At 38.1% G+C, this 144,179-nt stretch overlaps 1 protein-coding gene and 2 long non-coding RNA genes across 4 annotated transcripts in view; 2 read left to right on the plus strand and 1 right to left on the minus strand.

The window, feature by feature from the left end:
- The window catches only part of ubash3ba (ubiquitin associated and SH3 domain containing Ba), a 47,665-nt gene extending 36,350 nt beyond the window's left edge, over positions 1–11,315 (plus strand). The window contains exons 5-14 of the mRNA XM_058382739.1: positions 2,857–3,026; positions 4,788–4,996; positions 5,089–5,239; positions 5,631–5,751; positions 6,781–6,903; positions 7,617–7,709; positions 7,915–8,059; positions 8,451–8,557; positions 8,810–8,919; positions 10,118–11,315. Of these exons, the coding sequence (XP_058238722.1) occupies positions 2,857–3,026; positions 4,788–4,996; positions 5,089–5,239; positions 5,631–5,751; positions 6,781–6,903; positions 7,617–7,709; positions 7,915–8,059; positions 8,451–8,557; positions 8,810–8,919; positions 10,118–10,255 (1,367 nt within the window). The 3' untranslated portion in view covers positions 10,256–11,315. The remainder of the gene's footprint in view (positions 1–2,856; positions 3,027–4,787; positions 4,997–5,088; positions 5,240–5,630; positions 5,752–6,780; positions 6,904–7,616; positions 7,710–7,914; positions 8,060–8,450; positions 8,558–8,809; positions 8,920–10,117) is intronic.
- A 16,152-nt stretch (positions 11,316–27,467) lies between these two features.
- On the plus strand, positions 27,468–118,814 carry LOC131348224 (uncharacterized). 2 transcript variants are annotated; one of them, XR_009203901.1, is made up of 4 exons: positions 27,468–27,819; positions 69,360–69,415; positions 104,169–104,315; positions 117,822–118,814. It is a non-coding gene; the product is annotated as an uncharacterized LOC131348224 (long non-coding RNA). The 2 variants fall into 2 exon arrangements; XR_009203902.1 differs by having other exon boundaries at positions 104,169–104,273.
- LOC131348225 (uncharacterized) lies at positions 92,787–97,731 on the minus strand. The gene is made up of 3 exons (XR_009203903.1): positions 96,573–97,731; positions 95,803–95,933; positions 92,787–94,907 (listed from the first exon to the last, which is right to left on the minus strand). It is a non-coding gene; the product is annotated as an uncharacterized LOC131348225 (long non-coding RNA).
- Positions 118,815–144,179: the final 25,365 nt, after the last annotated feature.

Below are 144,179 nucleotides of genomic sequence, written 5' to 3' on the forward strand. Positions count from 1 at the left end.
CTCTAACCCGAGAGATTTCAGTTGAAACAAAGAAGGAGGATTATGAAACTTCTTGAAGAAGGTAAATCTTCACGGAATGTTGCAGAAGATGTTGGTTGTTCCCAGTCAGCTGTGTCTAAAATCTGGACCAAGTACAAATTAAATGGGAAGGTTGTAAAAGGGAAGCGTACTGGTAGACCAAGGAAGACATCAAAGTGTCAAGATAGAAAACTTAAAGCAATATGCCTTGAAAACAGAAAATGCACAACAAAACAAATGAGGAACAAATGGGCAGAAAGTGGAGTCAATGTCTGTGACCGAACTGTAAGAAATCGCCTAAAAGAAATGGGATTTTCATACAGAAAAGCCAAACGAAAACCATCATTAACATCTAAACAGAAAAAAAACAAGGTTTCAGTGGGCTAAAGAAAAACAATCATGGACTGTGGATGACTGGATGAAAGTGATATTCAGTGATGAATCATGAATCTGCATTGGGCAGGGTGATGATGCTGGAACTTTTGTTTGGTGCTGTTCTGCCTGAAGAAAACATGCAAATTTCCACAGTCATTAATGATATGGGGTTGTATGTCAGGTAAAGGTATGGGAGAGATGACGGTCATTACATCCTCAATAAATGCACAAGTTTATATTGAGATTTTGGACACTTTTCTTATTCCATCAGCTGAAAGGATGTTTGGTGATGATGACATCATTTTTCAGGATGATAATGCATCGTGCCATAGGGCAAAAACTGTGAAAACTTTCCTTCAAGAAAGACATATAATGTCAATGGCATGGCCTGCAAATAGTGGAAATTTAAAGAAAATGGTCCATGACAAGGCTCCAACCTGCAAAGCTGATCTGGCAACTGCAATAAGAGAAAGTTGGAGCCGGATTGATAAAGAATACTGTTTGTCGATAGTTAAATCCACGCCTCAGAGAATTCAAGCTGTTATAAAAGCCAGAGGTGGTGCAACAAAGTACTAGTGGTGTTTTTGTTTGATGATTCCATAATATTTCCCTCAGAATTGAGTGATTTCCATATTTTTTTCCTCGGTTTGATCTGTAAAAACAGTTGCAATTGACTACAATTTTCTTTCTTTTTCATTTTTATAGGTGTTTCATAAAGCCAGAGGGTTGGAATGTTAAATGAAAATAGTTTTGTGGCATGTCTGTGATTTGTTTTTTGTTTCTACACAATTAAACAATTGAATGAACATCTTCCAAGAGTGGTGATTCCATACTTTTTGCCAGGGCTTGTATTATATTATAATTATATATTATACTTGTAATATAATATTGTGCTGATATTAAAACTGACTGAAGACTCCGAACATGTGGTGTGTGTGGTGGATAATCATGTTTGGAATGAGATCAGGCTAAACATAAGAGTCCCATTATTACTGACAAATACCATTATCTTTAAAATATTATAAAAGATATAACCTCCATGGACAGCATATGACAGCATTTATAAATATTTTAAACTGAATTTAACAAAGAAAAATGTACAAGAGTTGATGTAAGGAAGCTTTATATAAGAATAGGTTTCTATACCATTTATCGTGGGCATCGCTAGGCCATTTTTAGGGGGACTTTAGCCCCCCTAACATTTCTACTCAGCCCTCCTAAAAATTCTCCATACTCTCCAAAAGCTCTCCGAACTGTACACAAATTGGTGATCACCTCAGTCCCCTTAAAATTTCATATGAAAATGGCAGTAGAATTCGGCTCCTCCTTCGGACGTGTGTGTGTGTGTGTGTGTGTGTGTGTGAGAGAGATCAGGAATACTCGTATTTGGCTTGTTCAGTACTCAAATGTTATACACATCTATGCAATACAGTGGAATTCTGCAATAGGTTTACCATCCTACCCTGTTAGTCAAACCTTACCTATTTTATTTTATTTTTTTATTTATTTATTATACCCTCATTGGGGGCTTCATTTTCTTAAATGAAAATCCTAGAATCCTGGGTTTTGTTTGTCTTATTAACGTCAGGAGAAAGAGAGGCTATAGCGAGGAATTGATTGTTCAGAGTGGCTACAACCTGTCTCATTTTACAACATTAAATGTAACTAGAAGCTTTTAAAGAGGACGGACTTAAAGATGTTAATCACTGGCAAACTGTTGTGGTACAAGAGGGCTAACACCTGTTTCCTGTTACTGGAACATAATCAACTTTTGAAGCGGTAACAGTAACTCTGCTTTGCATTGGGATTTATTCCTGTGATTTATTATACTTCACTACCCACAAACAAATTTCTCTAAACCTGTCTTGTAAATTGTTATATCAATAAATATACAATGATACACATATTTGAATAGGTTTAATTCAATTTTTATTTGTATAGCTATTTTAAAAATGGACATTTTCCACAAAGCAGCTTTAGAGAAATACATAAACTCAGGATAAAAATGTGTAAATTTATCATTTTGAACCTAATGGGCAAGCCAGAGGCGCCGGTGTTGAGTAATACCTCCGAGACAATATGAGGAAGAGACGTTGAAAGGAGCCAGACTCGAAAGGAAACCATTCATTCTAGTTTTAACATTAAGTCTATTTAGCAGAACTTATTAACAACTCTTCACTGATGGACCACTCTGTGGAAAATGTAGTCCTAAAGCTATCACAGTAACTGTAATTGTAAGCAATGATAGCAAATCTCTTTGCAGTCTGAAGCCAACTTCCTGGTTTCTAAGTAATCTCATGAATCATTAGGCTATCCGTGTGGAGCCATCCTCAGCATCACGGAGTGGTAGATATACATAAAGAATATAAAGTTTTACACAGGAAACATAATGACCCAACAGTGTCCCAATTACACATGGAAGTGTTTTTTATGACGTTCTTTTTCCTTCTCTTCACCACACAGACGTCCATGTGGAGCCACATAAAAAGCAGCTTCATGTAACTCTGGCCTACCATTTCCCAACCAATCACCTAAGCTCATTGGAAAAGCTGGCTAGAGGAGTGGACGTGTCACTGGGTTGCGATTGGCTCGCTGTCCTGTTCTCACGAGACATCCGATTCGCTAATCACGAGGTATAAATCTATCTCTTCCCAGACCTGAAGCATTTATTAGATTCTTTATCTGCTATCACGAAAGGTGCTTTTAGTGTGTTATCCGTTCCCCTCTTTGCTCAGTTCTATCTATAGATCAGCCAGGATAGACCGAAGTGGTTAGCCTTTCCGGTCAGTGTTTCATTTCAATCAGATCTGTCTCACATCTTTTGGCAGCCTGCACCATACATTTATAGCACTTTGATGTCTCAGTGTGTCTGTGATATCTCCAGATGAGACCATGCTGTGGTTCTGAAGCATAACCTCAGAAGCAGCCAATACCGGTATTCAAACTAGATCTATACTATAATAAGGGGAAAGCTGTTAGCTAATAAAAGAAAATTCTGTAAGTCTGATGTATACTAAACTAATAAGTGCATTACGTTTTCCAGCTGCCGTGAAGTCGCACAAAATACATCAGCGAACATCATTATTACAGAGATCCTCAATACAATCGGATCACTCAGCTCTTGTATTATCATCACTTGGAATCAGTGAGAGTTTTGTAGTGTAACACTACAGTGAAGTTATTTGTTTAACTCCATTACTGCATCAGTTACAAGGTGAAATGCTGTGACATTTTCAATCGAGTAGCTTGTAAGGAGTTAAACTGTTCAATAAACCTGTTAATGGAGTAAAGCTGATAAACACTGCATCATTAATATGATCTATAATATCTTGTTGAATGGTTAGGAAAATGTGGGCATTAGGCTTAGTGGTTACCACGCTTACTTTTCACCTCTGGGTTTCACCTCTCAGCTTGCATATTCTCCCTGTGCTTCTGGGATATCCTCAGGTACTCCCTGGTCCAAAGCCATGCATTATATTATATAGAGAATGGCTTCTCTAAATTGGTCATAGTGTGTGAATGGGTGTGTATGTGTATACCCTGTGATGGATACCCCTTCCATGGTGTCCCCTGCCTTATAACCAGAGTTTCTTAGTGGTTCCCTGTACAGAAAATAAATAAATGAATGAATGGATGGTTACAGGTGTGATTATCTTGAGGATATTAATGAAATGAGTTCTCACTTCACTGTTGAATATTTACTTGAGCTTTTACTTGACTACCTTGAGTTTTTATGAGCAGATTACACATAATGCTCTGAGCTTTTCTCTCTTTTGATCCCATGCTGGAGATTTTTCCTATTCAGCAATGTTTATGCCCAACCTCAAAAGTAGAGAAGCTCAAAATGAAAAGTGTATGCGAACTGAGCTATTCATTTTTAAGTAATCTGCATAGTCATATATGCTAGATTCAGAACAGTATCACTGGGCAGCGAAAGCGCCAATGTGCAGCCCAGGACCATGTTTCAGTTGCAGGAAATGTAACAGATTAGGATAAATAGTAGTTATGAGTATATGATTATGTAGCACAAGTCAGCCAGTCATTGACCAGTGTTTTGTCTATGGGGTTTGGTGTTTTGTCCTTGAGTTGCACATAAAAGCTATTGAGTCCGGCTACTAATTAAAACACATCATGTTATGTGTAAACATAGTCTGCATCAAATGAAAGCTTTTGTTTTGCAGAAGTCAATAAAGGAGTATGTTATTTTTCTTTTTCTGATTGTTTATCCTACTTGTCTGCTACTCAGCTGTAAATAAAAAACAATTAGACGTTCCCAGACATGACATCTGCTACTCCTGTGTGCCAGGGCTGCTGACTTTCCCACCCTGATAAAAGTAGTATCTTCTACACATAATGTTCCCCTTATATGACCTGTGTGTTTTTTTGCCGTACAGACGTTGCGGGTGATGTATCCATACACTCCGCAGAATGAGGATGAGCTAGAACTGGTGCCAGGAGACTTCATCTTCATGTCTCCAGTGGAGCAGGGTAGTGCCAGTGAAGGATGGGTTTATGGCACATCAATGGGCACGGGGCTTTCTGGCCTGCTGCCGGAGAACTATGTCAACCGAGCAGACGAGTGCGACACATGGGTCCTTCATGGGTGAGTTGTTTTAAGCAGTTACTGGCAGAAATAGAACAGGTACCGAGTGCTTGCATCTAATTAGTTCCTGATTTTTTTTTTTTTTTTGACAGGTCCCATTCCTTCCTCAACTGCACCTCGCCAACTGTAAGCAGTGGTGCAGTAGGCGGGCCTTTTTTTGATGGACAGCTGGACGGACGTCTCCTAGATGACCACAGCTTAATGGAACAACATCCTCTGAGTGTTGTTTGTCATCCGATGCAGGTAGGAAACACACGATTCACCCGTAGTGTGCATGAAGATATTTAAATGGGTTATATATCTAGGGTTTTTATATATGCATACTGAGGAACTCCATGAATTTTTCACTTAGATAACTAGCTTATTAACGTTGTGAGAAGTTTCTGTCTGAGGATTTAAAGACTGAGCAAATCATTTAAAGCATTTCATTCTTTTTAAAATGTTTCTTTGCTTTACACAAATTAATTAGAATAATTCATTGTCTTTAATCAAATTAATTAGATATCAACTAGATGACGGAAAAGTCAGAAAATTAGAATCAAAACCTTAAAAAAATAGTGTCTGTTATACAATACTGTAAGTGAAGGACTTCTCATTATACAGCCAATGTGACTCCTTCCGTCTTTGTTCTTAGATGCTGCGGACCAATAGTCAGTCTCGACTGCCCAAAAGAACACTGTTTGTGTGTCGCCATGGTGAGAGGATGGATGTGGTGTTTGGAAAACACTGGATTACCCAGTGCTTCGATGCCAAAGGTCAGAGTTCATGGGTCAGGGGATGTTTACATGTAATCATGTTGCAGATGAGCTTGTCCACTGCTGACAGTTGCCCTTGCTTTGTTTTTCACTTGTATATCTCTGTCACCATTTCCTGTGCATATCCCACTGTGCATTTCTCCAGTTCTCTGGTCTTAGCACTATGGATCTGTTTACTTGTCTTTATATACAATATTTCAGTCTATGGCTATGGTAGGAGGTAAAAAGGCATCAGAACACACAGTGCATAGCAGCATGCTGTGTATGGGGCTGCTTAGCGTAGACCAGTCAGAGTGCCCATGTTGACTCCTGACCGCTGCGGAAAGCACCTGCAATCGGAACACGAGCATCAGAACTGGTCTGAAGAATCACATTTTCTTTTAAATGTGGGACAGCTGGGTGTATGTGTCATGCTTTTCTGGGGAAGTGTTCTGCTGGGAAATCTTGGGTCGTGACCCTTACTTTGACATGTACAACCTGCCTAAACACTGCTGCAGACCAAGTACAACCCCTCAAGGCAGCGGTATTCCCTAATAGCAGTGGCCTCTTTCAGCAGGATTATGAACCCTGACACACTGCAAGCATTGTTCAGGAATGGTTTGAGGAACATATCAAATAAATCATTGTGTTAACTTGGCCTTAAAGTTCTCAGTCTGATCAAGCATCTGTGGGATGTTCTGGACAAACAAGGCTGATCCATGGAGGCTCCATCTCACAACTTGCAGGATTGAAAGGATCTGCTGCTAACATCTTGGTGTCAAATGCCACAGCACACCTTCAAAAGTCTTGTGGAGTCCATGCCTTGATGGGTTAGAGCTGTTTTGGCAGTACAAATGTACAATATTATTTTTTTTATGTGATGGCTGATGTGTGTATAACCAGCATTAACAAGGATAGGAGAACTAGTAGAGATATTAATGTCTTAATTACTGATCTCCTTAACAAAGCTCATCTTAAAAGACAATTGGACTCGTTTCTGGTTATTGTTGTTAATAATAATGACTTGTGTCCTGTGCAAATGTGTTGCAGGTCGTTATATCCGATCCAACCTCAATATGCCGAGTAGTCTTCCAGTGCGGAGTGGAGGGTACAGGGAGTATGATAAGGACTGTCCTATCACTGTGTTTGGATCCACACAGGCTCGATTAGTAGGTCAGTACCATACAGAAACCGTATCCGTATCAGCCTGAAAGCATACAATGCACACAATTTCCTGTCAGTTGTAGAACACTCTTGAGTAAATGTAATTAGCATGCAGTAGACGATCTTTGTAGGAAAATATATAATGTAGTAGTAATATCATCATTGTGTGCCAGGTGACACTGTGGTTTGCTTGTGCACTGATGGATGTAACCAATACCACCACCTTTCTCCGATCTAACGTTAAAGCTTTGTGGTTGCAGCTGCCGTATTTCAATCTTGGTATCACTGCCAACCTTTGAGTTGCAGCGACATTATTTTTGTGTTAAAATACACCCCACCGAGATCACTCAAGTGGGAGCGATTAATTACAGTTATTAAGATTTTGCAGTGTTGTGAACTCAGTAGAGTAATGTTAATAAATAAGCCCCCGAAGGCACAGTGCACATCAGGAAACCATTGATGGGGGGGAAAAATGCATTTGTAAAGTGATATGGAGGTGGAATTAAAGATGGAAATGAATGCCTGCTCTGAAAAATGTAAGACATGTAATAATACATGCAGTTTAGTGACTAAAATTACTGCAGCCTTTCATCCAAGGAAAGCTAGAACTGTAATTAACAGTAATGAAAATATGACTAAAACTATGATGTTGACAAAAGATGGATATTAAATACATGCTGTTGAAAAAACTGTGTGTATGTGTGTGTTTTTGTTCTTTATAGGAGAAGCCCTGTTTGAGAGTCACACAGTGATTGACTTTGTGTACTGCTCACCCTCCCTGCGATGTGTTCAGACAGCCCATAATATCCTCCGAGGTACACTTGCCATTATCTCTTTCACTTGCCGTCACTCCATTTAGCCCTCTGACCTTCACTCACAATGACGAAGCACTTTGGCCGTTTCCTCTGTTACTATTTCCCCTCTTTTGCTTTTAAAAGGTTCTTACATGCCACTCACTCACTCATTCCGCTCTCTCTCTCTCTCTCTCTCTCTCTCTCTCTCTCCTATTATTTCTCTCAGGGCTTCAGCAGGATGGGAAGACTAAAATACGAGTCGAACCTGGACTCTTTGAGTGGACCAAATGGGTTTCGGGTTCGTCCTTACCCGCCTGGATTCCGCCCACTGACCTGGCAGCTGCTAACTTTAGTGTGGACACAACCTACAGGTTCATATTCACTTAATCACATATTCATTCCTCATCATACACTCTGGAAAAATGGGCCATGATAGCAAAAAAAAAAACAAAAAACCCACATGCATTTGACATGAAATAAAATCCAGTTTTAAGTATGAATCTTTGTGGTGTGTAGTATATACAGCGCAAAGAAGATCAAAAATGTAGTAGGTCATGATATCAGTTTAAAACCTAAAACAAGCTAGACTCAAATCTCTAAATATTTAATGTGGTCTAGAGTTAATGACTGTCCAGCTTTAAGCCCGGGTAATGCTGATCTAGATCCGTGCTCTGGCTGGATGACTCAGTAGTGGAGGATGGTTGTGATAAAGCAGTATTTTTCTGATGTCTGGTTGAAAACTTTGCCATCTTTTATGCCTAGACCTCATATTCCCATCAACAAGCTGACTGTGTCCGAGTCGTACGACACGTACATCACTCGCAGTTTCCAAGTGACACGGGAAATCTTAGCTGAGTGTAAAGCCCTGGGTAAGGAGCGCTGCTGCGCTTTTCCGTCTTGTGTACGGACAATTAATTCAATATTCTCACGAGATGCAATCAAAAAATCTAGAGTCATACTGATATTCTCTTTCTCAGGAAATATTTCATATTGTATTACAGACAAATGTATAAAAGCTAAAGTTACAGAAGTGTGTAAAGTATATTCTCTAATGACCAGCTTTGAACTGCTTAAGTGGGTGTGCTTCCAGATTTATGTTTTCCATGTGGTTTTGTGAACAGGAAACACAGTGCTGATAGTGGCCCACGCGTCGTCTTTAGAGGCCTGTACACGCCAGATGCAGGGCCTCAGCCCACAGAACGCCAAAGACTTTGTGCAAGTGGTCCGAAAGGTCTGTTACCAAATGTTGCTCATTTCTTGTTATTTTTTATTCGAAACAAATGTGCATCATTTCTCATGTTTGTGCATCTTCACGAAGAATCTTAACAAAACAAAGTGTGTGTTTAGACTAGACATGCTGCTTGTACAGTCTCATAAACTGAAACTCTTATGTGAATGAAACCAGTGTGGAGATAAATCTGTTGGATTTGAAATCATATAAATCACACATGGTCATTAATTAGTAGTCTTATAGCTAATATTAAGACAATCCGAGTGTCCCTATTATGTGCCTCTTTTCCCTTCCATTTAATTCACTGATTAACGTGTGAAGTTGAGAATATTCCTAATATAAAAATTCCTAATATAAAATTCCTAATACCAGCATATCCCTCTTATACCTCTTCTACAACACATTTAATCTGCTTAGAGTTACATTTAATGTCAATGTTAATACCTTTTAGACTGATCCTGGCCCAAAGATCCTTAATGTTGTTATCAATTATTGTGTTTTATGTTTCATCTAAAGAAAGCACACCTGACGTTTATGGGATAAACTGAACAAGCAGCTTCATTTCTAATCGACACTGAGATGTGATACAGAGACATATAGTGCTCCACTGCCTCCTGTGGTATAAAAAGAATTTTATCACATATATTTTGTACATAACGGAGACTGAACTGCGACTTATTAAACCGGGTTTATTCATGAAATGTTTTCTTAAGATGAGAGCACATCTATAAACCAGTGGAATAAAGCTTAAAAGGGTGGTAGTTTCATTGTAGGAATCAAACTTAAAGCATGGAATCTTTTGCATCTATTAGGATTTATTAGGTGAGCAGGTCTGCTGTAAGTCAGTTTACCTCAGTTTTGCCATGCGACTTCCTGGTTCTGTGAACTAAACCACTAGGAGGCACCGATGCACCATCTTTTGTACCAAATAAGGGAAAGGACAGCGCCTGCTAATCGAATCAGTGTTCATGGTTTAAACATGAGATGTGTCTGGGGCAACCAAATGCTGCTTATTTATGAGGACTGTGAATGTTCTATTGGATTATTTCAAACTGATTCAGGAAGAAAACATTAAACAGTACGACAAAAAAGTATTATAGATAATAAATAGTAGAAAATAATACACTTTTCATTTATAGTTGTATAAAATGCATCGAATTTATCTGCAATCTTACTTAAGCTTTCTCCGTTTTGGCAGATTCCTTACTTAGGTTTCTGTGCCTGTGAAGAGATGGGCGAGACGGGGGTGTGGCAACTCGTGGACCCGCCCATCCTGCCCCTGACTCATGGGCCCAATCACAGCTTCAACTGGAGGGAAACTCTGCTGCAGGACTGACAGGCTCTGCCTTCTTTCGACTAGCCCGCCTTTTAGCTCTTCTTGCCAAAGGCAGCTGAGAAACACGCTGTCACTCACTCTCTTCTTCCACTCTGTGGCGCTCATGCACCATTAGATCTTACACAGAGCAAACCCAGGCTTCCATACAGCCATCTCTCTGCTGCACTAGTCCATTCTGATCCTGTACGTCTCTGTGTGTTGCAGCAACAATGTCTGTCCATAACAATGCTCATAAATATATGTCGTGCCCTTATTACAGGGCATGTTTACCGCTTGACTCTCATGGACTAGCGTGAAACTAGTTCAACGCTGCCCCATGCCACATAGAGTAGCTGATGACTTCCACGGGTTTCTCATCTCGGCAAGAGTTTCACGCCAGCTGCATCGACAGTACATCAAAACCGACGCTTCCAAGATGGCCGCCCTCCTAAACAGTACAAAACTGATGCAGCGAAGGGAACATGGCCGCCACCAGACACACTGTGAGGAAAAGCAGACATGTTCAGCGTTTTGCACCAAGCTTCCAGGCTACTTTTCAGATATCTCGTCAAGCACAAGAGACGAAACTCAAGCATGACAATCAGAAAGGAGAAGGACCGCAGCTGACACGTCATCTCAGACACTGAGTTCGCCTCAGGATGAAGTTGGTATAGGGCTTATTTTAGCGGTTCGACACTTTTGCATGCAAAATATACACCAGGGGTAAATAAACCAGGGGGTCTCAAACTTTCAGCCGGGGTCCCCTTTAACTATAAAAATGAATTCCGCGCCTCTAGTGTGTTTTAATCCAACTCTTCAAATAAGATTCATTATTTAAAAATACGCACAATATTTTGGCTATTTACTGCAGCCTTTCTATGGTGCTTTCTATTTCTGAGACTGACTTGTTTTTGACTTATCGATGTTTGGACTAAACCCATTCGATTCAAATGACCAGTCGAACAAGTTAGCTTTAAGAACTAACTAAACTGAATAAATCGATTATCTTTGATTGGAATGAGTTTTTAGAGATGGGATTTCCTTCACTGTAAAAAAAAAAAAAAAAGAAAAAAAAAGAAAAGTAAGTGTCATGGACCCTGGGCACCATTCTGAGAACCAAACCCAAGAAGTCAAAAAAAAGTCTGAGTTGACCATCAAGCACTGCTTTTAATTCATCATCAATTATACTGAATCTGTTTGCATCATAAAATACTCTGTTCATTCACCCCACTACATGGCCAAGAGAATGTGGATCATCACACCCATATGTGCTACCTCCCTAAACTTCTGATTCCCGCTCCAGCATGGCGATATCCCTGTGCACAAAGCAAGCTCCATGAAGACTTTGTTGCAATGGAAGAACCTGTGTGGCCTGCACAGAGCCCTGACCTTAACCCCTTTGGCATGACTGTGTGCTAGACCTTCTCACCTAACATCAGCGCCTGGTCTTGTGGCTGAACGAACACAAATCCCCACAGCCATGCTCCAAAATCCTAGTAGAGTGGAGGTTATTCTAACAGCACATATGGATGTGATGGTCAGGTGTCCACTACTTTTAGCTGTATAGTGTATACGAAATCTTCATATATAGATATACACACCCAGCGTCTCTTATTAATTGTCTGTCTCTATTCTTTGTATGTTATACTTTACCATACTTACAAGCATTGAGTCTATAAGTTCATACATATACACATATTAATGTTTTGTCTTGTCTGCAAGATATCAACTGCAGTTCTGTTAAAATGCTGAAAGCAGTTCTTGGTAACAGACTCAGACTTTTTTTTTAACCCCACTGCTGTATATGATGGTATTTACATGCTTAATAAGCCCTGTACGAGCAACAGGTCAATCAGGAAGCCTTACCTTTAGGCCAGGAACTTGGAAAGTAGTCCACAAAACAAGTACACGTCTGTACATAGTAGCACATCCAAACCCAATATTTCATGCATTTATTTATCTATTCATTAGCATAACTGCTAAGAATTTTTTTCTGGTGCTTCATATAAAGTTTTCTTTTTTGCTTTTCTCTGTGGTTTGAAAGCAGAGAACAGAATTAAACTGTAGCAACTGTTCCCCTCTAACCTCCACCCTTCGTTCGTGCTTCTACACATCAGCCTTCGCAAGTCACACTGATCCGTTTGTGTAGCTTTGTTTTTTGGGGTCTTATGCTAGCTTAGGTGTGAACATCAGGTTGAACAAACATGCCAAGTCTATACGTTCTCTATATCACTTTATTTTTTAATATGAATCTGTTTGATGTACCAGTTACGGTTTCAGTTTAATGGATAGTCATGTATAATTTGAGACAAACTAATTCTTATAATCAGAGGCATGCATTTTTCTTTTTGTTATTAACTGTCCCTCAGTTGTGACGTGAGCCTCAGGCTAACTTTCTTGTCTTCTAAACAATGTAATGTCTTCAAAATGATGTTCACTTCTTCCCAGTAAGACAGCGAAGAATTGGCTACGTTCATACTTGTTTCTAAAAAGAAATTGCTTCTTGTGAAGCTGTGTGTGTTTTAAATGAAGGACTTTTGAGTGTGTGTGTGTGTGTGTGTGTGTGTGTGTGTGTGAGAGATGAAAATGCCACTCGATGAACATAAAATGCCAAATTATATACAGTGATGGTTATTCCAAAATGACAGCATTCACACATCATACACATATCTCTGTAGCTTAAAACGAGCTTGAGGAAGTGCTAATGGCTCCTTAATGCTAGTACGTCAAACCATGCACTTGATGATGAAAAAGAGGATGACTCGAAGATGCAGAAGAGTAGCCCCGGCTCTTACTGCTGTTTTAACACACCTTGTCAACTTCCCTGCATAAATCAGTCACATTTCACAGGTGGAAACTTGCATTCGCAATTTTTTCCGTCGACATCCTAGCAGCGAGAGAGGTCGTGTAGTTGGACTTGTTTCCTATACAGCCGCGTTGCTGACTAGCCCGTTAGTCGATACGTTTGCTTTATCCGATCTGAAAGCAACAATTTTGATGTTATAAAAAATATCAGGGTTATTCAAGGGTCGAGTTACAAATAGCATGACAAAATGCTGCCTTTTACCATTTAATGCCTCTGTATTAATGATTCATTTATAGCTATAAATAAGACAATTTGATATATTTTGTATGTTTCAGAGATGATACTTTACCACTTCTGACTCATGCCCCTAGTTTTCCTCATGGATTTTTTTTTTTTTTTTAACATGCCATGTCTTCAGTTATCAAACCAGACCAAAAAAAATAGATTGATATTTTCAGCATTTGGCAGACCTGCTTATCTAGAGCAGTTTACATTTATACACCTGAGCCTTCAAGCATTAAAGGTCTCGCTCAAGGGTCCAGCAGTAGCAGAGATGGGATTTGAACTCCTGAGCTTTCAAGCAGTGGTCCGTCATCTTAACCGCTAAGCTACCTCAGGCCTGGTCAGTATATAAACAAATATAAAGCCTGGATTATAAGCAGATCATAACCTTTTTAAAACTAGACTTCAAATTATTAGACTCTAAGAAAATAAAGCATGTAAAGAAAAATTTATATATAAAGTCTTGAAGCTATTGGGTGTCTGAAAGTCTGGGGAAAACTTTATTCCGTCTGCTAAATTACTTTACATGGTGATGATCTCTGCTCTGTTAATCTTGGTTAATCATTTTTTGCTAACTTGTAAACTTGAACTATTTCATTTTTTCCAAGCCAAGTTGTCCCCTAGTATCTTTAGCTTAAGTTAATACACATTACTAGAAGTGGCAATCGAGAAAGCAGAAACGGATGACAAGTTGAGCAGAAAATTCTAGAAGGCTTCACTAGTTTCATCTGCATTTATTGTTGAAATGAAAGGAATTTCATTGTGAGTAGATTCCTAACAGCGCTGGTTTACAAACTACACAAGAGGGAAGACGAACTGAAACCAACTTTGCTGTGAATGTTTTGTCTGGGAAGTGGGAAAAAAAATGAGACTGTTGAACTAAAACACCCAACTAGGGTGGTGGTAGCTCAAGCGGTTAAGGGGATCAAGCCCCAGCACCGCCGAGCTGCCACTGTTGGGCCCTTGAGCAAGGCCCTCAACCCACCCTGCTCCTGGGGCACTGTAACAGCTGTCCCTGCGCTCTGACCCCAACCCCCAGGGATGGGATATGCGAAGAAAGAATTTCACTGTGCAGTAATGTATATGTGACAAATAAAAAAAAATTAAAATATAAAACCACAGAAAGGAAGCCTTAGCAGAGGCGAGTGAAGTTAGCAAACAAATGAAAGATTTAGCAGACAGATGATGATGTCCTCAATAACCACGTGAGCTCAGTTCAACTGTTGTGTGTAAGCCATATACTCGTACACGGTGACCCGCAGTTTAAGCCGATCTTGTTACTCACGGCCATTAAAGCGCGGCTTCTGACCTTCATGTAGTCATGTAGCTCTTCTCCACACCCTCTGCATGCATGAAAACACACAATTCCCTCCTTACAGGTAACTTCTTTACTTGAAACAAATACACACAAGTATACTGCAAGTTGTGTTCTGTGGAATTAAATTATTACTTTGATTCTTATGCATTCCAAGGATGTGTTTCAGAAGATTGTTCTATTTTGCTGCAAAGGATTATCTCTGTAAATTGTTTCAGATTATTTTGCGATTTATCTGCTTAAGAAAAAGATATTAACAATGTTTGAAAAATAAATGTTTTATCACCATGAGAAGCCTCAGTGATGTAAACTCTCAGTGATGTGATGTGAAGTGGGTTTACCCCGAAGCTGGAATTGTACTGAACGTCAACTCCACCCTCTTCCAGTGAAGCCATATAACTATATAACATTACAGTATATACAGAAAAGAAACACAAGTAGGTTAAGATACCAAAACAAAGGTTTTACTGGTTATACCATTATTGTGTTATCACTGTATAAATAATACTTAAAAATGTGGAACATCCTTTTAAAAACATTGTTTCCTGCAGCAAATCTCAATGTCCTTAAAATTTTAACAAAGTTTAAGCTTAATTTTCTAAAAATTAAAACAAATGTGTACATACATGTTGCTCACATATTATTGGTAGACAATATAGAATAGAATAGAATAGAATAGAATAGAATAGAATAGAATAGAATGTAGATACTGAAATAAAAACATCCAAAAGGGACTCAAAAGGGAAGCCATCCTCATCTGGGTGACACCATATAGTGTGATAAATAATTTCCCTTCTATAACTGTGTACTATATGATTAAAAAGTGCGATGTTGTAACCAGGAAATGAATTGTAGTTGTAATATGTACAAGTCTGCCTTGCTGAAGTTACAACAGTTTCCTGATGGAGAATTAAGTGTCGAAGTCTTCGCATCAATTGCAGTCTCCATGGTTTCTAAGTGTTACCATCGACAGCAGTCCCATGTATCTCCATGTTGTCCACGTGAAGCTCCAAGTGATGAGACTATGACCAGAAGAAGGGCATCAGGATTGTAGGGAGAAGATTGTAGAGTCAGAATCACTGATAATGTAGGAGTAGCATGTGGCGTGAGAGAGAGAGATGTTCAGATTATAAAACACTAATTTACACTGAAGACAATTTACTTGAAGACCATTTCTACCTTATGGTATGTTTCTAGTAGATGGGAGGAAACGGAATAACCCAGAGCAAACCCACATAGACTGAAAGAACATGTAAAACTCCATACAAACACTAATCTGAGCTCATACCAGTGACCCTACACCTATGAGATGGAATCACTTTTTAAAAAGATTGAACAGCTTTGGAGTGGCACGAGAGAAAAGAGTTCAAATCGCAGCGATGCCAGCCATCAGAGTCCTGGAGTGAAAATGAAATGGAAAATGCTCTCTTGGTGGGAGGGATTGCATGCTCTTTCCTCCTGGTCAATCACACTGATACTAGCCAATCATGGGCGTCTGTGAGTTGGTGGATGTGAGAGTGTTACTCTATCATGTGACGCAGCAGTTTGAAACGATATGGTTGGCTGGTTTCCATGTTTGGAGGCCTTCATTCTCCCTTTTTGGTAGTTGTATAAGAGCGGAGAGCTAGTTGCTGGGTGGGAAAAGACACATGACCAATAAATGGAGGGAAAAACTGATAGCATTTTTTTTTTCAGAATCAAATAATAAACACATGCACAGCCATTTAAAAAAAAAAAAAAAAAAAAAAAAACCTCTTGTAGCTACACGTTAGCATGTTCGTTTTTAATTCAGCTCAATGTCTTTTTCTGTCATGTGCTCAGAAAACTTCTAGATTGCATCGACGCCTGCAATACTCAGAGCTGCCGCTAGGTGTCAGAGCAAATCCAGTAACGGTACATTGGCCCATTTTTTTTTTTTTTTGCTGTAGACCACTGTACTGTATGTGTTGGCACGTGCTACATGCATTTATAGGGAATGTCTGAAGAAGTATTTCAATTGAAATATTTAAAAGGCACTCATTTACAAGCAGGGAAATGTGGAATATCTGAGCGTATTTGGGGTAAATGTGTGAATATTGTAGATCTAGTTATACTGCTATCAAAGTAAGTCCTATCTATTTTTAGATGCTTGCTATACTCTGCTTTAATAAAGAATTTATAAAAAATTTATAAACATTTGGAAGACTAAAACGTCTGGAGAGTCTGTAAAAGTCTTAAAATGTGCGGCTTTATACTAAAATACTGGCTAAAAAGAGTAATAATAATAACAACAACAACAACAACAACAACAATAATAATAATAATAATAATTATTATTATTATTATTTTAAGTAAGATATATATTACTTATTTCAGACAAACAGTACACATTTATATTCGTAGAGAAAACTGCTGAGTTGTGTGTAGAAATGCATTGCAGTAAAAATCAAAACCAGTTCATCCGGCAGCTTTCGTCCAAATCTGGTCCTCTGAGTCCTCGGGGTCCTTTTTTAATAGCTGAGTTTCTGATCTCCTTTTTGTTTGTTTGTGCTCAGTGCTACCATCCCCACCCCCCATACCTACACACACACACACACACACACACACGACCCTCTGGTGCAACGACCTGCGAGAGTTCAGGTGGCCTGTGAGGGTGTTTGATCTATGAGTTGTGGTCTTGCTCTAGATCTTTTCTGTGATCTCACTGGTTCAAGCAAAGATTAGCCGTGTGTGGGTGTGTGTGTGTGTGTGTGTGTGTGTGTGTGGAGAGATTAAATAAGACAGGGACAGAAAGGAAAATTGATTGGGAGGACTGGTGGGTGTTTGGGAATTTCCACAGTTAATTCCAAGCTCTCCATTACATCACTTACATATAACACCAATAACCAAAGTGCAGTCTACAATCTAATTCTTTTTTGGTGAAAAAAACAGACTTCACAGAAGGAAAAGATATTACCCACTGATGGCATCATGAATTCTGCTAAGTAGCAAGATATTTCAGTCCAAAACCTAGCTGCTTTTGCCAGGAGGTTCAAGTTTGACCAGAGATAGAGCATTGAACAAGATGCTGAGCCAAACATACTTGAGCCAAGTCAACAAACAAATGAACAAAAACAGAAAATCAATGTTTCGCAACTAAAATCAATGTTGCTGAAAACCGAGAAGGATGGTGGCCCAGGCGCTCTTGATAATTAGTTGTAAAAACCTGGTTGCCTCTGCCAAGAGGTCCAAACTTGGCTGTACGTGAATCGACAATATAATGAACCATAATAAACAAACAAACATGTTTTACAATCATTAATCGTTATCCTTTAATAAAAAGCTTCAAATGTGGGAGGTGAGTCAACTTGCACAGACCCAAGAATATCCAAAATATGAAAGAGATATTGTATAATTATTCTCTCACTATATTCATTCAAGGTCCAAGAATAAAGAGTGTCTTGTCATGTGTACAGGAAACAATCAGTTAGACAATACTTAGTTCTTGTCATATTGTACATTGGAGAGAGAGAGACGTCATCCTTCTCTGTGTTGTTTACCTTCTAATAAATATTGTATGGACTTTTGTATGGACAAGCTTTGAATGAACACACGACGAGCGCAAAACACTCCCTTTCCTCTGTGCATGTTTTTTCTAAGAAATGCTTCGAGTGCTTCAGGGGAGATTGGCTAGTGTTACCTCTAAGAGGAAAAAGCTCTTGCTTTTGTCTTCGTGTATCACCTTGGGGGCAACTTTCTTTTCGGAGCGAACAATCGCATGTCCATGTTACTACACAAAAGTATTATTGCTCCTTCTATTTCGCTAAAACACAGACATGGATCGCCAGAATGAAAGCGCTTTCTTTCTCTGCGATATTCCCTGAATGAGATCTTTTGTTCCATGCTTTTCTCATGACCTTTGACCTTAGGTATCAGCCGGGTGCCTGTGTGCAGCTTTGAGGTGTCCTCCACTTTGTCACACCCTGATACTTACTCATACCCATGTATACACACACACACACACACAATCAAAAAGAAAAATAGAAAAATCTAAGAGAAAGGGTCAAACAGACTGAGTAAATGTGACAGAAATAACTGCCTTTATTACCACGAGGACCGGAATTACATTAAAGGTTATAATTTCAAAATGTTTTTCCCCATCAATCAAAACCCCAAAGAAACCAGGTGTCTGAGACATAAAACAACTCTACTCAACTCCTTCGAATGCACTGAAGCCGATACTGATCAGGAGTCCTGTTTGTTTTCTCTTCAGCAACTTTAGCTGGGACCCTATTACGTGTGTATTTCTTAAGAAAAAAGAAAAAGTGCATTCTTCTTGTAGATAATTAACTTAAGATTAAAATGGAAACCAGTATAATTGTGTGAACTACTGTAAGAAAAAAAAAATAAAATAAATAAAACATACTGCTGGTGTTGTTAAATAGAAAAGAAAGAAAGTGACAGATGAAGGTGAGAAGGCAAAACACAAGACGACAAAATGAGAATAGGATAGGAAGACGAGAGAAACGGAAACAAATATAAGAAATGAAAGACGCAGAGAGCAAAGAGAAAATAGAAAGCAAGTGATAGGGAGAGAGGAAGGAGGAGAGGAGAGGAGAGGAGAGGAAAGAGAAAGGAAAGAGAAAGTGAGCAAAAGAAGTAGAGAGAGAGAGAACCATAACAACCATAGACATACCATAATAATCCCAGTTACTATGATATAATGAGGAAAAAAATGGAAAAGTAAAACATTGAATCATCAGTCATTTACAGTCTATTAAAAACTTCTTTCAATATTTTTTTAAAAAGCGTCTCTGTATGTGCATTATGAACATCCAGTGATCTACTGTAAGTCTTTGACACTCTCCACGCTACTTCAAGGTATCCTTATTTCCTTCTGAAGCTTTACGCAGCAGTCTATTTCTCCATTAGCCTTTTATTTTAATGGTGAATGTGAATGAAGATAGATTAATATCTCTGGCATGAGAGCTGCAATAATATATTGAAAGAATATAAAGGATAAAGCAACAGTTGATATGGTTTGGATTCGCTTGACAACCACAGTTGTGAATACTGGCACAAAACTGTACATCAAGGCTGCCAGACAAAATGAGAAATGGGCTCAGACGTCTCGTCTTCAGAGTGACACGGGCGGTGAAGACACATGACGAGAAAAGGAGGAGAAAACAGGAAAGGGGGAGGTTTTCCGTTTTTATCAGCATTCCTCTGTATATTAGACGTGGATGATAGTTTTGTAACTAGACTGCTGTTCCCTTGAATCAGAATAAAGGTAATATTAAGTTGTCTGATTTTCAAGTCCACTTTAAAAGGAACACATGTACACCTTCCCATTGATGCAATTATCCAATCAGCCAATCACATGACAGTAATTCAATGTATAATCTCATGCAGCTACAGGAGCTGCAATTATATTTCATATCAAACATCAGAAATCAGAACAAGGGGGGAAAAAAAATTGCAATCTCAGTGATTTTAATAATGCCGTGGTTGCTGGTGCCAGATGTGCTGGGTCGAGTATTTCAGAAAGTGCTGATCTGGGTTCTTTTTTTAAACTCACAACAGTCTAGAGAGAGTAGACAGAAAAGAAAGTACATGCAGCGAGAGGCAGGTCTGTGGGCAGAAATGCCTTGTTGATGATAGAGGTCATAGCAGATCTCTGCAGTAGGTTGCTCAGTCTTTAGGACTTTTAGATTAGAAGGTGTGAGTTCAAATCACAGCACCACAAAGCTGCCACTGCTGGGCCCTTGAGCAATGCCCTTAACCCTCAACTGCTCAGTTGTATGATTTTTATAATTGAGATAAAAGTAAGCCACTCTAAAGGCGTCTAGCACAGGCAGTAAATGTAATTGTAAAATTTGATGTGCTTTGAGGTGGACAGAAGACTACAATACAAATGATCACTCTTTACAACCATGGTGCGAATAAAAGCTTCTCAGAACTCACAGCACAACACGTCGAACCTTGAAGCAGATGGACGACAACAGCAGAATCCCACATCAGGTTCCAGCCAAGGGCAAGAATCTGAGGCACAGACCCACTGGTTTTGTGTCTTTTGTTACTGCCCTATTTTAGATTAAAGCAAAGCACATTTCCTGAAGCTTTCTTCTTTACTACACTTCACAAACCTGTGATATCAAACTACAATATAGTAACTGTGGCTCTCATAATAAACGTGATTCGTTGACCAATTTGTGAGTTCAGTAGAATCTTTCATAAGCCGTGAAGGATTTTTAGGCATTCATCTGTGTGTTAAATCTGATGCAGTCAGCTACAGGGAGCGAATGGAAGGAATGAAGCAATGGGATAATGTGGAGAATCGAATTAACAGTCTAATGGCACACAGAGGAAGAAATGCCAGGGGCAAGTAGTTATCCAGTCTACAGATGACAAGGGACTTTGTGGCCTGGAAAAAGCCTGGATCATCCTGGTTTTTGTGGAAGAGAAACCTCCTCGATTGTGACAAGTTTGCACCACAAGCAGAGAATGATAGCGGGTTGTCCAGAATCACACCCAGGTTTTTGTATCTCGACAGATGGTGTGATCATAGACAGGATTTAGTTTCAGCTGATGAGCTGTCATCCATGCTGGGATGCCGACACACACTGGTAGAGATCCACGGCAGAAGCATCGATCTCTCTGAGCGATGAGAGAATGAGTTCTGTGTCATCAGCATAATAGCAATAGATGTTGGTGATATTATTTCATGAAGATAGCGTGTACAGAGGATAGATAATCAAAAAAAGGACCAAGCACTCATTGTGAGACTCGAGTGTTTGCACGGAGCAGATGTGGAGGTCACCTGATATGACAGTTTTTCCACTTAGCAAGCTTAGCACTTCCAAACTGAAACACTAATTTCAAAGGCTTGTCAAGAGGAACAGCCGAGTCTTGCGATTGAACATGCCAAAGGCCACTCAGAGGTCAAGAAGGATCAGGATCAGTGACAGTTTTGCTGATCTAGTAGAGAGATGCTTCTCAGTAACAGCCACGAGCACTGATTTGGTTGGGGTCTAGTCAGTCTGCTGAGAGAGCCAGGTGATAGAAAGCTGCAAAATCAGATGTTTTGATGAGAAAACAGAATGACGGATACTGATCAGGAGCTGCTAATAACAGAGGTCTCTAGTGTAGGATGGGATAGGATCCAGCAGATGAGCGGTAGATGAGAGAACCTCTGGAAAGAGACGAAAAAGTATATTAATAAAATGAGAAGGATGAATTGTATTAATAGAAGTGGGAGAGGAAGATTGGTGGGCCCTGTTAATTTTCTCTTCAAAGAAGGTGGCAAAGCCATCAGCAGTTAAGGAGGAGGATTCGGGGGCGGCTTGAGACATGCAGAAAAACATAATCGACTCTGCATCAGTGGAAGATGAAGGGAAGTTGATTCTAGATTTCTTGCCAGCATTCATGTCAGAGAAAAAAAAAAAGATGATCATCAAGTTGTGATATTCTGCACTTTCTCTCAGCTGCTCTTAATCCTTTCTGAATGCTGTGTAGCACATCTGGCAGTCAAGGAGCAAAGCTCTCACAAGATCACTCTGGATTAGTGCCATAGATCTGTTTTGAATTTTACGCAGGGAGAAACACTTACTTCTTTGTTCTTTCGGTGTTATACATTCGTTTTTTTTCTGCTAAAAATCCAAGTCATAAAATAAAATTGAAACATAAAATGAAAGCCTGTGAAAACTCTTCCTTTTTACAGCTAATGTCGCTAAACCTTTAGCTAGAGTCTGGTCCAATGGGCTGCCTTTGATTATTTAATTTGTGTAAATAAAAGTGTTTAAGCTGCAACAGAGGATCTGGGACAGAAGCAAAGCATGTGCATGTTTAATAAAAACCCTGGTGTAGAAGAGACAAGACGGCGATAGACGATGAATGCAGTGAGGAGAGAATAAGGAGGTAATGAGGAGGTAATTCAAGTGGGATATATTGGAGTCAGGGTGGAGTGACTGAAAAAAGGCATAGAGATGGATGCAGCTTGATATCTAAAATGGTTGTGATGTAAATAGTGTAAACTTGTTGCTGCTGATCACAGAGTCAATTTAGTGAGACGACAAAATACAAAAGAAAAAAGTAACAACAATGTATTAACATTCTGTCCCTATCCAAAACTATTGGAACGGCAAGGCCAATTCATTTGTCTGTGCTGTACACTGAAGTTATTTAGGGTTGAGATCAAAAGATGGATATGCAATGAGGATTCGTGATTTAAGCTTTTATTTCCTGGTATTGACATCTAGATGTGTTAAACAACATAAAACATTTGTATCAAGGCCACATCATTTTTAGGCAAGAGTAAATAATACTTAATATTTTATTGCAAATCCGTTGCTTGCGATAATTGTATGAGCCTGTGACTCACTAACAATATCCAATTGTTGGATATTCTTCTTCTTTTGTGATGCTTTTAACACAGCTTCTTTCAGTTGTCGTTTGTTTTGGGGGTTTCTCCCTTCATGAAGTGAAATGCCGCTCAGTTGAGTTAAGGTCTGGCTTGGCCAGTCTAAAACCTTCCACTGATGATGTCCTTGTTGTGTTGGTAGTGTGTTTCAGGTCATTGTTCTTACTGCATGATGATCTGCAGACAGAATGTTTCTGTAGATGTCTGAAGTCATTCTGCTGCTACCATCACGAGTGCCATCATCAATAAAGATTAGTGAGTCTGTTCCAGAAGCAGTCATGCAAGCCCAAGCCATGACACTACCTTCACCGTGCTTGAATGATGAGCTAGGAGCTTCTTTCACCACACTTTGGTCTTTCCATCACTTTAGTACAGGTTAATCTTGATTCCAGAACTTCTGTGGCTCTGTGAATTATAACCTGTCCTTCTGATTGTTACCGCAGATGAGTGTTCCGCATCTTGTGGTACTCTATATTTCTTTCTTCTACATCTTCTATGAATGATAGAGTGTGATACCTTTACTCCTGCCCAGTGGAGGTTGTTGGTGATGCCTTTATTCATTCGCTGTTGTTGTTTTTCTTTGCCAAACTGTTTGGTGTCAGTTACTCAGTACACCTCTGGTTTCCTTTCTTTTTCAGGACATTGCAGACTATCGGTTATGTTTGTGCAATGCCTCTAATTCTCAGCTTCAGAATGGCTTGCATTTCTTCCCTGATCTTCATCATAGCTTATGCTTTTAACATCAGATGCAGTCATAACAGATGACACTGAGGTCTAAAAACCACAAGTAGATGAGCTTTTTATTGTTTAAACTATCAGTCTAACAGGACTCAGTTTTGGGGAACAAGAAGCACCTGTCAGTCGCATGTTCCAATATTTTTGCTTGCTTAAAAACTGGGTAGTCTGGAACAAAATGTGCTATGTTCTATGCTGTGTAGCACAACCAACATATAAATAGCAGGAAACAAAGGCTGAAATTCTAAGCTCTCTTTTCTTCTTCTTCTTTTCATTTAGAGCAGTCTACATCGAAAACAATTGAATTGGCCTTGTGGTTCCAATAGTTTCGAGAGGGAACTGTCACTATAAAGTAACCCTGTTGGGAATACCAGGCTAATACTACTACTACTACTACTACTAATAATAATAATAATACACTAGACAAGAATTATAAGGGCTGGTTTATACCAGTATAGAGTAAACAATGCCACTGGTAGCTCCTGCTGCTTAAATAATGTAGCACACAAGAAGCCAAAGAAGCCACGAATCCATCTAACTGACTGTCTGTGTTTGAACTTAATGGATCAACACGCAGAAGGAAAAATGATGTTGGGATTATATTTTACGTTAAGTCTCACAGTGTCGTTCTCGGGCGTTGATCATTATTACAAAGCAGCAAAGCCGATTCGGTGTGAAGCAAGAAAACAGAACGTTCTGTCTGCTTTCTGGATTAGTAGAGCTATTTGCAGAACTTGGTCTTTCTCTCTTTCACCCTCTGGAGACAGCTGTGCCCAGCATGTGCACACTGACTGCCTGAAGCCTCACTGACCGCCTGTAGCATATGTGCTATAAAGATAGAGGTGGCTATACGGTGCAGATCTAGTTATATGTATGGGTTTGTTCGGTTTTAAGATTAAAATAAATAAATAATCAATAATAATAAATGCAATCAATGCATTCTGAAATACAGTGTTTTGATTTTCAATTGTTATGAAGTTTTGACATTCAGAATTTAGCACCAACGGGTCATATGCTTTTAGCATAAATCCTTGTGCATGACTATGTGTGTGTGTGTGTGTGTATGTGTGTGTCAGAGAGGAAAAATCTGGGTCAGGAAAAAAGAGGAGATTATGTGCAGAGCTCTCTCCTATCTGTGTGTTGATGTTGCTGCATGTATTAGACTGAGGGATTTCTAGGACATGCATCAGAAAACATTTCAGATAACACACACACACACACCCAGGGTGTTCTCATTTAACAGTTACATAAAATAGCAGTTAACAGGTCAATAAGTTCACCAGGGATAATCATTATAGCTATAGCATAGTTCATCTAGAGTATATCCGAGGAGAGTGACCACCGTATCAACCCGATCTCACAGGAAACCTGCAGCTTATCCACAACACCTTCACAAACATCAACATACATTACACATCCACACAGTGTCTCACACATTCATTCAATGCACCAACATAATCGAACCATGCCATCTCCTACTACTATGCTGTTTGAATAAGATCTGTATTTAATAAATCACGTATGCTCAGTGCTGGAAACACAAAATATATACAAGGTATAAAATATAAATAGGTATAAAAGCAAACAAACAGGGAACACAGAAACCATGTACATGTGTAAGTGAAATATATGTGCAAGGCATGAAAGGGGTTTTTACACTGGGATAGATTGTAAAGGTTTGTGATTTTTTCTGCCATATTATTGATTACACTTTTTTAAAATTTTTCACATATGATTACACTTTTTTTTGGATTGAAATCACAGAATTCAGTTCAATTAAATAAGCCTAAATTTCCACAGGTTACAAGGGTATTTTTTCGAAACATAAAACAAAACAAAAATTATCCGGGATTTTATTTTTATTTTATTTTATTTTAAATGAAACTACAATTACTTTTTTTCCCCAGAAATGCAAGATTATCTCCGTTTGATGGAGATTAAGCATGAAGCAAATGTCTGCCAGTCCTGCACTGCCTTTTCTCGCCACCGCTCAGATTAATAGTTACTAATGACGGAAATGACCCCATTGTACAGTATTTTTTTTTTTTTTTTTTTGAATATGTATGAAATTTTTCATTCAGAAAACCACAATAACTCTTTATGAGGACATCTATTCCGGTCTATTCGAAACCACTTTTATCAGCGTTAAGCACTTCACAGTATTTTTATTTTTATTTGTGTGTTTGTGTGTACGAGAAATAACACAGACTGAATGTCTACACGATCCGATTTCAATCAATCACTCCAGTTTAATCAAAATCAGCTTAGAAGTGAAGCAGAACACAATTAAGTGTAGAGCTGAAGGTTAAAGGGACCATCAGAGGCTTCGTGGCAGAGCTGAGATCTGAACTCACAGCAAGCAAACAAGCATGTTTGTAACCAGGACAGACAGAAATTGTAGAAACGTCACAAGATCTAATTAATAAAGGATCGTGAGGAAGGACAGATATGATTCTAAACAGCAAAAGCAAGGGTCAGTTAATAATAAATGCTAATAGGAAATGATGCAATTTCCGTGAGGTTCATAAGTCTAAACCGTTCAAACCATAAATATCTTTACGGCTTTTATCTACTGCCAAATCTTACTGACAATCAGATAAGGAGTGACAGATAAACAGTAAGGGTGTGCCCACACTTAAAATAAATCTTTCCCGCTCTTTCTTTCTTTCTTTCTTTCTTTCTTTCATTTCCTCTTCACTTTCTGAATGGAATTCCATTTTATATGTATAGCAGTGTTAATAATGGAAATTGCACTGAGCAGCTTTACAGGAATACTGTATATACATTCAGGATGTCGATTATAAAACGTTTACCTCAGGCGAGATGTAATAAAAGATCTTGATTTAGGAGCACCTATCAGGAACTATAACACAATAGAGTAATAAAGAGGGTTTTTTTCACCACTGAAATTAACAAATATTCGGTTTAAATCTTTGAACTGTGCCGTGGACATATGTAATATAGTGGCACACTCTTTTATAAAATCCCATCCCAAGAAGATATTTCTGAAACTCTGAACATGCCGTCACGCCGATGAAGAGAGTTGATGAATTCTAAGCTTTTTTAGATTTCTAATATGTCGTGCTGTTGCGTAATATATGTGAGGGTATGTGAGGAGATTATGTGTGGGATGCATTAGGTATGGGAGAAGATTAAGAGATTTATTCATAACCAAAATAATCTCGCTCCGTGGATGAGGATGACGCAGCTGTCTGGAGTATGTGGTCTCGGGAAAAGGCATATTAATTTGCTAAATTGGAGAGGGGGGGAGAGAGAGAGAGAGAGAGAGAGAGAGAGAGAGAGAGAGAAAAGAGACAGCTGCTCAATTTGTTTTTTGTTTTTTTGAGTGAAAGTAAAGAAAATGATTGATAAGAAAAGAACGACTAATTCTCACAAACACTTCCTGTCTGTTATAGGTTTTGAATTCTGCTCAAATTCACATACACTATGGACTAATTACAACAAAGAAAGCTGCTCAGTAGCAAGACCACATACCTTTAAACACACACACACACACACAGAGTACATACACGTACACAAAACTAGTCTGAACAATCTTGTGTTTGATTTGTTTTCCTTCATGTGCACACACACACACACACACACACACACAAATGCAAGCATTAGTTAGACTTTGGACAGAGAAGGCTGACTGGCTAAGGGGAGGGCAGGAAGAGAGATAGAGAGAGAGAGAGAGAGAGAGAGAGAGAGGAGGGGAGTGAGAAAGGGTGAAAGTAGAAGGAGTCCTGCACCGGGAGAGAGAGCGTGTGTGTGTGTGTGTATGTGCAAAAGTGGCAGGCTGTTTCTCTCCTCACTCCTCTCTCTTTTTTCTCCTTCTTTTGTTCTCTGAAATGGCTGAATCTGTGAGAAGGTGGCTGAAGTGACTGAATGCAGAAACAGGATGAGGCTGACAAACTCAACTCAGAAAGTAATAAAAAAAAATAAGCAAGAGCTGAAGAAACAATGAGAAGGTGTGGAGCTAAACATATGACTGTGGGTGTGCCCAAAAAGTGCAGAGGAAAAAAGGGAACACGGAGAGGCAACTTTGCTGGGAGGAAAGGAGAAAGAAGGTGAGTGAAAATTTTAAAGTCCTGAGGGAGAGCTTCGGTTGAAGTCTAACTCTGTAAGTGTGTGTGTGTGTGTGTGTGATGGAAGTTGAGACTAACATCAGAAATCTTTTTCTAAGAACAGCCTTTCACTTTATTATTGGGCAATCAGAGCTTCTAAAGTTAGACATAATGAGAGTGTTAGATTAGTATCTGTGTTGGGCTCATTATAAACACAGGAACTGTGTGAATGTGTATTTCAGTGGGTTGCACTGCAGTATATGTAATATTAAATTCATGTCTAACTACACCAAGATATTCAGTCATGCCAGATTATATGAATGACTACAGTTGTCTGGGCATATTGGGGCAGATCACTCAAATAGATGTGAAAGAGGGATTAGTCTGAACAGGATAATGATGCAAAACCAAACCAACAAAAGCAAAGTCCCAAGAGTCAGCTTGTCCCAGTTGTCAAAAGAATGTGTACGTACAATGAATATAAAAAGTCTTCCCTCCATTGTTAAAATGTCAGGTTTTTGTGATGTAAAAAAATGGAAGCAAGATAAATCATGTCAGAACTTTTTCCCATGAAGGAAAAAAATATATATCCGATGTTACAGTAACCTGGTTACATAACTGAGCTAACTCTTTTTTATTATTGTCGATGTGAATGCGTTCAGAATGAATCAGTCACATTCATTCTTCTGTTCAAAAGTAATTATCATACAGCTTTCATCAGAAGTCTTCTTGGTTTCTTCCGTCTGCTGAAGTCATGGTCCACAAAGAGCTTACAAAGCATGCATGGTATCTGACTTGTTGAAAGGTATCCATCAGGAGAGGGGTGTAAAAGTATTTCCGAAACATTTGATGTACCATGAAACACCGTAAAGGCCATCATCAACAAACGGAGCACTACACTGACAGGATGTACCTCCAAAACTGATAAAAGAACGAGACAAAAACCTACCAAGGAGGCTGCCAAGAGACCTATTTTCAACGTTAAAGGAGCTGCAAGAATATCTGACAAGTACTGATTACTCTTATAGCAATCTCTGATATTCTTTACATGTGTAATCTATGGGGTAGGGTAGCACAAAAAAATTAAAGCTTAAATAAATCGCCCAAAACTATATAAGCAGAATGTCTTAGACCGAAATTCCACAATTCCAAAAGTTAACACCAAAAGAACACCATACCCACTGTAGCATGGTGGTGGCAGCATTATGCTTCATGGCTGCTTTTCCTCAGCCTGAACTGGTGCTTTTATTTATCCTTAGGTGAAAGGAATCACAAAGAGCTTCAAAATAGTAGATTTTTAAGCACATTTAAATGCAAAGACTTCAGATGTCTGTTAGGAATTTCACCTTTCAGCATGACAATGACCCAAAGCTTAACATTCCAGTCAACAGAAGGATGGCCAAAAGGAGATGTTCTTGAAATAGTTTTTGAAAGACCTTCAGATCCCAGAGTCTGTGGGCTGACATAAAGCAAGTAGATGTTCTTAATGTAGAGTAGATGTTCACAGTAGATGTTCTTAATATTTGATGGATCTTTAATGTATGGATCTATAATGTCCCATGCTGATAGACTCTTTACCCAAAAGGACTGGTGTGATAAAATGAAAACGGTGCTTCAACAAAGTATTAGTTTAGGGGTGTGAATACTTATGCAACCCCCACCCCCATTTCCCCTAACCTTACCTCTCATCCAAAGCGAACCAAACTCTATGAATATGCACTTCAGAAATGTCCCCAGCTGTACACACCCTACCCCCTTTTACCATCCTGTTAAACCTGTAAAAAAGTAAATAGCTGAGTCGAGATTTTCTCAGGATCAACTTCTCATTTTCCGAAACTGTCAGTGTTGAAATTCTGACATTAGAGAAACCTGACACAAAACCAGAGATTATGTGTGCCAGCCTTTAGCTTAGCTACATATGAACACTGAGGCAACAAAGCTGTTATTCAGCTAGTCTTAACTCGTGACAGTTTTCAAGTATGGAGGTTTTAGTGTTGCTAGTTTTACATCAAATAGTTTGTGAGATGCACAGATTAGCTCTTTAGATTAATGTACATCAACTATATGCTATTCTATTAATTCCAGTAATAGCTGGTTGGCACAGCTCCAGGCTTCACTCTCAGCTTGGTTATTGTCTGTGTGGTGTTTCACATTAGCTGGATGCTAAACTGAATGTATGTCTGTTTAGTGCTCTGCCATGGAATGGCATTCCATCCGGAGTGTCTACACACCTCATGCCCATTGTTTAGGACAAGCTCTGGATCCACAGCCCTGACAAGGATAAAGCAGTTACTGAAGCAGTGTTGCCAAGAGTTTTCAGGGGAAAGTAGCTAATGCATGCTCAAAAGGTCACTAGAAATCTGCTTATTCATGCAAGTGGGACAAGGAGTGAGGATCAGTGATTGGTCTTTGGGAAAGAATGGGAAAATTAGTCTTTGGAAAACAATGGTGATCAGTGATAATTATTCTTTGGAAAATAATGATGATTAGTGATTTTTTTTTTAAAGAATGGAGATCAATGATTGGGATTTAGGAAAGAATGGGGATAAGTGATAGACTTTTGGGAAAAATGGGGATCAGTTATTGGGATTTGGGAAAGAATGGCGATCAGTGATTGGTGCTTGGGAGGGAATGGCGATCAGTTATTGTTTTTTTTTTTAAAAGAATGGGGATCAGTGATTGGGATTTAGGAAGGAATGGGGATTAGTGATAGATTTTTGGGGAAAATCAGTTATTGGGATTTGGGAAAGAATGGCGATCAATGATTGTAGCTTGGGTCGAAATCTATGTCACCAACCCTAGTGTATATGTCGGCTACTCTGTACTGAAGATGACTTAATGAATGAATGAATGCTAAGATAAAGCTGCTTGTTTGATAGTTAGAAATGTATATATCTCTACTAAACTGGTCTGCTAACAAGACCAGATTGTTTACATGAATAAATTGATAAAATGTCAGGCAGCCTGCCTAGTGAATTAGCTTTATCTAACTGCAATGTAATATCAGCTTTCCTAACATTGCCTCAAATAAGCATAGTGTGTGTAATTTATGTAATCTTAAGCAGCGTGTAGTTTATACTAGAATGCCTTTTTCTAGCTGCTAGAAATGTTGATTGATTCAACCTAGCAGACAATCACTGGCTAATGATAACATTAGCTAGTCAGTGACACTGCACTGTTATGCCATTTATGACTGCTTGCCTATACTGAACTTAACATTCTGGGGAAGATGGTAGAAGCTTGTTTTATTTCATTTTCATTTTTGAAATAAATGAAACTTCCTCATCTTCCTGTAGCAAAAATAAGCCTTAATGCATAAACAAAAAAGCAATTTAAAAATGAGGTGTTTTTTTTTTTTTTTTTTCAGAATTAGCTGGCATTCAGTCTATGAATGTGTCGAGATTAAATTTGGCACAATCATTTGGTCACCCTGCTGAAATACTCAGCATAGTCTGAAAAGCTACCAGCTGCCAAAATACAGGCCAGGGTGGTCAAACTGGTAGCCAGTGGATAAGTGCTGGCACTGAGGACACAGTTTCGGTATTACTCCAACTACTTCAACATAGTAGATATGATATGTCTCAAGAAAATAACACAATATGAAGGTAATTCGATTATGTTAAAGGTTCATTACACAATTTAGTTAGTAATGTAGTGGAAACTAATTGACCAGCTGGCAAAGATGCTCCCACCAGCTTGACCAACTCAGCTTGTGTTTTGGCAGATGGTAGCTGGTCAGACTAAGCTGGATATTTCATCATGGCTGGAAAAATGTAAGAGAAGTGCAGAGGGATATTTTTCTCTGCAGGCATCCACTTCTACCTGAAATAACTATTCACAGAGTGTATGTGTGTAAGGGGAAGTATATACTTGTGTGTTAAAGTCTTAAAAGTGTTAAATTGATATGTTTTGTAAGGAATAAATGATGACAGGGAGTGCTCTTACAGGAAAATAATCAACATGTGTGACTTGATACAGCCTGTGGAGGACTGCTAGGATCTGCTGTGAGGTGAATTATTTTCCTACAACAGCACGTTACAAAGTCTTTATTCCACTTTTAATACAGCAATTTGGCAAATATTACAGTACAAATATGTGTTCATGAACATCGTGCTTATTAGCCATATATAGATGGAAAGTCAAGACATTCTATCACTTACGTTGTAGCAGCTAGAAACAGTTTTCTTCTTTCTTGAAGCTAGTAGGACAAAGAAAGTCCTGATGAAATCTGTATGAAATCTTCTAACCACTACAAATGATTGACACTAGAGACCATTTTCATAAATTTTACATAAACAGAAAGCTTCAAATTCAAATTTTATATTTTAGTCACATACACAACCATACACATGCACAGAGATGCTTATCGACTGTCTGTGTCGTGAAAACAAGAATAAAAATAAAATAAAAATAGAATACAAATAGTTGTAATAAAATAGAAATAGATTTATCTGTACAAGGAAAGGGGAAAATATATAGAATTAAAAAAATTTTTTTTTTCATTTTGCGCTATTTATACTTTGCTTTAGTCTCATTGATATTTAATACTTTTACAAATGACACTGAGAACATCTTCAAAGTATTCTTTATTAATTTTGATGATCTGGTCATATCTTGTCTAGCAATTGACTATATGCTAAATGTTAAAAAAATTTAGTTATATTTCAGATTAAAGGATCTGCTCACGATCATCAGTGTCGAAAGAAACTCCTCGAAATCTTCATGCCTTTTCGTAATCAGCCTTTGACCTTCTTATGCTACACAATTTACACAGCTATCCATGTACATTTGGACATCCGACCCTCCCTCAGTGCTGTTTCAGTATGCTGGAGTAAGCAGAGACTCATATATGAAGTGTCTCCTTTCCCTCCTTAGGAGGCATGAACTCAATCAGTTCAGAAAAACGTTTTTTTGTTTTTTTTTTTGTAGATTTTGCTCATTTTCGAACATCATCTTGCTATACTGAATGAAGTTAGCCTGCTTTCTTTGCTAATGCCAGGCTAGACTAGCAGCTAATGTAATTAGCAGCTAATGTAATTCAAGCTAGCTTCTCTCCTGCACTGTCATGCACTTTATATACTACTGTCTACTGCACCAGTTACAGTATAGATGGTTGCAATGAAAATAAAACCTTCTTGACTTGACTTGAATTAGCAAACTATACAGCATTAGTCATGCATATGACCATAAACCTTACAGAGAGTGAATAAAGTTCACTGTAAACTGTGGTGCTTAGATAAGTAATAAAAAACAGGTTACACATGAAATTCTGATATTAACTTATATTTCACCCATTTAAACACCTTTTTCTTTTTTACTTTTGTTACTTCAGTACATTTATAAATACATTTTATAACACATTACTTTCACTGGAGGACAATGTTTGGCTTGGTCATTTTTGACACTTTATCTGCACCCTCACTTACACAAATCTCAGTACTTTTACACTAATATACACCAAGTAAAACGGACACAGGAGTCATTATAATGCCATATTGTGTGTCGCACAAAGCTTATAGCTAATAATGACCTGTGTGAGCCAACATCATAAAACAAAGGAAATATTTGTGTATGTGTGTGTGTGTGTGTGATCATCGCTGGTTGTATCGGTTGAAGTGAATATTTTAAATCCTTTGTCATTATAAATAAATTGTAAGACACTATTTATATAAAAAAGATCAAGGACAGACATATGCAGTGTTGATTAATCCATGGAGAGAAGTATGAATGGTGTACGTTGCTTGTACAGTATGTATAATTACTTAATTACTTTACTTTAATTACATTACTCTACATATTATTTTGTCTTCTATTGTAAATGAATAAAAAAAAAAGTTCCAAACCGAGTATTGGATGTTTGCCAGGTTTGTTAGCTAGCTCATTTTCATTCATACATGTTTCTAGCTATCTACTCTAAGATGTACATGATCCTGAACATTACCTCTAACATACATCTAACATAACATACGGTCACACACAAAAGAGCTTTCATACTATACAATATAAAACGCTGCTGGTGTAGCTCGTTTAGCTAGCGAGTGGCTGACATGTACATGTTTCTACAGATTAGCTGTTGAGCTGTGAAATGTCGATATCTCCATGGAATTATTTTCAGATCAATGTCACACAGTTTCTTTTGATGCGTTTAGATACCTGAATAATTGGGCCAGCGGAGGCTCATCTGTCTCTACAGTCTCAGATATTACTGCTAAGCTTTTGAAGCTTAGAAAAGTGTAGACAGGAAACAGCTTTATTTTGATTGAAACACTTGCACATACCATCTTTTAATGGCTTACAGGCTGGGTCTCAATCAGCTCCACAGAAAGTGAATCAGTATAATATGTACACAAGGTCTGGCACTGGTATGGACCAGAGCTCACTACATATTGGGACACTGATGACTCAATCAGTCGCTGTAAAAGATTTAGATGTCATACATTTTTTAGCTTAATCACATGCATTTCTGTCATGGTACTTCAAACAGAATTGTTAGTAGATTTTTAAAAAACCATTAGAAGCTTGTTGTTCGAGTTGTTCAAACAAACTGTATATAGAACATCAAATAAATTAAAAACCGCTAAGACAAGTAATCATTTGAGAGCTGCAACAAACAAGTAGGGGAACATTGTGAGCATCAATCTCCCTGATTTTCGTGGGGAATTGTGGGAGGAGAGAATGTTCCAGTGCACTGGAAACATTTAGCCATGGCAGATTTTTCCAAAAAGAATGAACTACACTGTAAATTCAGTTTACTTTAAAAAAAAAAAAAAAAGTTTGGAAACCGATTGCCTCATTTTCGCAAAGTAAACTTAGAGAACTTTTAATCAGCTAAAAGTTAAAAAAGAAAGCAAACTCTTGAGTAACTTAACTAAAAATATCAGTAATTTGTCAATTTCTTTTAACATACTACTGAACGTTTACTAATGTTACTTAAGAATTTATAGAATTTAAGATTGCTGTATAAATGCAATTTAATGAACAGTGTTATATTTTGTACCACAAGCATTTGCAATACTCTCCTGTTCTCTACTGTTCTCAACATGAGGTTAATTTTTCCTTTCGAGCTATCGAGACTTCGGTTTCCACATTTTCTTGACGTTTTAATAGTACAGTGGAACCTCGGGTTAATAATCTGTTCCGGCCACCCAAAAATATGACCAATATTACCGTATGAAAACTGTATGGCTGCTAACCAAGAACTGACCCAAGCCAAACATTCCATGTCAAGGGTCCTCACAGGTCATGCCACCAAGCTTGGGCTCATCAGTTCTGAAAAAAAAAAAAAAAAAAAACCACACACACAAAAAATCACATAGCTTTTAAACGGTGGTATCGTGGGTTGAATCTTTAGAAACTCGCTTCGGTTGGCTTTGCTTGGCTTTCCACTGATGCAATTCTCAAGGCAAAAGTTTGTAAAGGAGGGCATTCGTATGCCGATGTTCCACTGTTGTACAAAATGCACTCAACACAAGTGAGATTTCTTGACATTATGAACATCACAATAATAAAATGAACCATCTAACCATCTTAAAATAACCAGCATAAAATTAACCATCTAATTAACCAAGTAAGCAACCAAATGTGATCTTCATTATCTTTGGCTATAGAGAGTTGACTAAAGGTATACAGAGTCTTCTGTGCTTAAATTCATTAATATTCTCTAATATTAATACTCTGTAATGGTAATAGAACTGTAGCATAAAATATATTTATATTATATAAAGTGAATCTTAACAATTAAGTATTATATCTATAGACCATGTATTTCCTTCCTTTCACTCCGTCTCCAACACACCTGACTCAGCTCATCAGCTAATAAATCAGACACTGTAGGTCTGAAAGGTGCCAAATCATCTATGAAATCATGACACACAACACTGATGAAGCTAATGACAACTTTCCCTTACACTTCTGTCTCTCTGTATATACAGTATGTGTCGTTTCTGAGTGTGTGCTCATGTACAGGACAGCCCAGAAAGCATGCACGGTGTGTAAAAGGATATCCTGTGGGTGAACGGCTTCGAAGAACTCCTCATGCTAACATGGTATATTAGCGCTCCATATCCTTCGAGAAAAACACAAGTAAATAGTGATAGTGAGATCCAGAGAGAGTGAAGAAGAAAACGAGAGAAAGAGGTCACAGGAGCAGCTCTGGCCACCCACACGGGCGGTAAAAGCAAAAGGAGGAAAAGTGAAAAGGCCGCTGCATGTTGTGAATTCTAAGCTGCTGACCTCTGTGGAAAATAACAGGAGGCACTCAGGAAGGTCAGGCCGTGACCATCGTTCCTTACACCACCCGAACACTAGATCATCTATACACACACACACACACAAATATATAATATAAATGGCACAAATTTATATGTGTGCCATACTATCCTTTCCATTCCACCTTTCACCTTTGAAAGTCACCTTTCAGACCTACTGTAAGTTTAACACTAACCTTAATCTCAGTAACCAAACAGAAACTTTTTTTAATATAAAATCCAGTGTTTGGGAAGACAGAGCGTTGGATTGAGGAGTAGAAGAGTGCATAACGTGAAGATATAATAACTGCAAAGATAATACATAAAAGGAAAAATATATATACAAAAAAATAATACAGAGCATAAGGTAACAACCAGGTCACCAGCCATAATAAACATTATTCATCCATTCATAATAAAGGTTTTTCAGGTCATAAATATGTTTATGGATATTTCTTTTCCTGTCCATTCAAAAACAGTGAAAACAGAAGCTACGTCCCAAATGACTTATTTTGCACTTATGCTATGTAGAAGGGCTGCATTGTCTCAAACTTTTTCTCATGGGAAAAATCCATTTTCCCAACTGATGATGGCACGTGAAGTCAAACACATGTAATGTGATATTGCTAGGTTTAACAGAATACAGTAAAAAAAGTTTTTAAAAATTGTTAAAAAGTAAATCACACAATCTGGACTAATTTAAAATACACTTGTAAGACATCTTGTCCACCGGAGAGTCGTCAGCCATCTTGAAATTCATCTCGTTTCTCATCCAGTATCAGCACCTGGTAGCTCCGCCCCTCTTTTTACTACGTAAGCAAAGCTGCGAGCGTTGAGTTCATGAAGTGTCCAACATTCCACACTTTTCGGGGGCATCATGCGGGGAACTTGAAGTGCAATTTTCAGTGTAAACACAACTCTCACACTATCTATACTACACAATAAAAAGTATGTGATTTGAAATGCTGCTAGAGTTTTACAATTTCTTCACCTTGAGGGTTTCTGTGTATATTATATATAGAAAGCAGTCAATGTTAGACAATTAAAATGTAGCTTTAGGATCTTGTGTAGTTGTATGACTAATAATTTAAAGCAGTGTGACATGAGGCATGAATATTTCTTCCTGCATTTTTTTTTACAAGGAAATTAGGAGTAGTATTTACCGACATAAATGCTTAGCTAGCTTGGCTAATAATACTTAGCTAAAAGTGCTTGTCTTTGAAACCTTTTACACAAAACACTTGCTGGTTGCATTGGAATTGGTCTGAATAGCATAAAATTATCACCATCAAACCACACCTAACTTAGTTAGGTTGTGACATGTTCCATTCAAGTGTTTGCTACAGATTTCGCTTGAGCTAAACAGAATTAACCAGTTCAGATTATTTATAACCCTTAATGAGTATTAACGATGGAGAGGGTTGGTTTCATTAGCTACTGAACACATTTCGTGTGTTCCACTTCCACAATGCTCCGAGATTGTGCTACAAGATACTTCAGGGTTGTCTCCAGGGCAACATTTCACCACCGAGTGAGTGTAGAAGAAAACAAGAACCCTTTTTTTTATACTGTGTTAATGCAGATACAGAAAGACTGAGATGTAATTACAAGACATTTTGGTAAAATAGAGTTCAGTGGACGTCTATGTGTTAAAGCTTGATTTATTCCTGAAAGGAGAGGGGACGTGCAGGCTAGAGTCTGACACACCTTAAACACGCCACTGACACAACCAGTGTGGACTGACTCACTAGTTAAAATGTAAGTGTTATTGCTGAGTGTGACACATGAATGAGAACCGCTTCACATGCTAACCTTTCCACACAACGTGGAGTGTGTTCGTTCGGATTGACAAAAGAATCTGTGTGTTTGCCGAGTCATTCTTTACATTTTCTGACAGCGTCATTGTGGAATTTCTAAAACATATACCGGCCACAGTCCAGAAATTCCACGAAGACACTACCTAAACTAACACAATCCTTAAAGAATCCTCCAGAATTTTTTTTAACCTGATCTCTTTATCCTCTGCATCATAAATGCTACAGTCAGGAATTTCACAATGCCGAGGAAAGAAAACCTATTTGAGATGACCTCACTTTCATAATCATGTACAAATCTTCTATATGTATTATGTACATCTCTCTTTCATGCAGTCTGATAGCTTTAGCCTTTAGAACCTCTTGTTGTAGGGCTTGCGTCTTGATCGTTAATAGATTAAATGTTTAGAATATGGAGGTTATACATATACGTCACCTGAAACCTCAGAAAACATAGCTGATATTTTAGGTCCTTTTCAATATCTATGTATTTTTACCCATAGCATTCCTTGAAGTTCTGCGAGTTTTTGGATCATCCCTCCACTACTTCGTTTTGTTCTTTACCTTTAATTTGTCAGCTGTCTGTGTTTTATGAAAACATATCCCATGCAAATAGCATGAGTATGCATAACTTGGGCAGCTGTGGCTCAATGGTTAAGGCTCTAGGTTACAGATCAGAAGGTCAGGATTCAAGTCCCAGCACCACCAAGCTGCTGCTTTTTGGGCCCTTGAGCAAGACCCTTAACCCTGTTTGCTCCAGGGTGCTGTATAAAAGCTGATCCTGTGCTCTGACCCCAGATATCTAACAAATCTATCTATACAAATAAAACAATTAGCATTTTATTAATTATTCTCTGTTATTCTGTGGTTTGTTATTGCAGGCCTTCATTAATTACTGAACATTCAATCTAAGATTATTTGATAAAAAATTTGAATGGCTTTGTTAATATGAATTGGGTAAACAAAAAATTATACAATTTTTGTATTCCTTTTACACAACCACAATTTGTATAAGACAGCAATTGCAAATGCTATTAAATGGTAAAAAATGGACGTATTAATCAGCAACATGTCATCATTTTGAACCTCTTATACTTTATAGTTGTATTAATTGTTGTGAAATGTATGAGAAACAAGTTAGTTCATATTAAGGCTTTGTTTATAGCAGCTAGAAACAATGCCATGAAGACTGCCTCATGCAGAAACTTACTGAATAACACACCATATAAGCAATTTTTTTTTTTTTTCTTTGTTTTATTTTAGGTGGAACAGCTTCCATGCAAGTTGGCTGTTACTACAGAAACCTAGAAAAATAGCACATTACTACATACCTGTGATTTGTCTCACAGCCAGACCTATTATCAGAGCTTCTGTTATAGAAAATGCCTAAAAAAAATCCTTCTGACCAATCAGAATGAAGTATTCCTTAACTAGTGTAAAATATATGCACAGTGCTGCATTCAGCTGGAATAGTAGGACATAGAGGCATGGTTGAGATGCAGAGATGAAATGTACTAGTCCGTTTTTTCTGTTAACTTTTCCTCAGTTTCATCACTGCTAGTTTTCCCTTTAGTTAACCCTTCCTCCTCCTCTATCCGCTTTGCCTTTCCTAATCTGATGATTGCTTGCTTCTCCTTGGTGCTGACTCAGATGCTTTAGGGAGGGAAGAACGGGGTCACTGTGCAAGGTCATAACCTCTGTGTGTGTGTGTCTGTGTGTGAGACCGTGGTCCTTGGGAGGCCAAAGTTCAGTTAAGGGTTGAACCTTCCTCTTGTTTTGCTCCTGAGTGGGAGGGTTGGTGTGTATTGACAAGATGGTGGTATTGTTTCGGACGCTGGTCTAAAAGAAAAGCTTTGCTTGTGATAACAAAACTAAAACCGAACGAAAGGCGATAGGGGCCAGTTAGCTTGAGCTGCGAGACAGAGCGAAGGAATAATTGCTAACATGGCTTAAAGTGGATGAAACTGGATCAGTTTGCATTGTGGTAAACAGATCCACTCGAGTTTCATTCATTGTGAGCCACATTAGCATTTTGGGGATAATTATTCCTTCAAACCATGTAGGAGATTACCCTGCGGCGAGACTCTGAAATCACTACAGGAAATGAACATCATAAATGCCTTGTTCTTTGCTGTAATGGGAAACGCCAGGCATTTAGTTCTGTTCTGCTTGGCTAACAACATGAAGCTTCACTGCGAGCTGCTGGATGCTTTCGAGTTATTCAGAAATTCCTCACTGGTTCATGGTTAACTGGATTTTGTCTTGAGATGTAGCTGTTGACTCTCAAATGCTTCTCTCTTGAACCTCTCTAAAGTTATTCTTTAACAAAGGTTACATTCGGTTTTATCATTTAATGGGAAATTATTAATGCTAAACTAATGAAAACTATTTTAGATTTTACAATTCTAACCAGATGAATTTTCTTAAGCATCCTCAAGCTTTTCTGTTCACTAGTTTAAGAGTTTCCTAGCTTTTAAATTCTAAAAGAACATGAATTTAGAGAAAACTATTTAATTTAATGAAGTAATGACTTGTCTGCAGTAAAATATAGATGTTAAAAATGCTTTTGATTCAGAAATAAATGTATACATGGGTATTAACTGGATATTAAGGTGGAAATATTTTTTAGTTTTACTTTTAATTCTTTTTTACCAGTGCACTGGTGTTTCCTTCCACCCACAGTACAGAAATGAAGGTTATCTGACATTATCAATCAGTATAAACAAATGAATTATTTTCTCTCCACAAGTCTGACATAAAATGAGTCAGGACAAATGACTTTCAGTGTGAGACATGTGTTTTTCACTCTGTTGGGATAACCCATGACTTTAGTGGTTGAAGATAACACCTTCACATTGTAGCTGCTGATGAACCACTTTTTGTACAAGTTACAAATTGTCCAGATGTCTTAAAGTGTCTACTTTCATGTGTCATTAACCGACACTGTGGACATTCAGTGCTGAATATGGACAACACAAAACAGTAAAGAGTTCATTTTATCCTAGTAAAATGAGTTCATATTGTCAGTAGTGACAATGAACATTTACATTTTTTTAAAGTCATATTCAGGTAGGATTAGTTTCACTGGGTAATGCCAGTATTAACTAAATACATTTCCTCTGTAAGTCTTAAAGCTTTCATATCTGCATCTAGATCCATGTTGTTTTATTTATGGATGACTGTGGGACACATGGTTTCATTTGCAGTATTTAACAGGACCCTCTTATCCTAAACCACTAACGGAAGTACTTCTTAGAGTCCATCAAAACATATTTCCTCATGCTAGTTGTCTCCTCATGCTAATTTAATAAGTCAGGGTTTAAGAACAGCATCGAGTTAAATCCCTGTCAGAGATGAGCTAGTGCATTAAGAAAAGATAGTTGAGGGGCACATGATGGCTTAATGCATTTGCTTTGCACCTCCAGGGTAGGTTGTACATGTTCTCCTTGTGCTTTCCTACAGGTACTTCGTTTTCCTCCTCTGTCCAAAGACATCCCTTTTAGGCTAACTGGCATCTCTAAATTGCCTCTAATGTGTTATTGTGCCCCGTGATGGGTTGGCTGTCCAGCATATCCCCCGCCTTGTGCCCTGAGTCCCCTGCGATAAGCTCCAGGTTCTCTGTGACCCTGTACGGGATAAGTGATACACACAACGGATGTATGGAAGTGCTTAGTAAAGAGTTGGAGCTTCAGCCGCAACAGAGTAGAGTCTTGATGCATGTCTTCCTTTTTACTTTAAAGGATTATGAGTCAAGTCATGACTCAAAGTAGTTATATGATTATATATGGAATGTATTGAAATATATTTGATTATTTGTATTTATCTGGCAACATTAGATATGTGGATACTTCTTCAAACACTTCTGCATTATATTTACAGTGGGAGCTACATTTCCAGGTCATTCACTACAGTGTAAATATAGTAATTGAACTATTTTACTGTCTGGGTCTGGAAGCGCTCTTGGAGATAAATGTCAGCGACATTCACTGGAAATGTAACAACAATCGCAAAGCCTTTTCCAGGAGAATCAATTTTAAACTGTGTGCTGCATCACAAATACATGATAGAAACAAACACCCAAGCTGATGTTAGTCCACACGGTTCACTGTGAAGTAGCTTGCTATTGTAATTACATGTGACTTTCTTTGAGCAGTTAGCACTGTTATCACTGAGATCTCTCTCAGGAGAAGCTGTGAAAGCTTAAAGCTGTTCAATTTCAAAGATGCTGTGCACAGTGACACGTAGTGCTCAGGCTATTTCTTCTTCGTTTTACAAAATACTCTGTCTTTAATGCTGTACAGTGGACTTTCATCGCGTTACAAAGAACAAACGATATTGGCGAATATAAACAGATCTACCAGAAACTTAAGATACTCACAGTTTCAACCTGCAAATGCTTCATGAGTGCAAGTGGCTCATTAAGGAAGTTACAGCGACACAACCTGCTCATTCATTTATTTCTACAACACGATATAATATGTGGCAAATGATGCTCTTCTTATTGATTTTTTTTCTTCTAACGGGTTACGAATATGTATGGCGTGGAGACAAAACTTACATGACCCATACCAAGTCATTTGTGTGTGTTGAAATGCTCATGCTAAATATTGTAAAAAACAGCAGTCCATTTTCCATAGCAACTATTTTGGAAAAAAGCAATTATGAAAGATCTGGATGCATCTTTAATTATTAGATGATCACAGAATTGAAACAAACCATCAAGAAATAAATAACAGTAGAAGAAGAAGAAGAAAAAGAAGGATCCATAATCCATTCTTTATAAAGTTTAAGACAATTAGAAATATATATATATATATTTAACCCAGTTTGATTGGATATTTCTATGGTAGCTTCATGGTAGAAGTCTCCAAGCACCGAGTTTTTGCTCAAAGCAATGCCGATTTTCCTGTTCTTACACTACCTAACCAGTAGTGTGAGCAGATGCCATTTACTTCCGGCTTTTTGTTTAAAATAGATGTTTTTAGAGTCAAATAACTAGTTTTAACAACTGAAGCATTGCATATGGACCACTGTACATACTGGAAATTCTGTCGTTTTATAACATTCTTGTACATGTGCTGAGTTCTTCACTGTAAAGGTTACATTACATTTAGAACCTCCTGTTGTAGCCACTGCAATATAAAGGGTTACTGATGATGCTGTTTAATCTCAATGCTTTTCATTTATGCAATCTGTTATAGCGGAATCCATTATTCCACTATATTTTCCCTTGACACACGTGCCAGTGGTTTTAGTTAAATTCTACACTCAGTAGAAAAATATTTCTTATATGAATAACTGGAAATTTATGTTTGGTTTAGATGTAGTTGCAAATCTATCTATCTATCTATCTATCTATCTATCTATCTATCTATCTATCTATCTATCTATCTATCTATCTATCTATGAACTTAATCTTGTTATTGAAACATTGCTGAAAATTAGCTAAGAGTTAGAATAGAAAATAAGCAGTGACCTTATTTTAACTCTATTTCCTGTACTTAAAGGATTATTACAGATATGTAATGTTTATACACCAAACCGTATATGTATATACACAGTCCAAGATCTTGCTATTGTGTTGTTTGTTTGAAGTCAAAGCTTTAACGGTAATATTAATGGAATAATGATGAGCTTTCTAACCTGTGGCTTGTTAACAGTGATCCAAATGGTCACTTTTGGCATGGCCCAGACTTCCATCCTTCATGATCACACCTCTTGTGTGGCTGTGTAAATGCTTTAATCATTGGAATGTGAATGATAGCTGAAGATGATGCGCATAGACATGGCACAAAAGTGTGGGTTGCTGCTAAGGACGATTTTGCCAGACTAATTTACATATTCATTAAGATTGGTATGGGTTTTCGCATATCGAAAGATGTTACATGATGATTGTCTAAAGACTTGCAGTATAATAAACTAGAATTTGATCGGGATGGAATGGAAATTCGTCGTTGTGGTCACTAATAAGAATTACAAAATGTTTCTTATTTACAAAATAGTATCAAAATAACGTACTACATATTTAAAAACGGTTATGGGTTGAATTATTTTTACTTGTTTACATTTTTTTTTTTATAAATTGACTTTTAAGTTTTGTATCCCTGTATCTATCCCTGAAGTAGGTAGAACAAAAAAAATGGCCATCAGTGACTGGTCATTGCAAACAATAGTGATTATTGATTGGATGTTGGGAACACTGGTGAACAGTGTTTGGTTGCTGGAAACAATATTGATCAGTGATTTGTTGCTGGAAACAATGGTGATGATTGAATGGTTGCTGGGAACACTGGTGATCAGTGATTGTTTTTTTGGGAACCATGTTGATCATTCATTAGTTGTTGGAACTATGGTGATCCTTGATTGTTGGGAGTAATTTTTAACTGTGACAGTTAACGTCTGATCAAAATTGTCTATAGATACTGTACACTACCAGTCAAAAGTTTGGACACACCTTTTAATTCAATGTTTTTTGTTTATTTTCTACATTCTAGAACAATACTGGAGATTTCAAAACTATGAAATAACACACATGGACTTAAGTAATCCATATGTAATGACAACAAAAAACAGTCAGTTGTTATTTTAAGACACGAAGGTCAGGTGTTCTGGAATAGTTCTTGCAAGAACAGTATTGTCAAGTGCATTTCCAAAACCCATCAAGCACCATGATGAAACTGGCTCACATGAAGACCATCCCAGTAAAGCAAGACCAAAACTGACCTCTGCTGCAGAGGAGAAGTTCATTTAGAGTTACCAGCCTCAGAAATCACCAATAAACAGCACCTCAGATTAGAGGCATTATGAAGGCTTTACAGAGCATCAGTAGCAGACATATCTCAATATCAACTGTTCAAACGACATTATTGTATATTTTGGCCACCTTCAGCATTGTTTTACAGTGTAGAAAGAAATAAACATCAGGAAAGACCATGGAATTAGAAGGTGTGTCCAGACTTTTGACTGGTAGTGTATGTTGCTAGGCTCTGCTTATTAACAGGGTGTAAAAAGTCCCCAAATGTAGGGACCACGTTGTTAAGTTGACAACACCGTCTGCCAGTGACCTTTTAATATAAGAAAATCCCTTCCTCTGTTTTTATTTTAGATAAATCATTTTGCTGTGGAATTCCCCGGGAAATACACACATCACAGTTTGCACCTTTATCATGTCTAGATGTTGTTGTACCCTCATAATGTAGTTTCTTTTGAGAAACCAGGACTGTGGCAGCTCAGTGCTTAAGGCTCTAGTGACTGAAAGAATGTGAGATCAATCTCAGGACCAATGCAGAAGCAAGGCCTCTTCAACCTCAACTGCATGGACTCTATTCTGTTCCTCAACAGTTGCCTTTGAAACGTTTACAACTCTCCAAATTTCTAGAATTTCCTCCAGGATCAAAAAAGTATCTATCTATCTATCTATCTATCTATCTATCTATCTATCTATCTATCTATCTATCTATCTATCTATCTATCTATCTATCTATCTATCTATCTATCTATCTATCTATCTAGTTGTGTATAAAGAAACATCTTCATTGGAGGAGACCTACTTGTCTTAGAGTTCTTTGAGTTCTCTTCAGGAACCCAAGCAGAAGGTTCAGCTAATGAAAAATGATTAAAAAGACAGATTCTAATAAATGACAGAGAAGGTGACAGCTAGAAGAACTTTCCAGAATCTCATGGCTCAATTGAGGTTTTCCACTTAGTTTGAATAGAACACACCATTGTTTTCTTTGGGGTAATAAGAGCACACACAAAGCCTAGCTACATCGGAATGAACAGATTTGCCTTATATGTGGGCTCAGTTTGGTGTGTGAAGTGTGAAGTCATTATTAAATACAGTGTAAATCAAGTCACTGTCATAATGCCCACAAATGAGTTAATTAAATGTTTCTGTCATTTGTTTTTTCTTTGAGTGTAGAACACATTTAGAGACAAGCAGATCTCAGAAGGAGCAGACATTTTGGCTTCGTGTGTATTCCAACAAGTGATGAAAATAACATTCATTAATTTAACCTGACCTACTGTAAGATTATATTTCATGAATTTTCATGTGAATCTGAATGAAAGCACAGTGCTGTGTTTTTACAGCACCTAATTACCAGGCCTCCCCTCTACTTGGTCAATGAGTAGATCTTAGCTGACTCCTTAGTTTTCCTCCCTACTATTAAAAGCTGACCTTAAACATATTAGAATCAGGAACATTAATTACACAAATTGTTGGAATTGCAAATCACACACACACAGAGAGACAGAGAGAGAGAGAGAGAGCACTGAAATTTCATTTATTATTAAAATTATTTTGATGGATGAATAGTTTTGATGGATAAACTCCAACCCAAACTTACCTTGTGTATTAACTGTAGGTTGATTTGTGTACTAAATTTAGGTGGATTTGACTCATTTATCTGAAGATTGCTGTAGCTATTGCTGCTAACAGCTATTGCTGTTATTATTATTATTATTATTATTATTATTATTATTATTATTATTATTATTATTATTAATGATCTATTTTATTAAGCCTTGTCTTGGCTGCAGGGTTCATAGCACTGAGTGTCTTGTTTGGACACAATATTTTTCAGCTAAAATGTCCTGCCAGATTAGCGGTTTAATGAAAACCAATGATTCACTTGATGCTATTGGCTTGTGGTATGTATTTACTTGCACATGGTGAAATCTGGCTCACTTTTCAGCAGTAAAAATTTCAGAGATGTTCAGATTTATGCAAATGAGCATGGCAGACGCATTGCATGTAGCCAATCAAGAGGAAGACTTTATGCGAATGACATAAACACCCATCTTTAGCGACGCAAATCTATTAGCAGCCAGCTTGAGGAGGAGACATGCATGTTGGCCAGCTATATTTCAGTGTGAGCTGGTTCTATCTTTTTTAATAGCACATACCTTGTTTTTCCTCATGCTCTTCTGTAGTGCACAAAATGGATACTGTCTGGATACAAGGCATTAATCCTTTACTGTCTAACCACAAGCTTTTTTTTTTTTTTATCCCGTTTAGCCAAGCTGAACCAAAATCTGCTGCACTTTCTTTCTTCCAGCTTAGCTACAGGGTTTGTATTTTGGTCCACTTTAGTTTGCATTTGTGTATAAATGGTTGAAAACATCACAAAAATGATAGAGATGCTCTTAAAGCAAGTAGCATTAAATCCATTAAAAAAAATTTAAAATAATCAAAGGCATTGTTTTTATTTTACTCTTACATACCAGCCCAGATCCTTCTCCACAAAAGTGCTTATTATTCTAATGCTTAACTACTCCAGGGGAATCTGATTTACGATCTCTGTAAGTATCACAAAACCAACCTACACTGAGGCATACATACCTTGGGCTTGATTAGAATTATAAATCTTTCTGTTCCATTCAGTTCATTAGATGAAGTCCTGTTCATTAAAAGTTATAGTGTTATAGAATTCTTTGCCAAGCTAGATTTTATTCTTTATTTTTAAGACGAATAATTTCATAACCATGACTCATATTTGTATTTCACAGCTTTGGTAAAAAACAAAAAAAAATCCTCCTGATGTCACAATTTTCTCTGTTATTATTTATTTATTTATTTATTTATTTATTTATTTATTTTTAATTTAATTTTTTCACGCCTTCACCTCTTTTTTATCGTCCATGGGCCATTATCCATTTGGACTTTTTGCATGCATTAAATGAATTTGTTGCAACGTTTTGCAAAGGTTTTTACTAATATGAATTCCACAGTGTATTGTTTTTACATATATTATTTACATATATTAGATTACAATATATATGTATGTGTATATATTTAAATACACAAAGAAACATGTCAAACAGAGTATGATGAATAAATCTAAAATAAACTGCAGCTTTATAAAATTCTCATAGGTAGTCTTTATTTAAATGAATACACAATACATGTAATAATTTGAAATGATTTTAATGCAAGGATTGAATGCAGTAAAATGTAGCATTCCATGTGACTGTAAAAACAAAAAATATATATTTTAACAAATGTTTTGTTTTTGAACTTTACTACAAAGTTTGAGAGGACGGGAGTTAGAGTTTGGACGTTTTGACCGTTATTGCTTGGCCCTCTTAACCTCCATTCAGTGAAAGTTCTGGTGATGTTTTCAGCCTTTGGGGGAAGTGCACAGGTTGCTCCATAATGTTGACATCTTTCATTCAGTTCCCTGCATGTGTCTGAGGCTCTACGGGAAAAATATATCTCCAAGAGGGCACAGATTCTTCATCGCATGTAAGGAAAATAGAGCTGTAGTATATGTGAAAAGGTGAAGAAGATAAAAATTGTTTCAGTTCAAAACAAATTTGCATCTCCCTTTCTAAATATGATCACAAATCTTAGAAAAGAACTTCCTGCAGCCTCTGTTGTATCCTCTGAACTGCTTTTGGATCCGCTCAGTTGTAAGATTTGTAGTCGCTGTTGCTCCACCAACCCACGCATTCCTCCTGACATATCTGTTCTGACTCTGTCAGAGTTCTGCACTGCCTTCTTCATATCAAGTCTGGGAGAGTTGAAAGCGTCTTTTCAGAATCTTTTGTGTTGTTTTTGGATGTGTTTCAGGTAGTTGTGTGATTGCAGGAGACACCCACGTTTCATTTTTGAAACATCTTGGAGCTTTATTTTGCATAAAATTGAAGTCCATTTTCCACCCAGTGATGTGTAATGCATGATTCATTGCACTTTAAGACACAACCTCTATCAAAGAATGAAACAATATTTATTTAATCATGGCCCATATTGATCTAATGCCTTCAGCAAACACGCTGCTAACACCTAGCATAACGATCGCACCGCTTAGGTTGTCGAAGCGTACAGCCTCCGAGTCAGGATTCATGTGGGCTGTGAGCAGATCCGAAGATGCAGGTCATGGGGAAGGCAATGGAGAGAGACAGAGATGAATATGGCAGGCAGTCAGTCTGTGTGTGTAGCTCACGTCTGACACCATTAGCAGCGTGGCAGACTAGCGACAGCCTGCGGCTCAGTCTGACCCAGCTGTGTAAAAATACCCACTGCTCCCCTTTTAGCAAGTGCACACATACACACACACACACACACACACTCACATACACCGTCTAAAAATTCTGTTTATCTTTCTATGCCGCCCCGAACAGGATGCGACTGACTGCAGCACTTTTAACAACCCACCCCGATACAGATACAGAGCTTCAAGTGTGTGGCCCAGTTTTAGTTTTAGACATATGAAACCTTCAGCCCTGATCTGAGATCAGCCTTCACATGTTTCTTTCGCAGGTTATCATAGGGAAGCTGCGAACAGATCAGCGTGAAACTGCAATTTATAAGAGCATGAGTAATGTCAGTGTGGTAGCTGTGGCTGTGTCGACTTTCTCCAGCTAGCTTGTCACTTCCCACTTACAGTTTTCCCTGACAGGTCGGGGGTGCCAAAAGATCCACTGCTGGGAGTAAGTATTAATGTATTAGTGCATGTGTTTTTCCACTCAAAGTATTGCTGTTTGTGCATTTCCTTTTTAGCAGCTAAAGGACTTTCATATCTACACATTTTAGGTATTAAAGATCAGCTAGAAATTCAAATAGTTTCATTTGACATGTTGCATAAGTCTTAAAACACACGCTCATGTTGGTACCGCTGGACTTTGCAGTTCGCGACAGAACCCTCTAAGCGCATCCCAGAATAGTCCTAAGAATGGCAGGAAGTGGGTTGCCATAGCACCAAAGGTCAGGCAGGGTCACCAGTGTGTGCAGACTGAGATTTGAGGGATGGAGTGGAACAGATTGTTCAGGAGAGACTCCTACACACACACACACATACATTTCTAGGACAGCATGGGATAGTAGAGGAACACAGTGTCCCTTTCTCACACTTACACCATTTATAGAAGGGCTCTAAATTACCCTGTGTGTGTGTGTGTGTGTGTGTTGTTGAAGCATCTCACTACAATCTGTCCTTGCTATGCTGATTGTTTATTAGTGCAGTCATTTGGTGTAACTGATCCACATGGCTGATTTTGCTACTACTGCTTTTTTACAAATGAAGTATAGAATAAAACGCAGTTTAAATCGTACAATTCTAAACGTTCATGTTCTCCTGCCATCGCAAACAGCTAGCTGGGTAGATAAGTAACTGTTAGTAAACTAGTGTGAATTTTCAGTTTCAGTTAGCACTGTAGTATTCTCTACAATACACATTTAACACTGTCCAAATCCTGATCATCTGCTTGCCAAAAAATGTTTTAATGATGATTTTTGGTGTGTTGACAAATCTGTTTAAATTTGCAGAGTTAACCTAAAAACTGTTTTCAATTTTTTATTCTAATATAATTAACTAGCTATAGCTACAAGGTGCATTATCAATGTTAATAAAAATTCTCTCTCTGTACATGTAACATACATGAATATTTCAATTTCAGAAGCTTCTGGAAAGTTTCTAAATAGTCACCTGACAGCATATGCTAACACATACCGTACAACTGAAGAAGAACCTGGTGTGTGTGTGTGTGTGTGTGTGTGTGAAGTAACTGGAGTGTACTTCAGGGCAGAAAGCTTTTATTGCAGTAAAATGTCGTGCACAAAGATTTCAGACAAGAGACAAGACAAACATCTTTCTGCAGCTGTGCAAATAAAGAGAAATATTTTGACTATCATTAATTAACCGTTAATGAATTATTGTATTTCTTAATGACCTAAAAAAAATAATAAAAAGCTAATTCGAGTAATCCAAGAAAAAAATCAAATGTTGCCTGATATATTAAGCTTAATATGTATCCTTTTGTCATTTCTCCATTCCAGAGAGGGTTAAAAATCGAATCGTTAATTCATAGGTAATTAATAACCATCACCTTCTTTCAGCTTCATGGCTAGTCATTAAATCTGTTTGTGTGATTAACAAGGACAAAGATATTGACACTGAATGTGAAAAACGTTATCCAACATCAATGATTTATACAATACGATCCGAGTCTAAGGGCCGTTGCTGAAGTCGTTGTTGAATCCACGTGGTTGTGGAGGACATTTTCTACACTCGAACATGAAAGGCATTTGTAAATGAAATAAGTATGTTGAAGATGACTCTTTCAGAGCGAAGAATTTGTGGATTTAGAAAAGCACAGAGATCTTACAAAAGCTTTAGGCCAGGAATTCTTTTGACTGTATTGTGCCAGTGTAGGAATGTTGTAATAAACGTCTTTAGAGCATGTTCTGCTCATCCGAAGACCTTTATTGTTGGAGTGTAATCGTTTTTCTGTTCAGATAGATAGCTATATAGGGAAATTACAGATAAATCAGAGTTGCTTAGTATGTACAGTCCTGTATTTACTAGGGACCAAGAACTTCATAAACCAGTGATCTAACCACTGGGCTTCCAGCAAGCTGTCAAAAGATGTGTATTATATAATTCAGTATAAAACGTTTATTGATTAACAAATGCCCTTAGAGTTCTGTTGTATATGAGTTTGAAAGACTTTTCTCACTGAAGAGATGCATCAATATGTTTACAGTAATCTTATATGCTACACATAGAGATTAGCCTGAGAAAAAACCCCAAAACAAAACATGGAGTCTTGAGTGCAGTTAAAGCCTGGCCCTGCAGTGAATATTTTCTGTGCAAAGCTCATAGCTAAAGTGAATGTCTTGATTTGGGGTTTGCCTCTAACACCTGGCTATGTCTGCTTTGGTGAATTTTAAGCAGTAAAGTCCATAGGCTAGGCTAGCTATTGTGTGAATTCCCTCAATTATACATGAAGAAACAGAACTGCTCTTGTTGTGTAATTATTCTCATTTGTGTCTGGAGTTATTGTGGCACAATCTTTAGGCTCTGTCTTGTTGATTTCAGTCCTAACTAGCTAGCTAGTCGTATTATACTATAGATTTTTGAACACAACCTTTTTGTAACGTAACGTTTTTTTCTTTCTTTGTGTGTCATTTTTGCATGTGCTTTCAGCTGTAGAAGAATCCAACTACGTCAAAACTATGCCAAAAATGTCCTTTAAGAAGAACAAGATGAAAGAGAAGGGCACTAAATACGACCTGAGTTATTTCATTTGATTTCATTTTAATGTAGTGACTACAGTAAAGGATGTGCGGTTGTGTGGCAGTGTGGTTACACTGTCAGATTAATTAGGTTTACTAACCTAGATATGATTTGTTGTTGTATGTGGTCAATTTACATGATCTTTACATTATTTCTACAATGTTCTGGACAGTAAACTGACCCTAACCCTAACATTAAAAAGCTGCTTTTCGCCTTATTAGCCTCACCTCAAGTTTATCAAATGACATGAACTTTTTTAAGCACTTGCCTGTTGTCTGAATTCCATCTTCCTGTGTTCTTTTGAAATGGAAATGCTTTAATGCAGTCTTCAGCACATCCAGATGTAAAGTGTCACAGGAGAGTCTGCAGAGCTTGACGCAGAACACGTCTTGCTTCTTTCTCGGCTCACACGCTCGAGATATCCTGTTGCACGTCTGACTTTTAATCAAGCTAGGCCAAGCAGGATTGGGCAAGCAGGAAAAAAAACACATGTGTGAGCGCATGTGAGTGCTGAGGAGATTCATTAAACAGCCCCAGTGTTTGTTTTACTTTCATAGCCATAAGTCAAGCAAACGATCTGATGATCGCTTAAACTGTCTCCGAGTCACAGGCACATAAACACACTCCTACAGACGCGCACTCCCACACTCGCTAACGTCTCAAACCGTGTGTCTCTTATAGGGTTTCTTGGCTAAACAGATGAGACGAGCATTCTTTAACATTATTTATGGAAAGAAATATCTGGAGAATCCACCCTTTAACCATTAGAGCTAAATGTCCTTCCTCCCCATCAAACACACACACACACACACCATGATTAGTGGGGCAATCTGTTTTCAGTAGGAGAAATAAAGAAAGATATGATGTCATAAACAATTACTGGGCCAGAAACTAAGATATTTAAAAAAATATATGAACCCTATTAGAGGTGATCTAACCCTACACTGTGAAAACCACATTAAAAATCTGGGATTTGTTTTCCATTTTAACTGTAAATGTTTAGTCCTGCAACACAAATAAAGGAAATGGTCGATATTTTGAATCTGTAATTGTCAAGATTTTGCACTATTCCTAGTATCCCAAGTTAAATTCACGCGCCTTTGTGATTGACGGCCGTGTTAACGTCTTCATACAGAATCTCTTATTGCTTCGGACAGACTGTAAGATCTACTAGCCGACTAGCTGGACAGCTACAGGAGCAATAAAATAAAACATGGTGTGCTGTTGGAGAAAAATAACCAATGATGCCATGATGCAGAGTTGATTATTTTCCAATAACGGCACATCCTGAAGATTTGTATTCATCATAAACAACATATTTAATTACAAAAGATACTTCATTATTATTAGTTACATAATGTTTTGATGAATAAGTTCCCCTTTTCAGCTCCGTTCTTTTTCTCTTTAAGCTAAGATTCTAATATCTCACATAAATGGTATGAAGTAATGCATGAATTGATGTGGCATTGCAGTATTTATCCTGCCTGATATGTCTTTAACTTGTGAATTAGCTAGCTAGCTTACTCGTTCTCAGCCTGAAGATAGCAAAGTTCAAAAAAAGAAAAGTGTAATAATTCTGTACCACTGACACAAAAACGCTGCAGTCTGGGCTTGTCCAGGCGTGCTAGTCATCCTCGCAGATGTCAGATAATCATTCAGTTTTTAACTCAGATGACTTTTCTGCCTTTTTCTTTTTCCTCCATTTGAACTACACAATGAATGAAACTGATATAAAACTTAGCATTTTGCTCTGATGGTGTAATATCATGATTGCATAACTGCTGTATGCTTTTCCAAGTAAATGAGTGAGTAGAATGATCAACTTTTCGCAGGGCTTAGAGTATTGGGGGTTTGTGAGGTGAGTTTAATCATGGCTTTAGAACAGAACAGGATTGATTTGAACTCGAGCAACACAGCACACACAAACGAAGTCGTGAGAAAAACAATGGAGAAGCCATAAACCTGCCCTAAATCCTGACTCCTAATCTGAATTATTCATAAATTTTCATTTGAGATTCCTTCCAACAGCTCTGCAATTTTGTGAAGGGTCTGATCCCTGAACTAGCCACAAGCTCTTAAAACTAGCTTATGCTTAATTATATTTAATGATAATCATTTTTAGAAGAGGAAAGCAATCGAAAGTTAAATACTACACAGTGGTCCAGGTTTCGAAGTGTTAATGAGTGCATGTGTATGCATGTGCGTGTGTGTGTGTGTGTGTGTGTGTGTGTGTGTTAGCCGTAGGACATGATGTACCATTCCGTTCTTTGACAGAATCAGGGCAAAAGACAGAACAGTACAGTGTCTTAGATATCCAGCACCTAGAAATGAAGCTAAGCTTCTCAGTGTATTTTAGCACATACTGTGTGTTAGACCTGATCTGATCATGTTACTCTCATAACTTTCAAAGCTTGTCTTAACCTGAGTTTATGGAACATTCCGGTACCTCTGTTTGCCATTTGTTGTTAGTTTTTAGTGTAAAGTGAGCTACAATACAGAAGGTATACGCCTGTCATGTGTTAGAATGTGTGTGTGTGTGTGTGTGTGCACATATGTGCTGGTGGTGTTAGATGAAGGAGGCATGTGTGTTTCCTCCCTGAGAGGCCTCTCTGGGCTGGGCTCATGTGTGTAAATGTGTGTGTGTCAATGAACTCATTGCCCCGGTGCTGTTTCTGAGAGCTGAGGGTCACAGGGTGCGGAATTCCTCTGGCTGTTTACAGTTCGGGGCCTATGCCATTAGAAAACACTCAGACACACGTACACACACAAGCATGTTCAGAAACACACAGATATCATGTCACACATTCACACGCATTCCTATCTGGACTAGTTTCTTTTTTTGTTTTGTTGAGCGTTTAAGGCCATTCTGAAACTTTTCAATAGCAACATAATATGTTCAGCAATAGTTTGAAGTATTAGTGTCAAAGTAAATGTTAAATATTAAATCTTAATGTATTCCTGTACATAGAAATGTTAAACCTAAATGTTAAATATAAATAAGTGAAATATAGAACTTAATTGTTGTTCATATGCTAATAGTGCTCGTCCTCTCATCAACTCTGGCGCGGAAGAGTCGCCAAGTTTACACTATAGTGTGCTAGATTTGGATCAAGGCTGATGCTATAAACAGCTGATGGCATTTTGGGGCTGATTTAAAAACAGTCCGTGGTCACCGAGGTCACTTCTAAACCAAATAGTCAGAATGAAGTCAAAGGAAATCCTCCAAACATATGCTGTGGCAAGAGGAGAATTTATATGAAGACAGTTTAGACGTATATGCAGCAAACAGAAACATTACGTACATCCAGAATGTTCTAAGCTATCTGAAAAAAAGCAGTGACCATCTGTTCAGGATCACTAATGTAGCCATGACGGCGTAGTGGCAGATTTCTGAGTCGTCTTTTTAAATGATGGGCATTGATTTGGAAATTGTCGAGCACGGACAAATACACAGATGGATAGCTAGCTAGAAAGGGAAAACATCTAGCTAGATTGCTATCTATCCAAGCAACTGTATTTTACTGATATTATCAAATTCTGTGCCGAAGCCCTTTGTTTAACTAAGCAAGGAGATTCCCCTCCAACACACACAACTACATATAAACCCCACCTGAAACCTAATACCCCTCCTACATACACACACACACACACACACACACAGAGGTATAACTTAAGTTCTACTTAAATATTGCGCTACCTACACAAACTAAAACTTTAAATAGTATATATTATTAATTATTGCTAGCTCCACTCTGAGAGCCCAGAGATGGTTTTATTGATATTAGTTATAATTAGTGATAATGAAACTTTTTGTCATTAAAATTGGAAAGGTTTACCATTGCCCCAGCTTTCACCTCCTGCAATACTGACAGATTTTTTTAAAAACAGTGACACACTCATCCATCCACACATGCCTAATCATGTGTTTCGACATTAGACAAACACATTTTGTTATCTTAAAATCTGAAAAAAAAAAAAGAAAGAAGAAGAACTCATGCCTTTTCTAAACAGAACTGGTTCTGTGTATTGTAGATATATCTACACAGTCTGTATCTAAATCTAACTTCATACAACATGTTCTTGAATCAGCCCAGAAATGCCTTCAATAAACTCACTTTTTCACAGCTTCAGCATTTTTGCAAAACTATTGTGTAAACCTGGCAACCCGGCTCGTGCTGTGTTTTCCCATGATGTACAATCAGAGAGGGCGAGGATATATTTGCACATGAACAAAACCCTTAAAAAACTTTTTACGTACCATGCATTATATTTAATTTTATACGATGAAATTTAAAACTAATATTTGAAATAAGTTGGTGTCTAAATGTGTTCTGTACCGATTATCCTACACGAGGGATGTTGGGAGCCTTGAACATGGTAGAGCATTACCTGACAGGGTGCCAACTCATCACACACACCCCAAACGAGCTTGAGATGGCAATCAGCGTACAGCACACGTCTTTGGACTGGGGAAGGAAACCTGAGTCCCGAGAGGAAACCTCTGAAGTATAGGGAGAACATGCAAACTCCACACACACACTCAGGGTGGAGGTGAGAATTGAAAACCCCAACCCCAGAGGTGTGAGGGAGATATGCTAATGAGGTTTCTTTTAGGCAGGAAACATACCATTTGGCACATTTCATTCTCTTTCGGTTTAAGAGTGCTATTTTTATCAAACACGTTCTCAGGGCCAGACTAATTTCCGTGTGCCTGTTTGGCATGTTTGGCAGTATTCTGTGGAAAAACTTCCAATCCTGCTAGAAAGTTTGTGAAGTGCTTCACCATTTTCTGTATTTCAGTATAAATGTGACCAGAAATTTGAACAGATCTTCATCTAAGTTCTACAACTAGATAAAGAGTACCTGATTAAACGAAAATATAACTTGATTGGAAAAAAAAGCAAGTGAAGCTTGGCGTTCAGCAAGTATTGTAATTCCCTTCAGCAGCAATAACTTCAACCAAATGTTTCGGGTCACTGGTGTTCAGTCCTGCTTAACGGTTTAGAGGAATATTGGATTTTCCTAAAAACTGCGTTAACTCACTGATGTTGTTGGGAATCCCTGCATGAACTGCTCTTTTTAGGTCCTTCCACAGCATTTCTATCGGGGTTAACTTCGAAATTTCTTCGGCTTTAAATAATTTGTTTGGTTGCTTAGGGTAAGCTTAGGATTGTTGTCTCGCTCACTTATATTTAAGCTTCAAATCATAAACAGATACATACCCTGACATGTCGAATTTACTGCTACAGTCCACAGTCCAATAGATCCATTAATAATGGAAAACCATATGCCTGATACACGAGGCAGCACAGAAGTCACAATCCATGATACTACTACCACGATTGTGAGGAGGTTTAAGTTGGAATGCTGTGTTTGATGTGTTTGGCCAACCCTAATTCAATTCAATTCAATTCAATTTAGTTGTAACAATGGACATTGTCTCAAAGCAGCTTTACCGAAGTATAGAAACATAGAAAAAATATAATGTTTAAAGTTAAGTTACTATTTATCCCTAACATTTATCCCTAATGAGCAAGCCTGAGGCAAGGAAAAACTTCCTGAGATGATATGACGAAGAAACCTTGAGAGGAACCAGACTCAGAAGGGAACCTCATCCTCATTTCAGTGACTCTGGACAGAGAATAATGTACATGTTGACATGATGTCCTTTCTTCAACAACTAATGCTTTTCATTTAACCCTTTTACCAGTTCATTGGTGTTACATTCCACCGGAACTCGACTTATCAGACATTTTAAATCAGTGTAAAAAAATGAATTATTTTATCACTGGAAGTCAGATGTAAATTTAGTCAGGACGCTGTTGTGAGACGTGTGTTTTTCCCTTTGTTGGGATAACCTTACACAGAATTTTAGTGGTTAAAGATAACACCTTCACATTTTCTATGCTTATGAACAAGTACTTGGGGCATCACAGAGAGCAGAAACATTTTTATGAATATATTGCCCCAAGTAGACTAGGTAAAGATGGAATACTTCAATGCTGAACATGGGCACCCCAAAACAGGCAGAAATTCCATTTTTTGGCCTCTGGTAAAAAGAGCTAAATCAAAAACTTCTATTTTGGTTTCATTAGAACATTCTTCCAAAAGGCTTCTGGCTTATCCTTGTGGTCTTGAGTTCAGACAAGCAGCAGTGGAGAGTAGTTCTTGTTCAGTGTTTGCCTGATGGTGGACTCATGGACGTTTACATTATTCCATGCAAGAGTCCTCTGGTCCTTACACATTACCCTGGGGTTCTTTTGCTCAACTGCTAAACTTTGTGACTTCCTCAGCTGGGATATGCGAAGAAAAGAGTTCCACTGTGCTGTAATGTATGTGTGGCGATAACAAAGGCTTCATGCCCTCAGTTCTTCTTCTTCTTCTTCTTCTACTAAACTGCTAAACTCATGCCTGATCACCATCACCCTTGATGACGAGTTTATTCATGAAGTTTTTCCCATCATAACTAGTAATAACAACAAAAAGTGCTCGCTTTTATGAAGGCAATAAAGCACACACAGTTTTCATCCTTCATCACTGGTTGTGTGCACATGCCTGGGGTAGAGCAGCGTCTTTTTTCAGCCAATATATCGAATTTTCATTACAATTTAAATAATTTAGATGAGTGACATTTTTTTTTTCATTTGAATTTAATTTTCACCATAAACGAGAGAGTTTTAGCCATGTTAACACTTTCGAGCTTAAGAAAGTGCTACAATTAGATAGATAGATAGATAGATAGATAGATAGATAGATAGATAGATAGATAGATAGATAGATAGATAGATAGATAGATAGATAGACAGACAGACAGACAGAGAGAGATAGAGATAGAGATAGAGAGAGAGATAGACAGAGAGAGAGAGAGAGAGAGAGAGAGATAGATAGATAGATAGATAGATAGATAGATAGATAGATAGATAGATAGATAGATAGAGACAGACAGACAGACAGAAAGAGATAGAGATAGAGATAGAGATAGAGAGATAGATAGACAAACAGACAGGCAGAGAGAGAGAGATAGATAGATAGATAGATAGATAGATAGATAGATAGATAGATAGATAGATAGATAGATAGATAGATAGATAGATAGATAGATAGATAGATAGATAGATTAAATGATCTGTACAACCTTTGACAAAACAATCAGATCATCAAAGTCTTGCCTTACTGCCCTGCAGGCTTGCCACATTCACATCACTGTATGTGTGTGTGTGTGTGTGTGTGCATGCCCAGAAGAAAAGAATTTACCCAGGATGGGTTACAGTGTAACTGCATGCGTGTTTTCTCAGGGAAGTGTGTTTGTCTTGCATGCCTGTTCTGAGGCCCTTTGTTTAACTAAGCGAAGTGGTTCTCCTTCAACACACACAACACTGTATAAACCCCCCCCCCCCCCCCCCCCCCCCCCCCGCCCCCCGGTACCCAATACCCCCCTACACACACACACACACACACATCTCTACTTAGACATTGCTATACCTACATACTAAAACTTAAAAAAAAACATTTGTGAGGAAAATGACACAGTGACAATCCAGTCAGCATATAAGTGTGTGTATCATCATACCACCACACACACACACACACACACACACACTCTCACATGCAACATGTCAGAAGTATCTTATACACTGAGCCCTCCAGCCTTGAGGGTGTGGAAAGATAAAGGTGTGTGTTCTGATCCCTGATCACGACTGAAACTTTCCCCTCCAGCGCAATGCTGCTCCCTTCTGGTGTGTGTGTGAGTGTGTGTGAGTGTGTGTGTGTGTGCGTGAGTGGAGGGGAGGTGGAAGAAAAGAAATAGAAGAAAGATTTTGCAAAAAAATAGATTTTTTTTCCTGCTATTTTAGTTTTAAAAACTGGAATTTATTTGTCACATATATATATATATATTTATACAAGTATAACTTACTGCTAATAACAATTTCCTTATTATAGTGTGGCACTAAACCTGTCCAGCACCATAATGATATATTTTAACAGACAGATCATCAGTAGATCTTGACTATGATGTCATTTTAAGAGAGCAGGAGAATCAGGGCTACTCAACAAACATCTATAGTCAAATCCAAAGGAAAACACACACACACACACACAATAATACAAAGTAGAACGAAATGCTGTTAAATTTGTTAATGTGGATGATAAGAAGGTGTTGAATTTTCTAATGCTCTCACAATATATTCAGCCTATACAACATTGTTTCCATGGTAACAACTTACACAGGGACTTCCGTAGTAGTGGACGATCCGTATGAAAGGTTAGGGAGCATTTGTGTAAGGAGTCTCCAGTGTCAGAGCTTTGAAACAGTCAGAAGGAAAGGCGGAGTTTATCAAACACAGAAAGAGTTTTACGGTTTGTCAGTTTGCATAGCGTATTTCCCATACATTCTATTCTAGGAAGCTATGAACCACCGCTTACGGACATTTGACCTTGCTGGGACACTCACCCTGTTTAGATCAGATTTGCAAGCGAATTAATTCATCCGCTGGTTATGATTATCATTTCACATGAATTCTATAGATAGTCAACCATATCACGCCAAAGAGAATCTCAGATGGACCGGTGCATGGACTACCTGAAAACATAACACCTTCACTACTGAGAGACAAAGGCATGATAAAGAATGAATCATGAAATGAAATGATGTTTTTAAACTAAAACTGACTGACAGACAGACAGACAGACAGACTGACAGATAGATAGATAGATAGATAGATAGACAGACAGACAGACAGACAGACAGACAGACAGACAGATAGATAGATAGATAGATAGATAGATAGATAGATAGATCAAAATTAAATAAAAAAATTAAAAATAATTTTTCTTTTCTGATACCGAAACCTTGAGTATCATATAACTGATACTAAAAACAATCAGATTTTTTTTTCTTTTAAAAACAATTTTTTTACTTTTATTTTTTGTCCTGTATTTTTTATTTATTTTTTACTTTTAAGTTAAAAATAAAAGACTAAAAAATACTAAGCTAAAAAGGTGACAAAAATTGCTTTGACACAAATATTGTAAACAGTTTAAATAAATAAATAAATAAATAAATAAATAAATAAATAAATAATATTTGTTGTAAATTGTAACTATAAAAAATAATCAAGGTTGTTCATAAATGTAAAGATCGGCATTCTTCTATACCAATATTTCTATTTGTTACAGGTTTGGATTAAATTCTACTTTTTTCCCTCCAAAATCAAGTAATCCACCATTGCTGGTATTGGTATTATTACTAATTACATGCAACTACATGTATTTAAAAAATATCATTTTTATAGATAGATAGATAGATAGATAGATAGATAGATAGATAGATAGATAGATAGATAGATAGATAGATAGATAGATAGATAGATAGATAGATAGATAGATGCTACTATGCTGTAAATCTATTATAATTTGCTCATTACAGTTTCTAGCCATGCTGCTAGATCATATCACTCCTAAACTTGATGCTGCAGAATGCTTTGTTATGCTGAACCCTGAAGCGTTTGGTCAGAATTGCTCTCTTTGTAGCACATGCTTAAGAACTGTGGCACAGTAAAGAATGAAAATGTGTCCAACAGTCAGTCGTGCACACACACACTCACACACACACACACACACACACACACACACACACACACTCAAATTGATCACTGTGATCCATCTCTATCAGATAATTTAACAAGCAAGCCACACAGTGCTCCGTGTTGTGTACACACACACATACACACACACAGCTTGCCAGTCTGCGTAAACGTGTCATTTTCAGACGGCCTTTAATTACCTATCGGCTGTTTGTGGCTGTCTGAATGAATGGACAGCGTGTTAATTAGCTCGCCGAAGCCAGCCCGTTAACGAGACGGCAGCTGAATGGCAGGCTAGCACATGTAATCACGCTGTCTCACAAATTCATGGAGTAGTAGACACACACACACACACACACACGTTTACTCATGTACACTGACAGAAACAGAGCTGTCTGGTGCCATGGCAACCATTGCAGATATGCCTTCCCTCCCTCCATCAGAGAGAGCGCGATAGAGACAGAGGAATAATAAAGCTGGCGATAAAGAGTGAAAGACCCTCACACATATTCACGCACGTAAATAAGAAAATAATCAAAAAGCGTCAGAGAATTGACGGTTATAGACGACAGGAATGAGAGAGCAAGAGATGCTGCGAAACCACAGATTACCGTGCTGCTGTGCGCTCTCTAATATCAGACGTCACTGCGGTGTCTGTCTCCTCGCCTGTCTCCTCTGCCACAATGTCCTCACATACACACTCGCTGGCTTTTCAGCTATTTTCTGTGTGATTGTACTTTAGAAAAAGATCGAACACTTAGTATATACACTGAGTTGGAGTTTACTGATGCACACCTATGACCATGTGGTCAGGTACACCTAGATGACCACTACACCACAGTGTTGCTGCAGGTTTTATAACCAAAGTTACCGGATAATGTCATAGGCTCATTTGCATGTTAATGAAATTGTCAGAGCATTTCAACGTGTGCTACATGAAGAGGAAAGACTGTCTGAAGATTCATCAGATGGAAAACTTAGGTGTCTTTGGTCTTGTTGTCTTTTATGTATTCTATCAGAAATGCAGACAAAAAGACACAGAATAGTGATTGGTTGTTGGAAACAATGATGATCAGCGATAGTGTTTTGAGAACAATGGTAATAATTGATTGGTGCTTGGGAACAATTGTGGTCCGTGATTGGACGATGGGGAGATTGGTGATCGGTAATGGGTTTTTAAGAACACTGGGAATAATGGTCTTCAGTGATTGGTTTTTAGGTGCAATGGCCTTCAGTTATTGGTTTTCTGGAACAATAGCGATCAGCGATTGGTTTTAAGGATCACTGGTGATTACTGATTAGACACTGGGAATAAAAGTGATTGATTGTTGTTAACAATGATGTTTAGTGATCAGTAGTAAAGAAAAATGTTGATTGTTATTTGGCTCTTGGCAACACTGGTGATTGGCTATTGGGAACAAGGGTGATTGGCTGTCAGGAAGAATGGTGATTAGTTATTGGCTATCAGGAACAATAGTGATTAGTGATTAGTCATTGGGAACACTGGTGATTAGTGATTGGCTATCAGGAAGACTGGTGATTAGTGATTGGCTATCGGGAAGACTGGTGATTAGTGATTGGCTATCGGAAACAATAGTGATTAGTGATTGGCTATCAGGAACAATAGTGATTAGTAATTGGCTATCTGGAACAATAGTGATTAGTGATTGGCTATCTGGGAACAATAGTGATTAGTAATTGGCTATCTGGAACAATAGTGATTAGTGATTGGCTATCTAGGAACAATAGTGATTAGTGATTGGCTATCTGGGAACAATAGTGATTAGTGATTGTCTATCAGGAACAATAGTGATTAGTAATTGGCTATCTGGAACAATAGTGATTAGTGATTGGCTATCTGGGAACAATAGTGATTAGTAATTGGCTATCTGGGAACAATAGTGATTAGTGATTGTCTATCAGGAACAATAGTGATTATTAATTGGCTATCTGGAACAATAGTGATTAGTGATTGGCTATCTGGGAACAATAGTGATTAGTGATTGGCTATTGGGGACAATAGTGATAAGTCATTGGCTATTGGGAACAATTGTGATTAGAGATTGGCTATCAGGAACAATAGTGATTAGTGATTGGCTATCGGGAACAATAGTGATTAGTGATTGGCTATCGGGGACAATAGTGATTTGTGATTGGCTATTGGGAACAATTGTGATTAGTGATTGGCTATCGGGGACAATAGTGATTAGTCATTGGCTATCAGGAACAATAGTGATTAGAGATTGGCTATCAGGAACAATAGTGATTTGTGATTGGCTATCGGGAACAATAGTGATTAGTGATTGGCTATCGGGGACAGTAGTGATAAGTCATTGGCTATCTGGAACAATAGTGATTAGTGATTGGCTATCGGGGACAATAGTGATTAGTCATTGGCTATCAGGAACAATAGTGATTAGAGATTGGCTATCAGGAACAATAGTGATTTGTGATTGGCTATCGGGAACAATAGTGATTAGTGATTGGCTATCGGGGACAATAGTGATAAGTCATTGGCTATTGGGAACAATTGTGATTAGACATTGGCTATCAGGAACAATAGTGATTTGTGATTGGCTATCGGGGACAATAATGATAAGTCATTGGCTATTGGGAACAATTGTGATTAGAGATTGGCTATCAGGAACAATAGTGATTAGTGATTGGCTATCGGGGACAATAGTGATAAGTCATTGGCTATCTGGAACAATAGTGATTAGTGATTGGCTATCGGGGACAATAGTGATTAGTCATTGGCTATCAGGAACAATAGTGATTAGAGATTGGCTATCAGGAACAATAGTGATTTGTGATTGGCTATCGGGAACAATAGTGATTAGTGATTGGCTAGCGGGGACAATAGTGATAAGTCATTGGCTATTGGGAACAATAGTGATTAGAGATTGGCTATCTGGGAACAATAGTGATTAGTCATTGGCTATCAGGAACAATAGTGATTAGTAATTGGCTATCTGGAACAATAGTGATTAGTGATTGGCTATCTGGGAACAATAGTGATTAGTCATTGGCTATCAGGAACAATAGTGATTAGTAATTGGCTATCTGGAACAATAGTGATTAGTGATTGGCTATCTGGGAACAATAGTGATTAGTCATTGGCTATCAGGAACAATAGTGATTAGAGATTGGCTATCAGGAACAATAGTGATTTGTGATTGGCTATCGGGAACAAAAGTGATTAGTGATTGGCTATCGGGGACAATAGTGATAAGTCATTGGCTATCGGGAACAATAGTGATTAGTGATTGGCTATCAGGGACAATAGTGATAAGTCATTGGCTATCGGGAACAATAGTGATTAGTGATTGGCTATCGGGGACAATAGTGATAAGTCATTGGCTATCTGGAACAATAGTGATTAGTGATTGGCTATCTGGAACAATAGTGATTAGTCATTTGCTATCAGGAACAATAGTGATTAGTAATTGGCTATTTGGAACAATAGCGATTAGTGATTGGCTATCGGGGACAATAGTGATAAGTCATTGGCTATCAGGAACAATAGTGATTAGTGATTGGCTATCGGGGACAATAGTGATAAGTCATTGGCTATCGGGAACAATTGTGATTAGAGATTGGCTATCAGGAACAATAGTGATTATTAATTGGCTATCTGGAACAATAGTGATTAGTGATTGGCTATCTGGGAACAATAGTGATTAGTCATTGGCTATCAGGAACAATAGTGATTAGAGATTGGCTATCAGGAACAATAGTGATTTGTGATTGGCTATCGGGAACAATAGTGATTAGTGATTGGCTATCGGGGACAATAGTGATAAGTCATTGGCTATCGGGAACAATAGTGATTAGTGATTGGCTATCAGGGACAATAGTGATAAGTCATTGGCTATCGGGAACAATAGTGATTAGTGATTGGCTATCTGGAACAATAGTGATTAGTGATTGGCTATCTGGAACAATAGTGATTAGTCATTTGCTATCAGGAACAATAGTGATTAGTAATTGGCTATTTGGAACAATAGCGATTAGTGATTGGCTATCTGGGAACAATAGTGATTAGTCATTGGCTATCGGGAACAATAGTGATTAGTGATTGGCAATCGGGGACAATAGTGATTAGTGATTGGCTATCGGGGACAATAGTGATAAGTCATTGGCTATCTGGAACAATAGTGATTAGTGATTGGCTGTCGGGGACAATAGTGATTAGTCATTGGCTATCAGGAACAATAGTGATTAGAGATTGGCTATCAGGAACAATAGTGATTTGTGATTGGCTATCGGGAACAATAGTGATTAGTGATTGGCTATCGGGGACAATAGTGATAAGTCATTGGCTATTGGGAACAATTGTGATTAGAGATTGGCTATCAGGAACAATAGTGATTAGTGATTGGCTATCGGGAACAATAGTGATTAGTGATTGGCTATCGGGGACAATAGTGATAAGTCATTGGCTATCTGGAACAATAGTGATTAGTAATTGGCTATCGGGGACAATAGTGATAAGTCATTGTCTATCGGGAACAATTGTGATTAGAGATTGGCTATCAGGAACAATAGTGATTAGTGATTGGCTATCGGGGACAATAGTGATAAGTCATTGTCTATTGGGAACAATTGTGATTAGAGATTGGCTATCAGGAACAATAGTGATTAGTGATTGGCTATCGGGGACAATAGTGATAAGTCATTGGCTATCTGGAACAATAGTGATTAGTGATTGGCTATCGGGGACAATAGTGATTAGTCATTGGCTATCAGGAACAATAGCGATTAGAGATTGGCTATCAGGAACAATAGTGATTAGTGATTGGCTATCGGGGACAATAGTGATAAGTCATTGGCTATTGGGAACAATTGTGATTAGAGATTGGCTATCAGGAACAATAGTGATTAGTAATTGGCTATCTGGAACAATAGTGATTAGTGATTGGCTATCTGGGAACAATAGTGATTAGTCATTAGCTATCAGGAACAATAGTGATTAGTGATTGGCTATTAGGAACAATAGTGATTTGTGATTGGCTATCGGGAACAATAGTGATTAGTGATTGGCTATCGGGGACAATAGTGATAAGTCATTGGCTATTGGGAACAATTGTGATTAGAGATTGGCTATCGGGGACAATAGTGATTAGTGATTGGTTTTAAGGAACAATAGTGATTGGTCATTGGCTATCGGGAACAATAGTGATAAGATTGGCTATCATGAACATTAGTGATTAGTGATTGCTTATCAGGAACAATAGTGATTAGTGATTGGCTATCAGGAAGAATGGTGATTAGTGGGGTCTAACCCTCAGCAGTGGTTCTCTGATTAGAATCTAAGACTGATAAAGACTGTTGATGAACACAACTTGTGTATGAAATAAATGAGTTCTATCTGTAAACCCACACAGTGGATAACCAAAAAACTGGGCACAGCAACACAGTCAGTAACTGTTTACAGATAAGGCTCAAACAGTAGATTTACCTGATGAAAGGGTTTATGATTACAAAATAGTATTATAAATGACTAGTACTTGTATGCACATATATTTTATGACTATTAAAAAAAAAACTATAGCACACAAATATATGTGAAAGTAACTAAGAAACTACTGGTTTATAAAGAATTGTTAAATCATTTGTTTTTGTGACCCAACAATAGTAACTCATTCATTTAACAAGTTCATTAGTTTTTATTCATTTAAAGGAGCAGCTTATATTATTTCTGATCCTTTTGTGATGTGAAGTACCATTGCAATGAACATAATAATAAGCTTTTCTTTTCCTCTCATGATCCAACCCCCTCTGTTAAGTGGGGTACAAACAGGCCAGATGTACAAGCTGTTTGCACCTGGTTTTTGCACGGTAATTACACCACATTCGGCATGAATGAAACACTGTGTGAGGTGGATGAAACTGGTGTACAAGCCTAAACATGCAATTTTAGCACCATATATGTGCCAATACTCAAGATATGCATTTCACTGTTTTATATATATATATATATATATATATATATATATATATATATATATATATATATATATATTATGGGATCTCTGCTCAAAATGTGACAGAAAAATGGGATGTTGCTGATTATATCTTTCGGTTGATGTACTGGGCAGAAGCCAGTTTTGTGTGTGATTTTGTCTGCCTCCTAAAATAAGGTGTAAATTAGGGCCATGTGGGTTACTCAGAGCTTTAAAGGCAAGGTTTCCTGGTTGCATGGTGTTCCTGTAGCACTGGGACACTTTATAATAACAGTGCATGAATAATCCTTCGTTAATTCCTGACATAATACTTACTTACATATGAGTTATAATAAATTAAGGAATGTACAAAGCATAAACCTATGAAGAGCTAACCTTAACTTGGAGTCTTATTAATTCATGTGTGAAAAGTAAGCACATTAAGCACGTTAATACATGTTTCCTAGTCAGAGTAAGTAAGAATAAGTAAGAATATGAATTAAATAATTGGTTATACTGTATAATGCTGCTCCATACATAAATATCATTGGATGGTGTTGGATTATTTTCATAATTCACACTGATCCTCATTATTGAACATACAAAGACAGACCTGTTTTGAATCACACTCCATCCATTTCTCTTCAAATCCCACTGTAGTACTAGTACATGCTCTGCTTGTCTCGAGCCCGGGTCTCGGCTCCTTTACCCACGAGGGTGAAATGAATACAGTAACATTTATTCATCTAGCTGAAAATATTATCTATTAAGATTTAAACCCCATTGTTCTGTAAGATTTTATTCTAGGGTTTTAGTCTACATGTCAATTCATATATTAACCAACAAACATGCACTAAAATGTACTTAAGGTGGTTGGTATTCACGCATAAATTCTTAGGTAAGGTTAGCCCTTCATTAATTCATGATTACTACATGTCTTAACTCATCGTTAGTTTCTATTTAAGTATTAATTCAGATAATTCAACTGCAGTTCCTCATTTCTCATTTAGAGCTCTTGGATAGTTCTGTGGTCCACTATTTCCACCACTTAACACACGGTTTTTAACCACAGTTTGCACATCATGATAAGTGCACTCAGCAGGCTACAGACGTAGGAAACCGAACGTTCATTTCGGATTCACCGGGAGACGTGACATTTTGCAGCCGAACCACGTTGAATCCTAATGTACACCTGACCCTTAAAGCATCATGAAATGCAAATAAACAAAATGGAGTGCTGGGGTGGATTTGTGGGCAGGGCTAATTTATGGGTTGGAGTAATAGTATCGACGCCTGAACGTCTTATATGGCTATACTGAAGATACATTTGTTTAAGGATTCTTTGTCGTTATTGTCATTGTAAATAAACGTATACTACAATATATATTTAGTCCCTCCGAGATTTCATGATTTTGCGATCACAGAAAAGGAAAAGTTTTTCAGTTCATTTTATTGTAATTGAACACAGATTTTTAGAAGAAATGTCTCATGTGACATCATCACAACGCGCATTCAGCCAAAGCCGTCTTCAATTCACGTATATCAAACGTGTACAGCTATCATGGAAAGTAATAATTTATTTGTCTTAACTGGTAGAGAAGAATTGTAGAACTTCTCCAATTCAACTAGTTAACTAGTAACACACAAAAATGTGAAACATCCTCCAGAAAATTCCTGGAGCAACTAATTGGTTTAAGCCAATTTCATTTGCCGTTTATTGAAAAATAGAAAATGAAAGCAAATAGAATACAATTACAATTTCAATTAAGTCATTTTAAAGATATAAATGTATTAAAATGAATACAAATAAATTGTATTTATAATATTAAATAAAATAATGCATTTTTTTCGTCATTTCAAATATCATCTGTTAGTTTTGAGGATTAAAGAATTAAATATTTGTGTGTGTGTGTGTTTGTGTGTGTGTGTCTTACAGATACCAGCACAGGGATTCCCAGGATTCATAAAGCACAGACCATATCAGTCTTTATGGTGAGTAGTTTATGTTTATGATGGAAAGCAGTACCCTTGCAAATCTGCAGGTGGCAGACTGGCACATCGGCATCGTTTTTGTGTGTGTGTGTGCGGGTGTGTGTGTGTGTGCGTGTGTGTGTGTGTTTTCAAACATGACCCAGCAAAAAGTGTGTTAGGAGGACAGGAAGGGGTGAAAATAAGGAGTGGTTACCACCAACTCATTGCAGTTCAAACTTATGACTCAGCCGGATATAGCTGGGCAAATATGTGTGTGTGTGTGTGTGTTTGTGTGTGTGTGTGGATGAGAATTTGCTTTGTCATCTTATTGTGTGCAGGGATTTTTTTTTTCAAAGACCACACCCCACTCTGGATTTTAGGAGCTCTGGGGCACTTTGTTGCAGAGTGCGAATAATGAAGCATTGTAACCCGTTATCACAGTCGTCTCACGTCGGAAAATTCTCACAAGGCAACTAAGGCAAAATGCTTATATGATACTAATGCAAAGGTTTTGGGAATGAGGTTAAAATATACAGCTGTTCTTGCATTTTTGTGCTATAAAATTGAGCAGAATAGCTTGTAAGCTTTAGATCAAGATGAGGGTTTATCTTTCCCCTGTATTCGGATGCATGCTTTGTATTTGTGTAAAGCTGCTGCTAAGATCTGTCCTTTTTTTATTAGCAACACCAAGAGTAACTGACTTCACTAACGTGAAATTATTAAAAAATGTGATTATCACTTGTCTATATTCAAGTAAACAGCTAAAAATCTAAATATTTACTTGCATTTATGGAATTAGGCAGATGCTCTTATCCAGAGAGACTTACATTTATCTCATTTATACAGTTTGGGGTAAAGGGCCTTGCTCAAGGGCTCAGTAGTTGTAGCTTAGTGGTTCTAAGATTCACTGGAACTCACTTTTGGAACTGGGAATTACCAACTGAGGCATGGTGTCTTGGTGTCTGACTTTACCTGAGAGCTTTGAGGACATTCTAGCTAACATGTAACAGTGGACTCGATATCAAATGAGTTCGAAGTGTTGCCAAAGCTGTACTATACATACACCAAAATGGATGCCTTATAAAGGTTGTCTAAAAAATACAACAAATAAATGAATAAATAAACAAATTGAAAGAATAAAGAGTCACATAGCTACATAAGCTGACAATGGCATTTCAGCTATTCTAACATTTAGAAGTTGAGCTCATTCACTGAAAACTTTTTGGGACACCATGTGGTAGGTGAGAGAGAGAGAGTTAGAGAGAGAGAGAGAGAAAGTCTTAACTAGAAACCATGACTCAGCACTCTTGCTCAGCAGTCTCTCAGTCTCACGTCTGACTGTGATCCAGCTGCTTGCGATCAAATGCCTGATCGAATATGCCTTAATCTTTAAGGCACCAGGATAAGCTCCCGGTCATCCTGGGACTCGCCTAGGAAGACATGCCCACTGTGTCTTCTTCACACCCCTTGGGAAGAGACGGAGACAGGGCACGTTCACATCACACCTCGGCGCTCATGCTGAGTCAGAATGACAGCCAATGGGCTGGAGTTAAAGTGGTTCGAGTTGCATTTTCAACCAATCACAGAGCACTGCAGCAAGGCGAGGGCAATGTGAGAGAGAGAGAGAGAGAGAGAGAGAGAGAGAGAGAGAGAGATGGAGGAAATTAAAAGTAGAGCGAAGGATTTCAAACAGGATATAGAAAGAAACAGGGGAAATAGTTAGAGAAGAATCAGAGGAATAGATACATGGAAAAAAATGGGAGCTAGAATAAAAAGCTTCTTATGGGATAAAAAGAGGAGGAAGTGGAAAGAAAGGAAGAGGAAGAAGAGAACAAAAAGGTGGAGGGAAATTGAGGAAATGAGAGGTAGGAATTGCCATTTCCAAAATTGAAAAGCAAGAGAGAAAAAAAAGAAGATAAAATTGAGGTACAAGAAAGGGATGAATACAGGCAGGCAGAGAAAAGAGGAAGTATGAATAGAAGAAGAAAAAGATGAAGAACAGAGCATTGAAGCAAGGTACAAGAGAAAATAGAAGAAAAAAGACAGCAGAAAAAGGGAGGAAATGGGGAGGATTTGAATGGCAGAAGGGAGAATAGAGGAAGGAAATTAGAGGAAATTAGTGGAAAAAGCAGAAAAAAGGTAAGGAAGGTAGAGGGGGTGGATGACATGGAGAAATCTAGAGGTAGATGATAAGGGGTTAAGAGGAAAAATTAGGAGAGGAAATTGTAAGAAGACGGAAAAACCTGAGAAGAAGGAAATGACATGAGAAGAGAAGTATGGAGGAATTAAGATATAGAAGGAAAAAGAAAAGAGGTGTAGAAAGCAGGAGGTTTAACAGATGTGGAAGTTTTCCCAAGGAAATTGAAAAAGAAATGAAAGAAACAAAATGGAAGAGGAAGACAGAGAGAGATAAAGTAGATGGTGGATGTTACAGTTTATAGAGTAAAACAAGACAGAGAATAGATATGAAGAGATCACGGAGGAGAAGAGAGTGAGCGACGCTGAGGAAATTAGTGTAAAAGGAAAGGCTGCTTGCTTGTAAGAATAGACGAGGAAATGGTGGGGGGAGGAAGAGGAAAAGGAACAGGAAGTGAGAGTGAATTGGGGTTATTTGGGCAGAATACCGATCGCTGTTACTATTATTGATCTGGAAAACTATTTGTCCATTTCACACACACACAGTGATGCAAAATATATTACACCTCACACAGGGCACGTTCTCATATTGCAGGGATTTTTGCTGAGGCAAGAAACTACTTCATCAACCTCGTCCACACCCATCACACCGCATTTCCCACAAATCCCTTTGTTCCTTTCTTCCAGAACAGCTGCCTTAAGCCTAACAAGGAAGCTATAAATCTTCAATAAGTGTGCATGCTGCAGCGCTGCTCTCTACTTTCAGCTTTTCCCAGTCCAGGTGTTGTCAGATCTTCCACATGCTCTCCTGAATCCAATATGATTCAGATCACTGGCTAGGGATGATGACTGATGAAGTGTGCTTCTCTGGAGGAGCTTTGAGTGTTTGGAACACAGCCGCTGGTTTTCTGGCTTTCCATCTTTTTATGCCGTCACCGTCTTCTTTTCCTGACCTCTATCTGATCTGTCATGCTGAAGACCCCCTCAAGAGTGCCATCACATATACTCTCCTTCGTTTTCTCTCTCTCTCTCTCTCTCTCTCTCTCTCTCTCTCTCTCTCTCACACACACACACACACACACACACACCACATTTCCCTTTCTTCTCTCTTGAAGGAGTCATCACAAGGAGACAGCACCATCTCATTTACTCCCTCTCAACCACACACACACACACTACGCTCCCTCTCTACACACACATACAAGCAGCCACACACACACACACACCTCGCTTGCTCTCAACATTTTCCTTCCCTTCACTCTTAAAGAAGTCATCACATCGAGACAGCACCCCAAAACCACCCCCCCCCCACACACACACCTCAACAGACACATACACGCATCCTAACAGCAGTGATAGAGTCATCCTGGTGATGTCTGTGAAAAATATGGTAATGAAGATGTCTGGAGAGACAGGCGCGTGACTGCAAGCTATTTATATCTACTGAACATCATCAAAACATTATTTACAGTAGCTAGGTTTTTTTTTTTCTAGCCTCATCCCTGTCAGCTGCATCTGTGGCGTATGTCTTCCACGTACAATATTTTAGACACGTCACTGAGAAAAGAACAAAAAAAAAAAAACGGGTTTAATCCTAACTCACGTACTGACTAAGGCTCTAAAGCTAACCATCAACATGACAGCTGTTACACTGTTAGAATATTCATCTTACACGTAGTCAGAGCTGAGAGGAAATCTTACCAAAGCTGTTTCTGACCCTGGGCAACTGTGTTAGAAGTAATACTGGGTGATTAGAGTTTGTGGCACCAAATAGTCACAAAACTACAATCCAATCATGCTAAAAACAGTCAAAATAGTGTGTAACAAGTTGCATCAGGCATAACATTATGAGCAGTGAGAGGTGAAGTGAATAACACTGATGATCTCCTCATCATGGCACCTGTTAGTGGGTGTGATATATTAGGCAGCAAGTGAACATTTTGTCCTCAATGTTGATGTGTTAGAAGCAGGAAAAATGGGCAAGAGTAAGGATTTGAGCAAGTTTGACAAGGGACAAATTGTGATGGCTAGACCACTGGATCAGAGCATCTCCAAAACTGCAGCTCCTGTGGGGTGTTCCTGGCCTGCAGTGGTCAGTACCTATCAAAAAGTGGTCCAAGGAAGGAACAGTGGTGAACCGGCGACAGGGTCATGGACAGCCAAGGCTCATTGATGCATGTGGGGAGTGAAGGCTGGCCTGTGTGATCCCATGATGAAGAAGTTAATGCTGGTCCTGAAAGAAAGGACAGGTCAGGGCTGTTTGGGCAGCAAAAGGGGGACCAACACAATATTAGGCAGGTGGTTATAATGTTATGCCTGGTCAGTGTATATATCCATGTTGATAGGGCAACAGAGCAAAATAAGCAATAGGTTATATTTTTATCTCCTATGTTAGTTTGCCATTGTTTTTGTATGAACATTTGAGGAAACAAAATGAGCAGATAAAACGGCTATGGATAATTTCTTCTCAAAGAGAACAATAGCAGATTTTAGTGGCAACGTGTCCACCAAAAAAGACACATTTGAAAGTGACTGAAGAAAAGCAGCTGAAAAATTCACTTATTCATTCATTTCTTCATTATTCAGGAAGGCCTGTGACAGACACTTAATACTGGAAGCGTTGCCACTCAAATCAGCAGCGAACATGCTTAAGAATTAAGAATTAAATGTCCTTGAATTAAAAAGTAAATAAAATTTGTCACCCATGTACACCAGTAACACATAAGCAGAGATTTCTCCTTATAATAACTTCCCTGAAACAACCTATTACACTGATTTACTAGCTTAGATAAATTCCCAATGACTTCTGACTAAAGTATTGATAAATAATTCCTCGTAAACATTTAGTACTCAGAAACATCAGTTAATAGAATTGAGGGAATTTTGATTAATCTTGTTTTCCTACCAGAGTGATTCCTACCAGATATCCTACCAGAGTATTAACTCTTTTATTAAAAGCCCAAAAATTGAATTTGCGCCTGTTTTGCTGTTTTAATGTCTTTGTCATGTCACACTTAACAACAGTGCTTAATGTTTCATATGGAAGTAAACACAGAATGAATAGTTTTTCAAAAGTATTTCTGTTTTCTCTCGCCTACCATGGGCGATATTTTCATAGGAGAGCTCCAAAAAAACAAAAATGGTTAGTTTCTATTCACACAAATGTTTATATCTTCAAACTACATAATGCTATCAAACCAAACTGAGATTCCCAAGTGCTTGTTCATAAGCATCTAAAATCTTCAACCACTAAAGTTCTGTGTAAGTTTATCGGACAGAGGGAAACACACATGTCTGACAGTGAAAGAGAGTCCTGACTCATTTTATATCAAACTTGCAGCCATAAAACAAGTCGATTAAGTCTGATAAGTCAATATCCATTCTGCTGGTGGAATAGAGCACTACTTTTACTGCTACTATCCAGAACCTGATTATTTTCCAGCGACAGCGTGTCTCAAAGTGTGTTATTCCTCTTATAACACAGTAATTTACCAGCACTTACTGTATAAATGTTAGCAATAAAGTAGTGGAATGTTGTCAGTTACATCACTTTCTCTCATCAGCCTTTCTCAGATTTTTCCCATGCACAACTTATCACAATCATAACACAGTCTCTCCTCTCTGCTTTTGTCTATACTGTGTGCTTAGCACTTGCTCTTATTGTGACATTGTTTATATTCACTTCCTGGTCCTGTCTCTTCCCCTTGTTTTGTCATATGTGTGTCATTCTTATTGTACCCACCTGTTACCTGTTTAATCCCTGGTTAGTCAGTTTATTTATGTTTCTCAGTTTTATTGAGAAGTCTCGTTCTGTGTGTACGTGCATTTCTAAGCCTTATTTCTTCCACGTTTTCCTGTTTTCCGTTTTGCCATTTTCTATAGTCTGACTTCCTGGTAATGACCCCTGCCTGTCTCCTGTGTTTCTGATAACGGGTTATCCTGTGTTTTGACCAAATGCTACAAACTACGATTATGATTAATAGATTTTCCTTAAAAAACGTCATGCTGAGTTCACGCACTTATTTCCTGCTCCAACTCTTCACACACACACACACACACACACTTTACACTGAGAAACCAGAAACTTCAAGATTCCTCCGTCCAGAAAACTCTACTCTACTCTACTGGCTCTGATACTTGAGACTTCTCCTATAAATTTGATGTTTATTGTGTAATTATACAAAATAAGGGAAGTGTTAATATGAAATATGATGTGGTTAAACATATCATTAACCACAAATAAACATTTGGAAACATTGGTTGTAGCTAGCAATATTTCCTAGCTATGCTTCTGCTTTAGTTTTGAATGTTTCAGTAAACTTTAAAAGTGAACAGGACACTGAAAACAGGACCTCAGCCATTTAAACTCAGTAATAACTACCACTTTACCCATTTTCCATTTCCTGAATGCCACGTTAGTCAGTTTTAGCAGCAGCTGCACTTTGAGCCTGGGTGAATTAGCTAAGTGTTCAGTTTATCTTAATATTCTGCCACGAAGAAGGTTTAAAAGTGAATTCATACTGAAATCATTTCCAGCTTGTTTGTAGTGATTTGATTTGTCTAGTTGAAGATATTTTAACCAAACCAATAGTTTTTGTAAGTCCACGTCAACTCTTTGAGACGTCTGACTCACGTTCATCAAAACACAACCCTCATTATGTCTGTCTGCACTGAGTTAAACGCCACAGAAATGATTCTGTTTTTATTTCCTGGTTGGTAGCAAATGTCCCCACAGAGGTAGGAACATGTGATGTGTTGAACTTTTGAGGACATTGTGTGGGATGGGCTTCATGAGTAAAGCTGATTTCTCTTAAACTGCAGACACACGCACACACACACATACACACACATACACACACACACACACACACACACACACGTTTTTATACATTGTGGGGGACACCTGTCAGAAATGTACTTTGTGGAGACCTTCCTATCAAAAGGTTCTGTTTACAACACACACACACACACACAGACACACATGTTTTTAGACATTGTAGGGACACCTGTCAGAAATGTACTTTGTGGAGACCTACCTATCAAAAGGTTCTGTTTACAACACACACACAGACACACATGTTTTTAGACATTGTAGGGACACCTGTCAGAAATGTACTTTGTGGGGACCTTCCTTTTGAAAGGTTCTGTTTACAACATGCACACACACACACACACACATACACACACACACACACACACACACACATTTTTAGACATTGTAGGGACACTTGTCAGAAATGTACTTTGTGGGGACCTTCCTTTCAAAAGGTTCTGTTTACAACACACACACACACACGTTTTTAGACATTGTGGGGACACCTGTCAGGGGACCTTCCTTTCGAAAGGTTCTGTTTACAACACACACACACACACACAGAGCCTGACATAGTGACAGGGACCCTTTTTACATTACCTTTGCATATGTGTACATAAAGTCTAAGTAATGTATAGCACACTGTGTGTGTGTGTTGCATGTGTGTGTAAACAGAACCTTTTGAAAGGAAGGTCTCCACAAAGTACATTTCTGACAAGTGTCCTCCACAATGTATCAATACATGTGTGTGTGTTTGTGTGTGTTGTGTGTGTGTGTGTGTGTGTGTGTGGGTTTTGTGATGTTTAAGAATTTCTTTCCATCTGGATCTGGGTTTTGAAATAGTGCTTTATTATTGTTTCTCCATCAGTGAGGGAAGGCACATACTGAACATTCCAGCGCATTATACCCTTGCCCACTGCTGAACCGCTCGGCTTCTATCATCCTGTTATCACACACACACACACAGAGAAAGAGAGAGTAGAATTAATTGAATTTGGATGCATATTAACAGTGCTCGAGTAAAAGATGCCTGTCCAGTGAGTCTAACATAACACATGCCGGATTTCAGCAGCTGCATCCGAGCCTCTAGAAAGCATCTGAACTCTCTGAAAAAAAGCATTCTTTGGGGGTTATTTCAATAGTTTAGTGTTCTAACCTTCATAAGGGGTGTTCCAGGCTGTTCAACCCTTCTCTGTTTGCAGTCACCTTTTTGTAATGACACATGATTAGATTTTATTATAGCTTGACATTTTAGCGAGAGAAATAACTGGCTGGCTGACAGAACGTATAGCAAATGTAGATTCTGCTTCTCGTGCACTTTTTATTTCATAACATTTACGATATTTCAACTGAATAAATTCCAGGTTAGCGGAATGTTCCGCTTCTATGAGCATTTAGTTCAACTGAAGTTTTCTGGGTGTTCAAGACTCTGGGGGGGAAAAAAATGGGCCAAGGTTCTTTTACGCCAGAAAAGTTGCAGATGATTAAAAGTTAGGACCTTCATGATAACAGATCTAACATAGCTTCTTATTGCCCTGTACATGATACCTGGGAGGTCATTAATACGGAATGGAACCACACTGACACATCCATGTGTAAAAGGCTGCGGGTTCATGTGTAAAAACAGCAGGTTAGCATTGCCACCCAACAGCTCCAGGGTTTTAGCTTATTGTCTGTTTGGAGTTTTGCATGTTCTTCCCATGCCCATGAGGCTTTCCTTTGGGTTGTCTGGTTTCTTCCGTCCCCCAAACTAGGATTTATCATGACCCGGGCTAAGCTCAAGATTTACTGCAACTAGGATTCAGGACTTACATAAGAAGAATGAATAAATATTTAAGTATGAATGAATATTTAGCATCAAGTTTGTTGCAAGAAAAATTTGGCACTTTTGTAGTTATTTAGTACTTGTGCAGTTTCACACATCTGGGCAGGTGCATTCAGATGAGAAGCTGAGAAATGAAATAACGTGTGTGTGTGTGTGTGTGTACGTGTGTATGTGTGTGTGTGTGTACGTGTGTATGTGTTTCTGCACAGCCAGTCCTAACTCCCTTTCTCTTCAACATGGTTGACTGGAGCAGAAAGGCACTGTGTCAGGGCCATAACATGAGTCATCAGTGGTATCGGTGAGTTCCCCAGGAAAAGTTTAATAGACGCCGGAAATATTTATATCCGAAATTAAGAGAGGTGTGCTGACTAGGATCATGGTTGGTGTGTGTGTGTGCGCTTCATTACACATCAAGAATGGGTGTGTGGCCCACATATTCCACACTGTGCATGCCTGCCCCGAAAATATGTGTAAGATATGACTCAAGGCAATAGGGGTGTGTGTGTGTGTGTGTGTGTGTGTGTGTGTGTGTGTGTGTGTGTGTGTGTGAAAAGGATATGATTCAGAGACCACTGGAAGTGTGGTTGATATCTGAGGTAAATGATGTCGTGACCAGCCGGAGAAAGTACACTGTAACTCCAAAGTAGTAGTAGTAGTAGTAGTAGTAGCTCAAGTGGTTAAGGCTCTGGGTTGTAGATCAGGGTTCAAGCCCCAGCACCACCAAGCTGCCACTGTTGGACAACTGAAGAAGGCCCTTTACCCTCTCTGCTCCAGGGCCTCTGACCTCAACTTCCAATGTGAATTTCACTGTACTGTAACATATATGTAACAATATTAAAGGCCACTGCTTTTTCTTCTATTAGTAGCAGTAGTGATAGATAGATAGATTGATAGATAGATAGATAGATAGATAGATAGATAGATAGATAGATAGATAGATAGATAGATAGATAGATAGATAGATAGATAGATAGATAGATAGATACTTTATTCATCCCAATGGGAAATTTACATTTCAAGACACATGGAGCTGCTGGAAAGGCTGCCACTCACTGCAGTGCCGGAAGTAACCTCAATAGCCATTGTAGTAGACTAACTTTGACCACACACTCTGAAAGGAAAAACTAATCTGTAATATCTTAAGTAGAATATTCCTTCTTGTATATTCATTTCTAAACATTTTTTATTCATTTCTAAACTACATTTCATGCACTTTTCTAGCTTGGACCATTGATTTGGCCCCATATTGTGAGTGGTACTCATCTAATATAATTTTTTTATATTAGAAAAAAAGATAAAAATGACAACAAACACATTGTTAATAATAATAATAATAATAATAATAATAATAATAATTGGAAAATGTTATTTTAGCTATCTCAGATCAATTTACAAGTTTATTACAAACTGTTCTTATTTGGTTGCCAGATCATCATTTTTTCTTCTTTCTAGAAATAAATGCTTAAAACTAGAGAGAAAAACAAATTAAGTCAGTTAAGTAATAATATCCAGGGATAGGTTCAATTTACTAATGTGATTTTTGCAGAAAGTGAAATAATTATGGCTGAATTCTCAGAGAAGATGTACAAATGAGACATTTGACAATTTAGTTGGTTCCATCATGTACAATGCAACACAAAACACCTACACTATACATCTGGAGTGATTCAGCTGATTCAGTGTGTAATGCCAGCATCAGTCCACGCAGATCTGTTATGATGTTGACTCTATCCATACACTTATCCTTGCGTTCTTTCCTCAGAAAGAGAAGCAGAAGCAAGAAAAGGAAACCACAAAATAAAAGCACCTGCATGGTTGGATGTAGCCCGTATGTGAGCTGTAATGCATCCCGAGCCAGATGTATTAAATGTATTGTGGTTAAAGCTGACATGATCTTGCATTCTGCACAAAAAAACTTTGCCTAGACACAGAATTCTAGCACAAAAAGAAGAAAGTCAGCGCGAAAAGGGTTGCGAGCGCCTAATTACATATTCCACTTGACGTGCTATGCTTTTAGCAGCAGCCAGTTCTGCACTAAATTTTGGTTCGCCTTCCAAAACCAGGTGATGATTAGCGCCATGTGTGTTGCTTGGAGCTTCATAGGAAAGGGTTGCCAGGTGCATGCTTTTCCCAAAGACTAGTTTTTTGGGCTGTGTTTGAACTGGCAAGGTTTTTTTTTTTTTTTTTTAATTTATTCTCATTTACACTCACTATCCACTTTAATAGGAACACCTGTACACCTGCACTTTCATGCACTTATCTAATCAGCCAATCATGTGCATAAAATCATGATACAGGTGTATTAGAACGGGGGGAAATGTGAGCTCGGTGTCTTTGGTGATGACGTGGTTGACGGTGCCAGGCAGACTGGTTTGAGTACTTGATCTCCTGGGATTTTCACATAGCGGTTTCTTGTGTAGACAGATTGGTGCGATAGTTCTGTTGGTGGAAATGCCTTAATGATGAGTTAGACCAGATGAGATTGGTCAGACAGGTTTAAGCTGGACAGGAATGCTACAGTAACTCAAATAAGCACTCTTTACAACAGTGATGAGCAGAAAAGCATCTCAGGAAGAATAAAAACAGCACAAAAACCATCACGTTTCCATCTTGAGACCTGCTTCTAATTACATTTCATGTGAATTGGGATTCTTGTACCACACAGATCTGGCAAAATTTGGAGACACCAAATGGTAGACACACAGACACCACACCTTTCAGTGGCACCAGACACTCATGTCCTCAACTTCCTGTGAGTAAGCCCCAATATGACTCATACTCATGTTCACTCCCATTTCATAGATCGATAGTGAGTTCTATAAAGCTGATTACTCACACAGCATGGGGTCAGTCTACTGGGTCACTAAACCGGTTCTGTGGCGAGGAAACTGACGTGATGGGGTGACAACGCAGAACAGATTGTGTTTGTGTGCGTGAGTGTGGACGAGGGGAAAGTCAATTTTTTTTTTTCTGGTAACTAATCCCATGTGTGACTCATGCTTTGTCTTTATGTGACTGGACATCCACAACAGGGCCAAGAATGGAGATCATGAGTTGTTCTGTGTCTTTTGTTGGCTGTTGCATTTTCACTTTTCTTTCTTTCTTTCTTTCTTTCTTTCTTTCTTTCTTTCTTTCTTTCTTTCTTTCTTTCTTTCTTTCTTTCTTTCTTTCTTTAGAAGAATTGAAAAAAACGTAATTCAATTTAGCTACAAACAATAATGCAATATTTAATTGTTCTGGTGATTTAGATTTAGCTATTTTTTTTTTTGTTCAAGGCTAAAAAATATCCCGATGGAACAGTTGTGCTTAATTTCCCCACAAATTTTTGCCATCATATATTCCATTCAAGTAATAAAAATGATAACAATAACAACAATTATCATAACCTTGTACTGAAACCCTGTGTGAAATATTATGATTACTCCCTTTCCATCAATAACCATTTGTCTGTTATGTTAATGATCTTTGTTTTATCGAATTTAGTAAAACTAGTGTTCTGTATATTTAAAAAAGTGTTCTTAAGTGTGAATACTTTTAAAACACTTAGAGCCGTATTTACTAGAAAGCACCAATTAGAGCCGTTTTAGCAGCCATTTGCATGGCGGGAATTTAGCAGCTGATCTACTAAAAATGTGCATGCAAACAAACACAGGTGCACTTTGGCTAATTAACATATCGCTGGGGCGGTATAACCCCCAAATTTGTGCACGACTTCCTATTTTGTGTCAGGTGTTTTGCTGCAATGTTTTTTTTTTCATAAAGGTTTTTAAATCATACGCAATGCCCAGTGTTCCAAAAACATTATAAAAGTTAAAGATCATCCTAAATGGTACAGAGTGTTCAGAGTGAGGCTTGCTTTCCCATTGGCTCCTGCTCTGTAGTGCAGTTGTGGGTGAGTGGTCATGTCTCTGGGATACTGATCGAAAGGTCATGAGTTTAAACTACGGCATTGACAAGTTGCCACTGCGTGGCCCTTAAACTTCTAGGGATGCTGTAGCATTGCTGACCCTGCCCTCTGACCCCGGCTTCTGAGTAAACTGGAACATCTTGTGAAAAAAGATTTTCACTGTATATGTGACAACAAAGGCTCTCTCTTCTCTCTCTCTCTCGCTCTCTTTTTATTCTGCAATTCATTTGGGAAGCTCTGCTTGCTTTCCAAATCGGAATCCAACATCTAATCATGAGCCACCATTACTTCTCCAGTCCAGACATTATTTCCCTCTCTGACAGATCACCCGATATCGACTGCACCTGCTATATGTTAAATCCTCATTTAGTTCAGAGTATATGCACTAGCTCACTCACCTCTAATATTCACAAGGTTTTACCATTTCCCCTGTGCATTTCTAAGAGTACTCTGTTTGCTATTCCTGGCTTGACTTTGCCTTCTGTTCTTCTTCTCCCTTTCTTTTTTTATTTATTTTTATTTTTTTCTTATTAAAATTCGATCATTTGTCTCTTGTCTGAATTCTGACTATATAAAAGGTGTGTGCTTGAATCCAGCTGCCTCTGCTATGTGACAGACACTGCAGTACCTGCTTTCTGATTGGCTGCTTGGCCTCATCTGATCTGTTTCTACCATACTGAGTCTAGTTGTAAGATGAAATGGTGAAAATGCTGCTCATTATCTGCAACTCATTTGGGACCTATGTGTGGTTTTGTCTGTGTGTAACTTTTATATAAAGTGACCATAGAACAGACTTTCTCTCTGACTTTCTCTCAGGTTTCTGAGGTTCCCAAGGTCAACAAAGGAAGGATGGCCAAAGAATTGCTTTTGGTTTGGAGTTCCAAATTATTTTCGATTTCTTCCAACAGTGTTTTTTTTTTTTATAGCTTTAGATAGATCTAGCTTTTTGTAGCCATTAAATAGCATATGCGGTCAATAAAGTGAAACCTTGAGTGTTTAAAATGTTCAGGTTTTTATGGTAAACTCTACAGCATTTTGGGAGAGACACTTTTTTTAATGTATATGTGATTAGAAAAAACAAAACTGCTTTATAGACATTAATATTTACACTCTTAAATGCTCTTATGCCTGTTTAATATATTGCGACAGCACGTTTTTAACGTCAAAAGTCATTTTGCAATTTGCTTATGCTCTTGTCACAGTAAGGTTTCTTGGCGCTCTGTTCTAGCGGGGCCCGCAAAGGGAGTTCTGGCCACTTCTACGCTCTCTGGTTGAAGCATTACAGATCTTTAGCCTGTGTAAACACACACTAACGGCAAAGCTTTCTGGCCCTGCATGCTGACAGACTCTTACTGCTTTGAACTTGATGACACTTTGCTTGTAGTTGCACTTAAGTAATAAAACAAAAATGGCCATTTGTTAACATATCACGGGGCATGTTTAGCATGTGTATTACTGGATATAGAAGTTTCAGGATATTGTGTAATAGCCGAATATAAGAAGAAAGGCATGTGGAAATGTTCTTTAGTTTCCTAGATGGAGATGACAGTGTAGCCAAAAATCGTACTAAAAATGAAATCAGTAAGAACACGGACACATCAACGTGTAAAAGGCTGTTTGTAAAGTTTTGCAAAGGATAAGCTGCGATCTGAGGGGTCCAAGCATTCTTTCTAAATAGCGCCCCCAGTGGTCAGTTCTTCCCATGCTACACACAGAACAATATAGAATCCATAATGAACATAGTTAATTTTTATGCTATTGTCAGTGTTAATGATGTCAAATTCCAGGTGAAATCTGATTGGCTGATGGCAGCCAACCTTTTGAAGTGACCCACTTATGATTAGAAATCTTGTAGATTTTTTCAGTGATGCCATATACACCAAATTTGATGCTGCTTATGTTGCTCAGGTCTTTACTTGAGTTTATGTATTACATCATACCGTTTTATGTAGTATTATAAAGCGTTATACAGCCATTCATTTCAGCAGCCTGAAGGGAATTTGCTTTTAAATTATGAGGTCAGTGATGCACAAAAATCTAAATGGACTCATGTATCTCAGCTGCGGTCAACCCTATTATTATTATTATTATTATTATTATTATTATTATTATTATTATTATTATTATTATTATTATTATTATTATTATTATTATTACTTTATTTATTTATTTCATTTATTTATTCATTTTTTTAAAATTATTATTTTATTTATTTTGTGGTATAAAAAGTGCTATCTTGCTCCTATAACGCTGCACCTTTTACCCATAACAACACTGCCAGCTAGCTAGCATATCTATTTATCTAAACTTGATTTATTTCTGTTAATAATGAATGTTAGATTTTCTCATTTGGCATTCAAATGCTTGATTTGCCATGTTGGAAAAGGTCGTTAAAGTTATTCTTAAAAGTTTTTTTCCCACCGGCACATTATATTTTTTCCCACCAGTGTATATGTGTGTGTGTGTGTGTGTGTGTGTGTGTGTGTAATTACAATGTAAGTACAGTCCATTCTTTTTTTCAGTAATCTATCTGAAGTGTTGATATTCCCAACAATTTTGTCTCATTTCCACTGTGATTGAAGTTTATATTATTTGTAAATTATTAGGTGGTAGATACCCAGCAGCTGTATCTCCCAGTTGTGTATCAACCGTGTTTGTGCAGATTTATACAGTAAATGGTGTTATATTGTGCGTTTTGCATCTCCATGCAGGCATGATTTCACAACTCACCATCTGTCCTCCGTGTTAGCTCTTTTCACTTGCCCTCTGTGCTGCGACCTATTTGGATGGATGAAAAAAAGCATGTTTCGGGACATTTTATAACCTTTAGAACGTGCTCAGCTTGATGAAAAAAAAAAAAAAAGAACGACTACTTGATGTGTATACACGAACACAAAGCCAGTACTGTATGGAATAATTTATATAATGTTGATATTAACATGTTATTAACCGATGAATAAGGCAAAATAAGTTAATATTTACTGGTTAATAGTTAATAATTACTGGTTAATAACATATTAATGTTACCAAACACACACCCAGATGCCTGAAATATTTCAGGAACTTCTTACATCATGCTCTACCTATTGCTCTTACTGTCACCTGTTGGTTCACTAACACAGCTGAGATCACTAACGCAGAGAAAGGGCAACTCTTTCCCGTGGCTTTGTAACAGTGTGAGGTGGGAGGTTTCAGCTCCAAACAGGCTTTTTATTGAAAAGGAAATCTGCCAGCACTAGATAAAGCAGAATGGGCTCCTGGACATGAGAGGGGTCAGTCAGTTCAGTCTGAAAGGTGGCTTTTCATCACTGCATGAGCGCATGAGACGTTCAGTGCATATATATATATATATGTATATATATATCTTGTACTAAAAAAGTGGTATTATATATCCAGTACAGTATATGTTCAATGCCGGTACCATGGTGACTGTACTTGGTGATGAAGTGCACTAGATTAGTTCTACAGAGAGGTATGTTAAACACTGTGCAGGGGTTTTGTGCAGGTTTGGAAAGTCTGTAAAAATCTGGAAATTTAAATGAAGACCTGGAAATGTAAGGAAACTTGACAAATCTGGAAAAGAATGGGGAAAAAAGTACAAAAAGTATTAATAACATTAACCATTTTACAATAAAGCTGAAAACACTGAAACATCTAAAAAAGAGGATAAAGAAGAATCCTGACACATGGTCATAGGCAGCCATTTCAGATTTGGCTTAACTGTGTTAGATTCAGCTTCATTAAAATAATATAAAAGCAGAATTGAAGCCTGGGTACGCTTCTAACATGTCAGAACTGGACATTCACTGGAAACAGATTCCTGTATCCAGTCCATAGAAAGCAGACAAATAATAACTATACTATATATGCAGCAGCTCTAGCTTTTGTCTCAAGATCTGCACCTAATTCTGTTTGCATGTTTAAATATTTTTTTATTGTGCACCTTATGACTGACTAATAACACAATATAATAGTAACAGCTAATATTTTATTACATTTCTCTTATTACAAAATCTCACACACACATTTTACAAAAAATAATCAATGTGCTAAGAACAACAAAAAGGAAGAAATACAGCAGTACAAACAATGAATAAATAAATAAAATATAAAAAAAAGAATAAACAAACAAACAACGATTTATTTATTTATTTATTTTCTGCTCAAATACTTCTGTCCATTTTAGGTATACATGCTCGACACTGGTCATCCATCAAATATCACAGCAAATCTGAAGAAGAATGCGATGGACGCTGTTTACGCTTCATTAAGTGTTCATTAGGTGTCTATAACAGCAGCTCTGCTGGGAGTGTGATTCAAATCACAGGTTTATCTTAAGGAGACATTTATTTCATATTTTTCAAGATAACAGGCATGTGTGACAGAGCAAAGCAGTACAACAATTACTGAAAGAGGACAGCAGGCACAGTAAGAGACAATACAGCGCTGACCAGTACACAGACCTAATATGGCTGTGTGTCAGAGGTAACAGGAAGTGCCATGATGACTCTCTGTGGACAGCCTGGAAATCCATAGGACTGGATATAACTACTTGGAGTCTATGGCGCCGTCGTTTTTTTGCGCTCGGGTCTGCATCGCTGAACATTTGAAGGCTTTGGCATGAAGGAATTATAATTGTGTTATACCGATAATGAACTCAGAAATTATGCTGACCTAAATGTCACCAAGATGAGGATGGGTCCCCTTCTGAATCTGGTTCCTCTCAAGGTTTCTTCCTCTTATTATGTCAGGGAGATTTTTCTTGCCACTGTTGTGTTAGGCTTGCTTATTACAGATAAATATTCATTTAATTTTAAGACTTGGCCTTTTAAATCTAGATTTGTATATTTCTGTTAAGAGCATCATACAAATAAAATTGAATTGAATTGAACAAGACTCTTCAGGTCAGATGACTTTTCAGGTTCCTGGTAACATGACTTAAGTCCAAGACAGAAAAAAAAGACGGATGGTGGGGGAATTACAGCTTATAGCTGCTTTAATGTAAGTGATAAGGGGAAGTTGTTTTTCAGACATTCCAGAACATGAAATATAGCTAGAAATGTTTAGAAAGTGGGACATAGGAAAGCAGTTCACTTCATAACAAGTCTATTGGTAGGTATAAAAGATATATGAAAATCAATTTAATACTACATTCATATCAAATTATAAATGAATAATAAAACCAAACAAAGAGTCACATCTATCCAAGTAAAATAATACAGATAAAAGAGCTTGTGAGTTTTGGCTTGTGAGTTGTGGTCTGCTGTAATGCGTAGTTTTTAAAATCCAAATATCATTTTTGTCCGCACTCGTGTGCATGCGGATCTCTGTGATTGCAATATGCAGTGATGTATCTGTTTGCTGTGCAGTTTGTTGAGCAAAACTTTTTTTTTTCAGTTTTGTGTGTGTGTGTGTATGCATGGAAGTGTGTGTGTTCTGGCTCACTGAGGTGTAGTGCCCTCTTACCTCAGCGTTCAGGAATGCCGCTGACGAGTGAAGCGCTGTGTGAACGAGGAGAGTGTGAAGAGAGAGCCAGAGTTTCACAGTGAGCCTATTCATGTAGCCTGAATCCACCGCTATTCACACACAAAGACGCAGAGAGACAGAAAGAGAGAGAGAGAGAGAGAGAGAGAGAGAGAACAGACACACTGTACATACATTTTTGCACATGTGTAGATCTGTGTAATTACTGTGTTATAAGACTCACAGTAATTAGTAATAAACATGTAATAAATTGCTTACATGGAATAAGTATGGCTGTCTTAGACCCCAGACTCAAGCTGTGTTTATCGATTGTCCCTATGCTTCACTTCAGCTGCCAGTCTCCGCCCCTTTCATCGATTTGTCCAATCCCACTACTCCAGACCCGGCTTTTCTCTTCCCTCTGCTCTCTGTCTATCTCTCTCTTCCTCTCTCTCTTTTTCTCCTCTCTGCCGAGGAGTCTCTCAAGATCCGCAGCATTGCTTGATGATCCATATTGGCCGTCGTTTCCCCCCTCAGTGGGCCCTCTTCAGGATCGGGTGGCCCAGTTCACCGTGTCCTCAAACAACCCGAGCACAGGAAAGGGGCCCTGAAGTGGGGGAGGCCCACCTCCGTCTCTCACTCCGTCTCAATCTCTGTTTCTTTCTCCATCTCTTCCTTCACCTCTGCCTCTATCTCATCCTCACTGCTGCAGTACAATACAATACAATATCTGGGAAAAAAAACCCAATAAATAATAATAATAATAATAATAATAATAATAATAATAATAGTTTATAGTGTCCGATAATGCAATGTAACTTAAGGATGTACAGTAGATCAACGCACTCATTTTACTATGCAGAAATTAATTGATTTATTTCCTTATCAACTAATAGTTAACTAACTGTATGATAACTAATTGTTTAAAACGATTAAAAAGTAGGATCAGTTCAAAACAGGAGGGGGAAGTGCCAGTCTCTCTCTGGCACATGCCAGCTATAAAAGAAATAACCATAGAGGACTGTTTATTAATTATTAATAACCATCAGTTAGTCATTAAGGGCAGATGAATAAGACTCTGTCCGGAGTTTCAGTATAAATGGAGTATACGTTATCAGTGCAATTTTAAGTACACATAGTGTCACTGATCTGAAGCAACACTCTTTAAGAAAGCTCCTTTATTCGTGAAGCAGTTGCTCATCTAGCGTACGTTCTTCCTCAATGTCTTCAGGATTCGAGGACAGTTGTCATTCTTTACCTCCTTTACCTACAGTATGCTGCAATGACAATCTTGAGCCAAAAGAGAAATTCCTGCCAATATTAAAGGTATTTTAAAAGATATATATTTCAGATTTAAGCCCATTCGTGAAATATCTTGAGACATGCTGCTGAATAGAATCAGAAAATGAAGTAGTGCCTTTTTTTTTTTTTTTTTTTGCATTTGTTCACTACATTTTTTAAGAGAACCCTATGACCTGTAATGTCACTCAGCCCTCCATCAAGTTCAGAGCATTTCACACCACCTGCTTTTTGCTTTCTATGCTATGTTTCTGTCCAAAGCAAAAGATTTGTTCTGTTTTATTTCTTATCCTTGCACAAAAGCAGCACAAACCAAGCAGACTGTTTCGTCTGGAAACTGCCTGGGTGCTGAGTAGTGCTCATTACCAAAAATCTACAAAGACTGTACCTACCCAAACCGTGTTTATGGAACGATCTCAGCGTACACGAACAGAAATACGTTTGTTTTCCGGCCACATGGGGTTCAAAATCATGGCAAGTTTTCAGTGCATAAATATTGTCTTAATGATGTGCTGTGTTTTTGTTTGGTCGTATTTTAGCTGTTTTTGGTTTCATCACAGTGTGAATGCTTTGTCTCGCTTTCATATTGTTGAACGAATTTTTCAGCATTGTTTTTGTCCGACAAAATGATCATCATGTGTCGCTGTTGATTTAATTGTTGTGCAAATAACGTTTCTGATATCAGCATCAGAAGGGGCACTGAACGTAGCCGGTGTGCTTAATATCTTTGTTTTATACCGCTATTAAGTGCTAGTTCTGCAAATTTTCATTCACTGTCTCAAATGTAAAAAACAAAATGGTTAATTTGATTCATATCTTCAAAGTCAATGGTGATATTGAACCCATTTCTTCTCTCTGAGATGCCCCAAGTGCTTTAAGATTTCAAGCTGTTTATCTTCAACCATTAAAATTCGGTGTAAGGTTATCCAACAGAAGGAAAAACACACGGCTCACACTGAGGGCCAACAGCATCCTGACTAAATTTATAGCTGACTGATGGAAAATGTCTGATAAGTCGGTGGAATGTATCACTAGTGAGCTAGTAAAAAGAGTTAAGGACTGTCCAAATGCTTGCTTGATCACTCACACATTGTAGGTCACCAAATCCAACGCCAGACACATATGCTATCTCGTAATAGCGCCCCTTGTGGAGGAATCAGAAGTCTTTTAAACAGTGAAGAGTGAAGTAATCGAAAACTGTTCGATTCTACTGTTGCGGCCAAACATCACACGTTCTTTGGAGATTAGTTGAGTGATTTTCAAGCGTACAGTGTGACGTTCCTACTGCTAACAACTGCGAATAAAACACACCAACAAAGTTATGACTGATGCTGATTCATGGCATTGTATTATTCATTCACATGCAGAGTTTCACATCTGTAAAACAAAAGGAAATGTGTTCGGAAATGAAACGTCTCATAACTCGGAATTTGATACAAAAACTTTGTTTTAGCTTGTATCACTGTATAACAAACTAGTTTTTCATGATTTCTGGTTTCTGTTCATGGAATCTGACATGGAACCCAATTGTATATAGAAAAAGCCATTATCCAGACAGGCAAGCAAACACACACACACACACACACAGCCTGCAGCTCTTTGTTCTGTGGGCAAATACACTCATCATCCATATGGTTTCTTATGGATCAGAACATATGATTATGATTCTCTGGCTGCTGTGATAAATGCAACTCGCATGTCTCAGTCCTGCACTCTGACACAATTACGCATAGATCACTACACACAATGCCAAGCAGACAGGCTGCACAAAACAGACTGTGTGTGGTATGTGGTACGCGTGTACATATGTGGGTTTTGTGTATGTGCGTGTGTGTGTGTGTGTGTATGTATGTGTGTGTCTGAGGGAATGATGGAGAATTGGAAAGAGTGTGTGAAATTACCCAAAGGATTTAAAAAAAACAAACAAACAAACAAAGAAAACACACACAAAAAAAGTATAACCTGTGAAGAAGTGTGAAGAACGAGAGAACTGGAGCGATACTCCAGCGCGTGATTACAGCGTACAAGAATTTCAACATGTTTCCCTGTGCTGAGAACAGAACATCAGATCACTCGTAAATCATTTATAATGGAAGTCTACGTCTTAAATTCTATAAATTCCACAAAATCAATAAATGCTTTTGAGGTTTGCTTGCATTCGCTTTAAAAAAAAATGAGACTAGAATTTGGACTTAGTAGCAAACACGAGACTTTATTTATATATGACCCACACAGCCTACCACGCTAACTTAACATCGTTCTCTTGATAAACAAAAGCTTTTCACGCGGCAGGCGGCTCTGTGCTCTGATGCTTTTTGTCTGCTTCACGAACGAAAGGTCAGAATTCCAGCACAGCTTTTCATCCAACGGGAAAAAAAAAAACAATCGCTTGTGTATCTGGGATTATAACAACAGGCAGTAACATAATAACAGCAACAATAAGTACAATAACACATGCACTATATATATATATATATATATATAATCATGATTTAAAAACATAACTAGTTACTTATTATGTTATGTTATAATTTTCATGTCATACAATCATTTTTGCTAGTTAGCAAAAGTTACCAAGTTCACAGTTATCCTCTAACTCTGCTAATGTCTGGAATGAATTTATGATCTAGCTCTACTAATACCACATCCTAGATAAGCTGATCCCAGAAGATAACAATAAGGCAGCTAGAAGAGAGTCTTATTGAATGCATTAACTTTACTTATTAACTTCATTCCTCATGCAACACGGAAGCTGGAAAATAAGAGATACCAAATTCTACCAGCTTGACCAGCTTGGTGTTTGTATAGGGCGCTGGAAGCTGGTCAGAACAAGCTGCACTAAGTATTTTGGGACATTTAGACTAATAAACCTTTTCCAATGAATGTTTGAGGAATGAATGATGTGTTTGTCAAATTTGTGCTTGTAGTTTCGGGCTTTTTTATTTTTTTATTTTTATTTTTGCACAAGTCAGAACCAGTAGTGTTCTTTGGCAAGAAGCTTCTTGTGGAAACCTGCTATAATAAAATACAATAAAAATGAATTGTTACATGTGCTTTCCAGGGAGATTGGTTAGAACCGTATGCAAATAACCATAAATAATGATTTATTTAGTCTCTTTTCTGAATAAAGGTATTAAACAGATGTAGCGCTCATGCTACAAGTACCTCACAATGAACAATTCTTGAAATATGTTTAGTTTTTTAATGGAATTCTCCTTAGTCTTGTGTTTCAGGCATTTCAAGCTTTTCTGTGCTTTTTACAATCCGAAGAAATGTGTCCTGATTCTAGTGCATGGAAATCACACATGTGCTACAGATGCTGTAGATAGAGACCAAGTTGGAAAAATGGTTGGGTATTCCTTTAAAGAAAGGACAGAAGGAGGAGAAAGAGAGGCTTAGACTGCAGTGATGAGTGATGGAAGAGGGCGGACTGAGCCGTCCTGTGGTCATCTGTCCTTCTGCATCAACATCAAGTGTGACACAGCTCAAATGGACTTGTGCTATTTGAACCCAACACCATGTGTCCTATCTGATAGGAGACTCAATCCACTTGTGCTTTGTGTGTGTGTGTGTGTGTGTGTGTGTAAAATCAGAAGTGACTCAGCAACCACAACCCACCTCACTGATACCAAAGAACGTCATTTGCAGTGTCAGAAATTGACATTGTCTAGGAAAAGTTTGCTCAGTGCAGTATTATAGTGCCCATATAAATAAATGTGTGAGTGCATGCTTGTGTGTGTGTGTGTGTGTGTGTGTGTTTGCGGGGGGTGTGTGTATGACAAAGAGGAAATGCTGAGGTTTGCGTGCATGTGAGCAAGCTGGTGTTCAGTATGCAGACCACGCTGCAGACAGTCTCAGCTGTATAATGGCAAGTTGACTGTTGGGGGTAGTGGAGGGGGTGGGGGTGGGCGAAAGGAGAGGAGAAGAGGAAAGAATGAGGGTAGTGGTGGTGGCAGTGGTGGTGGTGGTGGGGGTAACGGACGTGGCAGTGCTCCAGAATCAATTGGCGGTGTAATGAGATGGCACGGTGCCAGGTAACCATGGAGGCACCCGCCCGGCTCTCCTACGAGAGAGAGAGAGAGAGAGAGAGTGTCTGAAAATTCGAGTGGAGAGGGAAGAAAGGGGGGAGAAAGAGTTTGTAAGTGAAAGAAGAGAGGAGACAGAGACGGATAGAGAGGCGAGAAAGGGGGATGCAAAAAGGAGGAGAGGAAGTTTAAGGGTCGGATTGGAAGTAAAGAGGGTTAGTGGGAGGGAGGAGAGAAGGGCACTTCAGGCCATCAGCATTCATTCCCTAACTCTCTCTCTCTCTCTCTCTCTCTCTCTCTTTCTCTCTCTCTCTATTTAATCTGAACTGAACTCGACCTGAAATGAAGGAGAAAATAAGGCTTAGCTTCTGGGCAAACGAAATTTTAGATTATTAGTGTAATGCATTACTCCATCTATTTAATAGATCATGTCCCTTGCAACTTGCAGTGCCGCTTTCATTCATTCTTCCTTCTCGTTCCGTTCGGATCGAGAAGAACACAGACAGCCGGTCAGTCACTCGTACAAAAGGACCTGCAGATGTGAAATTCTCCAATCCACACGGTATAGGATGTGTCTCGGAAAGCAGACAGGGCCTGGTGAAGTGCACAGGGCTCACCCATATACCCCACCCACGTTCTGACGCCGCTCGCTTCAGACGCTGATCACACCCTTTCCGCACGTGCGATAAACACTTTGTGTCCTTTGGCGTTAATAACTTGTCATTTCCATAGACATGTCATTTCCCTTTCTTTGTCAATCCTTTTTATCCATCCCTCCGTCTGCTGGTGCCCTGCGGAGGTTCTGGCTGGATGAAAGGCAGCAGTCAGTTTGATTTCACTCTGGCCCCATGCATTTCTTCATCAGTCTCTCTCTCTCTATCGCACTGTCTATGTCTCTCTCTCTCTCTTTCTCTCTCTATGAGATGTGTTAATACTCTTAGCTTTGGCAGTCTTCCTCAGCTGGTCTGATTAGCATGAGCGTGTTTGACGGTTACTGGGTGAATTGAAATTAAAATGTGATTAATATCATAATTAGCCTCCCTCTTCTTCCAAAATTTATCCTCTCCTCAGCATCTTTCTCTCTCCGGTGTGTTTGGCTGGCTGCCTGCTTGCATTACCACATTGCTCCTCCTCCTGTCCACGGGGAATTGAATCATTTACGGCACTCAATAAGAAAAAGTGTGTATATTGAATGTTTATATATTTCTGCTGCACATTTGCTCTTCTGTAATATTTCAGTATATATTTTTACACATCTGCACAACATCTCATCGTCCATACACAGCGATCTGGGATGCGTTGGACATAAGCATATGATTAAGTTAAATGAATGCTTGAGTGGCATGATATGGCTGACTGCACACAGCTGCCGGGAGGTTCATTCAGACATTGACCAACTCACGCTTCAATTCCGATGGAGATGGAAAGGCCCTGCTGCGCAAATTCCTGCTTCGCTTCTCATATACAACGGTTTTATGGCCGAGATGAAATGTCAAGAGGTGCTAATAGCTCTCTGGTGGCTGGAGTGAAAGTGAAAGCAGAGGTGTTTACAGCTCCGTTTCCACCATGTAAGGCTGTAAGTGCAAACACTGATACATGGTAATATGCATTCTTCACATTTAGCCATCATTCACATTCTTTGACAGGGTGTAACCTTCAGAGAGCGTTATTGACCTCTTCCTTGGAATAAATAGCATTCTTTGAATCATTTCCCCGTGAGCAATGCAGCGTTAAAGGATGCTTTGCATAGCTTGCTCTCGATAAGAACTGAGTCGAAGCCTGAAGCCGGAGTCTGTACTGGTCCAGTGTTTGCTCTCATGGTCATGGCATAGCATCCCTCTGTTTGATGTTTAACTACCTTACTCTTGCTTTAATATAATATATTTTAAGGATGAGTGTCACTTAGAATGCTGGATAGCATGTTGGCTTGCGTAGGCAGAGACTGAGAGTGGGGTCTGATGTGTGTGTTGTGCCTGCAGGCCACCACTGGCCCGCTGTTGACCCGGCTTTATGAGCTCCTAGTCTGAGATCCTCAGAAGGAATCCCTGCAGTCACACATGGGGAGAAAGGAAAAAAAAAAGAAAGAAGACATTTTAGACCCGTATTTCTGATATTTGTATTTGTATAAACATCGCTACAAAAGCCATAGCCAATCGGACCAGCTCTCATGCGGAAAACACAAGAATTCCAACATGTGCTAGTGATTTTATCAGATTTCATATGAATGAAGTCACAAAAAAAAATCTTCAACTTCTTACCCCACCCTTGACTCTAAACTTAACTGTTTGTGACTAAGAGTCTAAGACACTGTTTATTGCCCTTGTGCTGGGCCGCTTGACCCTCTGTGCCATGATGTGCCAGTTCCTGCTTTGTGTGATGCTTTTGTGCAGCTCTGTGTTGAAAATAGCGTATTCATGGAAAAAATAAAAGAGAATTGGTAAATCCCAAGGGGAGATTTCCAAAGCGAAGATTTCCCATGCCCCATGTGTTCCGCATAGAGATTTTGTTTTATTTTTAGCAAGTGACAGCTTTGAACCTTATTTCACATCCGTTCAAATGAGAAACCGATATTAATGAGAGTTCACTAGATAAATGAATATTTAATAGTTAACATTTCTCCATAAACATAACTATTAATTATATCAGTGTATTATCCAAAAATAACATAAAAACAAACAATGCTACCTTTCTTCATCTGCCTTAAGCGTCTTTTTTTTTTTATCCAAATAACTCAAATATATAAAAATTTATGTTCATTTGAATGACTTTGGAGTTAGAGCTAACACATGATCCTAACCAGCTTTCTTTAGTTTCTTTTCTCTTTATTTTTGTTCATACATCTACATAGATGATAGAACTTCTTCCTTTTTTTTTTAATTTTCATTTTCTCATTTTGTTTTAAGTTTTAATCACAAAGCCATAAACACTATTAACTTGTACCCAGAATGAGTTCAGTCAGATTTGAGACTTATGGATGTAATAAATGAGGATATGAAGCTCCACTAGCTTCATAGTGGTGCGGATGCAGAAGATAGGGATAGGTGGAGAGAGATGATTCACTGTGGCTGCCCCTGAAGGGAAAAGATGAAAGAAGAAGAAGAAGAAGAAGGAGGAGGAGGAGGTCAGATTTAAGACTCTTACTAGAATTTTAGCTATATCTAATAAGAACATTTGAAATCAAATATATAAATATATATAAAAGCCAAAAGCCACAAGAAGCCAAGTATTACAGTGATTTTATCACAGGTAAGAGTGTTCTTGGGCTCGAATTTGAAGCACAGCAATAAAATCAGCCCTCAAGTGGCTTTTCATAAAAATGCAGACAAAAACAATATGATTAAATCTAGTGTGCAAGAAATAATTAAATGTATTAGTATTATTATTATTATTTCTGCCACATGGCAATCAGTTAAGCAGTAAGCTTTGTGATAAGCAACATCACAGGAAAATATTAAGGAGAATATAAGTAGAACATTGGCATAAGTAAAGGTTTGAACTGTTTAAACATGGTGCATTAATGCATAATCCAGATATATTGATACGGTCACTGGTCTGAGTATTAAGCTTCATCATGATATCTATCTATCACCTCGGACTGTTTAATTGTGACATTTGCTTATCCTGATTGAAAACTACTGGCACGGGTAAACTACTGGTAAAAAAACAAACAAACAAAGAAGGTCAGATAAAACATCCTTACTGTTACTTACTAAGGCTTTTCAATGTGTCCCCACTACAAATGTCCAACCTTGTGGATCCCAGTACTGTCCAGTGTCCAAATTGACATCAGTACCTTTTCTATCAGTTGTCTGAAGAGAAGATCTGGACTTGCATGAGAAAGAAAGAAAGAAAGAAAGAAAGAAAGAAAGAAAGAAAGAAAGAAAGAAAGAAAGAAAGAGAGGAACTGACAGAGTCAGGGTGGTTGGGATACTGCTTCTTGGCATCTGTGAACAGATGTTGCTTGTCAGTTGCTTGTAGAACAGACACCTGGTTGACAAAATCCAGTTTGATTCACCGACTTCAAAGATAGATATCATTGCTTTTCTTGGGAAGGTTTGAACCTTTCATTTTCCAGTTCCTCCATTATTTCTTCCATTGCATCATATCTGTCCCTTCTGATAGGCTTCCTACTCGGTGTGTACTTCTCCGCTCTATCTCTCATCCCAGGCCTTTGAGTGTTTGATTCTAATGATTTGATGCCAGCTTGGAAAACCAACAGCATCTGATCAAACTACAAAACCAGACTCGGAGCCATAAACTCTGCCGTTCTGTTCAGTTTATTGGCCATTTGTGATAAAGGTTGCCGTGAAGGAGCAGTTTGTGGCTGATCTGTAATATAGATGTCTTGTGCGGCTCTTCATATCACAGTGATTGTGGTTATATGGAGGTTGAAGACATCCTGGAGTTACACAAAGGAACAGTGAAGAATGCATCAAGTGATATTAAAGCTCATAACCCTTTAAGCCACTGAGTTTTAATTTAATATGCAAAACTGCTGTACTACTGTACAAATGTACGAGAATAAATATGAAAAACTCCGGCATCAACAACAAAGGGCGGAGTCACTGACTTTGCAAGCCAAATTTCTGCATTTCACTTGTCAGAACATCCAGGCATCCAAGTGCAGGGAAATATTCCATCTCTACAACACATAAACAACATATATGTATAGCAGTTTAGAAAAAATAAAAACATTTTAAAAAGTACCAACAGTAAACATGATTAAAAGTGTTAATGTTGGACACCGAGGGATAAACTGGGGGCGGATGCAAATTTTATCACCCTGACACACAGTGTTGTTTTCAGAACTAACTCAGCTACAATAATATGCAAATTTTTGTCAGGTTTGTCAGGTTTAATATGCTTTTAAATAATTGTTCCAAAGCTTGTAAAGTGTAAATGGTTGCTTTGAAATAATCTTGGAATTATATGAAAAAACAAAACAAAACAAAAACAAATATTTTTGCTGTGACTGTAGCCTTTTATTCGCTGAAATGTGATCATTAAGGTCTTGGTAATACATATTTTTTACAAAAATATTTTTTATAACACCAGGTAAACAGATGCATTAAAAGCCTAAATCATTTTATTCCAGTTCGGGAGCTTCTCACGAAATAAGTGAAATGAGTAAAACAAATATTACAGTGAATATTATAAAAGCAAGATTATACAGGGTGTCTGAAAAGTCAGTATCCAGTGTGAGTAAAAATATCTACACAAAATTTGCTCGAAAACACATAGCTCTTCTCACTCTTTTCATAACAAAAAGATTCGTTCAGATTCATTTACTGATTCATTCAGTGACTCTGTCCATGACTTCAGTCATTATACTGAGCCAGTGTGTGTCTTTGAAGATATACAGGGGTCGGACAATGAAACTGAAACGCCTGGTTTTAGACCACAATAATTCATTAGTATGGTGTAGGGCCTCCTTTTGCGGCCAATACAGCATCAATTCGTCTTGGGAATGACAGATACAAGTCCTGCACAGTGGCCAGAGGGATTTTGAGCCATTCTTCTTGCAGAATAGTGGCCAGGTCACTACGTGATGCTGGTGGAGGAAAACGTTTCCTGACTCGCTCCTCCAAAACACCCCAAAGTGGCTCAATAATATTTAGATCTGCTGACTGTGCAGGCCATGGGAGATGTTCAACTTCACTTTCATGTTCATCAAACCACTCTGTCACCAGTCTTGCTGTGTGTATTGGTGCATTATCATCCTGATACACGGCACCGCCTTCAGGATACAATGTTTGAACCACTGGGTGCACATGGTCCTCCAGAATGGTTCGGCAGTCCTTGGCAGTGACGTGCCCATCTAGCACAAGTATTGGGCCTAGGGAATGCCATGATATTGCAGCCCAAACCATCACTGATCCACCCCCATGCTTCACTCTGGGCATGCAACAGTCTGGGTGGTACGCTTCTCTGGGGCTTCTCCACACCGTAACTCTCCCGGATGTGGGAAAGACAGTGAAGGTGGACTCATCAGAGAACAATACATGCACCAGGCTGGTCAAATTTAGCCATGAAACCTCTAACACTAAATTGGACAGTGTTTCAGTTTCATTGTCCAACCCCTGTATATATTCAACACAATTCATTTAAAAACAGCAGCTTTTTAAGATCATGAACGTACAAATGCATAGTGGATTATAGCACGGACAACACAACAACACATGAGGCGTATTTTAGTGCTACACACTTTTCAAACACTCTGTTCCTCCTTCTGAATGAACAGAATGGTGAAGTGAATGAACAACATGCTTATATCACATTGTGTATCACTGACATCAAGTGAATCAGCAGATCCTCATCAGTTCACCTACTTACTTAGTTTACCTACTTAATGTCACCCTTACACATTACACAGACACCGATCAGACATAACATTATGACCACCTGCCTAATATTGTGTGGGTCCCTCTTTTGCTGCCAAAACAGCCCTGACCCATCATGCACTGTGTATTCTGACACCTTTCTTTCAGAACCAGCATAAACTTCTTCAACAATTTGATCAACAGTAGCTCGTCTGTTGGATTGGACCACACAGTCCAGCCTTCGTTCTGCATGTGCATTACGCCTTGGCCGCCCATGACCCTGCCGCTGGTTCACCACTGTTTCTTCCTTGGACGACTTTTGATAGATACTGACCACTGCAGACCGGGAACACCCCACAAGAGTTGCAGTTTTGGAGATGCTCTGATCCAGGCGTCTAGCCATCACAATTTAGCCCTTGTCAAACTCACTCAAATCCTTACGCTTGTCCATTTTTCCTGCTTCTAACACATCAACTTTGAGGACAAAATGTTCACTTGCTGCCTAATATATCCCACCCACTAACAGGTGCCATGATGAGGAGATCATCAGTGTTATTCACTTCACCTCTCAGTGCTCATAATGTTATGCCTGATTGGTGGATTCTCAATTGCTTTGTTTTTAATGCCATGAAAAAACTGCTAAGTGATGCACAGTTATATATAAAAATAATAATAATAAAGGAGAAGAAATTAGCTGTTGTCCCATGCTGTATGTTTTCTGCGTAGCTAGTTAAACTGACATAGCTAGATATACTTCATATGTTAGCATGACTTAACTACTAGCTAGCTTCAATACACAGTTGATTGCAGTGTAGGCGCAGGGTGTAATGCTTTTCCAGCTTAATATCAGATATATTTGGATTATTTAACCCCATTTTATCAGTACATTGCCATTCCATTCCACATTCCGCATCAACATATCAGACATTTTCAATCAGTATAAACAAATACTGATATAAAATGATTCAGGACACCAGTGGCTTACACTATGAGACATTTTTCTCTCTTTTTGGGATAACCTTACATCGAATTTTAGTGGGTTAAGATAACACCTTCAAATTATAGACGCTTATAAAGAAGCACTTGAGGCATCTCGGAGAGCAGAAATGGGTTTGATATCATCATTTACTTTGAAGATAGAAACATTTGCGTGGAAAAAGAACTAATCTCTTTTTCACTTTTCTATGAATATATCACCCCTAGTAGGCTAGGTAAAGGCTGAAGTACTTCAGGAACACTATAAAGTCTTAAGTGTCTACTATATTATGAGCCATTAATCAACACTATACAGAGAAATGAAATTCTGAACATTGACACCACAAAGCAGACATAAATGTACAGGGAGTTAGGTTTAATAAAACGTTAGGACAAAATAATTACAGAAAACCGAAAGGAAAATTAGCCAGGAGAAACGTTTGCTACTCATGTTAAATGTTTTTTTGCGGTTCTGCCGGAAAGTTGATTAAAACTACAGTGATTCTTTACTGCTGACATTTTTGTGAAGATTTTCCATGACAACCATAAACCATATCGTGCTGATTTACTGATTTAATCTCCCGAAATTCCTAACACAGTATACAGTATATGCTACATGTAGTGGTAAAATAGCTGTAAGGTTTCTGTATACTGTATAAACCTGGTCTAATCTGCCTGCTTTTGCTATGTTTTTATAATGAATACTATCAGGGCTCTTTTATTGCAGTCCATCCACAGAGTGGTTGAATCTCCCGGCTGTGTTTACCCTGAACTCGAGCTGACCTGCCTGTGAAAGCCCGAGTCTCTGTGCTCTTGGGTTATTTCTGTCAGATGTCCCTTTTGATCTGAACTGGTCTGCATCCCAACTGAGAGCCATTTATGAGTCAGTTTTATTGTTTCTTATTGTTATTGTAAAGACAGGATGTTCCTAGTTGACACTTCTCAGTCTCTTGAATAGGAGATTATGTTATGTGGAAGGAAAATGGCAAAAAAAATTGTAAACATGTGCAAAAGCCAGGTGGAGGGAGAGTTTTTTTTGTTTTGTTTTGTTTTTTTTAAAAAACTCAGTGTTGCATTACAGCAATTTATACCATTTGTGGTCATGAGTGGTTGAGTAATTGTGTTACATGTTGCACCAGTCTTTGTTTCTTGGGTGCTGGGAGACAGCGGTCTGGGCTTTGCCCTCTGTCCTGGTGCCTTCTTTGTTCACCATGCTTTCTTTACAGCTTGGCATAGACGATAGACTATAGAGGGTGGGCAGGACCGGGCCAGACGTCGAGCTTCAGACAGCCAAATTCACTCATTTAGATTCAGTAGAAGCAAAAGGAGGTGGCAAGAACTCAAAGAGACTTCCTCATGCTCCTGGTCCCCTACTGAGCTTTGGGAATTACTTTTTTTTTTTTTTGGAATTGAGACACGTTCTTGCTTCACCATGTTGTCATTATCTTTTCCATGCAGCAAGAATGCACAGGTACTTGGCATAAAAGGCTTCGTATTAACCTAGTGCCAATATTGCATAACATAATATATCCTTGTTTTGTTTCCTTGTAACATCACACCTTATAATCAGAGGTATTTGAGGACTGACTAGTCCTCCGGGATTTTGCTGCAGATTTTGACAATTTCTGATGCAGCTTGCAGAGAGTTGTGCTTTTTTTGGTTGCCGAAAACGACTGAATTGCTGAAATTGGAAGCTCAGGATTTGTCTTTTAAATTCCCACCAGTGACGACGCACGTTATTACTTCCTATAACAGATGTACTCATGTTATGATAGGTACTCAAGTTCAACGCGTGCAAATCAAAGAGGGCTTCGAATGTTGAATGTTCATTGTGATGATGTCACATGCCCTGTGTGGCCCCAAAATCTGCTGTCATTTTGAAAAATTGCAAGCCCTTTGGAATATCTTAGAGTTTTCTGCCATTCGAAGTGGAATTAGCAGTACACCAGGATGAGAGTCTATTTACTAAAGTAAGTGAGTCATTTTAGCTTTAGCTTTAGTCTTTCACCTCTGGTTACAGTATTTTAACCAAGTGTCGCTTCTAGGTACGGTATTTAAGTCGGATTTCACCTCTAGTTACAGTATTCTAACCATCTTGCACCTCTAGTTATGGTCTCAATGTTCGGTAAAGCCAAAAATTTGGTTTCCAAAATAGTGCGACCTATCATGACCCAAAAGAACCACATGATGTTTTGCGCTGTCTAGGTACCTTTGGTTTCATGTCAGAAATCTGGGGAATGTATAGGGGGTTACACATATGATGACTGCAGCATGTGCACCATTGAAATCAGTCCCCCAGCCATGTTAAGCATCAGGGGTTAGGAAGCCATATTGAGAAGCAGCCACGTTGTTAAGTAATAATAATAATAATAATAATAATAATAATGATAATAATACAGATTTCTCTCTTGCTTTTGAAATGAAAGTGGAATATCAGGAATCAATAAGAAGCATGAATAAATAAATGATGCACTAATGAAGTAAAGACAGGGCACTCGAATATGATTCAGTGTCTGGCGAGAGACAGACTGTCCGACAGACTGCGACCAACTGACACACACACACACACACACAAGAGACAAGTCTAGGGTAGCCCATGCCAGCGCCTTGATTAAAACAGCCATGTAAACAAGCAAATCAATTTTGGGACCATTACAGACAGATGAGCAGACAGATGGACAGAGGGACACCGGGACAGAGACAAAACAGTTAATTGCAGGCATTTAGGATAGCAGGCAGCATGCCCACTCACTCGCCAGTGGGCTTTCTCCATTCTCTGTGGCCATTGTGAGGACATGAAAATATTTTTGCTGTCTTGAACCGAGGGAGTTCTCTTAAAGAGAGAGAGAGAGAGACAGAGAGAGATGGAAGACAGCATTATATTCCCATATTTGTCATTTTTCCAGAACAGGACAGGGAGCGGTTCTTGTCTCTTACTCACTCGCTCTGTCTAGAAACTCATCTTCAGCCATTTTGATGACGCTGAATAAGAGTACTCTCTCTCTACCTCTCTCTCCCTCTCTCTCTCTTTCCCTCACTCTCTCCCTACGTGGCTTGGATTGGTTGCAGGCAGGAACGAAGGAGGGAGTTGTGGAGGAGAGAGACAGTGCAGCTCACCGGAGAGAGAGAGACATGGCACATTTTGCAGAAAAAGAAATCCGGTGTGAAAGCAGTCCTTTTCAGTTTTCACTTTTTTTTTTTCTTTTCAGTACTCTGCTCCGTTCCTTTTTTTATCCCTCACCAAAATCCTCTGTTAAGCTTCTACTGTTTTGTGCAACACTCTCCCTCTCTCTCTCTCTCTCTCTCTCTCTCTCTCTCTCTCCCTCTCTTTCGCTCTCTCGGTATCTCCCACTCTCCTTTCGTTCTCTCCCTTCGTAACAAACTTTTGCTCAGCTTTTTCAGTTCGCGTTTGATTTTTTTCCTTCTCCGATCCCCTGTTAAGTTTTATTCATGGCAGTCAAAGACAATGGGAACCGTGCACATTTTGGCACCGTTGAGGAGAATCAGAACTGCAGCCAAGGAGCCTGCTGTGATCCAAAAAACTCGAGCACAGCGAAGCGTCAAAAAAAAAAAAAAAAAAAAAAAAAAACACCACCCTTTCCTTTGCTTGGTCACAAATTCCACTTTCCCTGTAGCCTGGGCAGTGTTGAAACTCCTCCTCAACCACATCTCACCGCATTCGACCTTTCCGCCTTTTCCCTCTCTTCCTCTTCCACGGAACCTTTTTTTCAGAACCCGCGTCCAGGGTTTTTCGCCTCCGCTGGTAAATGTGGACACGAGCTGCTGCCCAGGAGGGCAACTGAAGGGACAGTGGGGTTTTTCTTTTTTTTTTTTGCTGATTATTATTTGACCATACTGGGGTGTTGATGTAGAGCCAGGACTTTGTAGTTGTAGGTTTCTGTGTACGCGCCCTGTTCAGGTCTGGACATGCCTCTGTATTAAATGATTTGATTTTGTAACTAAACCTTGTACATTGTGTTCTAATGTGTTGTGTCCGTTTTCTCGTTCCAGATTTTTATACAAATTTCGCCAGCGGAATCGGCCTAGTCCGCCCCCCGAGCCTATCTCTGTGTGACGGCCGAGGGAAGACTGAATGCTCCTTTTCGGACCGCACTGGTCAGTACCACGCATGCCACCTCACGCCACCTTCCTCTGCCGGTATGCTCCGTTTTCTTCAGCCTTTTTTTTCTCTCCATTCTTTGTTGCTCATTTTCGGCTCGTGCCTCTCCAACACTGAACGTTTTGTAGACTTACCGCATTCAAGAATCGCCCCAATATTTGCTCTGGTTTGGCCAAATTTCGCAAACGCTTGAATGAAATTTTTATTTATCTTTTTTTAAATATCTGGCCAAAGATTCTACATGAAATGTGATTGAAATATCATTTCTAATCTTGAGTAACATTACAGCTTGAACTTACAGTCTATCTATGTGACTCTGTGATATATGTCTAGGCCCGATGAATAAGTGAAGCACTTTAAATTACAGGTTCTGTCGTAGCTGTGTGTGTCCCTGATTTGTACAGCATCCATATTATCCGGATTGGCAAAATCACACGGCTAAAACCGCGCCAACTAACCCCTCGTTTTTTTTTCCTCCCAAGGTTGTCTGACAATTCAAAAAATACATATTTGTCTTCTGTCTCGGAATAGGACAAATATTCCCCAGATAGCGTTTGCTCAAAATCATAAAACTCGCTATAACGAGTTTTTACGAGTTGAATATATTGTCTGATCTCGAATGGAATGGCAGCTTACAGCTCGTGCCAGTTGCAGGTCTATGTACCAACCAGGCGAATTTTGGTGCAGACTTTACGTTATATGTTGGAATTACAGAACAGCCGTTGATAACGTGAAAAAAGAGGAATGTTTTTGTATTTACATTCCAGGCCTGCGAACAGATCTTCGTAAAGAAGATCGACTATATAAGCAACAAATTTGTTTGCTAAACTAATATAGTTGGTAACTATCAGTCTTAGAGCTTCGTTGTGGATTTTTGAAAAACTTTAGACGTGTATTCTCGCTAAGTCAAGGCTTGCAGTACTGCTGCATTTTTCGTTAGCTCCCAGCTAAAACGTGGCCATGACTTTCAACGTGACCTTCACACTACGCTGTTCCTGATGTTGAGGAAGCAGGAATTTGGCATGCCAAGAATTTACTGCAATATCCAAAAACCTTTAAGATATTTCCAACAAGTTTGTAAAGCTCTTCTTCATGTTCATTTTGTCATTCAGCGTCACACACAAACGCATCGACTTCATAGCTTTTTTTTTTTTTTTTTTTGCTTTTGTATAAATTATGACATTTGTTAACGAGTTGTACACGCAACACTCCAGCTTATGAACTTTTTATTTTCTCTTTATAGCTTCTGTCTTTCACTTTGTGTCTCAGCTGTTGGAACAGCCTGTTTTCTCCTCACATGTTGCATGCAGAACATAGTTCTCCTCATATCACAACGACCATACAGCGTCATGCTTTCGTCCAGGTTTAAGCAATATCTCCATGTAAAAATCATCGCCCTGACCACACCTTTCACTCTTTTTGTTTTTTTTTGTTTTCGAATTTGCTAGATGACAAATAATATCTGAAATGGCTGACTAAGCGCATTGAAAATGTTCTACTTTTCTTCAGTGTATTAAGACATGTTTCTCCTGAAGTCCCAAAACAACCTGACCACACCCTAATGCATCTTTTGTTAGCGTGCTTCGTCCCTGGTTTAAAGGCTCTTCTCTTTAATGGTGGATGATCTGGTAACTGAGAACGGAGAAGGATTCACCCCGTTCAGAGCACCACTGTCTGCCAGCTGCCACAAACCCGTAGATCCGAACTTGTGGTAACTCTGGGCACAAGCTCGTGTCTACAGGTATGTGTCTGCGAGGTCACTGTGACGCCATTCTTCCTCCTGCAGCATTGATATAAAGTTTATATCAGGTTGCCAAATGTTGCATTAATAAATAACCATGTGTGGGATCCCAATGGAGCCCAATAAGATATAATGCAAAATCTACAAATATGAGATGAACCGGCAGCATTTTTAACTCCTGATAAGATTATCCAGCACACTAATTCATAGATATAAGATTGTTTATTGATATTAATTTGAATGCTCCATTTGAGATTTCTAATTTTATTGGTGCACAGCTATGAATTTGACCTGATCTGGCCACAATGCAGTACATTCCACATGCGATTGCATTGATAAAGTATAAGATCACTCAACGATATACAGATATTACTTCATATCGATCGCCCAATAGAGCACCGATATTAATTCTCTTTCACCACTTGGTGTGATTCTGCAGTCGGTGAGACTCCCCACGATGTTTCATTGAGATATAATCCTACGTGGGATCTCTCAATGGAGAATCAATAGAAAATCTATATGGGAGAGCAAAAGGGCATTCGCTTTAACTCTGAGATTGCCCAGTGGTGCACCAAATGATTGATATTAATTTCATCTAAGATCTAAAATCCTGCAGTTGTGTATCAATATTAATTTTAGGTGGAAGTGCCAACTGGTTCAAGGGTATGAGTTCAATTTGAGATCCATTGGTGCGTTGCCGTGAATGTGAAGTATGTTAATTGATGTCATTGACATGTTGCTCGTTTTGGTGTGCGCTCTGTATAAAATGTTTCAGTGCAATAGAATTATGAATTTGATTCCTTCCTGTTGGAACTGCATTGATATTCACATATCCATACACAATGTCGTGTCACCCAATGGCGTATTTAGACACTAGGTTCTATCGGAGATATGTTGATATGATATTGATATGAATCTCAAACTGAGGTGCTGCTTCCACTGAAGAACCCTAGAAGTCCCGAAAACCTTGATTCTTCATCGGTGTCTTAGTTTCTGCTCGATGCGATGCTGTTGTCTCGGGATGAGGTAGTAGGTTGTATAGTTTAGAATAATACCATCGAAGATAACTGTACAGCCTCCTAGCTTTCCCCGAGTAGCTGCCCTGCATTCTGCTGACTGCCTGACCGGACACGTGCCACCATATAAACATACTGGTATACTGATACTGATAGAAATCATACTGATTTCTGTACGCTGGATGTTTATGGCTGCATCTAAGGGACAAAGCACAAGGTGATGACTTTAAACTTTAAACTGAAGTTGAGAGAACTGTACTTAAATCATCCTGATCTAGTGACGGTGTGATGTTTATGATACTATGACTTTTATGCCAAGAAACTTATGAAAGTGAAATTTTCAAGCAGTTATGTGTCAAAATGATTCCGATTTTTTTTTAAAAACTTTTATTTCTATCCTGTGATCCTTATAACAATGTTTCTGTGCATGAGCAGGCATGTTTAATGATTGACCTAGATAAACATCCCATTTCCTAATGTTGAGAAAGGGTAGGTGTGTGTCCGATATTTCTGAATTAAGCACTCCTCGTCTTGTCATAGCGAACTACTCAACATTATCAAACATCTGTATATAGATTCCACGAAAATGTCACAGAAAATCATTTACTTTTCCTTAAACGGTGCCAGTACAGTCGTCGTGTATATTTTGAAAGCGTTCTGAAAAGGTTTTGGTAAGATTTGGTCATTTTGCAGCATGTAAATTTAGCATGCAGTACGGAAGCATGCAGTCGTATTTTAGATGACGATTCCCGGCAGGGAGATTTTTTATTTAGAAATGAGCAGATGAAGTGTGTGTGGATGTGTGTGAGATTGGGCAGTTGTGTTGCCACTCCTCTATCCTGCAGTCTAATGCGTCAAACAAAAGAGGCGAGCCAAATAATGCAGGACTGACTGGCACACCTGTCATAAACTGCACTGTGTGTGTGTGTGTGTGGGGGGGGGGTATGCATGGTGTTGGGCAGTGGCATTTTGGCATTTCATGTCCTATAGTGAAGCACAGCCCAGGTGTGTGTACACACTGTGGGTGTGGTGTGTTTGTGTGTGTGTGTGTGTGTGTGTGTGTGTAGTTATTTTGCACAAGCTCTGCAAGTTTATTCATTTCTACATGTGCAAGCATGCCATCGTGCATTTCTGCAAGCCTGGCAACTTTTACTGAGAGTTGCAAAAGTGCCACAGGAAGATATCCTAAAGCCACCTTCATTTATTTTGGTCCCAGTAGGAAGAATTAAAAGTATTCCAGCTGTTAGGACGTAGTGTGTTGCTGCCCCCTAATTAGTACAACCACCCAGTCTCACTGATTCATGCGTTTGGGAATAGCTTTGTCATGTGGCTCAGATAAGAGGATGATTATCTCAGATAAGGCACGCTTGATTTAACACCTAAAATCACCAACACCATCTGTCTGTTAAAAAAAAAAAAAAAAAAAATGCCCAGAATGCCACAGGGCATGCGTTTTGAAGCCAAATATGTGCAAAGTTCAACTCTCCTTGCACCAAAACACAGCTCCAAAAACAGCTTTGAACCTCCTGAACCTAAAGAGTTCCAGAAACCAAAACCTCAGGCTGGATCGCTAATGCTCACACACACCGCCCAATCTGTTGGCTCTGCTATTCTCAGCACCGTCAATGGGTTCGGAATTTTATATTTATAACACACACACACACACACACAATTTCCAAAATATATCCAAAAACTCTTAGTGGAAGTGTAGCGCATTTATCAAATGTCTCACTACAGTAGTAGTAGCCTTGGTAGTAAGCCTGAATATTGAAATGATGACATTTATTTTGGTGTGGTGCAGGATGTGCAGAATGAAGCGTATTGAATTGTCTAGAAATATTCGCTGAAAATAGCATTATGTATTTGTGTATTTATATATTTGTTTGTCCTGTAGCAGCAGGAGTAGTAGTCTATTTTTGGGGTATTTAGGTGATTTTTTTTTTATTGTGTTATATGTAGCAAATTTCTTTTTATTGTGTTGTGTATAGCTTATTTATTTATATATATATATTTTTATTAATTATTTATTGTGGTGAATTAAAAAAAAAAATAATAGTGTGTGTGTGTGTGTGTGTTCTCCCTCACCTGCGGCAGTGGCTGAGGTGCGGTTGAGGGCCCCCTGTTGACTGCTTTGGGTGTTTGCGTTATTCTGATCTGGTCTGGTCTCTGTGGTGTAGAGCAGCGTTCTTTACTCCAGTTCCTCTCGGCTTGTTTGCTTTAGTTTTGTCCCTGCAGGTTGTATTTAGGTAAAAATCGTATCACGTCAAGTCAAATATGACCTGTTATTATGCATACTGAGGATGTGCAGAAAGCAGTACAGGTGATTAATGTAAATATAACCAATGATGGTTCAATGCAGGAGCAGCATGATCACACTAAAGCTGTGTGAATGCTCTCAGTTAGCAGTCTGATCAGTCCTATAAATTCCAGACGTTATATTATATTGTTATTATATTATTAAGTGCCAACCAATGTTGTAGACCTAAATCCTTAATTGCACACTTAATTGTCCAGTTGTAAATGCAGAATAATGATTTAGGGCTTGAATGTGAGCAGTACTGTGTGTTTGATTTAACACTAGTTTGATTTTACACTAGTATAGTGCCTGATTAAACATCTGTACAAGACAATACTGTCTGAAGCATGCTCTGGAAGTGATGAGTGGCTAATATTTCAATTTAAATACAATTTACAATATTTTGATGTTAATGTCATTCATGTCTAACAGAGATTGTGTTGTGTGTTGGTGAGAATAATGGGCAGATGATCCGTACATTCGAGGTTTAAGTCTGGGTGGAACAGAGAGCTGTGTGTGTGTGTGTGTGTGTGTGTGGTGGGGAATTTTATTCCAAAACCCCCTGGGTGTAGAAAGATAATAAAGAAAGTGTTAGATGTACAGTTTATATATGTGTGTTATGTATACATGTCTCTGTGTGTGTTTAGTTTTATATGTTTATCATAAAATTGTTTCTGTTCTATTAATATAGTTACTATAATTCAGCTTTAAGTGTATTATCATTAAATCACTCTAAATAAATTCAGATTATTATTTTTTTTCTTTTACTTTTATTACCACTTTATTGTTTGAATGTATTTATTTATTTATTTATTTATTTATTTATTTATTTATTTATTTATTTATTTTCAATAGAATTTCTTGGACAAGGCCAAGCAGCCATAGCCATGAAGCAAACTTTGAATATGGAGAAGGAGTGAGAGAGAGAGAGAGAGAGAGAAATCCATCCTGTCGTTGATAAGGGCCTCCTCTCAGTTGGCCGTCAGAAAGCCTCCTTCTCTGGAATCTCCCTCCATCCCCATTTTGTCCCTCCTCTCCTCTCCTCTCCTCTCCTCTCCTCTCCTCTCCTCTCCTCTCCTCTCCTCTCCTCTCCTCTCCTCTCCTCTCCTCTCCTCTCCTCTCCTCTCTTCCATCTATTCCTTCTCAGTCCGTTTTGCTCTCTTTCTTATCCCTCTGTGATGAGACAACAAATACCGAGTGACATTAAGTGTAAGCCAAGCACATCACATAGTCCTGTTTGCTGTGTCTCAGTCTCTGCTTTTATCCACTCCCTCCCTCCGTTCCTCCCTCCTTCCCTCCCTCCTTCTATGTTCCCTCGTGCTGTCTCTCTCTCTCTCTCTCTCTCTCTCATTAGTGCCCTCCCTCTCACTATTCTCTCTGTGTAAGTCCCTCCTTCCTGCTCTGCTCCAATCTCTAGTAGGAAAAGAACGAGTGAGAGCGGGTGATAGAGAAAGAAGGGGAGAGAGAGAGAGAGAGAGAGAGAGAGAGAGAGAGAGAGAGAATGAGAGGAATAATGTTAGACGACGGGGGAAATTCCAAACTTTTTTTCTTCAGGGAAAATTGAAAGAGAGAGAAAGAACGAAAGCAGCAAGAACGGCTTCTTTCATCATGCTCATTTCTCCCTTTTCTACCTCCTCCTGCTTTCTTTCTTCTTTTCCCTTTTTGATTTCTCTTTCATTTTTCTCTGTTCTTCTGTCCTTCTCTCTGTGTCTTTCTCTCTGGGGGTAGTGGGCCTCCCTGCACTAACTGGTATCAGCTGTGGAAGGAAATCTAGGGATGATTTCCATTCCTCTATCAGTTCGTTCTCCCTTCATTTCTGTCTGTTCATCAGAGAGGGAGAGAGATAGAGAGAGAGAATCCCATGTGTAAAGAGAGGGGGGGGCATGCAGGATTAATGAATGGGATGGGTAGGAAGAAGACGGGAAAGACAGGGAAGAAAACAGCTGAAGCGTTGTTTTAGTCGATCCTCTGGTCTTTTTTTTACTGTGCGTCTGTGATTTTCTACCTGCTGTACAGCAGCTCGGCTGTTCTTCAACCTCCGCCGTGAATCTGCAGCACCAGCACACGTAACACATGGGGTGAGAGACAGTGTGTAAATATGTCTGTGTGTGTGTGTGTGTGTGTGTGTGTGTGTGTGTGTGTGTGGAAGTGCATGTACTTTGTTTCATAGAGAGAAACAAATAGACGTTAATAAAGGTGTTATTACCTACTTATTATTTTTTATTATGTTATTAGCCTTATATACTCTCTCTCTCTCTCTTTCTCTCTCTCTCTCTCTCTCTCTCTCTCTCTATCTCCCGGTCAGTGATTTAATTAATTCTAACACCTACAGGTATTTGTTGCATATCATATATCATTTCACTTCCTTATATGTATATTTATCGTTGGAGTTGTTCCTTTCTGCCTGGTATCAGTTTTAAATTTCCCTCCATTTTTCCCTTGCTTAGCATACACCCTCTCTCTCTCTCTTTCTCTTTCTCTCTCTCTCTCTTACTCTCTCTCTCTGTCTGTCTGTCTTTCTTCAGACTCGGTCTACCTCACACTCACATTCTCTCTCTCTCTCTCTCTCTCTCTCTCTTTCTCTCACTCTCTCTCTCTCTCTCTCTCTCTCTCTCACTCTCTCTCTCTCCCTCTCTCAGTGTCTTCGCTCTATTTTTTCTCTCTCTCTCCCTCTCTCGCTCTTGCTCTCTTCGCTCTCTCTTCCTCTCTCTCTCTCTCTCCCTCTCACCCTCTTCGTTCTCTTCGCTCTCTCCGCTCCAGACAGTGGTCAGACATCAGCTGTCTGATCATGCGCTTTCCTTCTCTCCCCTTTGCAGTCCTTTGTTTCTTCTCGGTCGTCTTTCTGTCCTTTCTGTGATTCAATAATATGAAAGCCTGAGGGAATTATCCTTCCATCTCCATCCCTTCCTACCTTTCTGTCTTCCTCTCATTCTTTCTTTCTATCAGACATGCAGCGACTGCGGCAGCCAGACGCTCATCAGAGTAAGTCGGTCTTTTTTTTTTCTTGCTCGGTGCGTTTGTGTGTGATCTGCCGCTTTGGGTTAGAGGCTGATCCTCGATGCGTAAGATGCACAAGGCTGTGATTTGCGGTGTGACTGTGTATCAGTGTGTGTGTGTGTGTGAGGTTATCGTTCTCTTCATCACAGTTACAAGCTCTTTAGATAAGGGAGAAAAGCATGAATAATTAAACATCATGACTTGGTGGGTGTGTGTGTGTGTGTGTGTGTGTGTGTGTGTGTAGTATATAAAGCATGTACATTATATTATTGTATCTGTATATGAGTGTGTGAATCTCATTCATTAGTGTGTGCGTGTGTGTGTGTGTGGCCGGCACGCGGTGTCTGTGTGTGGCGCCGCTCCTCCACACACATGTGTGTGTGTGTGTGTGATGGCTGCATGTCTTTGTGCGATACACGGTCACCGTTTGTGTAAGATTCGACTATTACACTCCGCTGGAAGACTGAGAGGCAAAATAACGTACAATAAAAACGAAAAGAATGCAGGAAGAAACAGAAAAAGGGATGATGTAAGCATGGACGCATGGACGGACAGTGGTGCTGGCACAGGAATGGCGGCTCCTCTCTCTTTCTCTCTGCACATCTCTTTCTCTTTCTCGGGATAGACTGTGCCTCTCTTCTTCCCTGAGACCCTAACTTGTGACGCTGTGTCTCGAGGTCCACGGGTTGGGTTCTCGGGAGCTGTGAGGGGTGCCTGAGCTTCGAACCGAACTGGAGAGAGAGAAAGATGAAGCACGAGGGTGAACGATTGGCTCGTGGTAAAATGGATGGAAACGGCTTTTGGGTGGTTAAATGTTGGCCTTAGAGTCATGTGATAGAGAGAGAGAGAGAGAGAGAGAGAGAGAGAGGAATGGGTGTTGAGTTTGGCCCAAACATAGCTTAGAATGTGAGTCAGGAGACTGAAATGGCTCTGTGTGTGTGTGTGTGTGTAAGTAACAGCATCTGTAACACCCTAGGTCCACACCCAGATCTGTGCGTGCGCATCTGTAAAACTGTGTCTCCACTGACTTCACTTGTGTATGTATCTGTGTGTGTATGTACATATATAAGTATATTTGTGTGTGTGTGTGTGTGTGTGTGTGTGTGTGTTTTGCTGTCCTGAGAGCAGCACAACGTACTGTTGAGAGCGTGATCCTGATGGCTCGGTACATTTGTGTTTGACCTCACAATACCTTTCAGCAAGTGTGGTGTGTGTGTGTGTGTGTGATCGCTTATAAGCAATTCTTATACAACTTTCCGACACTGGAGCAATACAGTAAAAAAAAAAAAAAAAAAAAAAATATTCTGCTTCCATTTTCCTGAAGGTTTTGTGGAATGAGAGTGACACATCACTACCACAGATTCATCCGTCTGAAAAAGTAGTTCCCGCTCTGGAGGGACACGTTATGCAGAATCAGAGTTTCCTTTACAGCAGTGTATTTATGTAATGTCCCGAAAATGTACCGAAAATATCTTTCGTTTCGCATACATGTGTATTAATGGAATTTGTCGTAGAGGTCCGTTAGGGTTTATGTAATCGTCCGTACGCAACAGATGCGAAGAAGCTTAGGTTTTCATTTGATGAGCGCAGATGCATAATTATTTTGCTTGTATATGTAAAAATCGAAAATATTCGGTGCGTGGACATAACAATATAAACCACGAAGAAGCGTCCGACCATTCGATAGTTTGCTGCACTGTACAAATCGTCGCAGGAAAGATGGCAGCCGCCATGATGCAGGGCAGGAATCAGTGCAGGTATCGAATGCAGTTTAGCCGATGGACGTGGTAGCGTGCTTGGAGTTGAGGCAGCATGGCGCCCTTCGTGCGCCTGTCCCTGCGTGTGCATGTGATTCATGGGCCTGCTGCGTAAGATGGAGTTCTATCACATTGGCTCGGTTCCAAACGACACCCTTCTCCCTCTCTAGTGCCCTATGGCGTGTGCTCCTAAGTGGAGGCTTCTTTTGGAGTCAGAATGGGTGTAGAGATGAGTCATTTGAAACACAGCCATCGAGGCAGCCACACTGACAAGGGGAGGGTTTCTCACCGACTCAAAAACTCATTCAAACTATTGACTTTCCAAAACTTTACTAAAGCTATGCACCTGTGTATATGTTGCCATAGTAACCAGGTGCTTTGAAATCCATCATTATTATTATTATTATTATTATTATTATTATTATTATTATTATTATTATTATTATTGTTATTACTATTGATACTAATACTAACAATAATAATAATAATAATAATTATTATTATTATTATTATTATTATTATTATTATTATTATTATTATTATTATTATTTCAGCACCTTTCAAAAGTTCGACTTTAGCACTTTTGCTAACATGGTATATGGAACGTTAGCCTTTTCCTCGTTGCATCTTTTTAAATATGTTTCTAATCGTAAAAAAAGCTGAAAGTACAAAGGACCTTTTTTCTGAGGAGGTGCTTTCCTTAAATTGAAGCTTGAATATTTAATTACAGTGCTAATCTTAGTAATTATAATTCTCATCCTGTTCGTTAGTTAAGTAGATGATGAGAAATGAGCAAATTATTTTTAGCTTCCACCAATTTGATCTTCTGATTGTATGCAATATTGTGGGTATATATATATATATATATATATACACACACACAGTGTTACTGATATGACATGGATCGTTTGAGTGTGTGTGTGTTGATGAATGTGGATTTTTCCACTGTCCTACTTTACTATATGAAGAATGTAATAGTACAATAGGTCAGGAGAGAAAAGGCAGCGAGAGAGATCATACACTAGAGAGACTTAGGGATAAGAAGAAAGCACATTCACAAAATGTTAACTAACAAAGTGGCAGGAAGCACAGGCACCGAAGCCTATAGAAAACTTTTAGTTTCAGTTTTTCAAGAAATAATTATGAATCACATTAATAATTGTCTGTGTGTATGGGAGGAACTGTATACTGTATACTGTAGTGTGAGAATAATGAGTGTATGCAGTCCTGTGAGTGTGTATATGTGTGTGTGTGTGAGAGAGAGGGAGAGAGAGAGAGAGAGAGAGAGAGAGCAATACAGTAGAGCTGGAGTGTGGGAGAGCTGTCTCCATTGTTCTAGTGATTGTACTCTTCCTCGGCCGGTATCTGAAACTCTCATACACTGGATCTGTGTGTGTGTGTGTGTGTGTGTGGTCCTTCCTTTTGTGTGTAAGTATTGGTCACAGCAAGGCGATAGTGTCCAGATTCTGAGGCTATACTTTATTCTAGGTATCAGGATTTAAAGCCTCCTCTCTCTCTCTCTCTCTCTCTCTCTATTTGGTCTGCAGTCCCACCCTGGGAACGCCCAGATTTTACTGCAGCACCGATCTGTCTCATACTCTACCTGAATCCTATCACACACACACACACACACACATTTACCTGCAATAAGTTGTGTGTGTGTGTATGTCTGTGTGTGTATCTATATATGTGTGTGTTTGGATCAGTTTTGTTAAATGCGAACTCATCAATGTGTATGTAACCTAACGCTAGACATTTCTGTGTTCGATTTCTTCAATATTTTACGCTAGTTTAACTGCAGTAGGGGAAATAAAAAAAACAGCTGAGGTTAGTGCTGTACATCCTGATTAGCAGGAGTCTGAGGAGTGTGCATGAGAAAAATACAATATTTAGAGAACTAAATCATCACTCTTATACAGCTTGCACCGTCCTGATTGGGTGGATGTCATGATGTGAAACTGTACAATAACTAGTATAGATCGTGGATAGCATACGGATAGCACCTGAACAAATGGCAAGAGAATTGAAAGATAAAATAATAACAGATTAGATAATAATAAATCTACAATACAAGTGCTATACAATCTTCATGGTTAATTATTAGTAGTTTGTTAGTTTGCTAGCTAAGGCTCACTAACTAGAGATTTGGATTAGATTAACTGTAGAATTATTCTCCCTGATTTGATAAATTGCAATAATAGATAGATAGATAGATAGATAGATAGATAGATAGATAGATAGATAGATAGATAGATAGATAGATAGATAGATAGATTTTCTACAATTCAACCATGAAACCACATGGATGAATAAATAAATAAATAAATAAATTAAATATTTCACATTCACATTTCCTAATTCTTTTCGAATCTATGAAGAAAGCGATTGTATTAGTGTGTTATTAAAAATTCACAGCCATTAAATCACATCTGATCTGTTCGTCGACGTCGTAGGAGAGGCAAAACCCATCAGGAAGATGGATGGTGAGTCATACAGTCTATTACGTCGAAGTTTGGAGTAAAGAGTGGAGCAGACCTAGTAGAGGAATACCTCGAAGCTACCTTGAAAAGCAACAAAGAGAGACACAATAGGCTTGTTGTGGAGTGACGTATGCGCTATTGTGTTGTTTATTTGTGCCCTTGCTATGTATAAGACGAGATGTGTTTGAGTGGGTGGAACCCCACTCGGCAAAAATGGCTGGAAATATCCAGGACCGTGGTAGCAGTTTGAACTATTTAATCCTCACATTCTTTTGCATTCTTTTCATTTCTCACTCGCTCGCTCCCTCCCTCTTTAATGCTCGTTCCCTCGTTCTCTTTCTCTCTCTCTTTCTCTCTCTCTCTCTCTCGCTCTCTCTCTCTCTCTCACTCTGTCCTCAAATGGCTTTTGCCCTACTTTACAGAGCAGAGCTGAGACAAGCCAGCCTCTACAGGCATAACTGCCAGACAAACACCCTCCGAGCCCTGCTGTGTGTGCGTGGGCATGCAAACAATAGAATAACTGGGTAGAATAAATACGGCAGGTTATCTTAATAGACACCTGGAATATTTTCAACAGCATGGTCTCAGGAGTGAAACTGGTGAACGATGCAGAACGCCGATGCGCAGTCTTTTGGTCTGTGTGAAAACGATTCACAGCATGTTAACTGGATATTATGGATTTATGGATAGGTCGCCGTATTAGCTTCGCTTTTTTTGCACGCACGATGATATTAAGTGGCGTGTTCCACTGCAGAGGCAGGACAATTAGAGACATGTCTGTGATGTTTTTCCTGCTGCGTATACGTTTGCTTAAGAGACGGTAATTGTAACGCTTCACACACGGGAATGATCATGTTTATGCTGTCGCTAATTATCCCAGTGTCGCATGAATAGCATGAATAGTATCAGGTTGCAGATTGCTTCCTCAAGGTATAGCAGGATATCACCTAGTGATTAGTCTGGAGTTTTTTCTCTACGATTTCTCTCTCTACTCAGGTACATCCACCGATCTTTTTTATTGATATGAACATTACTTGTATTGCTAATCTAAACTAAACTTACACACTTTATTGTGGCTCCAAATAAGTATATTTTACACAAATGGTGACGTTTCCTCCTTCACCAGGGTGAACTTTTTTTTAACATAATTCGTATTATATTCAAGAATTCTAGATAAGATAAAATGGGTGTAGATGAAGCATAGGTGTGTGTTATAAAGGTGCTTTTCTCTGCTAAACTTTTTCTTTTCTTTTGCAGCTTCTCTCTCTCTATCATGTTGTCTGTCGCTTTCTCTCTCTCTCTCTCTCTCTCTCTCTCTCTCTCTCTCTCTCTCTCAGTCCTCTGGCTTTTTGTGTGTTGGACTGAGCATCCCAGGAGGCAGCGTGGCCTCCATCGTCCAGAGAAGCGAGGGACTGGTCAAAGCCCACCTGTTCAGCATTTACAAAGAAGGAACAAAGAATGACAAGTCTATAGTACGTTAAATCTCCCGAGTCTTATTAAAGGAGCCCCTTTTTTTCTTTTCATGGCTGTGGAGTAACTCCAGTCAGCTTTTTTTTGGTTGAATCGTCTGTGAATTAGGAGAAGAAATGGTCTAACTATTTTAAAAAATGTTTGCATGACTTAATCTTTGCTATAGTCACTAAAATCATTTCGTTCTCTAATCTCTTCGACTGTTCCAACGATCTTCTTTCCCAGCTGTGAGCTCCGAAAAGGTTTCTTCTTGCATTCGTTCTCTCTCTCTCTCTCTCTCTCTCTCTCTACTTAACCCCCCTCCATCCAACCCTCTCCGTCAACGAAAGTCTTTTCATAATGAATGGCAAGGTACGATAATAGCCTTGCGGTTTCCATAGAAACCAGACAGTAGCCCTGTGTGTATGGCATACATCCCCCCCCCTCCTTTTTTTTCTTCCCTCCTTTTTTTTTCTTCAAGGGGGCAAATGATAGTGGAATGTGAGGCAAAACACCTCCCTCTCTCCTTCCTTCCCTCCTTCTTACTCCGTGTACTCATTGCACTGTATTCCCTTTTCCCCTTCAGCCTCTCAGAATTTTTACTCATTCCCTTTTCTTGTTTTGTTTCCTGTTTTTATTTGGATGTTCTGAAGTTGTCATAAAATAAAGTATGAACTGAACTGACTTAATAGAATTGAAACGACCTCTTTACGTTCAAGGTAAAAAAAAAAAAAACCCAACCAAACAAACAAAAACGTGTCTGTGTTTTTCTTTCCATGGATTCTATAGCAAAATGTAAAATTGAAATGATTAGCTAGCAATATACACTAAGGTCCATCATTAGGAGCGAGTGATGAACAAATTTATTAATGGATATGATTAATGAAGGCATGGACTAATCCTGAGCGAAAAATGAATCATAAACACGACTGTTGACTTCTCCTAATGACTTGCAGTATTATTAAAGATTATTTACATTACAAAAGGTGTGCTTGGAGACAATGTAGAGTAACACAAATTATAATGTAATTTGGGGCCATTTTTGTATTTGTTTTAATTAGCACTAACAAAAACCACTTTTGTTAACATATGCCATATTTTATACTGTGTGCTGGAGTGAATTGACATCCTGAGAAATTCCCCTTTGAATAAATAATAAAATAAATAAAAATTCATCAATATAGTTTTGATTTTCTGCATATTGTCTCTCGGCAATTTAAATAAAATAATCAAAATTTTACTTCAACTCTCCCAGATGACCTGAACTCATCTTACAGTAGACTTCAAGCACGATAATTATTTCATTATTTAATTTCATTTTCCGATGCAAATTCTGAAACCAACCACTCTTTTCTAAATGCCAAGGGAAACTGTTTTTTTATTATTATTATTATTTTAAAGCAGTAGATTAATGGTACATTCCACAAATATTAGCAGTATGTCATTTGTGTTTTTACAGTATTATACCAATAAATTGTCACCTAGCCTAAATGACACTTTAACATTATTCTGTGATAGATAGATAGATAGATAGATAGATAGATAGATAGATAGATAGATAGATAGATAGATAGATAGATAGATAGATAGATAGATTGTTCTGTTGCAGTAGCATAATATTAAAATGAAAAACAAATACAGATCTATGCTAAGATAAATTAAGAATAAGGATTAATAAATCACCATGAAAGCATTAATACAGAATGAGAATATGGTGACTTGAATGTCATGTTTTAATGCTTTGTTTCTGTGCCTGGACACATGGTCAGGATTGCAGATTATTAAGAGTTTCCACACATTAATATATAATATATGCAAAATGATATGTAATGTATAAAAAATTTCTTTCCAAAAGGCTCAGAAGAATTGGAATCAAACAACCCGATTGACCGGAAGTCAGAGGGATTACCTACTAATGAATTTATACAACAACAACAACAAAAAAAAAAGGAGAAACGAACCAAAAATAAAACTGTGTCATTGTTGTTCATTTGTAAGATATGAGACAATAAAACTTACAAATGATTTAATTAAAAGGGAAAAAGCCTTCTGAATCATTTCATTATACTGAAGCTAATATAGGCTTGCTCATTAGGGATAAAATAGGGATTAAAATAGATTAATAATTTAATTTAACATATTTTTTTATTCTCCTTTCTCTGTTTCTCTACTTTTGTAAAGCTGCTTTGAGACAATGTCCACTATAAAAGGTGCTATACAAATGAGTTGAATTGAATTGAAGCCGACACAATCCCTCCGGCTTGATGGACTTTAGGAATTGTACTTGTTGGAATTCAAAAAATCAGATTTATCAGGATGCAAGTTTGTTCTAGCTTATTCGCGTAAGCTTTTAACACTCCACCAACACAGTGCTAGTCAAGGCTAAATGATATTTTCAACGTATTTGATCTCTACAACATTCTCGCTTTAAACACTTCGACAAAGGTTTATTGAGAGGTTTGTTTTCAGTGCTAGCATGTTCATTCCATGCTAATGGGCGCTTTTATAATAAAAAATTATTTTAAAAAGTTGAGGTTTGGCGCTCTGGGATCGGGTTTTCTATGAGGACAAATGAAAATGAAAAGTTTTGTTTGAAGACTGAAACATAAATTCGAATTTGAGTTTTATAAATTGGATCACTTTATGAATTTATAAATTTGAATTTAAGAATAAAGAACGAACACATTTCATTTTTCATTTCACTCACCTACTATAGTTTTTGAATGAATTGTAATGCTAGTAGAACTGAATAATAATAATAAGGTAACAAGCTTAATATTTATATGAATAAAACGTTTCCATTGACCTACAGATTTAGAGATGAAGCACACATCATTTATCCAAAATTTCTCTTTCCAAATCCCATTTAACAACAAACAATAATATATTTAAAAAATAAATACAAAATTTACTCTCAGTGTCATTTAAGGCTTTGAGGCAAGTAGAAAGTTTTCTCTTTTTTGTGATTTACATTTTTATAAAAAATTTTTACATCAAAAATTCAGTGTATATTATTCGACGTTCACGTCGATATTTATTAGACACGAGACAGTAATGAGTGTAAGAGTTTTGCTTCTATCATGATGTTACCCGTGGAGTTAGAGGTTGATTGAATTTCCAAATTGAGAAATATTACACATATTAATCAATAATGACTATACATAGAATGCAAGAAGCATATTTTCTGAATCTGATATCTTTTATTGAGCTGTCTGGATTTAGATGCCTCAGAAATAGAAGGTACGTGAGTATGGTCTATAAAATATAATGCAGATATAAGACGTAAATTAAAAGACGAGTTACACGTTTAATATAACGCTATATAGATTTTACATGCTTATTTTTCTCCAATTAAAAAAAAAAAAACTACTGATCTATTTATTTATTTGGGCTTTTTTATTTATTTATTTATTTATTCTAAAAAAAAAATTTTTTAAATAAAGCAATAGCAGTTCCTAAATTTTAAATCAGGCTGCTAAATCTCACAACATTGCAAAACAAACATTTTCATCAAATTTATGCCTGTTAAGCAAACACTGTCCTGGATGAGAGTTTATGGTGTTTATCAAGATGTCAGGCTGCTTTCTGTTAGCTGCTGCATGTGCACTTTTGCATGAGCATTTAAGAAATTTAGAAAAATCTCACAACACTGCTGTTGCTAATGAAATAAAAACGAACAAATCACCAAACATCAAATTAGCCCAATTGTACAGAAATCGGTCGTGTTGCTGCAACACGGCTTCTGAACGGAAACAAAGCCGAAAACGCAGGATCACTGATCGGTGTAGGCTGCTGTAGTGAACACAGAGCACACCATGGTGCTGTTTCAGCAGTTTCTGCATACAAGGTTGCAGCTGATTAGATCGATATGTACCCTAAATTCATTTAGAGTCTATACAAGCTCCGGCTTCTCTCTCTGTTCTAGCTGAAGCAATATGGCACATGGGGGATGAGGACATACACTGCAGTGGTAAGTGGTGCACACAGATTAATCATCAACACATACACACACATGCATGCACACAAACACACACACACACATGCACGCACGCACATACACCATCCTCGTCCAGCTGTCGAAGCCGGCGCTGTCACCATGGCGACAGCAGAGTGCTGCTCAACATCCTGGCCAACAGCTGCTCTCTGTGGAGACGGTATTGATTGAGTCTGTTCAAGCCCCACTCTACCCAAATGTCTGTGCGTGTGTGTGTGTGTGTGTCCATGCACCTGAGACAAACTGGTACACAATGTTACGTATGAGCCGGCCATGTACATATCTGTGCATGTTCATGTGCCTATATTAACTACCTCCTAAGTGGACCAGCTCATGCTGAAGCCTATAAAATAAAAATACCCCAGTGCTGCTCTCATTGTTCCCGTGTAGGGCGGGTGGTAGGTCCTTCACAAGACCCTTCATTTCCTTTCAGCACACTGTGTATCATCAAAGCCAGGATTACCGTGGGCCGAAGCCGGAGATCCAAACCTGAGCACCTGACAGATCTAAGCTTATTAGCTCTCATGAAAAGGAACCTGCACAGGAAGAGTTTAGAGTTTCAACTTAGCCCAGAGATGAAACATAGAACAGTAGATTATTTGCTAACACTTTACCTCACTTTTAATGAGGGGAAAGAGAGATAAATAATCAGTGTGTTTGTGTGTTTGTGTGTGTGTGTGTGTGTGTGAAAGATATAGAGAGAAAGAAGTAGAGAGAGCAAGATGAACCTGAAGTATTAAGAAAAGAGACACTTCTATTTTGCACTTTCAAGCCTTGTTGTTTTCACAGTCTCACCAAAAGCAAACATATTTCTAGCTGCCTGTCACCTGCTCCACGTGCTCTCGTCGTCCTCGTGCAGTTTAATCTTCACCGGTTTCATCACCATCTCTTCAGAAAAACTCTCCCAGCTCTTAGGTGTACCTTCTCAGTCCAATCCTTTTGTTCATTTATTTTTCCAACTACACATTAGTTTGAGAGGAGGACATTTCTACACACACCTGTGGTCTAGGCTCCTCTTAATCTCCAGACCTCTCCATTTCCATGAATTTGGGGATTTCAACTAATCTTTATTGAGAAAAATCTTCTGAAATACAGCCTGTTCCTCTGTTGCTTGCTTTTCCTTTTACTGCCATGTGTGCTGTGTTTATTTGATCAAATCAGATTTTGTTCCAGTCGATACTTGATATTATTTTAAACTGAAACTGTTTTTGCTGAAGCCAGATATGTGCTAAGGGTTTATTTCCAGTTGATAAAAATAACTTTTGCTTTTAAAATAAAATAAAATAAAATAAAATAAAAATACTGTTTCAATTCCTTTTCCAATTTCATTCTAATAGATTCATTTGTATTTGTTCTAACAGGAATGATGCTGCATCAATCCATAACTAATTATAGAGCCGTCACTTTTCTTCTAACATTATTTTCAATTGCAGTTAGATTCAGAAGTCCAAGAAAAAACTGTCCTTTCTCTCTATCTCCACACATACATCTCCCTTCCTTAATTTTAAACTCAACTAACACTCGTCTTTTCTCTTCCAACCTAATGACTCCGTGTGCATCTGTCTTACTGTGCTGTCTATTTTGCTTTCCTTTTCTTTCTTCTTCTTTATTATTATTGTTATTATTATTATTATTATTATTATTATTATTATTATTATTATTATTATTATTACTGTTGTTGTTGTTGTTGTTTTTATTTATTTTATTATATTTTTTTAATGGTTTTATTTTCTAAGAGTAGTTCTCATCCTTGGATTTGATAGACACTCTGGTACAATTGAGCTCTCTAACCATAGACAATTTTTGTAAGGCTGTTGTGTATATTGTCATGTACACCTATGGACACTCCTTTGAGCGAATATACTGGATCTTAAAAAATGGAAACCAGCCATGTGCTGTAGATTATACACAACATGTTTGCAAATCAATAAATAAATACTACCATTTTGTAAGATTTTACACAATTCACTTGTATGAAATGTTGAGTTTTGGAGTTAGGGGTGAGTCTAGAGTCGAGTGTGTCTTTTCTTATCACTGGATTTAAATACATTTGAACAAAATCCAAACATCACCAACTTTGCCAAGTGTATTGAATTTTTCCCAGTCCTGTCTTGTTCATTGACGACTGACTACAAACCAGCTTTTGGGAGGTGGGAGGAAACTACTCTAAAAACCAGAGGAAACCCACATGGACCCACAAGGAGAAGATTCAATTTAATTCAATGTTTTTTTTTTATTTGTGTAGCACTTTTAACAATGATTATTGTCACACAGCAGCTTTACAGAAAGATATACATTCAGGATATACATTTTAAATGTATTCATCCCTAATGAGCAAGCCAGGGGTGACAGTAGTGAGGAAAACCTCCCTGAGATAATAAGAGGAAGAGGAAGCAGACTCAAAATGGAAGCCAGTCTCATCTGGGTGACACCGGAGAGGGCGATTATGAATAATTCGCTTCTGTTACTGTACTATATGATCAAAAAATGTGCAACTGCATAATCAGGAAATTCACTCTAGTTTTAACAGTGAATTAAGAAATGAACATGAGACAGCAAGACTACCTGCTCCAGCATCTGTGATCACACTCCATGTAAATAAATTCTATGTATCTATCAGCTATAGCTTAGATTTGTTTCCAGACCAGCAGGATGAAGAATCTTCAAATTTATTTATACGTTTTTGTACATTTTACTTGTACATGTGCCACATTTGTTCTATGGCTGTTGTATGTTAGAGGATTTGTGTAGGAGTTAATAATACTGTTTATGAGATTTCTATATACTTGGATTTCTCCACAGTTTCTTCATCAGTTATCAGTTTATCTTTATCACATTGGTAAAATTAGACGTTTTATGTATAATACAGAACAATTGAGTATAATTGAAATTATTCTTATTAATTAAACATAATAAATAAACAAACAAGCAAATAAATAAATATTAACTTTATTAACCCTGGCTATTTTTTTTTTTAATTAAGATTTTGTCTAAATAGTATATGTTAAAAAAGTATATGCTTGTTCATTTAAAATAAAATAAAAATAAAAATAATACAAAAAAATAAAATAAATAAATAAATAAAAGAATACAAAAATCAAATCTTTAATGTACGAAATTTGTAATGTTTTGCAAGAAAACAAAAAAAATGTCTTTTTTTTCTTTTTCTTCAACAATTTAATTTAGGACTGGTACAACATAAAAGCAAGGATGAAAAAAATCCCAAAACAAATATAAGTAATTAGTGGAGCCTGGCACAATAATAATAATAATAATAATAATAATAATAATAATAATAATAATAATAATAATAATAATAATATTGAGTAATTCAAAGGTGATTTCTTATATCTTACATTTTCCTCAAATATTTATTTTTTTCAAAACAAGCCTTGAGTTGACTCCATAAGAGTAAATAACTCTGTATGAAAGGCTTAATAAATTAAAATATCTAAATAAATCAGTATTAATTTCGAATCATCTAACAAACGACCATCTTCGCACAAATGTTCTCTTCTTACATATCATTTACTTATTTTTACTTTTTACTAAAAAAAGCCCCACCACAGCTTATTTGAATAACCTTTAGGCATAAATCATGTGTGAGTCTAAACATGCCACCCTGTTTCCTTTAATGAATCCATTTCCTCAGTCCTGGAATATTAAATCTTTAAATCAAGAAAAATTGGTAGAAATGTAAAGTGATGGATGGAAATAAAGATTTTTTTTTTTTTTTATGTTTGTATAAACAAACCTATTAGAAAATAATGTGCATAATATTCTAATCCCAATCCTAGACATAACATTCATAACTTATCATATATTCACATAATTCAGTTAAAATTAATTGGTAATTAATCTTTCGAATGGAAAAACTGAAAGTCTTGATGGAGTTAAATTCATTTTCCTATTATGTTTAAATATGCTGTGTTGTAATTGTAGGCAAATCTACTCAAGAATTTCAGCCGTCTACTGAGTACATGTGTAAAGATCTCACGCTTTCCCATTTTAATTAGGATTTTACACTTTTCTATCTTATTATTGTTTAAAATATGAACAAGGCCAAATACATGGCTGATTTCAACACTGTTTCTCTGATAATACAGACCAAAAAGTCCTGGTGAAATTGTCACATATTGTCTACACAGATCTGAAAACGTTTAGTTACAGCATTTTTGAAGTTTTAAGTGAACAGTGAACTAAATATGAAACGGGAGAAAATTGCATTTAAAGATTTCATTTCATCTGCAGCATCGCCGCCGTTTCCACGGGTATTTTGAGAAGATGACAAATTAAATTACTCAGTTTTACATCCATTTCCATGACATTCACTGTGTGAGGAAATTATTGTACGTTTTAGACACCTACACAGACTGAATGAATTGAAATTTACTTTGTTATAATTGGCTACTTTCCAGAAAAACTAGGTAAGGTTAAACTGAAATTAATGACAATTTGCTGAAATGTATTTATGCTGTATTTAAGTTGGGACAAATGACGAAGACGAAACATACAGAGTATGAAAAGAAACAAATGACCTAAAAACAGATACGTCGTCTTTTTTTTTTGGCTGTTGGCCAAAATTTGTCTGTGGGATTTTTCGTCTCTTCAGGCTACAACACATATATATATATATAAACCTTTACATTTCAATACATTTTGGCGCTACATAGTCTTAAACCTCTCACATATTTTCACTGTCATTTTCATAAATAAATAAATAAATAGCTTCTCATAAGAAAGTCTAGAAAGCTTACAATTTTTGGTAAATATTTTATTCGAATATATATTATTTAGGTATTCTTCTCTTCAAATACTGACTTCATTAATTCCACTACCATGCCTTGATCCCATTTAACTAGAGCTTGTGAGAAACATGTAACCTTATGATTTAGTGTTTATCTATAATCTAGCAGCCAGGGTGTAGCAGCAGCTGCCACGCCTTTCCGAATCTATATAACAGCCCTGAGGCACAGAAGTGTATAATGTATAACATAATAGCTATGGTTTAGAATGTATAGAAGGTGTAATGCATACTTTTTCATGGTAAAGAGACTCTATTTCACCCTTTTATTTACTGTATAATGTCTATGGTAGTTAGATTATGAACGATTTATCTAGCCAGCAAGTAAAAGGTCACATTCAACACTTCCATCTCTCTCTCTCTCTCTCTTTCTCTCTCTCACACACACACACACACACACAATAAACCCCATGTTTATCTTACACGAGTAGTGAAGGCACCAGAGTAGCCTTACAATAAAATGTGTATTATTGAGTAATAAAAGGAAATGTCAGTGCTGAACATACATTACTGGCAATCTCATTCGAGCATTTTGTGTCCACTGGCCTTGTAACTATAACAAAAGGACTTAAAGTGCTGTTATGAGAAGTCACGGAGCTTTATGTTTACAATTGAAATTATGTAAAAAGAATCAGGCCTTGCTGTAAATCCTGCTCTTTTGTCTGTAGCTGATAGAGATGTACACGGCTTCTCCGAACATTCCCATGAGCAAATCCACATCCAACCTGCGTTCAACCTGGGGTCAATTACAACAGAGCTACAAATATAGCTTTAGCTGTGGATTTGGAAGTATTTGAGTTCATCAGAGACCATAAAGCTCTCCTGTTCTTCATGTTGACGGTACTAAAGTAAGACAGACCAAGCGAGTATTATTTGCCCAAAAATAGTTTTTTCAGGCCTTTAGCTATTGGATATAACACCAAGAATAACAGAAAGGAATGCAGCGCCAAATCAAAGATATTAAAAATCTGCACTAGGCAGCGTTTTATTATTTTTCCTTTTTGTCAAGCAAAGAGAGTGGGCAAAGAGTGCTGATGTTATCTCTGTTTTCATTTGGGTTTTTCTAACTTTCAATAACCTGCTTCAGATCACACAAAGGATAAGAAACACAAAAAAAGCCTCAAATACCCTCAAATACAACCTTTGAGGTTATCAAAAAAAAAAATACTCAATTTATTATTCATAATACTATATGTAAATACTGTTGATGAGATCATGGGTATGTCAATAAGAGCCGTGTCTTGATCAATCTTTGACATTAGACACCTGCAATGTCTGCTTATCATAGCAAGACTATAGAATTTCCTGTTAAAATCCGAAAATCTGAAATCTGAATACGTACATACAGTAATTTGGCGCAGAAGATGAAAAATGGATGAGATGCCAACATGTTTCTAGTTGTCATACATGTTGAAGGAAATGTAGATGTAAATGTAAAGCTGCATAGAAACAAGTGCAGGTTTAAGTGCCTGGAATGAAGTATGAACGACTTTTCATGAAACTTGATCCATGAAACTGTCACATGACAAATGATGTCATGGCAACACGCTCCTATTAACCGCCATAAACATTAAACGCCTCCTAATTTATGCGGATGGTGCAATAGTGAGCCAGTGAAAGGAAAGCATTCAGCAGGATATCAAAATCCAAGGAAAGAAGTGAATAGAAATGAAGCATCCTCATGGTTGAGGGTTTGATTCCTGCCCTGCGTATGTGGAGGTTGTATGCTCTTCCTGTGCTTCTGAGGTTTCCTCCACATACCCCAGTTTCCTCCCCCAGTTCAAATAAATGTGTCGTAGGCTGATTAGCATTATGAAAATGTCCATAGTGTGAGTGTGATATGCCCTGTGATGGGTTGGCACCCTGCCGATTCCTCAGTGCCATGCCTCAGGTCCCCTGGGATAGATTTCAGGCTCCCCACGGCCTTGGTTAGGTTCAGAAAAGCTGTTCAGAAAATGGATGGATGGAACTGAGGTTGCTAGGTGGCAATTTATTTATTATGGTGTGCTATTTTTTAAGCCATAATCAGATAGAAAACAGAACTAATTTCCAATCTCATCTGCAAACGTTATGTAAACTCTATTTATGGCTTTTACTTTTACTGCATGAATAGATTGGATTTACTTTAAGAAAGATTTAATGAAAGGTTTATTAATAAATATAGTGGAGCCAGGTTCCTATCCTGAACAAATAAAATCATTATTATATATAAACATAATCTCTGACAGAAAATACCAAAGTACATAAAGTCACATAATCAAATAATAATCTCGAACCAGGGTGTCTGCTTCATCTATCCATGACTCCATATTCAGGTAAAAGCTTCACGGTGTCTCTTAAATGTACGTGTATTTCACTAGCCTACAGTCTCATTGTATTAGATACTAAAAACAAGCATCAGGGCAGCACAGTGGTGCCACAAGGTAACATTACTGCCCCATAGCTCATGGGAACTCAGTCTGATCAAGTTATGGTTGAAGTATTTTTCTGTATTTTTGTGGGTTCTTCCCTTTCTCCTAAAAATATGCCAGTAGGTGGTCTGGTTATGCTAAGTTGCCATTTTTGTGTGAATGAGTGTGTGGAGGTCTGGCATGCTGAGAACTTCAACAAAGCCGAAGTGACCATATTTGCTATAAGCACCATCGTCATACCAACAGCTGACTTTTTCTTGGTGATTTCATTTTTTTTATTTTTAGAAAACTAGTTATGCACATAACATATTAGTTGCAAGACATTCTCTATAGAGAGACTCGTTTGTTTGTATCCTACTTGGGTTCCAAAGGGGATAAACTTTACTACAAAGCTGAGATCCCATGCTGGGATCTTAACACCGGTTGTGCCAAGTTAATGAGATGCCATGCATTGTACTGTGACATGCTGCACATCTTTACTGACATGCTCTTGATGTCTAGCAGTCCCTGCAGGACGGCTAGTACTCTAGGAACTGTAGGCAGTACATCAGATCCATCCAGATGATGCTGTGCTTTAGGTCCGACTATATTCACTAGCTCTTACACGGTGAACTGCATGAGGCATGAAAAAGCATAGGTCACAATGACTGTATGTCATACCATTTAAACCATGCCATTCAGGCACTTTTTGATTTTGTGTGAAGATCTCAACATGCATGCGCCACCTCAGAGCATAAGAAGGAGAGATATATAACTTTGAAAAGTCCGACCCGTTGCTGTAAACTTCAGTAAGTGACATGCGATCATGACGGCCGTTATTCTCTTTGGCCCTTATGAATCTGGGATGAATAAGAAAAATAAAACTTGGCTGCAGATATGTTTACATCCAATTTCAGATTTCTTTCTGAAGTCGGACCAAACGCATGAAATGGATCTAAGCTGTGAGTTGTCTGGAATGTTAACAATGACTTTAACAAATAATGGTTTAAATTGAAGTTTGGTTATTCCATATGACCAGCCCACTTTTCTCTTTTCTGGTGTTCACTACATTGCTTCTATTTTTTATTTTTATTTTTATTGATTGTCTTTATCTTCTTTGCACGGTTATTATATCTTTTAATAAACAAGCCACGGCATTAAAAATGTAGCAGGAAGCTAAACCTTTGGATGAAGTGAGTCTTTACGTAGCTTAAGTGTTCATATTTGCCCAGTAGCAAAGAAACAAGGACTTCTTTGACGTTACTAAATATTCACAAGTTAATATTGAAAGCACCAGAACCTAACATCACCTCAGCCATCTTTAACTAATTAGTTTGTGTGAAATTACTGTTTGTATATGTTAACTAAGCAAAGAAAAAAGAGAAGAAAGACTATGCAGTGTGTGTGTGTGTGTGTGTGTAATTAGAAATCCCTCTCACAGCACATTCATTGCTAATGGGACAGAACTACATAAACGCTACACTGTTTGTGTTCACAGGTGAAAAACAAACATACAGGACATAATGATTTATAGTGCTGTTTAACAGTTCATTGAACACCTTTCAGCGCTAGCTCTCTCTATCAACACTATTGTTATAAGATAGTGTCATGTGACCAGTTACTAGTGAAAAGGAAAAAAATCACTTCCAGGCAGACGTAACTGTTTAAGTGGAAAGGTGTTTTTCTGGTGAAAGATCTGTTATGCAAATGATAATACATTAAGATGGTGTGTTGTTGTAAAAGTAGCCAAGGTTGCCTGCAGGCATCATCGATGATAATGGCAGAGCCAGTTGGATATAATTGCAGTCTTTTATTTGGGGTTTTCCAAAAAAAAAAAAAAAAGGCTGCTGGTTGTGGAGGTTTGAGGTGGAGCTTGTGGTCATGGTCGAGGTAGACATGATTAATAACGGAATTTTTTTATTTTTTTACTTCAGGTCAAGACTTAATAGGCAAAAACATGTCTGATATATAAACAAATGTGATCTGAGTAAGACTATAATATTACTATCAAAGAACAAGCAAGAACAAGCTCATTCCATACGATAGAATTCTTAGAGAAACTATAAACATTGAAAATTACCCCATCTCTCACCTTAACCTCTGTAACTTTCACAAGCAAGGGAGTCATGTCACGTGTTATGAATTTGCAAGCAGTGTTCTATTTCACCCCTCCTTACCACCAGAACCACCGGAGATCTCCCCCACCTATAGTCTATCATCAGGCAAAACTAATCAATCACCAACCTCCTTTAGCATGGCTAACAAATTACAAATGCACCAGAAACAATGCGAAAAATCTTTACGTTTTTTTTTTTTTTTTCAGTGCTTTGAATCGAAACAATTTTAAGAATATTTTCCATTAATTAATTTGCATTATGAGGAATTTCTTCTTCTTTTTTTTTTTCATGTGCTCTATGTTGACAGGTCTTAATTAACAACATGTTAGCCTGTCACAATAGCAGCTTGCGCACATGCATACACATGCCGAGGTTTTCCAGCGAGGTCACATAATGAAGGTCTTTCTATAAATACTGCCATTCTTATCAGTCATTCACCTTCTTGTGCATATTTTGGATTACATGAACATATTACGGAGCAGCTAGTGACTCACCGTCCTTGTATGAAGACGTTCCCCTTCGATATATATTATTCACTGGTCGTTTCTGAAGCTGATAATTTACCTGCCACTTATTTATTTATTTATTTTTTTGTGGGAGTGAGTTTCCCCCTCCGTGTTAATTTGTCCTTTACACTTTGGTTGGATTACCTCTGTAGTTCACACTTTATGAGTGGAGAGCCACTGATTACCATGTCAGTGTCAAAATATCATGCCGAAGGGCAGATTCGAATCCTTGAATCCTGATTCAAGTCTGCTCCAAGAAACAACTGGTAAGGACAGTGCAAGAAGCGCAGAGATACCTTCTAGACAAAGGTATGGTTTATGCCAGGAAGCCACAAGTCTGAGTCATACATGTGCAATGCTTGACATCATGTTCGCTTTGCCCTGATACACAGATGATTTCAAGCGCAAGAATTTCAAATGCACCCTCCTCCTCACCTTGTCTCCTCTGATGACATCAGGATTTTAGCCAGGTCATACGCTTCAAAAATATTAAACTATATTCACTAAGAATTCTAGCCAGCTAACATGTGGTAGATATTCTCACGTTGGCCAATCATATTCAGCCAGACATCTTACTTGCAGTATCAGCATCTACTGATGCCCCCATGCCTGCAGATCTCACTTACTGTTCTTTCACCCTGACAGCCTCCTCCTTGACAGATAACGAGATTTGGCACGATATGCCAAGTTCGCAGTGTCTCTGGGTATGACCTCTTGAACAGAATAGCTAACTAAGAACTGTAATCTACCAGTCCAGGAAAGACATCCGAACGCAAGAGCCACTACCACATGGACCTCATATGTGGAAGTTGTTCTGTGACTGCTGTCTCGTCTACCTTAAATGAGCATTTGCAGCCAGTGATTGGTGCCACAACCCCCCGTTGGAACCCAGCATGGGACTTCACCCAGGTGCTGGGGTCCCTACTTATAAGTCTATCAGGGAATTTGACTGAATTTTGAAGTGGGTGTGTTTGAAATTTTTTATTTTTATTTTTTGCTAGCAATCACTTCAGTTAAAAGACTTGGGCTTGTTAGGAGATACAAGATGAAGTGAAGTAGAATGCTACTTAAAAAACTGACACTGGCTTGCTGAGAAGGATATGGGAATGATTGCGGAATGACCGTGGTATTTATAGCAAATACTACATTATACGTCTGGTGTTTAGAGCAATCAGTTCTATTCTTGATTTCTTTTCTTTTTTTTTTGTTAAATATTCACATATTTCCAACCTTGCTTTTTTCCCCCTCCAGGATTGCAGATCATGTTCTGAACATTTGTTTCAAATTTGTCAAGGTCAACACTTTTTTTTGTAATTAGGGATCCTGTAACCAGCACTTAACATGTCAGTGAAAATGTCTTCTACTTTTCTTCCTTTATTGTCATTCTATCTGTCAGTCAGCTGGTACTAACATGTAAAAGCGTCATGTTGGCAAGCAGTAAAACTGTAACTACACGTTTCTTAAGCTACACACACACACACACACACACACACATTAACCCTCACATTCCACTGCAGTAGCATAGCCAATAAACTGCTTTTACAGTGTGTCTGGTACTGTAACATCTGGACATGCTGTAGCCTGTTAAAAGTTAACCTAAATTCAAATACAGCTCCCCCTATTCCACTGCTATGGACTATCCAAAAAAAAAAGAATTAATCTTGCACTTGAAACACATTCACTTCATGTGCAGCAGTTTACTTTTCCCCCCAAGGCTGATGTCTTTCTGACGGATTGCATGTTTGTTTGATGAACTTGGGGTTTTCAAGATTTTCATTTTACATCAGTTCATTTCCTCCACTGGAGTTTTCTGTCCTTCTTTCTCATTCTTTATCTCTCTCTCTCTCTCTCTCTGGCTTTGTGTGTTGTGTGTCAGTCCTCCCTTTCCCTGGCCTCTTTGCTTGGTGAGCCTTTAATTCTGTTTTGTTCTCTTTTTCCCCCCTCATCTTGCCTTCTTTTAACTTGTGAATTTCCCTCTTTTTCACCTCTTTTTGGTTCGACTCCTTTCTCAGATCTCTGTAGTGCCAAAAAGTGCCCCCTGTCTCACCCTTCTCACTTTCTACCTCTCACTCGCCCACACACACTTTTTAATCTTTAATCTTTCTTTGAACCTCCCGCCATCTCACTAATCTGCAACTCCTTTTCCTGTTGGCTGGCTAATACTTCTCTATTATGCCTTCGAATTATCCCTCTCTCCTCTTCTAATGCTATTTAAAAAAAAATACCCTTTTCCATATTCCTCCTTCTCTGACTAATACATTTTAAAATCCGAGCATTTTCGGACTGTAAAATTACAGACCTTACTAGTGATTATTTGATGCTAAATGTCTCATATAACAATTAATAATAATAATAATAATAATAATAATAATAATAATAATATGCATGTATTTTCAAATGCAGTACATGATCCCTAACTTTATATAAAACTCCCAGATATAAAACATATTCAAGCTCGTTGCGTACGTTGTTGTGTAATACGGTTAAAAACATACCATTAAATCGTTTATTATAGACTTGAATCTTGCATGCAAAATGTGAAATCAACAAAGTCTCACTGGTGTTACCATAGCAACATGGACCGCCAGCAGAATGCCAAGTGTGTGCGACTGCACCGCTGGCACTGCAGGGTCTCCCATCCCTTACTGAAGGGGCTCTCCACTCCTCTCTTCTCATCATGCGCAGACATCTGATAAGCTGGTGCAGTTAAAAGGAAGAGCAGGATGGACTTTTTGAATTCTCTCAAAGCTGCAATTAGAAGCACATTGAATCATCAAGCCAAATGCATCGATAGTCTTTAATCTGAGTACCTCAATCAGTCTGCTTTTGGAATGTCGGCAAAATGTACCGAAAAGCTGTTTATGTCACACTTGCAATTATTGCAAATTTCTAATAGTTAGCAGAACTTAAAGTGCATTAACTCTGAGCATGGACCGCTTTTACCCAGCTTTCACAAGACAATCCCCAAAAATCCCTCAACCTGCACAAACAAAAGAGTATCCTGCATTTCACTCATCCCTGGGGTTGAATTATGTTACATTCTGTATAAATATTCATCCATCCATTCTCTGTACCGCCGATCCTACACAAGGTGATGGAGCCTATCCTTAGACGCATGGAAGAGACACCCTGTATTGTTTACCAACCCATCACAGGGCACAATCACACACACACACACATACAAATAGACAATTTTAGAGATGCCAGTCAGCCTACAACATGTCTTTGGACTAAGGAAGGAAACTGGAGTACATGGAGCAAACTCCCAAAGCACAGAGAGAACATGCATATCCATGCACACAGGGTGGAGGTGGGAATCAGACTCCCCACCCTGGAGATGCAAGGCAAACGTGCTAACCACTAAACCACCTAGCATCCCGGTAATAAATAGACACAAATCAAACTCAAAGCCAACAGTATCAATGTGGATGTCTCTGCTACCTACAAGTCTTGTCCTTCATGTCAATGTAATTTGTATACCAGAAATACCAGAAAGTATACTTCAAATAGGAAGGAGGCTATAGAAGAAAAAAAACCATTTTAGACAGTTGTCCTTGCTGTGACCTTCACTCTGGTTGGAGCAATTTCTAAAGAAAGTTGGGTGCATCAATTCATCTGCCGGTTGCAAGGATTTCCATATAAATCCGATAAATATTCCAGCACTCATTCAGGAGATATCTTGACACAATCTGGAAACATAGTTTTTTAAAAATGCAAGAAATACGTGGGTAATATAGGCTGCGTAAATTTATATGTGTGTTTTATTTCCCCAATGATCATCAGTTCATTGTGTGCTCAGTGAGGGGAAAATAATCTACCTAACTGCAGAGTGTTAGTGAAGTTGAAGTGGAAAGAAAATGACTCTGGAAAGAAAAAGGCTTTACTGTCTAAAACCAAGAGTTCTGGGTTGAGACCCTATTAACTTTTAAAAGACATGGTGAGAAAATCCAATGCTTAATATTCGAGAATAACAAGCTTTCATCATAACCAGAATACAAAACATTCACGTCCATAACACTACATGATTGCTAGCAACTTTCCTCATAAATATATCATAATAAATTTTAGTATTTGCACCAAATATCAGTTCACTTCATAACTGATTGAAGGATTTTCATTTCCTTTATGAGCACACCACAGTCATTTATGAAAAAAAACTCTTTTACATCAACAAATGTGCTACAGAAGCTGACAAATGACGTCATTCCATAATGTTATATTGTTCAGATGATAATGTTAAATATGGTCCAGAACTGAACCATTAGTTATCTGAATGTTCTGCAAATGGATTTATTTGAGGAGAAAAAAAAAAAGGTACATGACTCAACATGTTTGGATATTTTTTCATGAATTGTTAAGATTCTGGTGAAAGATGTGGTCAACATTTCCAGCTTTCCTTATGACTTATCGTGTGAAAAATCCAACACCAGAACTCATGTGCCGAGAACTGCTTAGTCATTCACTAGATTTGATCATTCATACACCTTAGATGGGCTGCCAGTCCACCACAGAGCATCACACACACACACACACACACACTTGCACACTCATTTCATAGCTGGGGAAATTCGAGTAGACAATTCACTTACCTACATGCTTCTGGGATGTGGGAGGAAACCCACATGGATGCAGGAAGAACATGCAAAAAGAGTCCAAGCGAAGCACTGGATCCAGGAGTTGGCCATTATGGCAACCTAATGTGTATATAAATATAATTAGACACAGAATCGACTATTAACCCGAGTTAGCCATTTAACTGGAATGTATTTTGCATTTTGTTTCGTAAACATGTTTGATAAACATGGCTTATTTTGCAAATTCTACTTCTAAGGAATTCTAATGAAGATTGATGTAGTAGTGCTTCACAAACTAATAATTATGCTTTGACTAAAAGCTTTGATTACTAACATCAACCTTATTCATTTCAGTTATTTATAAGGCTTACATGAATGCTTCTTTGTTTAATTTGTAAAGTGTTATTGATGCAATGACCCCTCTTTTCTTTCATCTCATTAACAAATTCTCATCCCACACTTACAGCTTGCCTCAGGTCCTGACCAGCCATTGGCTATTTTTTTTTACATTCTGAAGTTGCTTCTGGGAAATGAGGTCTTCTCCTAGCACTACTTTCAGTGCTGCAATGGGGCCTCTGTAACACACTCCCTGTTCCCTCGGTTCTTCACTGAAGACGTTGAGTTGGCGGATCTCCACGTGGCATTAAAGCTCTGCGACATTCCTGCTGTCTGTGCTTAATCTGTGGTGTCAGCTCGGGTTAGCTAGGCTGCACTGGAGCCCCGGGAATATTAAAAAGCCCAGAGGCAGAATTCCTCTGGAGTAGAGGTGAGGAGTACAAGAGAAAAGAAAAGAGAAAGAAGCAAGCATGAGAGAAATGCTATCGGCCTGCTCCAATATCAGAGCTAAAGTGTTCGAGCTCCAAAAAAATGAGGGCAGAATGTTACATGAAACTGCAGCATAACTGTAACTGACATGAGTTCATTCGTACATTCGTTTAGGATTATGCACATGTCTACTCATATGAAAAGTTATGAATGGACAATGTTAGGGTAGATTGTAGGAGCATGACTACAAATACACTGCAAAAAAAAAATGGATCAACTTTGGAAAGAAATATGATCCCTAGACATGCCTGCTACTGATAGCCGTATTGATTGGAGACGACCTCTCTGTGATTTTGATAGTGATTGATGATGATCCTGAAACTGTAATGGCTTGTTCAAAAGGCAATGGAGGATTGTAAAGCTACAACTGCACAAGGGATTTCCAGTTGAATTAGGAATTAACGAAGAACAAAAGACACAAAAATCATATGTAGAGTATAACTATCTATTTATCTAGATAGATAGATAGATAGATAGATAGATAGATAGATAGATAGATAGATAGATAGATAGATAGATAGATAGACTGAACTCAAGAGACAAAGGTAAAGCATATAGGTTTATTTTAAGGTATAATGACCACAAAGCTGGGTGTGGATAACAAATTAAAATCAATGCAATGTCCAATGCAATGTAATCAATGCAATGTAATTTCACTGGGTCACCAGAGGCAGTAATTTTGAGAAATGAAATAATCTGACAGTACTCATGCTCCGGTATCAGAGTCACTCATTTGGTGGGGTTTTTTTGGGAGGGGTTTAGCCTTAAGGCAGTATGAATTATTCTCCACATCTTGTCATCAAAGTTTATTCTCACATATTCTTGAATAAATTTCTAACATGGTCTCACAGTTACAAATCTGTAAGTATTTGTATGAAGTCAAACCCCTTGAATTTCAGCTTGGACAGGATTATCTACACAATACTTTCCAGTAAGCAAAGAAATACTACTGTAAATGTGCAGAACGAAAGGATACCATAAACAACAGTTCCATTTTCTTTAAAAGTATTTTTCATTTTTTATTTTTTTATCTTTGTTTACAGTGATATTTATTATACAGATACATTTTATTATAAGCAAGACTACTAGCTTATGATAATGTCCTTATACTAAAATATAACATACTAAAATTTCTATTAGGAAAAACGACAGATTTTTGTAATCTACTGATACCTTTATTTTTAAAAAAAATACCACCATTTTCACCATAGGCATTATTTACTTAAGTTACATATTTAAACTTTTTTATGTGTAAATTATTTTTATAAACCCACTATTTTCTTCAGCAATGTCTTTAACGCAGGAATTGGTGTTGCTCCCCACTCCCGGTAACACAAAATAGTTCACTGAAGACTGTAACTCACAAACTATATCAAATGTTCATCTTCAGTCTGGTTTCGGACCCGGACTCAGTGACTCACTCACACTCCACAGTGTACTGTATAAGCACACTCATTCCATCCCTACACTGTGAAGTATAAGTTCTGTGTCTCATATCTGCAATTTCAAGCTTTATTGCTCTGCTCTTGTGTTTCTGGTTATGATTATATTTCATGTCTTTGGTCTTTTGTCCCATTTTGTTTCACCGTTCTGTTTGCGCATCACCTGACGTCTGTCTGTATCGTGACCTGAAGTCTGCCTCAGGTTTTGAATTCGTTTGCCTGTTTTAAAATACGTGCTCTTAACCAGCAACTGTCAATGTCTCTGTCGCCTGACATTAATGTTTACTTATATTGAAGAATCAACTCTTGAGACATGTCTAGGGATACCGTGAGAAATATGTAGCAATATTTTTGACATTAGTGCAATTTATGCAGTTTGGAACAAAATATATGCAGCTTGAACTTGAACTTGAACTTGAACTTGAAGCTTGAGCTGTTGCATGATACAGCTGATTTTGGTGGTAAAAATAAATCTTTCATTAAAAACCAAAGAAGCAAACATCAAGTGGCATTATTTTTCATTAAATTTCGGATTTTGTTTGGAAAGTTTGTAGAAATATACCAGATATATAATGATATTTTTGTAAAAAATTTTATTTAAAAAAAAAAAAAATTACCGTAAAAGTGACCTGGTTAAAGCTGAAACCAGAACTTTTTCATTTGAAAGTCAGGTAAACTTAGCAAACTGACTTAAACTTAAACTTTGACTGAATTTACCTGTGGCACATGGCGCTTACACCATGAAATGACAGGTAGAGGCTTAGCATAAGTAATTCTTAATGAAATTAACTGCTAGGTGTAGACAACACTGCAACTTCTAGCAAACACACACACACACACACCAGTTCCACGAGTCACAACTTTAATTTATGACATCTATTTTAATTTATGAACTACTTTCTGATAAATTAACAACTTTCATATAAACTTTTTGATGAACGAGTGTAAAGGCACTATCCATTCAACATGCACGACTTTCCCAGTGGTAAATTTAAGAATATGATTTGTGTCAGCTGAAGATGGGGGCATACAGATCCATTTATAGTGTAATATAAAGCACTTAGCCTTGGGTATGGTCAAGTATATCAGATCAAGGCTGCCTTCATCAGAGCTTTTGTTCTCTGCAGGTCTATATTTAATGCACGTCCTCGGTTATTGAATCTAGACCTGAGCTGGGTTATTTTAGTGGAGATCATTTTTAGATTAGTGCCAGGCTAGTGGAGGAGCTGTATTAGTGAATGGAGCACAGTGTAAGGTTCTGTGGCCAGCTGCAATTGAAATGGTGAGGAGAAAAACGACACATCTATAAAACAGAGAAGCATTTTTCCAAGCTCATTTGTGACCAGAATGAGTTTGATGCCAAATAATACATGTGAAAAATTTTCATGACAAAACCAGATAACACCTTGCTTCACTTTTGCTTTAACACTTTGTTTCATTTCAAAGAAATCCAATTCTTCAAGTTGGGACAATAAAACCTGTACTGTATGTACTGCTCTGTAGTTATTTGGTGGTACAAAACCCTCATTTTATCCAGATCACAGGTCATAAAATGAATCAAAATCACAGCAGGATGTTTATGTTTCACGAAATTAATTTGGCACAAAATTAAATTATTGACTTCCAAAATGAATTCCATGACTCATTAAGTTACATTTCCTTCTGAAAGTATTGGAACGGCAAAGCCAATTCTTTCTGTTGTTACACAAATATGAAGAGATCTGAGTTACAGATCAAAAGAGAATATAAGATGATCAGAGAATTTCTGTTTCAAACATGTTCTAGTTTGTCTTTTAGATAGATAGCTAGCTAGATAGATAGATAGATAGATAGATAGATAGATAGATAGATAGATAGATAGATAGATAGATAGATAGATAGATAGATACTTTATTCATCCCAATGGGAAATTTCTAGTTTGCTTAATAACTAAAACGTGGCATCTTTTGTTTGAACCAACTTATTTTTTGAATGATCAGAAATTTCACAACATGTGTCTGACTGATGTTTCTTGCCCAGTTTTTCCCTGTTAAACTGACTGTTCAAACAATTAATAGCTCTGAATGTCTACTATTGGTTTGAGCCCTGGGTTTTGCCTGGGAAGAGTACATTTGTTGTTAAAAATGATAAACCAGCTTAAAGACCAGAAAGCTGTATATGGAAGAATAGTAAATCATTTTGACCATTTTAAAATGTCATTATTACAACCATTTGGAATTTCCTGAAAAAGAAAGAAACCACTGGTGTTCTATCAACCCGACATTGAACCGGTCGACCAAGAAAAACAACAGAATCATTATGAGAGCCGTGAGGAAAAACAACAGTCATTGACGTCACCAAAAACTTCCACAGGCCAGAGGTGAAGGTATCACAATCCACCTTTTGAAGAAGACTTAGAGATCAGAAATATAGGGGGCGTACCACAAGATGTAAATCGGTCATTACCAGTAATCAGGCGACCAGATTGGAATTCAAATTGAAATACAGAGACGAGAAACAGAAGTTCTGTTGAGTTCAAAGTGTGGTAGAAGAAAGGATTCACTCATGATCCAAAACATACAAGCTCATGGGTCAAGTAGAGTAGTGTCATGATTTGGGGCTTCCAGGGCTGCTTCTGGAACAGACTCACTGATCTTTATCGATGATGGAACTCATAATGTCTACAGGAACATTCAGTCTGCTATCTTACACAGAAATGCATCCAACTGGAAGGAACGTCATCATGCAGCAACCAAAATGCACTGCCAAGCACTTTATCAGGGGGGGAAAAGTGGATGGTTTTAGACTGGCCAAGTAAATCATCAGACCTTAACCCAATTGAGGAGCAAGTTACCTCCTGAAGTGGAGAGTGAAGGGAGAAACCCCCAAAACAACCAACAACTAAAGGAAGCTGCAGCCTGGAAAGGCATCATGAGAGAAGAATGCAACAGTCTGGTGTGTTGAATGTGTTGCGCTTTGATGCAGTTATTAAAAGCAACCAAATATTGTTATTTCCATTATGCTGTTTGACACAACTAGCATTTTCATATTCATATTTTGGTCTAATGTCTTCAGTGCATACCAAAAACAAAAGAACTGGCTTTGCTGTTCTGATACTTTTGGAGAGGTATGTCATTTTCTGGAATGAATTTCTTTTACTGCCTTTTTAACTTATTGCATAGGACGTAATATATATATGTATATATATATGTATATATATATATATATATATATATATATATATATATATATATATATATATATATATATATATATATATATATATATATACATATATATATATATATATATTTACACACATAACCATATTTTTAAACAGCTGGGACGTTAGGTTTTTTGATGAGTGTGTGTGTGTGTGTGTGTGTGTGTGATTGTTACTCCACAGCGACTCCCTGTGTAGTGCTTCTCACTCTCCCAGGGTCAATGAGTGCGTCCTGTTACCCAGAATCCCCCTGGCCCAGTCAAATGTGCCGCACTGTACTGGTCCTTTAAGAGTATGAAACAGGAGCCGCCTGCATGCCCCTAACAGAGACACACAGGCAGCCAAGACAGAGCAAGAGAAAGAGAGAGAAAGAGAGAGAGAGAGAGATCAGGGAGGAGGGGAGATAATGAGAGGGAGGTGATATAGAAAAAAATGGACAGAGAGAAGGGGTGAGAGAGCGAAAGGGGAGAGAAAATAGAGGAAGCATGAGGAAAGGGAGGAGGGAAAAAACAGAGGGGAAGAGGGAGGCCAGCATGGAAGCTTAAGCAGCAGAGCAGGCATGAGAGCAGAGAGGAAGACAGAGGGATAAAGAGAAAGAAACTTACCATATCCCTGCCCCCTACGCCCGCCAAAACCCTTAACTCACCATTATTCATGTTGTAATATTGGTTTGCTCTGTGGTGCTGAAAGGAAGCGTCTGTGTTGCTAGGAAAGCACAGAAGCAGCCCTTTCTAATTGGCTGTGAAGATCCTTTTCATTATCCAATCAAAACTCTGGAATCAGCAGGGGAGAGAGAGAGAGAGAGAGAGAGAGAGAAAGAGAGAGAGAACACAAGCAGACTTAATTAATATGTCAGACATGTTTTATAGGTTAGAGTAAGTCTCCGAGTAGATGTGTTGAAAATACAGCAGGAGGGGTGTGTGTGTGTGTGTGTGTGTGTGTGTGTGTAGAGCGAGAGAGAGATTACTATGACCTTGCCATACTCATTTAATGTATCATTGTGCCATAAGTTGCTGGTCAAAACACCTGTACACCACTGAGCAGAGATTAACTTATTAAAACTTTTTAAACTAAAGATAACCTTATTCATTAAAAAAAAATAAAATACTATTTAATATTTAAATTTTTCTTTCTTGGTCCAACAATGTTTATATATTATACATGCCAGATTTATTGAACTATAATCATGCAATAGATAAATAAATAAATCAAGATCAAATATTTGATTTTGTTTCCTACAGCAGGACTGTATTAAATAGAAGAAATAAACAGAAGTGAATAAATACAGTAGTATTTAGTTCATTTGTATACTGTAATTAATTTTAGGTGTGTAGCATAGCAAAAAGCAATTCATTTACAATCACACATTAATTTAAGATCACACCCTGCTTGGATCATTTTATCATTTTATCAGCTTAATATGACCTGTTACCCAAAAAGATACCCAGTGCCATCTGAACAGCTCAAAATAATGACCAAATTCCGTCTTCAAACTAAAAATCTTCTTACGATCTGGTATGAAACAGAAAGGATGACATATGGAAGACTGTGACCTCGGGGTCACTATGAATTCCCAGAGATGCCATATGGACCGGTCAATGCTTCTCTGCTTTCCAAGCATTTATTATAATGTACTAAGAGATAAGTTCTGATCATCTACTCTCTAACTCAGCAAACTTGGAAAGGATCCCAAATCTCGTAGAGAAATGCAAGTTGAATTCACCTTTTCTGGGTTACATCATAAGACAAGAGAGTGCTGTCATGTGTAAAGCACAATGAGGAATGATGTTAATACTCACAAGTTGCTCAAAAGCTCCTAGTTGCACTATATAGTGTACAGTGATACAATGGACATCTCTGTACAATGGAAACCTATAACTATAATCTCTTTATCAAGTGGTTTGAATCTGGTTCGTCTCAGGGAGTTTTTCCTTGCCACCGTTGTCTCTGGCTTGCTCATTAAAGTTAAATAATAAAACTTTATCATTTATCTTCTGGATTTTTTGTATTTCCTTGCAACAATTCCCATATACAAGTATCAGTATGTCACAAACTCTGGAACAAACACATGGACAACACGCTTAACCAAACTTTTACTTCAGCCACAATTCCTCAGGTTACCTTACTGTGACCATTTGGATCAGTCTAATTTTACTTCATGAGAGCTAGCATTAGGCTTTCGAAAAATCTCCATCATTGTCAAGTCAGATACAGTGGGTATGAATGTGCTTTAAATTCTTCATATGAATTTCTCTGAATCCTTCTTCTTAATCTTCGCAGGTACCCTTGATGAAGCCACTGTTTATTAGCAT

The sequence above is a fragment of the Hemibagrus wyckioides genome, linkage group LG28, assembly GCF_019097595.1.
Source record: "Hemibagrus wyckioides isolate EC202008001 linkage group LG28, SWU_Hwy_1.0, whole genome shotgun sequence".
NCBI lineage: Eukaryota > Metazoa > Chordata > Actinopteri > Siluriformes > Bagridae > Hemibagrus > Hemibagrus wyckioides.